This window comes from Cydia splendana, chromosome 1 (assembly GCF_910591565.1).
Source record: "Cydia splendana chromosome 1, ilCydSple1.2, whole genome shotgun sequence".
NCBI lineage: Eukaryota > Metazoa > Arthropoda > Insecta > Lepidoptera > Tortricidae > Cydia > Cydia splendana.
In genome coordinates, this window is record NC_085960.1 from 15387425 (window position 1) to 15494005 (window position 106581).

Below are 106581 nucleotides of genomic sequence, written 5' to 3' on the forward strand. Positions count from 1 at the left end.
ACTTGGAACAGATGGAATAGGCTCTGCATATAAATCCCATTTGTCCCCGTTTCCCATTTGTCTCCACACCAATAAGGTGAGGACAAATGGGAACACTTCATTTTCCGATGTTTTCTCATTTGTTCCCACCTGGAACAGATGGAATAGGCTCTGCATATAAATCCCATTTGTCCCCGTTTCCCATTTGTCTCCACACCAATAAGGTGGTGACAAATGGGAACACTTCATTTTCCGATGTTTTCTCATTTGTTCCCACCTGGAACAGATGGAATAGGCTCTGCATATAAATCCCATTTGTCCCCGTTTCCCATTTGTCTCCACACCAATAAGGTGGTGACAAATGGGAACACTTCATTTTCCGATGTTTTCTCATTTGTTCCCACCTGGAACAGATTGAATAGGCTCTGCATATAAATCCCATTTGTCCCCGTTTCCCATTTGTCTCCACACCAATAAGGTGGGGACAAATGGGAACACTTCATTTTCCGATGTTTTCTCATTTGTTCCCACCTGGAACAGATGGAATAGGCTCTGCATATAAATCCCATTTGTCCCCGTTTCCCATTTGTCTCCAACTCACATATGGCAGGGACAAATAGGAATACACCTATAATGAGTGTATAGAAACATATGGGAAAAGAAGCTGCACAGAAATATTTCCATTTTTCCCCATCTCATTGGAGCGGAGACAAATGGGAACACTAATATCGGGTGTATCCCTTTTGTTCCCCGCCGTTCATATTCATTCACATAAAACATTCCCATTTGTCCGAGCTTCATGCATGGCGTAGGTCACGCGAATCGGGGACAAATGGGAATACACCAATAAGCACCCATTATTAACAATAATTACCAATAATGGGCGAATTCCCATTTGTCTTCGCGGGGAACATATGGGAAAACCCTGCATAAAAATACAGAGACAAAAATTACGATGTTTATTCTTGTTAATTGTTAATTATCAATCACATTTTTAATTTTCATTCAAAATTGATTTAATTTTTAATGGTTTGTAAAGCAATAACCATTAATTCTTTTTAATTGTTAGTGGTTCGAAATAAATTAATATTAATGCAAATTGATGATCAATGCAATTGATAATTAATTTCCCTTCAATGGTTAATGGTTAATGGCAATTAACCTTTTCAATGGTTAATTTTTAATGGTCAATTGCATTAACGTTCGGCCAACACTGATTTACAACATGAACATACCAAAAATAAAGAGATTCATGACGGCGGCCATATTCTTGCATTCAGATCCTCCGTCATCAATGTTTGTCGTGATCAGAGTAATAAATTCAAATACCTATTACTTATTAAAAAAAACAAGATAGAGAACTTTGTCCATTGTTGACCCCCATTTTGAATTAAAAGTCCTTCTGATGCAGACCATTAATTCCCCATTTCTAACACACTCAGATCAAGTGATAGATATACCTATTCGTATATCTATACCTATTTATATTTTATATGCCCCCTAAAACACCCAGTTTCTCGCGTATATACCCACCACATACTTACCTACACTATGACTATAAAGTTATTCAATGCTATAGCCACGAATACTTTCTTGCAAACGAATTGACCAGTATATAGCAAGACCCCTCACAAATAGGTTTTGGGACTTTTAGCTCCTTAACCCCTTGATCCACCCTGCTCATGTTAAAACTTATAGTATGCCCTCTACTACGCTATTACCAGTACCGTCTTTACCATAAGGGCACACGGGGCCCGTGCCAAGGGCCCCCATCCTCAGGAGGCCCCGAAGGACAGACAGTAACAGTTATATTTTGATTACCCAGAATAAATAGAAGATCATAGTTGAAAAATGTTTTTTTAATTCGCTTTCTTTACTTTCCAAAAGAGCCCCAATTCTTATATGTCCAAGGGCCCCAGCATAGTTTAAGACGGCCCTGGCTATTTCAATTTCAATTCAAGTAGAACAAATGTACAAAAGTTATCGCGGAACAAACTAGGTATAGTCAGACCGTAAAAAGTCTGCAGCGATTTTGATAGCCCACGCAGTGCAATTGTCATTTTAAACGTCAAACTTCTATGAAATTATGACTTATACATAAACACTTACACTGCGTGGGCTATCAAATCCGCTGCAGACTTTGTTTGGTGCGACTATATATGAAAATCAAAAAATGATCGAAATGCCTTCACTTGCCCCTAGCCTTGCCAGCCGAAGTTGTATAGTTGAATAAATGTAAGAACTTCGCTTCGCTTTGCTTGGTCGTTCGATAATACTCCCTGTGATATTCCCTAACAGCAGATATATATAGTTATTTTAACTAATTACCACCCTCATTTATTATCGTTTCAAAAAAATACGTACTTAAGCCAAGTCATATCCCTACTATGCTATCTGTATCAGGTGAAAGCAAAGGTCCGACTATAATACGTCAGCGCGATTTAGAATAGCCACCCCCGCGTTATCGTAAACCTTTACCGCTTTATACTTACGGCTTCTTTAGACTAATATCGACCTTAACGGATTGTCAATAGGGTCGGTAGTGAGAGTAAAGATATGTTGGTAAGTGTGTATGATATTTTGCCGTTCGAAATCAATCCAATATCGCGTCGTGTTTGATCGCATCGTTCCGAATATTACTCATACAATGTCGCAAATGGATATGAATACGTGAGATACGTGGAGCGGAAAACATGTTTTGATTGCGTTATAGGAAATAATGAAGGGTTTTTTGGAAAGAGTCCATAATTAAGAACGCAATTTGATGAGTGCACCTCTAGTTCTGTTCTAGTTGTGTCAGATTATCATTGTATAGTCATAATTCTAAAACCGTTAACCTTTCAGGATTTTCGTAAGGTTATTCTATAGATGGGTTAGGTTAGGTTTGTTTTAATATGGCAATCCTGAAAAGTTCCGCGTTTCTGAGAAAAACCAAATTATGACTAACGAAAATGCAGACAATCAAAACATTATGACTTAAAACTTTATGGGAAACAATAGAGACCCACTCAAATCACGTTTTTCTCAAATCGTATCGTAACTTTCCACTTTTCAGCCTGGCAATATCGGGTTTCTATTAGAAGCCTAGGAGCACCACTGCGAGGGTCAGAAGCTCAGAAGTCAAACTGGTGTCTAAATGGTCTAATTATTATGCATACCTACGACACAGTTCTAAAGATCCTGCCGGCGTATTATGAATGGTTTTATCCACGTGATAAAATAACTGTCACATTTTAACACCGCGGGATAGAAAGTGACGGACACCGTTTTATCACGCTGTCACGTAGACAAGAACGACCATCATTAGGGCGAGCGAAGCGAGCCCTATCACTATTCGACAAACTATGCATTCTTGTGGTACACTTTACGGAAAAACTATCGCACTGATAGGTTTGAAATTTAACATAGTAATTTAAATTCATGTCTAGATGTGTTATCAAACATAAAAATATCATATTTTAAACTTAAAAAAATTAAATAAAGGAATAACACTTTGTATTACTACTAGCGCCATCTGTTAGAAAAATTATGAATTAAAATTCGTGCTGTATACTATGTGCTAACAACGATGAATACAAAAAAGGGTTAAAATTTTGGATTCTGACCCATCTCGCTTCGCTCGGTTTGATTTCCAATTTAGCAATTAAGTTTCTGTGAATACTGAACATTCAATCTTGCTGTATATTCACTGCGGAGGTCAATTTACTCGAATGTTCTGTTCGGTGACGCCGATGAACTGATTAGTGATCAGTCATGTTGTGTTAGAAAACTTAAATCGGGTATTTTAAGTTCGAGAAAGAGTTTTAGTGTTACTATTGCTTGGAACTGCCAAAATTATAAATAAAGATAAGCATATTAGGCCGCCTGTATCGGCCCTAAATCACTGAAGTTTGTATTAACTACTATTAACAAACTTCAGTGATTTAGGGCCGATACTGACGGACTACAACCCGACTGCAACTTCTATGGAAACTGCACGCCGACTGGACGCCAATTGCAACGTCGGCGTGTAGTTCAACAAAATGACCCAGAACCCTGGCATTACCTAGTGGAACTCAGGTTTGGTGCAACATAGGCACACGCTGTTTTAGTAATTCGACACGTCTTAATGAGCACTTGGGAGAGCAGTACGATAGAGCTGATGCTGAACCTTGGCTGTACCTAGCGGACCTCAGATTTGGTGCAACATAGACACACACTGGGTTGGACATCCGACTCGTCTTGATGAGCACTTAGGAGAGAGGTACCCAAGATAGAATTGATGCTGAACCCTGGCTGTACCTAGTGGAACTCAGGTTTGGTGCAACATAGGCACACGCTGTTTTAGTCATTCGACACGTCTTGATGGGCATTTGGGAGAGCAGTACCCAAGATAGACCTGATGAGCTGATGCTAAACCCTGGCTGTACCTAGTAGAACTCAGGTTTGGTGCAACATATATACAAGCTATTTTGGACATCCGACTCGTCAGAATGAGCACTTGGGAGAGCAGTACCCAAGATAGAGCTGTTGCTGAACCCTGGCAGTACCTATTGGAACTCAGGTTTGTTGCAATATAGGCACACAATGTTTTGGTCATCTCACTCGTCTTGATGAGCACTTAGGAGAGTAGTACCCAAGATAGAGCTGATGCTGAACCCTGGCAGTACCTAGTGGAGCTCGGGTTTGGTGCAACATAGACACACACTGTTTTGGACATCCGACTCGTCATGATGATCACTCGGTAGAGTAGTACCCAAGATAGCTGATGCTGAACTCTGGCAGTACCTAGTGGAGCTCAGGTTTGGTGCAACATAGGCACACGCTGTTTTAGTCATTCGACACGTCTTGATGGGCATTTGGGAGAGCAGTACCCAAGATAGACCTGATGAGCTGATGCTAAACCCTGGCTGTACCTAGTAGAACTCAGGTTTGGTGCAACATATATACAAGCTATTTTGGACATCCGACTCGTCAGAATGAGCACTTGGGAGAGCAGTACCCAAGATAGAGCTGTTGCTGAACCCTGGCAGTACCTATTGGAACTCAGGTTTGTTGCAATATAGGCACACAATGTTTTGGTCATCTCACTCGTCTTGATGAGCACTTAGGAGAGTAGTACCCAAGATAGAGCTGATGCTGAACCCTGGCAGTACCTAGTGGAGCTCGGGTTTGGTGCAACATAGACACACACTGTTTTGGACATCCGACTCGTCATGATGATCACTCGGTAGAGTAGTACCCAAGATAGCTGATGCTGAACTCTGGCAGTACCTAGTGGAGCTCAGGTTTGGTGCAACATAGGCACACGCTGTTTTAGTCATTCGACACGTCTTGATGGGCATTTGGGAGAGCAGTACCCAAGATAGACCTGATGAGCTGATGCTAAACCCTGGCTGTACCTAGTAGAACTCAGGTTTGGTGCAACATATATACAAGCTATTTTGGACATCCGACTCGTCAGAATGAGCACTTGGGAGAGCAGTACCCAAGATAGAGCTGTTGCTGAACCCTGGCAGTACCTATTGGAACTCAGTTTTGTTGCAATATAGGCACACAATGTTTTGGTCATCTCACTCGTCTTGATGAGCACTTAGGAGAGTAGTACCCAAGATAGAGCTGATGCTGAACCCTGGCAGTACCTAGTGGAGCTCGGGTTTGGTGCAACATAGACACACACTGTTTTGGACATCCGACTCGTCATGATGATCACTCGGTAGAGTAGTACCCAAGATAGCTGATGCTGAACTCTGGCAGTACCTAGTGGAGCTCGGGTTTTATACAATATAGGCATACGCTATTTTGGTCATCCGACCCATCTTTTAGAGCACTTAGGAGATACTCAAGATAGAGCTGTAGCTGAACCCTGGCAGTATTTAGTGGAACTCACGTTTGTTGCAACATTAGGCACACGCTGTTTTGGTCATCTCACTCGTCTTGATGAGCACTTAAGAGAGCAAATTATACGTAAGTTTATGTTCGGAGCAGCGATTGATTATCGCCAGTAGGTGTCCAGACGGGATAGTTTTACCCTCAATTGTGTGGTGTGGACGCATAAATAAATTCAAGGACATTGGCTCGCTGACCCAACATTATGTAGGAAAGCCAGTTGGCTTCCTTACAAAAAGTACTGGGCGACCGTGTAGGATGTAATAATCGCTTATGAAATTGTATATTACGTGTGGATGATGGTTTACTAACGAATGGGCCAAAAACGTTTCCCAAAGTATCACATCCCAAACTATGTTTCCCAAATTATCATTTCCCAAAAAAATGTTTGGCAAAACAACTTATCGCAATTTTTCAGTTAGCAATAGTCTTTTTTGGCAAGTTATTGCTTAGCAAATAATTACTTGGACAAGTTTCATTTTACCAAGTATTATTTAGTCAAATGTATCATTATTATCATTAAGCATAACATATTGCATGGCATACAATTTACATACCAATGGATATTTATTTTTGCTTTTATTTGAAATACTTAATCCCGACCTTGGTTTTTTTATCATTTTGGTTATGTTTTACGCATACGGATGTGATTAGTTGAACCATAAACATTATAATTTTTAAGAAAAAAACCGATTTCTATGGGGACCGGTGAAAGATTATTGTAGATGGTGCACTAGGTATGTAGAAAAAGAGGTAAAACCACCCACTTTTTTAGTAGCATTTCGTTTCTGTAAAGGTCGTAATTCTAGCCTAACCTAACCCACTTCTCTGATAGCAGTTCGGTTCTGAGAGGATCGCAGTTCTAACCTAATCAAACCCACTTTTCTAGTAGCAATTCGTTTCTGTAAGGCTCGCAGTTCTAACCTAACCTAACCCACTTTTGTTCGGTTCTGTGAGGATCGCAGTTCAAACTTAACCTAACCCACTTAACGGCTTTTTTGGAATAAAAATATTAGCCAATAAAAAACGTTTGCTAAATATTTTTTTGTCCTAACAACATTTGACAAAGTAAAATCATGCCAAGTGATAATTTGACCAAATAAATTATATGCGAAGTGTAACATTGCTAAAGGTTCCTTTGGGAAATGAAACTATTGCGATAAGTTTGTTGGGAAGTGAAATTTGGCGAAAGGTATTTGGCCCAAATGAAAGTACCGTGGATGATATTGGCAATTTGATTTTGTCGTCTGGACACGTTTTTAATGGACAAAGTAAAAGCTGCGGATTGAATCAAAGTCGCGGTCCGGTACGATTAGGTAGAAAAACTCCGCTAGCCCTTACAAAGCTTTGCTTTTTGCTAGTATACGTACAGGACTACAGTGCCCTGTTTATCAAAAGCTTGTAACTTGTAATACAAGTGGAAGTCCCTTTTTGACAGCTTTTATTAGAAAGGGACTTCCACTTGTATTACAAGTTACAAGCTTTTGATAAACAGGGCACAGGTCTATATAATGTGGTCGTAGTGGACATCGCCTATAGATCAACGGCAAGATGGCGGCAGGCAGTTTTTGCCGCCAAAACTTCGCTCATTTAGTTTTTATTACGTCGCATGCCGCCCACTATGGTCGTGGTTCTTGTCGCCATCAATCAATGTTTTATGCTAAAATCTAAGCAGATACTAACTTTCTACAAAATATAAATTATGTATTTTGCATTAAAACTCATCAAAACCAGTAAAAACCATTAGTTGCCCTTAAGTGGGCTACTCGTTGCGTGTATTTTAATATAGGTACCTTCAGAGCAATAAGAGCACTCCAAAATATAAGTGGGAAATATACCTACACTTAACTAATATCCAAGTAAGGGTTAAGATTTGTATGTTTAACCGTTAGAGATACAAAAACAATCGGCCCGTGCCCTTGTGCGTTGCCATCTACAACATTGACGACTCTCACGGCGTTTGTATGACTTGTATGTTGTATGAAGATGGTTGTAATTTTTAACTATTTATATTGCCTTTAAATTTGCATACTCTGCGTACCTACACGTACTGTATTATTATTGGCTACGTACGGAGTGCATGGTAGGGGTTAGTAAAGCGATTGGAACTCACGAAGGAGAGCGTTTTTAACAAGCTTTTATTAGGTCGACCTGTATGTAACTAACTATGTAATGGAATCTAAGGTAACTAATTTAACCATCTTCCAAGGATCGTAGCGTCATGAAAATTGGCAGCTGTATGTAGTTCTGACGACAATACAATAATATGGTACTATCGAACTGATCTGATGATGGAGACAGGAGGTGGCCATAGGAACTCTCGACCTGTATGTAACTAACTATGTAATGAAATCTAAGGTAACTAATTTAACCATCTTCCAAGGATCGTAGCGTCATGAAAATTGGCAGCTGTATGTAGTTCTGATGACAATACAATAATATGGTACTGATCTGATGATGGAGACAGGAGGTGGCCATAGGAACTCTGTGATGAAACAACGCAACCTAATTGTGTTAGGGGTTTTTAGAGTTGTCTCGATGAGTATTAGTTGTCTGTCGTAAGAAAAGTACAGTCAGCGATAAAAGCTTGTACCAAAAATGAATTTTTGCCAAAAACTTATTAACATTTCGTACAAGCAAAAGTAGGTACCTACAAGTTATATGGCTCGAATGGAACTTCAATTTACGATTACTCCTGAAATATTAATTTAAATTGTATGTTGTAAGGGACCAATGTATTTAATTTTATAATTATGAATACGGTACCTACGTATAATTTTAATGTAATGGGTTGATACCTTAATAAATTACATTTTTATTTATTATTTATTTATTTAAATCGCTTTGCAAATACCTACCTACTACATATTTATTAGAAAGAAGGGTTTTTAGAATTGTCTCGATGAGTATTAGTAGTCTGTCGCAAGAAAAGTACAGTCAGCGATAAAAGCTTGTACTTACCAAAAATGAAATTTTTGCCAAAAACTTATTTTATAAGATTAATCAAAGACATATGTAACTTCGTATATACTATACTATCTATTCTTTTTGAGATTAATTGAATTGACGTTATTACCCCCAGATAAGATTTGCGGATGCTAGGTTGCGTTAGTATCGTAACTTGCATCTGTATAAAGGCTGCCCTCTAGGCCCTCTAGCGTCGAGTAGTCAAACGAAAGAAAGAAAATGATAAGGCGTTATGATCACAGATGGCACCACTCGGGGACACAAAAATAATGAATAGCGTAGCTGTAAACTATTTAATATAAATATTTCAAAAGCCGAAATGTACAATTTTTTATTATTTTAATATTGTACATTATATTTCTAACTAAAAAACATTGTATTCACATGGCATTACCGACACTGCCTCACATCCGTAGAGTCCCAGAGTTATTAAAAACAAACCAAACGTCAGTTTTTGACACTTCTTGATTGAAGCGCGCGGCGGGTGGTCAAACTCCCGGTGTAACAACGTGGTGTCTTAATATATCCTGTGATAAACATTCCTAAATCCACAATGAAGGGTGACAAGAACGTAGACGTCCAGGCTCTTAAGGACATCGCCAACAAGCTCAGAATCGACAGCATAGTCGCCACAAATGCGTCAAAGTCCGGGTGAGTGTCTAACCTCATAGCGTCGATACATTGTTGACCCGCTATTTTGAAGGTCTAATGAAGGTTAAAAATGCGTGTATTACCAATTAGATTCGAATAGTTATGATACGGAGTCTACCTTGGTGGCTTTCGCAGCAATACTACTCAAATTTAACTGCTTGAGTACTCAAGTATTACATCGAAAATATTCATCAAATGGTGTCTGAAAGACTGGCCGGCGTTTTTAACGTGATGCAAATGAGTTGACAAGGTCAGAAGTACATTTGCCGGTGTTCCGGTGGACTTTCGACTGTCATATATGTTAGTAGTACTGTTTTATAAATGATGATTTTCTTTGGATTAGGTTTGCAATCGCGAGGTTAGGACCACGTGATTGATTTGTAGCCATGATCCAAGGCCGCCCGCTCTCTCATTTCATGTACTTACAGATAATACTTACTAAATACTTGCTGCACTCACTGTATCATTATAATAAGAGATATAAACACCTACATTTTTTTAGATAAACAGTGATTCTTTATAATCATTAAATAAGCTATTTGTGTGTCAATTTTATTCAGCTTGTACCTTAAAGCTTGAGGTTAAATTTAGATTTGAACTTATTTACTTGAAATTCATATTTGGTGAATTTGATTCATGTAGAAGTTGTAAAACTATTCCTTTATAAATTTCCACTCTAATATTTATTCTCATAGTCATATGCATATACACGGTGGCCAAAAAATAAGTGCATTCCCTTTTGGGATTATACCGAGCAACTTTTATTATGGGACCAACCCCGAAATCGCGATAAAAAAAATTACCCTCCAATAGAAAATGGACCAGCCAAAATGTATGAAACAGCCAAGTTTTTTTGGGATTTCGGGGTTGTTCCCATAGTAAAAGTTGCTCAGTATAATCCCAAAACCTCTACTAATCAATTTTATCAGCGGTCAGTACCTACATGACATTAGGTCTTTCGCAGAGATGTAGTTTGTATAGTTGTATGTTAAAATAGTTGAAGTTATGAATTCATAATGTAATAGAAAAATATTTTTTATATAATTCGACTAAGATAATATATACACGACCGACCACTCTAAAGGCATTTTAAGATAAATTAAATAAATGAGTATGAGTATGAATAAGAGTTTACATTTATGGCAAATGTCGACTCCATAGCTTGCTATTAGTCTTACCATGCGACAAAAACTCCGATGCCTGATGATATCTGATATTGTTAGTTTATGTAATTAAAGTTAGACCTAATTTAGGGTTCCGTACCCAAAGGGTAAAACGGGACCCTATTACTAAGACTTCGCTGTCCGTCCGTCCGTCCGTCCGTCCGTCCGTCCGTCCGTCTGTCACCAGGCTGTATCTCACGAACCGTGATAGCTAGACAGTTGAAATTTTCACAGATGATGTATTTCTGTTGCCGCTATAACAACAAATACTAAAAACAGAATAAAATAAAGATTTAAATGGGGCTCCCATACAACAAACGTGATTTTTGACCAAAGTTAAGCAACGTCGGGAGTGGTCAGTACTTGGATGGGTGACCGTTTTTTTTTTGCTTTTTTTTTTGTTTTTTTTTTTTTTTATATGGTACGGAACCCTTCGTGCGCGAGTCCGACTCGCACTTGCCCGATTTTTTGGGTGTTTTATGTCATGTGATAGATCTAGCGGCTAGAATCTGATTCTAGCCCATTGTATGTAGATCAGCTAAACACACCTAAAATAAGTTGCCAACTTGTCATAACCTTTACTTGTCATTGATGGAGGATTGTGATTGACCAGTGACCTGAGATATAAATAAACCAACACCTATTGATAATGGGAGATATCATCAAAGTCACATGTGATAGCAATTGGTTAATTAATTTTCACCACACCAGCGGGTAAAGGCTCTCTTGATTGTTCAAAAACCGGGCAAGTGGGAGTCGGACTCGCGCACGAAGGGTTCCGTACCATAATGCAAAAAAAAAAAACGAAAAAAAAAGCAAAAAAAACGGTCACCCATCCAAGTACTGACCACTCCCGACGTTGCTTAACTTTGGTCAAAAATCACGTTTGTTGTATGGGAGCCCCATTTAAATCTTTATTTTATTCTGTTTTTAGTATTTGTTGTTATAGCGGCAACAGAAATACATCATCTGTGAAAATTTCAACTGTCTAGCTATCACGGTTCGTGAGATACAGCCTGGTGACAGACGGACGGACGGACGGACGGACGGACGGACGGACGGACAGCGAAGTCTTAGTAATAGGGTCCCGTTTTACCCTTTGGGTACGGAACCCTAAAAACTGAGGAGAAAGTTGCATTTTATCCACATGTGGGGCACATTTTATCCACAAGTAATCTGATGCAATTTTTGAGTTGTTTCCTTATGTTGGCTGGTAGAATTGACTTTTAAATGATAATAATACCAAAATGTGGCAATCAAGCATGCTGCTCACCAGATAAAGTAAGTGGCCTCCAAAGTACCTACCTATATGGCCTTGAAAATGAAGGAATGTAAAATATGTATTTACAAAGGTTCTCTGTGCTGACAAGCCCACACAGCTGCACAGTGCATATTTGGAAACCTGAGCATTAGGGAATTAATTATCTTAACAAAAACTGCTGATATTAGAGCTACCAAGTAGTTCACATAACATAGTTATTTTAATTAATTACATAAGTTAACTGCATGAAGATAATGATTATACTGTAAACCGAGTCAGTAACACTATTACATTACCTACTCAATTGTGGTCCAATCTGTTTCTGTTTTAGGTCGTTCAATTTTTAACTTTATGGACAGAAAAATGTAGGTTCATTATCAAATTTCAAAGATTATCAGTCAACTGAATCATGCATATTCCTTTATCTTTTGAGTGACCAACTTTTGTTTTGATTATTTCTAGTATAAAGTTATATAATAATGATTTAGATAGTGAAAATCACTTATTTTAACTTTTATTCGTATTATCTTGTCATGAATTAATCTGTCGCACAACCATTTGTTATAGACCATAATTTCGATAAAATTAGCTTATACGGCAACCTCCTAAATGAACAGGGTATAGGGATAGTTTAGGAATTGCGTCCTTCAAAAGGCTGTTTAAAGAGTTATTGTTTGACAATACTGCAATGAAATCGCTAGTACCCACTAGGACAGCGTGCAGTGATAATCGCACTGCAACAATCAATTCAAAATAATTAGATACTAGAACCTTTAGCTTTCCATACTAAAATTACTTAGTCATCGCGTGTCTTGTCTACCGCGCCTGTCTCCTAACTTTGTTAGTTAATTATCTATTTAATGAATATTTATGGACGTAAGTACCTAATTATTATGGATAGCACCTTATATTACGTAAATGCGACATTCGCATCTAGGTAAGTTTACATACGTTTCTAATTAGTAATTACTAATTGGTGACATTGCTATATACCCATATAGCAATGTCACACGATTTAATAATAAAAAGTCTAATTTTAAGTTAGACATCGGGCTCTGACTACCTCTCCTTAAAAAATCGTCTCTGAGGGGCTACCGCGAAAACCGAAATTCGCAAATTGCGGGGATCTTTCTCTTTTACTTCAATGTAGGCGTAATTAGAGTGACAGAGAAAAATGCCCGCAATTTGCGAACTTCGATTTTCGCGGTTATAGCCCTGACCGCCAAAGATGTATGACGCGCGCGGCTACAGCCCAATATCAACCTTCATGCATTCCGACAAGGTTCACCATGACGCCGCACGCAATAGCCGTGGCGTTCGAAGGGTTAAGGGCAAACAATAGGTAATCTCCATCACCTACTGCCGTTCCGGTTTAATAATGAAAGTACACTTGGTCTTGTAATAAATAAATCGGAACAAAATAATTATACGATTTGTTTTAGTAGAGTAACCTAATTGTACTAGGTGTGCCTCGATATTATCGTCCATTGTAGTAAATTTAATTTACATACACTTGAAAGTGTTGAGTAAATTAACATAGGAACCTATTAACAGACATTAATCTTGGGGAGCTGGGATGTCGCCTGCAGCAGAGGGGTCTCGACCCCCGCTCCGGGTCGTTCCTAGCGCAGAGGTTGTTCGAGTAGGTAGTTAGTAGGCTTAGTATAGGTTAGTTTAGGTTTAGTTTTACTTATAGTTCTTTAGGCTTAGTATAGGTTAGTTTAGGTTTAGTTTTACTTATAGTTCTTTATAGTATAGGCTTGTAAGTATTATAAATTGTAACTTATCTGAAAGACATTGAATAAATTAATAAAACACGAATTAACAGACCACATCCAGAAGAACATTTTTGTGTTATTATTTGTGCTAATAAACATTTCTTATTCTTATTCTAACAATTCTAGATCTCATCTAAATTATTGTTTCATTGCAGACATCCGACATCATGCGCTTCAATGGCAGAAATCATGTCGGTCCTGTTCTTCCACACCATGCGCTACAAGATCTCCGCGCCCAGGGACCCCTCCGCCGACCGCTTCATTCTTTCCAAGGTATTTTGGAAAACATTTACTACACTTGGTGGCGACCTTACCGGGCTTACTCGGGAAGCGAGGCACAAAATTGAGACGCTAAAGGTGCATCCATACCGCAGTTAACTTGTGCAGAAACACTGTGCAACAGTAGGTAAGTTAACTAATGTTGACGTCTTGCTCCACAAAATTTAACTGCGGTGTGGGTGCACCTTAAAAAAGCTGGTCAATGCTTACTTAACTGAGGTAATGTCTCATCAATATTAATCGCTCGTGTGGGTACCTATTCATGCCAGACCATAGTTGTAAATTAATTTAACATAATTATACGGACAAGTCTGAAATCATGATTGTTGGTTGATTTTATTTGGATTTATTATCGTTTGCATTATAATAGGCGAGTGCAAATTACTAATTTAACCTTAACACGCCATTGTCTGGCATATTTGATAACACGAATACTCATATAAATTGTGTTTATATGAAAGCACACCTTCAAGCTAATACAGTAAAATATAAAATTGCTTTTCAGTTTGTACAATAGCGTTGCATTAGACCAATTACTTTATTTCTTTTGCGATTAGTTTTCTAAACCATTACTGAATTTCATGATAATTCACAATGCTTAGAAATGAAGAAAAAGTTGAAAAATGCACCCGCTCATTGTTATTTCGCTTGCAGACGTGTCTGTTTGATACTATATAATAGTTATATGTTTTACAAGGGGGCAAAGTTGTTGTGCTCGTGCCGCTCGTGCTAATATTGATACCCGAGCAAGCGAAAGATTCCAAAAAATGGAATCTTGAGCGTTGCGAGGGTTTCAAAGCACGAGGGTTAAACAAAATTTGCCCCCAAGTGAAACACTAAATTTTTCACCACACCAACCCGAAGCAAATATTAAATGTATAATATCAAACCAAATCAAATCCAAATGAATGTTATTAAATATTTATCATCCAAAATCATCATTTAAAAGTCAATTCTACCAGCAAACGTAAGAAAACAACTCAAAATTTGTATTTGATTACTTTGCCTCACATGTGAATTACTGATAGCAAAGTGCTTTGCTATCAGTTTTTGAAGTGCAAAGTAAGCCTTTCCGAGCTGGTGTGGTGAACAATTATTTTAATATGGGGTAGCACATCGTTATGGATCATCCATAAATTACGTCACACGAATTTCAAGATTTTTTTCATCGTTCGTTTCAATCGATAACAGACTGCATAATTTATTACTCAAATAAGTATCACAGCATTACAGTAAAACCAAGCCACTCTGAAACTACAAAATTATAATAGACAATTCATTACCCAGGGTCACGCCGCTCCCATCCTATATGCCGCGTGGGCTGAGGCCGGCCTCTTCCCCGTGGAGGACCTCAAGAACCTCCGCAAGATCGACAACGACCTCGAGGGCCACCCCACGCCGCGCCTGAACTTCGTGGATGTGGGCACCGGCTCGCTCGGCCAGGGGCTGGCCGTGGCCGCCGGCATGGCCTACGTGGGGAAGTACTTCGACCAGGCTCCCTACAGGTATGTGTCGATTAGTTAAAGAACCTTCGCAAGATCGACAACGACCTCGAGGGCCACCCCACGCCGCGCCTGATCTTCGTGGATGTGGGTACTGGCTCGCTAGGCCAGGGTCTGGTTGTGGCCGCCGGCATGGCCTACGTGGGGAAGTACTTCGACCAGGCTCCCTACAGGTATGTGTCGATTAGTTAAAGAACCTCCGCAAGATCGACAACGACCTCGAGGGCCACCCCACGCCGCGGCTGAACTTCGTGGATGTGGGCACCGGCTCGCTCGGCCAGGGGCTGGCCGTGGCCGCCGGCATGGCCTACGTGGGGAAGTACTTCGACCAGGCTCCCTACAGGTATGTGTCGATTAGTTAAAGAACCTTCGCAAGATCGACAACGACGTCGAAGGCCACCCCACGCCGCGCCTGATCTTCGTGGATGTGGGTACTGGCTCGCTAGGCCAGGGTCTGGCTGTGGCCGCCGGCATGGCCTACGTGGGGAAGTACTTCGACCAGGCTCCCTACAGGTATGTGTCCATTAGTTAAAGAACCTTCGCAAGATCGACAACGACCTCGAGGGCCACCCCACGCCGCGCCTGAACTTCGTGGATGTGGGTACCGGCTCGCTCGGCCAGGGGCTGGCCGTGGCCGCCGGCATGGCCTACGTGGGGAAGTACTTCGACCAGGCTCCCTACAGGTATGTTTCATAAAGTCTCTTCCCTTAAGAGATAAAAAAAAAAGAAATCGATTCTTCTTCTTATAAGTGTTTCACTCCTTAATTTATATTTATTAATCTGTTTGTCCTGTACCTTCGCGTTAGTCAACGTGTACCTACGTAGCTATTTGTACTTTTTGATTATGATGAATTCAATTTGTGATTAGTGTGTAGTAGAATGTAGGTAATCATGTGAATTTCTCATTATCTTCTGAACAAGGAAACCCAATGAGAACATTTGAAAGCTTGAGTCCCACGACTCCCAGGGCCGCGATAGCTGGTCAGCAATGACTGTCAAAATTCAATTCTATATTCGAAACACGTCACACGTCAATATTAGTTTCAGTAGTTAATTGGTAAGTTACCAAGAAGGCACTTTCTTTACTCTGTACAGTGGTGCGCATAGATTGCGTATTACAATCAGTGGGTGCCAGAGTATGTCGTGTGTCGTACTCATGCGCTCGCCGTCGGGCGTCGTGGCCAGTAGCACTCGAACAACCATTTCCTATCGCTACACATTTCTATTAAATATTCTGTTGCAAAGGCTTATCTAGCTTATCTATGAAGTGTGTGTGAATATATTTTATTCACCAACTCTTCTTAAAAGTATAATAAACAAATGGTAGGTCTAACCATTCCTATTACATTAAAAGTCTCTACTGAATTACCGACCTAACTTTACCTACGATAATATTCAGCGAATATTTTTGTATATTTATACTGTAATGGAAGTTTCATACATATAAAATATATACAAATTTGTCATTACTTCATTAGGGTGTACTGCCTGGTGGGAGATGGCGAAGCCGCCGAGGGCAGCATCTGGGAGTCACTGCACTTCGCCAGCCACTACAAGCTAGACAACCTGGTGGTCATCTTCGACGTCAACCGACTCGGCCAGTCGGAACCCACCTCGCTACAGCATCACGTGAGTTTGCAACACTATCGTAAGGAAATTCAGACAGGGGATTTACAACCTTATCGTAAGAAAATGTAGACATATAGCATATGGGAGTTGCTGCACTTCGCGACTTTCGCGAGCCACTACAAGCTACTATTTGATTGAAAAATGTAAGAGATTAATAGAAAAATCCTAATGTGACTACTGCTATTTTTAAGTCACAATGACCTGTTTGTTAGAGATAATAATTATATAATACTTGACATATATTAATATTTGTGACGCTTTGGCTTGTTAGCTGTAAGTAACAAATGTATTTAAATAAACAATAAACAATACTAGACAATCTGGGGCCCGTTTCACAAAAGTTTGTAACTTGTACAACAAGCACAAGTTAATAAAAGGTATTGAAGTGAATTTTTACTGCAATTTTTCAAGAATCATGCCCCTGATCGTCTAATCTTCAACCGACTTGATCAGTTGGAACCCATCAAAACACAGAGCCAATTTTCTGGTCCAATCAAAATGATAGTTTACATATATTTGACGCGATATGAGACTCCAATAGTTATTTGCACAGTAAGAAAGCGGCAACTAGTCACAATTTCACCAGTTATCGTAGACATGCTGTGCTATAGATATTTATTATGAATGTATGCACCACTACAATGCAGCGGTTCACATATGTTGTGTATTGCAATCAAGTGGTGCAAGAGCAAGCCGTGCGTCGTACTCACGCGCCCGCCGTCGGGCGACGTGGTCAGTAGCGTTCGGACAGTTCACAAACCAATATATTTTATGAGAAATCCAGATACCCTTTGAATGTAGAATTGCTGAACGTCTGTTCCGTTTCGTTTACGTAGTTTCTAATATATAGGGCTTATTGTCACACCTTTCCGATTTAGATATGAATGTTACAGGAAAAGTGAAGTAATATAGAGTTAGACCAAGAAAAGTCTGCAACGCTTTTGATAGCACAAGCAGTGTAAGTGTTATTATTCACGTCACACTTCTATGAAATTATGACGTATAAATAACACTTACACTGCGTATGCTATCAAAATCACTGCAGTATTTTCTTAGTCTAACTCTATTTGAATACGCGAATTCAGAAGGGTTTGAAGCTCTGAAGGTAATAGTAACTTTCTATTGTATTGGGGGTATCTGGAAAACTCATTATGTATCTATTGTCTTTCAAAGTGTTTAGATCAGTTCAACAATATTTTTATCTTCACTCAATCGTTCTGGCAGTAATCTCGAATCCCACTACGAATAAAGTACTTTCTCTGACTAGGTGGAAGTATACGACGCTCGCCTGAAATCCTTCGGCTTCCACTCGCTGGTGGTCGACGGGCATGACGTCACCGAGCTGGTGAAGGCCTTCGACGAGGCCGCGACCGTCTCCGGCAAGCCCACGGCACTCGTCGCCAAGACCTTCAAGGGCAAGGGCTTCCCTGGCATCGAGGATCTGGAGAACTGGCATGGAAAGGCTCTCGGCGCTGATGGCGAGAAGGTTATCAAGGTTAGCTTATTTAATACTCTTTTCATTATTAAATAATGTTTATTTATTAACAGATTTGTTCCGTGCCCGAAACTGTACAAAAAACTGAAGAAGGTACTCACATTAAGCAAGTTCCTCAAAATCATCAAGGTTTGCTATTTAAAAACTGACGATAGTTTATGTCAGCAGATTTTCCCCAAAATAGTACACAACATGGTTCTAAGGGTTCCATCTGTACAATATCTTTGTCCAATGTGTATTGCGTCTCACATTTTGCTTAATGAGAGAGTGAGACGCAATGACATTGGACAGATGGAATACCACCCTAAGGAATGAGGAGTGATGATTGTTGTGTATAAATTACATACCTACTGCACTACATTAATTATACCGCAGTGTACACAGATTGTCCATTGCAACTAAGTAGTGCTAGATTGAACCGTGCGTCGTACTCACGCGTCCGCCGTCGGGCGAAGTGGTCAGTAGCGTTCGGACACTAAAAACAATTGCAGCAACAATCGTTTTGTTCAGCCCGATGCCGAAACCAATGTTTAACAAGTTTCTTTTTACCCTACAGCACCTGCAGTCGCAGATCAAGAACAACACAATCTCGCTGAAGCCCAAGCCGCCGCTAGCGGAGGCGCCTCGCGTGCACATCGGCGACATCACGCTGTCGTCCCCGCCCGCGTACAAGCAGGGCGAGCAGGTCGCCACCCGCCTCGCTTATGGTACCGCGCTCAAGAAGATCGCCGACACCAACCTGAGGTTAGTCGCTCATACATGCACGCATGACTGCTGGGTGTAAGTCTCCCTTTTCTGATGAACTTTTGAATTTATCACTACACCTTATAAAACAAAATCCCCCGCCGCGTTTGTATGTTCGCGATAAACTCAAAAACTACTGAACTGATTTGCATGCGGTTTTCACCTTTCAATACCTAGAGTGATTTTTTAGGAAGGTTTAGGTGTATAATTTGTTAACCCGCGGGAAGCCGGGGACGGGTCGCTAGTTTGTTTAAAAATTAACCTTTTATGTATTTACTTTAGGTTTTGAGTCCTCACGGGAATGTAATATTTATTGGTTATTAATTGTTTCAGAGTAATCGCTCTAGATGGTGACACTAAGAACTCTACCTTCAGTGACAAACTGCGCAACGCCTACCCTGATAGGTAAGTTTTTTCCCTCGTCGTTACTTAGAAAATTGTATACATTAATATATGGATAAAAAAATTGACAGCGTGCATGAACTGTAGCCAATGAAGCCCCCTGTTCAATGGTGAAGTGTAAAAGTCTACTTAAAATTTCCCATCCAGGCCAAAAGGTGGCAAATGCTTCATCGTGTGATGTCCAAGTAAAGAATTATATTTTATAAAGTCTAATTAAAATGTTCGTAGCAATTAAGTACCTAGTGTGATGCTGCATGTTAACATTGTTAACTTCATTTCAGTGTAAAATTACAAACCCTTTTAAATGTTCAGATACATCGAGTGCTTCATCGCGGAACAGAACCTGGTGGGCGTGGCCACCGGCGCCGCCTGCCGCGACCGCACCGTCGCGTTCGTCTCCACCTTCGCTGCCTTCTTCTCCAGGACCTTCGACCAGGTCTGTTTACAAATTATAGTTCTGTGTGAACTAACGATATCCAGTACATAATCACATTGACCTAACACAAATGTACCTATCAGCATTAGTACCTATCCTCTATTAACCCTTTCCCAGGCCGCACCAATCTACAAGGTCTTCCCAAAAAATCCAAATATATTCTAATTAATCAGCTATGATGATTCGTTTGAAGACAAGTTACATTTCCCGAAAGTTAAATCTAATTTGCACTTTAAATCGGATCGCTAAGGTTCAAATTATATTGGCGCGTATGTGGTCGATAAATCATACTATGCCTGGAAAAGGGTTAAGTGAGCTTCAACCATCGCCAAATTCATCCAATTCGAAATCACAAAGAAACCACGGCCGGGATAGACTCTGGTAATAAGAAAACGAATTGAAACAGAAATGCCCGCCAGTCGCTGTAAAACGGGCGTCCTAGTTATATCATCATGGGCAGGCTACAGTACAATTCACGAAGGTATTCCTACTGTTCCCTGCCATTACAAGCCAAATTGTATTGTTTCCATAGCAAAGATAGTATTAGTAAGTTTAGTAAATGTTCCAGATCCGCATGGGCGCCATCAGCCAGAGCAACATCAACCTGGCGGGCTCGCACTGCGGCGTCAGCATCGGCGAGGACGGGCCCTCGCAGATGGGGCTCGAGGACCTGGCGCTGTTCCGCGCCGTGCCCACCGCCACCGTCTTCTACCCCTCGTGAGTACATGATAAACATGATTCACTACAATCATATTGGAGAGTCCAGTCCTTCAAATATGAGGTCAAAGATTTTGGGCTGTACAGCGCTATGCCGACGTCTGCCTGTTCAACCCTTTGTAAGTGGCAGGATATGTTGTGTTCATTGTGTAAGCTGACCTTGTCAACAGCTGTGCTATACGTAGCACTCAATTTTCGCCGTGTTCCACCTTTCCCATATCCAAAGATTCCCGTAAACATCATCATTTTATTCCTTTTGTAAAGCTTTCATATGTGCCCCTACATGTTGTTGAAGAAGTAAAAACTCGGCAGCAGATGAACTTAAAAATGTACTGACAAATCTATATCTATTGATGGTATTCCACCTGTGTAATGTGAATTTTGTCTCACATTTTGCTTAATGAGAGAGTGAGATGCAATGACATTTCAAATATCGCGTGCTTCAACTGCCATTTGACTGTGTAGAATACGATTCATTTAGCCCTTATACTTGAAATCTCCCATATAATTCTAAACTGCACTACATTATTTATATTGCAGTGTACACAAATTGTCCATTGCAACTAAGTGGTGCTAGAGTAAACCGTGCGTCGTACTCACGCGTCCGCCGTCGGGCGACGTGGTCAGTAGCGCTCGAACAACCTTTCCAAGATGTTGTAAAAGTTGCCAATAATCTGAACAACTTTCTTTATCTTTCAAGAAATTTCCCAGATATGCGAGTTCCAACTGTGGACATTTTCCGCAGCTAACTAAAACTTAGTCACTGATTCTTTCAGCAAATTAAAATTAACTTTATATTTACCTTTTAAACCCCAAGATTATCAGAACACGGCAATCTTTATTACAAGGGAATGAATATAATCTAAGTTGAAAATGTTTCTTCAGCAATAAGTTATGGTGTTTCCAGTGACGCCGTGTCGACGGAGCGCGCCGTGGAGCTGGCCGCCAACACCAAGGGCATCTGCTACATCCGAACCTCCCGTCCCAACACCTCCATGCTCTACCCCAACGACGAGGTCTTCAAGGTAGGTCCACTAACTTTCATTCTACTAACGTATACAGCGGTGGAAGTATCTAAGCGTTAGGGGCGTTCAAAATCATCTGAAAACATTTTTGTTTTTTAAGAGAATAAGAGTAGTCAAAGAGTAAGTAGTAGTAAGTGTCAAGCGGACCCCAGGCTTCCATGAGCCGTGGCAAAAATTCCGGGATAACGCGAGGAAGAAGAAGGGTACTTATGTGCAATTCTGGGTAGCTGGCCCGCTGACAGAGACGAAGTGTACTCGGAAAGCGAGTTTATTTAGATCCACCCAAAAACTTTTACTATGAAAAGTTTGCATACTTCGCATATTCTTCTCGAAAATATACCCCATGATTATATACTTAAGAATCTAAAGTTTAGATAGACACTAAATTATGGGACTCGACAGACTTTTTAGTCATTGAATGTATGTTTAAAATTGTATGTATATTTAAATAACTTTGTTCAAAGTTATGGAACGTTATTTCAGGTCGGACAAGCCAAGGTCGTCCGTCAGTCTCCCAAGGACCAGGTGCTGCTGATCGGTGCCGGCATCACGTTGCACGAGTCCGTCGCCGCCGCTGAGGCGCTCAAGGCTGAAGGTATTATTTACCACCTTAATATCTAATAAAAATCATAACTCAGCCTATACGAGTATACGTCCCACTGCTGGGCACAAGCCTCCTCTCATACGCAAGAGGGCTTTGGCTATAGTCCCCACGCTGGCCCAATGCGGGTTGGGGTATTCACATACACCTTTTGAATTTCTTCGCGGATGTATTCAGGTTTCCTCACGATGTTTCTTTTCACCGAAAAGCAAGTGGTAAATATCAAATAATATTTGGTACATAAGTTCCGAAAAACTCATGGAACGAGCCAGCCTTACATCCATTCGCCGTTTTTAAGCAGATTCGGCGAATTGTTCGACGAACGCTAGTAGTGAGCCATCAAAGATCGCTGAAGCACTGCGTCGTTACAGCGGCATACATCAATTGTGTGTAGCATTGACGCGGTGCTAGAGTAAACCGTGCGTCGTACTCATGCGCCCGCCGTCGGGCGACGTGGTCAGTAGCGTTCGGACATAGGTATTTATACAAAACAACTTTCAATGCATGTTGAGGTTAGCCTTGTTTATAACTATTTCAAATCGAGAACGTAAGTAGTCTATATTTAGCGATGTTAGTTTTTTGTGTATGGATAATTAGTTTTAAAGTATAACCTTAAACATTAAAAGAACTGTGTAAAAGTCAGTAGGTAAACGAAATCCTTCGTTATCGACCGGTCTCTTATTCGCATGTCCTCTAAAAGTATGATAGCCCTTAACATTTGAATACTGTTGTTAGGAATCAACGCCCGCGTGCTGGACCCGTTCACCATCAAGCCGCTGGACGAGGCGGCCGTGCTGGCCAACGCGCGCGCCTGCGGCGGCCGCGTCGTCGTCGTCGAAGACCACTACCAAGCCGGTCAGTTCCATTCACACATCTTTATCATCTCTGACCTTTTTCAGCTAAACATAACTTGCAGATTTTCAACATGTTGATTACATTTTTGGAAATTTCGGTCCACCGTCTTTTTGATTTCCTACACGCCAGGCCAAAAGTATGGAAACAAACTTATATGACTATAAAAAACTGTAATTTTCACATAAATAATGTATTTATTAAAAAGAAATATAATATAGTAAAATTATAATAGAACATTTTAAAAGTAAATTACTTATGATTTTCTTTAATAAAACTGTAAATTCAACCTTTCGTAGAAAGACAATTAAGAAGGTTGATTTGTATATTCTCTTAAATTTATATTTATATTCGCATATATTAGGATGTTTTAATACTTTGGGTGCTGTTTTAATCTTATAAAACTGCCTAAAGTAATTTTTGCGTTACCAATACACAATAATAATAATGGAAATATTAAAAATTAAGAAAAATAACTTTGTTTCCATACTTTTGGCCTGGGGTGTATGTCGTTCAACAATATATGATAGTTTTCTCAGTTAATAGTATGTCATGCTCTTTATAGTTGTTAATTTTGAATATTCTGATTATTTACAACAAAAAAATTAATTTAAATTTTATAACCGCTTTCGAGGGATCCAAAATCTAAACTATGTAGTTTAGATTTTTATTCATTTTTATTCGTAAGTCTAAATTACTTATTTCGCTCCGGATTCCATATGCCCCCGTTCACAAACGATCGGCGTAATATTAAATAATAAGAGCGAGTAACAATTCCAGGAGGCATCGGCGAAGCCGTGCTGTCGGCGGTGGCGCTGCAGCGCGACGTGGTGGTGAAGCACGTGTTCGTGACGGAGGTGCCGCGCTCGGGGCCGCCCGCCGCGCTGCTCGACAAGTACGGCCTCTCCGCGCCGCACATCGCCAGCGCCGCCCGCGCCGTGCTCAAGGCCTAGGCGCTAGCTCGCCTCCTTAACCGCGAGAATCGACAAATGTGCAAAACATCACACGGTAATATTTCCCGGGCCTTTGACGGCTGCGCCTTTTGGCGGTTAACGCATCCGTCGTTCGCTTTCTGATTCTCGTGGGACGTCTGACTTGCCAAGATTCCCAAAGTGTCAAATAGGGAGTCGCGAGTGTGTCAAATTTTATCGGGGTTGTACAGACTGTAAATACGGGCAAAAGTAGGGACCATTGTTTTTGGTCGCTTTCTATGTGACTGATGGTAAATCGCCGGCCGTCATCTGTTTATTTGAAAATCGACAAACGACCCGCCTCCTCGCGGCAAAAATTGCCCCGTCACAAGAACTTATTTGTTTGTTACGGTCATCATTGATAACATTCCTGTTATTAGGTACATTCCGAACGTGTTTTTCTATTTTGAATCTAGTTCCTAAGCGGCTATGGTGTACTATCCTACACTCCAATGAGCTTATTCACTTAATCGGGTTGTTTCATCACGTGTATACATCGATATAACGAAATGCTATTTTTATACATCATTGTTATTCAGTGCCTTAATTAATCTCGACTGAATACTAAATATCATTTATATTGCAACTTTTAGGTTCAGGCTCTAATTTTGCTATAAACATTCAGTCGGGATGTTAGCATAGATATAATCTATAAGAATGTGTGCAGGTACGCAGACTGTTGAACGTTTTGGATAGATTTTTACGATTTGCTTAGCATGTAAGGAAAATTTACTATTTGTTATATTGCAATCATGAGGGTGTGTTAAGGTATAAGGGGCACATGCCTTGTATAAGGCATACATTTGAGTAACTTCGGGTTACTATGGGCTTCCTTCCTTTGTTATGTTACAGAAATCATACAAAATATGATTAGATCAAATGTTTAATTGGTATATTACATTCCCGTTGCATTTTGTTTTTCTTTCATTTATCACAGAACAATGTTTTCTGTAATAAATAATATAGCAAGTACAAAACGTGGTTTTATTATAAAACATTTTATATTAATCTATTAAATGTTATATTAACAACCAAGTAAAAACCTTAACACTAATGACTAGAACAACTCTGTTTGATTCTGTATGTACATTTATTCGAGAACACAGTGAGAGTTTACTGAAGCTACAAACAATACTGTTTTTATTAAATAAATAAACAAATATGATTTTAACTACTTATGTGAGTGTAAATATTGACAATTAATAGATATAATTTTAAACACATTAAATACAAGGGAACAGTAGAAAAGTTCAGCCGTGAATGCAGTTTTAGTAAACTCTCATTAACGCTTATTTAAATAATCCTACGTTAGAGGTGTCAAATGACTAGTTTCATTAGTTTTCTATGTCTACATAAATATTGTTGATTGATAATTGTAATCTAGTTATTTGTACCCTCACAACAACATTAGATTTAAAAAGGCACATACAAGTTTCTCACTAATTCATATAAAATATGTTTACCATATTCTTTCAAGCGAAGTTTTAAAATGCACAACACATAGATAACGAAATTTAACAAAGCACAACTGTAAAAGGTAAACTATGGATTAATTAAACAATGTCAATAAAGTTTACCGCAATACACAATTAAATAATGGACGGACGCGATCAACAACCAGTAGCCCTCTCTGAATTCAGTAGCGAAAGTCCAAAGTTAATTTAAAATCTCACTACAGCAAGTTAAATGCACTTTAGCAGCCAGTATACAACATTCTTTGGCTATAATTAAACAATTCTCAATAAGTCGTTATACTCATCTTGTGACAGGCACTTGTTTAATTTTCAGTTTTTAACACGCAAGTCAACAACTGTTCTCACCAATTAGCAAGACAGGCACAGCACAAAACGCGGACACTCAACGAGGAACCTTCATAGTCTTTGAAAATCAGTTCAATAAGCATAGGTCTTTACCCCCACTCACTGGCAGGCCCTTCTGAAGGGGACGGCTGCGGATTCACAGCTTCACCCGTCCTCTCATCCAACTCGCCTGGCAAATAATCTTTCCAACTCCTAAACAGATATCTTGTAAATTTTCGGAGTTGCCTGAACTTGCAATAAGTGGCACCTTCCGCTGACTGCAGTTGCTGGGTTTGAATCAAAAAACCTTTTTCCTTAAAGGTTTGCTCCAGCTTCTCCCTCTGTAGACTTTTCCGGGATTTTCTCTTCTTCTTACTCAAGTCTTCTTTACTCAAAGCAGTTGCCGGTGCCTCGATTTTAGGCTGACTTGAAACTGAGGCTTCGGCTAACTGAGCTCGACCCTGATTGGAGTCTCTATGCAAGTATTCATAACCCTTATTCCCTTTGTTGCCTGTGCCACTGTAGTATCTGAAGTTTCCTCCAGAATCTACGGAAAGCATCTTCTTTTCTTGTAAGGAGGGCTTAGATCCCCCAGTAAATTTAAATTTGCAGATGCTGACTTCTGTAGTTGGCGTCGTGGAATTAGTCTTGGTTGGCACTGGAGGAATGAAGATCGCCGACCTTTTCCGCTTGACCGGCGCCTGCACTGGTACGGGATTTGGGGATGACCTCTTCATCTTAACCACATCAGGGTTTTTAGATTCCTCGGTTTTCTTTATTACGTTAGGGTCTAGTAACTCGGAAATTTGTTTTAGAACTAATTTATTCTTGTTATCTTCCACCGGCGTCGAAGGTTCTGTGGATATGCTTTCGCTCACACTACTTGGGGTAGATAACCTCTCTTGTTCTTCTGGTGAGAACGGCAGCTGGCCCGACGCCGCTAGCCTCTGATAGTAGAGTAGCTGCGTCTGTAAGGCTAACGGGTGCATATATATGCCAGCGTTAGGCCAGTACACGTAGCCGGGGAACTTTCCGTCCCCATCGGGACTCGCCGTTGATTGAGCAGGTTCCGATAGCGTCGGGGACACGTTCCGGTTCAGCCGTGACAGGTCGGGTGAACTGCTAGCTGTAGCAGGAAGATTAGTATTCCTTTGGATTACAGATATGGCGTTAGGCTGTTCTTTATCCTCAATTATTTCAGTTTCAGGTTCAGTCTTTACTTCAGGTAGCGACGTATAAATATTGCCGAATTTCTTTTGAATTTGAATCTTCAGCTCGTGCAGATCTCTTATACAAAGATTGAGAGGCTCCTCGTCGCTGTGCAAGGGGCCGGCGATAGTGACGGGCGCTTCGGGCATCGGCTCGTCCGGACTGGCGAACTGTGGCGGCGTCAGAGTTTCTAATCTTTTCTTATTTTCCTGTGACAGCTTCCTTTCCAACAAGTTTGAGATAATTCTGTTCTGTAAGTCGGTTTTGGATGTACTTAATCCGTCACTTCGTAACGGTGGACACATGCTAAGCTGATTTCTCTCCACCTGAGGCGGCGGTTGTCCGGGTACAACTGTCCCGTAGTTTTCGTAAATGAGATGGCAGATGTCTGCCTTCTTGGGTTTGCGGCCTCTTCTAGGCTTGGAATTATTTAGCGTCATTTCCCCCATGTACGGCAGATCTTCGTAAGTGACAATCTTACTCGGAGCGATGGCCGGATTTCTTTTTTTCTCGTCCTTTTTAGGTGCTTTAGCCATGTTTGGTACAGTTAGAGACCCGGTCTCATTCTGAATGCCCGCTAACCTTTGCGCCCATATTTTGAAGGTCTCGTTTGTGATGTTATTGAGATCGACGGGTTCCGCTTTAGGCTTCTCCGGTTTCTTGGATTTATTGACTTTTTGAAGGCTCTGCTCGTAGTGGTCAAGGTACTCTTGGGGCAGGGCCTGGTGGTGGAACTTGAGCTTCCATCGGTTCTTCTGGCGGCTGCGGTGCTTGGGCTTGGGCTGCTCACCCTTGTCCGCGCGCGCTTTACTCGCTGACAGCAGCTGTTGCCGTAGCAACTCCTTATTTTCTGATGTCCTGAAAAAAATATGATTTAATTACACTTAGGTATTAGACATAAAGAAATAAAAACACAACAGGTGTAGGAGGGGCCGCCATAAGCCTTCAGTAAAAAGTGCATATACTTGGAAAAATTCGACCTATGCCGCTGTGGCCCGGTGGCCGAATGGCACAGGCACCTGCCTAGATAGCAGAGGACGCTGGTTCGTTTCCAGCCTGGGCCACTGGAGGCCTTGGTCACTTTTTCTTAGTATATGACATTTATTTCAGTTTATAACCTGGTGTTATCTATAAGTTATGTGGGTATAGGGACCGTGCGCGTTGGAGGGTCTGTTATCTTGTGGCCTGAATCGGAAACATATGTGCACATATTGTACTTTGCCAAAGCAAGTGCTACCATCTACCGTTCTCGTCGGTACGCTTCCTTGTGCATAGTGGGTTCTGCCATCTTGTGGGCTACATCGGAAGCATAAACGACACATTTATGCCTCGCGCCAAAAATCTGACGGCTTCTATGCTGCCCCCTATAGTTTATGCACGGGGCCAGCGGGGCCTATCCCTTCAGGCAATGTAGAGGTTATTAGTGTTTACCTGTTGGCGGGATGAAGCGGCGCAGGTGACACGAGCGGCGCGGGACACACGTCAGCGCACGCCACGCGGCGCATCACTTCTGGAACAACAATTAGTTCGACATTATAAACAACATTCAAAGAAATTTACAAATCATTTTTGTGAAGCAAAATAAGGTAGACTAAAATAATCTACCAGTTAATGAAGTCAGGGATAAATATAAACTTCTTAAATTAGATACCTACGATTTGTCTACATTATGAATGAAATTCATACAACTTACAAAAATAAACCGTTGTTGGGTAGCTATATATTGTAAGTTTACATATAATCTGATACTACACAGTAGTAAAAAGAGTTAAATTACATTAAAAACTTCACGCACAAACAAGTTTATTTTTTGCAAAGTTGTTTTTTGGTAGTGATTAAAATTATTTAACAAACTTGAAATTCAGTTATTAAATAATACGTTTTTATACTATTTTTATAGACAAAGTTATAAACAAACCTATGTTCATAATACCTAACTAACGACACAGCTTGATTAAAAATGTTAGAATGATTGACAGCCGTGATCTCGCAGAGCAAAAGAGGTAAAAAGAAGTGAGTTCTCGCGAGGTAACCCGAGCGCGCCCGAAATACGCGCGCTGCGAAAGGCGCGTCCCGAAATAAAGGATGATACCAATTTCGCAACGCTTGCGCAAATAGACTCTCCTTTTACGGCAACTATACCTACTCCAGTTACTGGAATAGCCTTGGCTAGGGTCTCTAGCTTCTTTTCCAATACAACTAAGAGAGGACCTTGGGTCTGATCGCATATCCTTATGTTATCACTTAATCCCTCTGCCCTGAGGTACCCAGACGAGTGCTAAACGAAACTACTTATATCGGATTTTGGGTATAATATATATTTAGATAGCAACGCGTTCTCAATCTCATTTGCAAATACCTATTACCTACCTGCTGAGTAATTCAAACTTGTCAAAGCTGGGATATTTTGCAAGATACACATTCATTCATTTTAGTAAGTATCTATAATCTACGTAAGTAGGTAGAGCTACTTAGACGGTAGGTATATTTGGGTACCTCAGTAGGTACGTAATACACATCTTGCATATAAGGTTCATTTATGACTTTGTGACTGACCTAAGTTATGCGAATCTAAAAACCATTGCACTTTTACATTTCAAATAAGCTGAAGTGTGCTTGCATGCGTATATATATATATATATCTATCTATCTCATTGAATTCTTGATAAATATGTTGACGAGGAGTCTATTGTAATATCTTCTAAAATTAAAACACTAAGCTTACGTTATCAAAAAACAAACATACCTACTTAGATAATATGAAAGATCAGTAGGTAAATAATATTAATATTCTTAAATGGACTTTCCATTGAGAATTGACCGACAGCTGGGCTATCTTACCGTCGGCGTCGCTAATAAAGCCATAGTAAACACAATGAGTCACGCGCGCGCCGGTATTATTTACACATCGCTATATATAAATGAAGATGGGTTACCTACTTCTATGCTCATACGCATCTAATAAGTAGGTAATAAGTAAAAAAAATACATACAACATAGTCCCAATGTATAATTGTATACCTATGTACATGAAAACTATAAATCACTACACCTTATAAAACAAAGTCCCCCGCCGCCGCGTCCGTCTGTATGTATGTATGTATGTTCACGAAAAACTACTGAACGGATGATAATTCTACATCTTACACAGATCGACCTAGCCCCAAATTAAGCATAGTACTATGGGTACTAGGCGACATACTGATATAGATAAATACATACTTATATACATAGAAAACACCCATGACTCAGGAACAAATATCTGTGTTCATCACACAAATAAATGCCCTTACTGGGATTCGAAACCAGGACCATCGGCTTCGCAGACAGGGTCACTACCCACTAGATCAGACCGGTCTATTAAATGTATAATTTGTTAAGGTTTTGTATAACCCGTGCGAAGCCGGTGCGGGTCGCTAGTTTGTTATAAGATTAACGGGGTCCATTCGAATGATCAACTAGATAGTCCTTATTTCCTTAATCGGTTGTCTAAGATATACGTATAGGTAATACATCTTATAAATATAGTAATTAGTACTCTAAGAAAAAACCTTACCTAAGTCTGTAGTACAGAATGAAAAATATTCCGTTTTCTTATTAATAATACAAGTCCAGTCCAGAAAAATAAACAAGCTACCTACAGCAGGTACTGTTTTGAGCTTTGAATCATGAACTACAGCTAGGTAAAGTCTAGTAATGCACTAAAACCTAACCTGCCGCAAGGTGGGCGTACTAGAAACCCATGGAACTGTTTGGGATTTACACAATACATGCGCAGTGGAAGCGTGCTGGGCTGGGCTCATAACCTGCTGGGTTTAAGACGTTAAAGGAAAATTTCTTAACGAATACCTACATATGGGTAAAGTACTGACCATTCATAATTTTCAAACTTTTGATTCTATCCGCGTTTACACGGATACCTACTAGAATACCTTCTAAAGAAGATATTTGTGTTTACAATGCACATTTCTAACAGTTGTAAGAAACGAGCATCGCACATTAAACATCCGGCTGGATACCCAAAACTAGAATGAATTAGCTATTAATTATATAATTAATTAGTTTACTAATTGGACGGCATGGCCCAATGTGTTACGTCAACTATATTAACTTCAAACAGTGCTTCATTCTGTTTGTCGTAATCCAATTCTAGTTCAATTTAATTATCAGTGCGGGTGCGATATCAGAAACAGGCGTCAACCAATAGGTAAGCTGGCAATTTAATTCCAAAACCTTTCATCAAATCTTTTGAGTTTATTTATGGAACTATGTTTATGGCGATTATACAGACAAACAAAGCCTATATTGCCATTCCAGGCATGTTCAGATTTTTGAGCACTTCTGCAATAATTTAAAATTACAACCTTAATTTCAGTAGGTACCTATGTTTTTTTTTCATACCTAAGCCTCCTAACAAATGATTTAAAATTCATTTGGTAAATAAACGGGGTAAAGTTAATACAAACTAATTTGTAAATTAATCTCGGGTGCATATTCTTATCAAATCAGCTATCCAACGTATCTCATCACATCTTAGATGTGTGTTATACTAATGTTACTATAGCACATTACACATGCCGGCAACCCAGCCGTGACGTCACGAGACGCAGTCTGGCGAACAGCCAAGTGTACCACGTCACGGGTGCGCCTATCACGGGAGATTTAACCTTATACCCGTTACGTAAGACACGTTTTAATTGGGGCGTTCTACGGATGTAAACACGGCTATGTGGGTAAAAGGAGTGGATATTTCGGGTTTATTGTATCTTGGAAACTTGTGAAAGTATGCCGGGAAAACGCGTGCCAGTTTACTTTTGTGTGTTCATTTCAGATGATTGTTTCGTGGCTGAGGAAATATACTAGTCTGTCAACTTGGTCACCATTTGTTTTAGTCAATTTAAAAATAACTAACGTGTAGTGATCATTTTGACAGTTGTAATAAAGGTGTAGAATCGGCCGAAGCTAACTATTCAAGCATTGTTGGCATTTGCAATGACAAAGTGTAAAAAGTCATGAATTCCGTTTCTTAAAATGCAATAACAAATATTATATTTCTAGCAGGCAGGTACCACCTATTATTGTTTCAAGGTATATTGCTCATGCGCAAAGTTGTTGTTTACTGCATTATTGTAGGTGCAAATATGAGATGACACATACATATTTTGGCAACTGACACAAATCCAAAACAAAGCGTATACGGTTTTATTTTCTTATAAATTATACATGAATGTTAATATTGGCCGTATTAGGAGCATTGAAGAATGAATCATGAGCGCGTAGGAGCAATATTAATGGTGTCTTACAAAGCGAAACGCCCTGTAAGGATGTGTAACATTATGCTGGCATAATCCTATTAACATTATGCTTGTATTATCTGCTTTTCATATTATGCTCTAATATGATTTAACCACAATATTTTATGGTTTAGTTAGCTTAAGTAGGCAAATGCCTAAAATTTTGGTATAGGTTACTTACCGATTAGGTACCGATACCTACCAAATCATTGACCTATAATGTAACGTCTATTGGCAGACGACTCGTTGCATTATCAGCGTGAATAAATATACCACAAATAAGTAGTGATGTACCGACTATTGATTTGGCCGACTAGCCGACTAATCGGCGCTCGGATGGCCGACTAGTCGGCTAGTCGGCCAGATCATTAGTTTCGTCTAAGTTCGGTTCAGATTACTTAAAAAAACCGGGCAAGTGCGAGTCGGACTCGCGCACGAAGGGTTCCGTACCATAATGCAAAAAAAAAAACGAAAAAAAAGCAAAAAAAAAACGGTCACCCATCCAAGTACTGACCACTCCCGACGTTGCTTAACTTTGGTCAAAAATCACGTTTGTTGTATGGGAGCCCCATTTAAATCTTTATTTTATTCTGTTTTTAGTATTTGTTGTTATAGCGGCAACAGAAATACATCATCTGTGAAAATTTCAACTGTCTAGCTATCACGGTTCGTGAGATACAGCCTGGTGACAGACGGACGGACGGACGGACGGACGGACGGACGGACGGACAGCGAAGTCTTAGTAATAGGGTCCCGTTTTACCCTTTGGGTACGGAACCCTAAAAACAATCGTTTTGTCCCCCTGCGTCGCGCTATTCATCATTTATTAACGTTAAAAAATAAAATTAAATAAATAAAAAAAATCTAAGGCTATTCATATATCATACGAAAACCGGACAATCGGATATAAGAAAGCGACCACATAGTTAATAATACGAACAAAAGTTTTCGTAAGCACCCTAAATAGGAATTTGGTTAAAAAGGTGAAAAGTTTATGGTAAATATTTGCTGTTTATTTCTTTTTGTCCTTGATTGTCTATCACTTATAAAGTGCCGACTAATCGGTCATTTTTGCCGACTAGTCGCCGACTAATCGCCGTCTACAAATGAGGCCGATTAGTCGGCTTTCCCGACTAGTCGGCGACTAGTCGGTACATCCCTACAAATAAGTATTAGTATACTGTACCTAACTACTTAGGATTATTTTTATCAAAACATGTAAGAGTATTAAATTTTTACAGCAGCATAAGCAAACTAGCATTGTGAACATTGTGAAACTCGTAACAACGATGAGTACGATGACAAATGACAACGTACCTAGAAGAATGGAAATCATTCATAGTTTCCTGGGAATGTCAAGAAGCCTATCGGGATATAAGTAGACATTGTTTTTCTTTAAATGTTTGGATGAAGACCAACGCAGCGTTGAAGATAAAACTATTAATGGACGAATATATTTCATAGTTAGCTAAGTAGGTGTCGATGTAATAAATTAAAATCTTGCTACTTCCGTGGCCTGGCAAATTATTACTTATTATAATAAAATATCACCATTTCGGCTGATCAGATGTCGACGTCTTCAATGGGACAGTTAATTTTTGACTTGACGATTTCTGTTTTGGTGCCTTAGTAAAAGTTAAGAATGTGGTAGGTGAACTAAAGAATGTGTTCCAAGCTAAAATACCTAAATCACTGAAGACAAAAGTATAAGTATGTACTTACAAAATAAAATACGGTTTGCTCGCCATGCTCTATTACGCTTGCGAAACGTGAACGCTAATAACGAACTGCGGAATGAAGAGGCTTAAAGTCGCACAAAGAGCTATGGAACGCAGTATGCTCGGTATATCTCGCTGCGATAGTATCCAAAATGAGGAGATCCGGCGACGGACCAAAATAGTAGAATATCAGTCAACGGATTACTACTCTGAAATGGGCCTGGGCCGGACACGTGTGTCGCCGAGATGATGGGAGGTGTAGCAAGCGAATGTCCCAGCGTGGAGGCCTCGTTCTAAAAGACCGGATCACAGACCTCCAACCGGATGAGAGGATGACATCAAAAAGACTACTGGCCCACTCTGGCGGAGGCGGGCTGTTTGGAGGAAAATTGGAGAGGTGTATGCCCAACAGTAGGCGCATAGGTACTCGCTGACGAAGAAGTAGGTAAAAGTTATTTAGTGTGACCTAATACAACTTGCGTAATGCGTATACCTAATATTTACCTTGCAAACTATGGCTAAGGTATAAACTCATTATGGAAGGCACTCATTTCAGTCGAAGTAGTGTTTTTCACTCTACTTTTCACTTTGAATAGAGTTAAGAGACAAACTTTCGAAATCAGTAATTTGTTTATCATTGTCTCATTGTCAGTTGCATTTTCAAATCAGGGAAGAAAATCATTATCCGTAGTAATTAGTGATGTGCTTGTGCCGTTAAAATTTTCCCTTCCCGGAGTCAATGTCAAGTCCGATCAAAGTTTCCCACTCTGTCTGCTTGATCACTTCTTCCAATCTAGGCCTGACAGTTAGTACGTTACAAGAAACTATGCCAGCTCCAATTTGTTTATTTAGCGTCTCCCAACTAACGATACAGAGCCACCAATATGCGGCCAGATTTAGCATAATAAGCCGTATGTCAATGGGGTATAAGAACCACGAATCATTAATAACTTGGTGAATGTAGTTGGCAAATAAGCATAGCGGCTCTTTACCCTTATGTGAGAGGTGTCAAATGTTCACTGACCAAATAGCAAACCGCATTCTATTTGTTTTTCGCATTGGCAAATCCTTTATGGAAACATCAGTTTCTTCATAGTATTGTTATAAGCTTAAGTTAGTACCTAATGCGTGTGTTACGACGTCGATATGAGTAACAAATATAATTTAAACTAATTTCAACCGTTGTTTTGCTTTAAGTTTAATAAATTATTGTAGGTTTTACTAACGAGGGCCTCGGTCCTCTTGTCTACCGCCTATGTTATGTACCTGTATATAAATATATTATAGGTAACTAAAACCACGTAAATAGAAGTTTTAGTTTACAGTAAACAGTAGTAAACAGTAATCAAGGTACAATTTTAAGTGTGTAAAACTATAACTCTACCTAAGGATTAATATTTCTATCTAACTTTCGAAAAAAATAAATGTACCTACCTAGAAAAAAGACCCTCAACCATTAATGATGAGTCTATACTTAGTCTACTGGTCTTGTCTTAGTCCACCAACCAGTCTTAATTAAGATTCGTGTTATCAAGGTTCCACATTGAATGGGAATTGTATAGTAAATAAACTCCGATAGAGTCTGTTCGGAAAGAGAAGAGTCGTGGAATGTATTGGGCCTCATACATTCCACGACTCTTATCTTTCCGCACAGACAATTGTTTGCTTATGCTTGTATTGTATGAATTATCCCTAGAGTAGTGTTGCATTAGTAATTAAATACGAGATTGTTTTGACAGCTGACGTATTGTAGTATGCAGTTGAGTCAGTGGGCGTAATCAGCGATGCAGGACATGACTTCTGCCATCATAAACTATAACCAAGGTCATCTTACCTCATATACCTAACCAATACAAAGCTATTAAAACACATGCAGGTAGTGTTAATGGTTCATTGCAAAATACAAGTAGTTACTCGTATGTATACTTACGTAATCATTTTTAGGGTTCCGTACCCAAAGGGTAAAACGGGACCCTATTACTAAGACTTCGCTGTCCGTCCGTCCGTCCGTCTGTCACCAGGCTGTATCTCACGAACCGTGATAGCTAGACAGTTGAAATTTTCACAGATGATGTATTTCTGTTGCCGCTATAACAACAAATACTAAAAACAGAATAAAATAAAGATTTAAATGGGGCTCCCATACAACAAACGTGATTTTTGACCAAAGTTAAGCAACGTCGGGAGTGGTCAGTACTTGGATGGGTGACCGTTTTTTTTTGCTTTTTTTTGTTTTTTTTTTTTGCATTATGGTACGGAACCCTTCGTGCGCGAGTCCGACTCGCACTTGCCCGGTTTATTTAACTAACGCATATATAGAGAATCATCTTTAATGTCGTGAACCTATTTTTGTACAAGTTTAGATATTTATGTTAAAATGGTTTATTTAAATTATTTATTATATACAGTCAACGGTAAAAATATGGGTGTACAAATCATCTCAAAAATATGTCCCATAACTCTTATGTCAGTGAATTAAGAACTATGGGACATATTTTTGAGTAAGTTGTCTACACCCATATTTTTACCGTTGACTGTACAAGGAACTTTGATTGAAGAAACATGCGTTTTTTAGGGTTCCGTACCCAAAGGGTAAAAGTGGGACCCTATTACTAAGACTCCACAGTCCGTCTGTCTGTCACCAGGTCTCATGAACAGTGATTGTACAGTTGAAATTTTCACAAATGATGTATTTATGTTGCCGCTATAACAATAAATACTAAAAAGGTACAGAACCCTCGTTGGGCGAGTCCGACTCGCACTTGTCCGGTTTTTAGGGTTCCGTACCCAAAGGGTAAAACGGGACCCTATTACTAAGACTTCGCTGTCCGTCCGTCCGTCCGTCCGTCCGTCCGTCCGTCCGTCCGTCCGTCTGTCACCAGGCTGTATCTCACGAACCGTGATAGCTAGACGGTTGAAATTTTCACAGATGATGTATTTCTGTTGCCGCTATAACAACAAATACTAAAAACAGAATAAAATAAAGATTTAAATGGGGCTCCCATACAACAAACGTGATTTTTGACCAAAGTTAAGCAACGTCGGGAGTGGTCAGTATTTGGATGGGTGACCGTTTTTTTTTTTGCTTTTTTTTTTTTTTTTTTTGCATTATGGTACGGAACCCTTCATGCGCGAGTCCGACTCGCACTTGCCCGGTTTTTTAAGTATCCTTAACTGTAGGTAATTACACAATGACTATCGTCATATAACTTTCCCGGAGACCGATATTGTTTTTAATTTTTTGTTATGACAGTGATGGATTAGACATGTAAAATTGTCACCATTAATAGCTCACAGGTTTAGTTTCAGTTTCAGCATTTCTAATTGTGGTTAAACCAATTAGTCTACTATAATAATTTTATAGCATCTCTTATGTTAAATACCTATCTTACATAATGTTACAGTAATTAAATTGCCTTAACATTCCTTTATGTTATGAAAATAATACATAGTTTTACACATAAATAAGTCGCTAACACCAAAATAAATAAAAATCATATTTTTGGAAGGTTACAACTATTACGTAAGTGAATAAAAACCATTAGGTACTTAAATTTGTTAGTTAAGAAACGATAATTCCGATTAATAAGTAGGTGAGGATCAGGCCAAAGAGGCGCATCGGTGCCACCATCGCAGACCAAACAAGAGGTGCAATTGTACACGAACATGATCAAATTTCATTCAACCTCATGTACTAATAAGTACGAATATAGCCCCCTAACGCTCCTATGATAATATTGATAATGCCTCACACATAAACAATTAAATAATGCTGCGCTGCGTTGATAAAAATCAATATTTTTATTGCGATAAAATAACGGTAACTAGGTTAACCGGCCGGACTGGATTTTAGCCAATTCCTGTTATATCTAAAAGAGACATTAAAAAAATTGAATATTAAAACTTTGTTAATTACGAAGATAATTTAATAACATGAATTTATTTCAATGTTATTGTGTATGATTTTGTAAATTAATTGATTGTATGACGATGATTGATTAAGCAATGACATCTACGTCACACTAAAAAACAAGTGTTTAAAATATTCACCTCCGCCTTCGGGCAGCATTTGTGACATCCAAATCCAGTTAGAATGCACTATCACACAGCATCGCACCCGCGGCGCCCGCGCTCCGACTGCGCGCGGCGAGGTTATGCAAAAGCGCGTCGTTATCAACAGCCGGAGGTCGGCACTCTAATCTAAATACAGACATCTCGGCCCAAACCAAAATCGCTCGTATTACTTTCAGTTTTCATGCGAACATACGGCCTAAAATTAGAGACGGCTCGCTACGAAAATAAATGCGTTTTTACGTGTTTTTCGTGGATGCGGCCGCTTGCCAGCGCGGCGGGGGTAACTCGAGATTCGTGCCGTATTTGGCAGGCGCGCACGGTTTTGGGTATTTAGTTTCTTGCGCTGAATTTAGCGCTTCCGCTGCGCGTACGATGCGCGCGGTGCGCATGCGGGCGCGTACAGACTGCCGCCTTATATGGCACTAGCGAGTTCGCGGAAGCGGTTCCGCTATGCCCCTTGATTCAGCATCATCTGACAATGTATTACTTACAAGACTTCCCTAAATTGACCATGACTATATTTATTATTACAGAACACATAATTAAAATTATAATTTATGATTTACATACCTACAAGGAAATATAATAAGTCATAAAAGTAGGTAATGTTAAAAAAATCTACCAATATTTTAAAAGTAGGTATAGGTACAACAACAGAGAAGACCATTTAACATGGTGTTTATCAATTAAAATTAAACCTTATCGTATCTGCTGTCGTTTTCTTTCCAGTACCCATAAAGTTGCACAACTTAATTTATAAGAACAACGAGCGACGATTACGAAAATTAAACTATTCATTTTGTTTCCATTTATTTTAATATCTATTAATTTTCATGAAAATTGGCTCCAATGAGTAGGTACCTACTGCGCCGTTACCGCGAATTCTAAAGAGACGGGTAATTCTCACTTACTCATTCACTCTTGCATTAGCGAATATTTATGACTGAATTCCACAACATTTGCGAGGCGTGCGCGAGGCCGAAGCCAACACGTAGAGTCCGTATAAACAAGTTAATAAAATGTAAAGGACTAGGGGATACTGACTTATTTGCTCGTTTCATGGGATGCAAAGCTAGCGATGGTATAGTAGGGAATTACAGTTATTGGAATTTTAAGTAGAAGGCTCCCATCGAAGATGGCTCAAGGTATAGAAGACTGAGGTAGCTGGGGAAGAGGTGTCAATGTAGGTACTTTAAAAAATAATTACCTACATATGTTTCTACATTCACTATCCATTCTAGACATACTGCTAAGACAAGCCAGAGTCAGATTTGTACATTTAACATGCCATATCGATACAAACTACAAACATAAAAGAACTAGGTACCTCTAAAAGCACAATTAGCACAACCACCCATTTGCACCACAATCTGGCATTATCTCAGCATATCTCGAGCTATCTCGCCCGGCGAGATAAGGTAAATGCGCTTTAATTGCAACCGCCTTATGCAAATTAGCATTCATAGTGAATAGGCGTCTCTACATAGTGGATGAGATGTCCAGCAGGTTTGTAGTTGTTAGTTTTAATTTTCATTCTGATCAGGTAGGTATCTTCGTTATATTAACGGGCAACGCTTTGAGTAAGACTAATATAATTTAAGACTTTTACTTAATCGGATTGATGTGCCCTTTTTACGAAAGACAAAAGCCTCGGTATTTTATCAATGTAAAGAATTTACGAAATGCTGATTCAAACCCGCTGTAGGTACCTATCCACATAATTCATAATTAGGTTTCGCGATGCTACCTAACCACCAATTTTCAATCATTCATTACAAACACAGTTTCCTAATCATAAGTGCCATAAGTAGATACCTATACGGCTACCACCAGTTTTGACATTGACATAACGCTCACGTTTACGTAACTTACTTTCTATGCATCTCGCTCGTACTCGCATATGCGAGCAATAGTGCAAGCGAGATGTACAGAAAGTAAATTACGTAGACGTGAGCGTTATGTCAATGTTAAAACTGATGGTAGAGGCTCTATATTTCCTATAATTACTTAGGCATATTTCCTCTGTTATAACTTTATAATTTATTGTTAACCTATGTAAGTATTACGATTGTAGATATTCAGTTGTAAAGTCATGCAGACTGTCAAGTGTTGAATAAAGGCCTAGCATCGCCTACTGTCGGTACCTGAGCGCTCCCCAGCGACCCGGCTGCAGCCAGTTGCGGCAGCTATCGCCCACGCGGCCCACTTACGCAGAACCAATAATAATCAATACAATTCACGTAATAATAAACCTTCTGCTCAAGTAATAAGAGCGTCCACACATTACTGGTAAGTTGGGGAACCTGTGTCGCCCGTAGGAGGATGCGGGCTTTCAAACATGTCGCCAGAGCGACATGATTTGATACATAATCTAATGCTAATTAATGGAAATATTCATACCTAATCGGACTATGTAAATTTTGTTTCAGGACCATGAAGTGACCACAAGTGAAGTGTACGAATAAGTAATACTTGCCTTATAAGGAAAACACTTTTAATGACATAAGTGTCACATCCTTTGTTCCATGGAATCCGATTTCCATCGGCTTCTGAATATTTTTATTTCAACTGTCCTAACGTTGAATCAGCTAAATTTGCTTACCCATCTTGGCTGTTAGGCATTTTCAAGACAATGGCACTTCATGACTTGCCGTTAATTCCCTAACCTAATGCTGATGATAGGGAAGCCGGAGCTAGCTTATTTAACTTTCCCTTTTTCGTGATCTGAAGAAAAAGTTTTGTCCAAAACATGGTATGAAAATGGGAATCGAGCTCTTTGCATGTTGCCCTGTCTCTGCTAACCTGCTAACACAGTGCTAGAGTCTGTGCGGAAAGAGAAGAGACGTGAAATGTATGGGGCCCAATACATTCCACGACTCTTCTCTTTCCGAACAGACTTTAACCAATCTTATTCTAATTATCGTTTTAACGCAATATGGCATAGGTAAGTAGGTTATATAGGTACCTATTTCAATATTAAAAGGTAACAAACGTAAGCAACAACATGATCTAAACACGCTTGTAATTTGATAACGTTGTCGTTATAAAGTGCACTGCTATCACTGTTGCGCAAACGCACACGTAATCCACTCCCCCGCGCCACGCGGGCTGCGGCAGCCCTACTTATCGGCAATCGCTTCGTGTGACAATAAGCATGATGGATGATAACTGGAACTCGCCCCCGCTCGGAGTAGATTAACTATGGGATGGAAAAAGACGATCTACTAACTTTCACCGAATTTTAATCGAATGTGTACCTATATCGGAGAATTTTGCAATAATAGGTAGGTAAAGGTAATAATGTGTAAGGGTAAGAATGGTTATCCACCTGTCCAATATTTGATTAAATCAAAATACAAGTAGTTAGGTTAGTCTAGTGAGACGCAATGCACATTTGATGAGAGAGTACGTGCTCTCATTAAGCAAAATGTGAGATGAAAATTATACAAATTTGATAAAATAATGGACAGGTGGAATACCACATTTACTCGTACTGATATTCAAATGAACGTGCTTATATGATCAGTGAATTATTTATTAGGTACAACTTGTAAGTTATCGCTCGTGATAAAATGAAATGTAAGTATGTTTTAAAAAAAAAACATTCAGCCCTTGGTTAATAATCTACCTAGTACAAAGTCCTCTTCTACGATAACCAGCACAACTTATTCTCAGACGAAGATTCAAGTTACGCTCAATGTAATCGATCATAGTTAGTAATTTTTAGTTTTCAATACCACTTAAAATAGAGATAAGAACGCCGCTGAGCCTAACGTAACCATACCATAAAGCTTTAATAATGCAACGACACCGCGTAGCTACAAAATTTCAGCATACTTACCTACTCAATTCACCTTACATAGCATAACGTGTCAAAATTACAAAGTGCGACTTAACAATTACGAATAATGCCAGTAATGACAGCGAGCCGATTACAGCCCACGTGCGGGGTATCGAACCCACTCCCCCGCCGGCGTGCTGACACGAGTGACACGACACATTTACACCTTCGGTGGAAAACAATGAATGACGGACTGCGTAACCAGGTGAAGCAAATTGGAATGGATGGCTTAGTGACGCGACGGTAAATTAATTGTTTTTTCACCCCACCAGCTCGGAAAGGCTTACTTTGCACTTCAAAAACTGATAGCAAAGTTGCATTTTATTCACATGTGAGGCAAAGTAATCAAATGCAAATTTTGAGTTGTTTTCTTATGTTTGTTGGTAGAATTGACTTTTAAATGATGATTTTGGGAGATAAATATTTAATAACATTCATTTGGTTTTGATTTTATTGATATTTTACATTTAATAGGTATTTTCTTCGGGTTGGTGTGGTGAAAAATTTTGTGTTTCACTCGAGGGCAAATTTTGTTTAACCCTCGTGCCTTGAAACCCTCGCAACGCTCAAGATTCCATTTTTCGAACCCTACGCTCGTGGTTCAATTTTGGATTTCGATTTTGGAATCGCTTGCTCGGGTATCAATATTAGCACGTGCGGTTAAACAACAACTCTGCCCCCTTGTAAAACAAATAACTATTGTTGGCATTTACCAGATAGGTATTTCAAACACTTTAGTAGGCTACTTACCTGTTGTGTGAGTAACTTGATTCATATTAACATAACACATTAAACAACATAGAATTGCATTAGGATAATCCCAAATTTGATCGTTGTGTTGAGTCTTCTCTTCTTCATGTATAAATCAAATAGGTAATCTTAGGAGGTAGAAGTAGGTAGAAAGGTATATACGACAACTGGTATGTCTGCAGATGCACCTAATTAGGTGTGTACCTAGTACCTACCTATCTCCCACACGGAATCGACCAACTAGTCTGCTTTACCCTAATTGATTATACTTCCTAAAGATAGCATGATGAATTGACACTGACATCCACGGAGACCGACAATTTGCCAGTGAATTGTGATGTCAATACGCCATGACAATAGTTTTTGCGGTAGTCCGGCGCGTGGGTTATTTTTTTGGTCATGAGTGCTTCTTCACCGCTAATGGGTGGGCTTGGCAAGCTAAAAGACTTAAGTGCAATCAAAACTTTAATGGATATACGTCACTTTTTGGATAGATGCGGTGGTAATGGACTTCCTACGTGCGTTTCGTAGGTACACTGCGCTCTTATTTGTTATGGTTAATATTCGGGGCCATATTTTGTTCGTCCATTTGTCTTGTTACTCTTGTTCACAGATAGTCGAGAAGTCCGGTTAAGGTCATTGTGGTTTTAATGAGCTACTCTAATGTCCACATTTTCCCTTACAATTTGTTTATTAAGTGTGTAGGAAAACCCTTAGTCAGTATGGAATAAATATGTGACTAATTATTGATGTTAACATACTATCCTACTTATTACTACCTACCTGCTTACTACTCTTGCAAACTCCATTAGGTATAGACCATTAGACGGTAATAAATCAAGCGAATCTATGGTCCAACGCCAGTTTATAATACATTATAGTGGCAATAGGCAATGTCTAATTTTTGTCTAATACTTTTATTTATAAGGTAGATACAAACATTAAAAATAAAATAAACTAACTTATCTATAAAATAAAACTAAATTAAAACTAATACTAAATAAAATAAAATTAAATTAAAATACGTCTAAGAAATTGGGCCCCTTTGGCATGGTGCCGAGGACGCTGGCAGCATTTCCCCGCTGTATTGCGAAGCTAATACGTTGAGCGAGAAAGCTGCCAGCTCTTCGGTCACCAGTGAAATCGATAAGCCTTTTTGAAAGGTCTTTAAAAAGTTGTAGGGCATTAGGACCCCACGGGCCAAGGGTCTCAACCCCAAATGGCATAAAAATATACTCGGAGCCGAGACCCCTGTACATCTGGAATTTGAGCTTTTCGGCCGCTTTAGCCGCCGCACCTGCTTGGTGACTGGTTCCCGTGAGGTGGAAAGGGGCCAGAGTGTCAACGCAGGTAGCGTCCCACACTAGCACCCTTCCCAAACTCCAAGGAACCAGGGACATACCGTCCGGTCTCTTGCCGTCGTCTCTAGCCATGCCAGTTGGCTCCAGTAGAGCTGGCACGTTGACGGATGCAAGAGACCGGCGGATTATGTCATTCAGTGCGGCGTGTCTTGAAAAGCGGCCAGCACTTTTTTGACAGGATAGCCCGTGGTGTCCTAATTCATCGACTTCACTGCCGCAGGGGCACCTGTGTGGAGCACAGACGCGGACTCCAAGCCAAAGACAGGTCGCGACGCGGAGAGTGTCCGGCGTGAGGAAGGTTCCAGTGTTCGGTGAAGGATAAGCCCGGAGCCAATCACCGGACTCCCTCGACGCCGAAGCCAGTAGTCTGGCCCGTTCGCGGCCTGTACTACGGCTTAGGAGGGAATTCACTGAAATTTGGCACATGATGTCATCCCAGCTCCTTTGACAATTTGGATGAGTTGGGAAATCCTTGTTCGGGCAAGCACTTGACCAAGCTTTCTTAGCTTCGTCCAAGCCCATAGTTTGAGGGAAGTCCCCGTAGGATTTTACCTATGAGATTTGGGCATTTCTCAGGAGGGCCATTTTTACGTGTCCGGGGCAATAAATGATTGAATTTACTGTTCAATAAATCTGAATTAATTTAGGCATGATCTTCAGCCTATATTCTGTCTGGCACACTATCAAATTATTTATTTACTATTTATAGACTACAAGAAAAAAAAATCCAAATGTGAAAAATGATGTTCGGTGGGAGTGTCCCGCACCCAGATTTTATGAAACAAAAAATTATTACTCAAGATGGGGTATTAGATCGGAGTTATTAAGGGTATTCACGCAGAAGGTATTAGTTAACTTATCATATTCTTTATATCAAAATAATGTGTTTGCTGAACTCATCGAATAAAACACAGACTTGCTGAGGGACACATCCAGATCACGGCATCTAAGATCTATTGTTGAAGCGGCAGATTTTTCCTTAGTGCCCTTGCAGGCTACGCACCGCAATTCTGACTCCCCTGATACATGGCTGGACGTGATTCTGACATCGTCGTTAGATAACGTTATTAACTCTGGCCAGTTTCTGGCACCGGGCTTCTCACGCCACGATTTGATTTTCTTAACATATAAAGTCAAGCCACCCAAACCAAAACCGGTAGTCGTACATTTGCGGAGCTTTGCCCGACTTGATATAAATCTTTTGAAGCGGGACGCCGCTTCGGCTGATTGGGCTGCCGCGTTGGGTGCATCAACTGTAGATGAGAAAGTAGCCAATTTTAACTCCTCTCTCTTAAAGTTATTTGATGCACACGCGCCGGTTCGCGCAGTGAGACTGAGGCGACCGCCTGCTCCTTGGATCACAAGGGATGTTCGGATGGCGATGGCTAAACGGGATAAAGCGTTTCGTAAATACAAGAAGGATCGGAGTGAGGGTAACTGGGGTATTTTTAAAGCTGCTAGAAACCGCTGTAACCAAACGGTAAGGGCAGCAAAGCGTCGGCATATCCACGAAAATGTCTTGAACTCATCCCTTGCTGACACCTGGAAATTTTTGAGATCGCTTGGCATTGGTAAAGGTAAACCTGATATAGATTCTTCTTCTTTTACATTAAACCAGTTAAATTCGCATTTTTCTAAAACATCAACTCTCAATCCATTAATTAAATTCAAAACTTTATCTCTCATTGCCTCTTTTACTTCTCCAGATATCGTTCCTTTTACTTTTTCTCCTGTCGCCATTGAAGAAATCCGCAAAATTATAGTATCAATTAAATCTAAGGCCGTTGGCCATGATAATGTCAGTCGTCTTATGATTATTCACATTCTGGACAGCGTCTTGCCAGTTATTGCTCACATAGTCAATACTTCTCTACTCACTGGCGTTTTCCCATCATGCTGGCGTAAGGCGTTTGTCATCCCACTCCCCAAAATTAATAATCCGAGCTCACTTAGCCACTTTCGTCCCATATCTATTCTCCCGTTTCTGTCCAAAATACTGGAGGCCGCGGCCCACAAACAGATCTCACACTTTGTTCATAGCAACAGTCTCCTTTCACCGCTGCAGTCTGGTTTCCGGTCTGGACACAGCACCACCACTGCTCTACTTAAAGTTACAGAGGACATAAGACTCGGTATGGAATCTTCCAAAGTTACGGTGTTAGTGCTGATAGATTTCTCCAACGCCTTTAATGCGGTAGACCATGACCTACTTTTGGCTACTCTTACTCATTTGCAGGTTTCTTCAGATGCCACAAAGTGGTTCTTTTCATATCTTTCCGATAGAGCCCAGGCAGTCCGTGCCAGCCGCTCGTTATCTGATTGGTCTGAACTGAGTACTGGAGTACCTCAAGGCGGTATTCTCTCTCCTTTTCTCTTTTCAATTTTTATTAATCTTATTACCGCCAAGATTCGATGCTCTTACCATTTGTACGCAGACGATCTTCAGCTGTACGCGCAAGTTGACGTGGAAGATATAAACACGGCTATCCCATCAATAAATGCTGACTTGGATTACATCGCCGAGTGGTCTGCTAGCTTTGGCATTTGTGTAAATCCAGCTAAATGCCAAGCCATAATTTTAGGTAGCCAGTGGCAAATGTCTAGGTTGAGTACAGTACCTGTTGCTCCGATCCTTTTTGAGGATACTGTAATTCCGGTGAGCAGTCGGGTTAAGAATCTCGGATTAGTTTTAGATTCCAACCTTTCCTGGTCTGGTCAGCTCTCGGAGACAAGTCGGAAGGTCACAGGTACACTTAGAACTCTATATAAATTTAAAAACTTTCTGTCTGTAAGCACGAAAAAAATGTTAGTGCAGTCCTTAGTGTTACCAATAATTGATTACGGGGATGTGTGTACTACTAATGCCACTCAGGAATCACTCAATAAACTAGACCGTCTACTCAATAACTGTATTAGATTTATATTTGGACTTCGTAAATACGATCATGTCTCCTTTTACCGCCGGCAGCTCAACTGGCTCTCCATCCGTCGTCGTAGGTCCTTTCGGATCCTTTGTATCCTATTTTCGATCCTGTTTGAGCCTTCTGCTCCTGGATATCTCAAAAGTAAATTCGTCTTCGATACTCCTCGTCCAGGATGTGAGCTGCGTACCTCCCGCGTTCTCAAACTGACCATACCTTCTCACCGTACTGGTTTTATGACTAATTCTTTCGCCGTCCAGGCTAGTCGTCTTTGGAATTCACTCCCTCTAAATATTAGACAAGCTCCAAGTAAGTTTTCTTTTAAGCGGTTGTTGCGTAAGCATTTGCTAAAACAAGAGTTCGAATAATATCCATCATTATTATATTTATAGTATGTATTGTATAAATATGTAGTAGTTTATATATATTTTATTTATTTATGTAGTTTATATGTATAGTTTGCTTTTTTTATATTCACTGAATAGGTATATTTCTCTCTCTGCACCAATTGTAGATGTCTGTTTGGCCCTATGGTTGACTGGTAGAGAATGCTATTTGGCATTAAGTCCGCCATTTGTACATTTTTGTATATACTTTGTGCAATAAAGTTTAAATAAATAAATAAATAAAACCAAATTTACGATGTGTCCCGGGCTAGTGCCTGATTTCGGTGTAATTTGCAAAACATGTCGGTACTCCTTCAAAGTTGTAAACCAGGAACTCAGTGACTCAAACATAGTATACTTTAGTTGTGCCTTAACCGTTGGATAAAGTAGAGGTACAGTCATAGTATAATAAAGTGATTTTTTAAAGGTTTCTCCGTACTTCGGTGGGTTTGGTTCTATGTTTTTTTGAGATCGGTGGTGCAATTTACTCCGAAAGTTTTAGTGCATTTATCGTTATGCAAGTGATTAAGAAATCCTCGAGAGTACGTATATCCATCATTATTACATCTCTTCTGTATCACTCATGCTATTTCTGTAATTGCTAAAAAGCGATTAATTTTGACATCGCTGGTGTTGATTTCCTTGGATTCGGTGGATTTTCTGACCACCGATATCAAAAAAGTGATCACTGAATTCAAATCCCGCTTTGTAAACTAGTTTGTTGTACTAATTTATCACACCTAAAAAGTGCAAGATATGCTGTATAAACGTAAAATTATGTTTGTAAGTAAATTAAGTCATGATAGGTACAAAAAAATCACTAGTTTACTATGAGTAGTTTTTTTAAACCAGACGTGTGTTGAGACTTGTAGACCCAATGTTTCTTTCTCTGTCTTGATATTCTCTTCAAACCAATGAAGTAAATTATGTTAATTGTCCTCTGTATCACCTGAGGTGCTACACCTCGATACCTTTAAACGTGTCAGCCATGTTAAATGAATGCAGTCAATTAGATCCCACTTTTTTTAAAATAACTTGTGTATGTAAGTACTATGCAAGGTGCACCCAAGGGACAGGATGTTCAGAACAAGGGATTAATAATAAAGTGGCCTTCTAATGTCGACATTGCTTTAAATGCACAACGTACTAAGCGTACCTTACTGACCAATATTTCTAAATGATAGCCATAGACACAAATTGAACATAGCAAATGTTTTAACAATCCTCAATGTCTTATGTCTTTATGTCTTTATGTCTAAATATAGGAGTTACAATTTAGCTCAAGTGTTTGAGGGTGCTGGAGATCATAATTAATAGGTAATTAGATCTTCAAGCATTAGTCGACCACTTCAAATAGTTTTGAATTGATGGAGTTCACGCTTTAAAACTCTGTTATTCAAAAATACTTATTTTCTATATTGCATCACATTGCTTTATAAGTGCATTAAATATTTTTTGAGCATTGAACACCACTCAAAAGTTTCTTGTTTATCGGGTGTAGGTAACATAAGTGTCGTTTTGATACGTGTGCGGTCGGATTGTGTGAAACAAACATCTTCTCCTTCATGGCACTAATGTGCGAATTTGTGGTCGACATGTCTGAAACTCGTTCTAAGACCATACATCGCCCTAATATATGAGGACAGTCAAATAATGTGGGATATCTTCTAGAGATATTGTTTTACAACCCTTAGTTAGTTTATTTTAAAATCTTTTAGATATAGAATCTATTAAATTTATGTAAGCTTTCGAGATCATTAGCCTTGTTACATCGCTTATAATCAAATAAGAATGAAAAATATGATTGAAATGTAATATAATTGAGACATAAAATTGAAATGTGATTTTTGTGTAAGTTATGCATTATTGAATTCGGTGACGCCAATTGATTTCAGTGCCTGCACATGATTTTGGTGTTTTTTAAATCTCAAATATCTTGAAAACTATAAGGTTCTAATGGAGGCCTCCACTACCAATATTTTTTATATTAAGGCTAGATTTTAGGAAATAAAGTCGCATATCAAATAAGTTAAAAAAAAATTTTGCACCGAAGTCAGGCACCGAAGGTCATCTCTGAGAATCGCCCATTTGCGGAGCTGTGGACTGAAGACAAAAAAGCTGGCAAGGATACACTAGAATTTTTTCTGATCCCTAGCCCACCATGACGGATGGGTAGGGATGCTTGGGTCCAGGAATCGTCGCTGAGCTGAATGTTGAGAATGGATTCCAAACTTGACTTAATAAGGTCATCTAAAGGTAAAATAATATTTTCGAATTTCGCAGCGAATGGCGTATGTCAATTTAGGGACAAAAAGCAGAATTTAAGAATTGTAATTGCGTAGTGAGGACTTATTTCAAGAAGGCGGGTTGAAAAGATTTTGAATTTGGAAATTGAATTTTGTATATAGTTTGGAAAAGACTCTTCGAAAATAGGAGACCCTAGGAGTCAAAGTGACTCGTTGTTAACTGTTTTTATGTTTGGAGTTCGGAGTTAGTCATAATATAGTCTAATACATCATAATATTCATAATACCATATATAGATATGACCTAGGTAGATAAAAGTTCCTATTTAACTCAAATCTTCAACACACTTAGATAGTTCGCTGCGTAAGTAAGTATGTGTTATGTTATGGTTTTAACTCACTAATAAGGGCGCTGCTGTAGTGAAGTTTTTGATAGAGGTTTTTATATTTAGAGTTATAAATAACGAATCAAAGTACAGTCGCCATCAGATATATAGGAGCGGCCAAGGTGTTCACAATATCTGAACACGCGCTCTAACGCCCTGACAATAGAGGCGTGTTCCGATATTTGTGAGCACCTTGGCCGCTCCGATATATCTGATGGCGACTGTACAACAACTAAAAGTATCGCCTTGTATCATGCATGCATGCAAGGTATCCAAAATAACAAGGTAACATTTTTTAGGTAGTTGGTACAGTTAGCAGCAATTTCTGTTGGTAACTGTACCAAAAACCTAAAATAGATTTACGAAGTTTAGGAGTCCGCTTTAAATAACATAATTTAAACAAGTGTTCTATATTTCACACCTAAAAATACAAACACACACGCACACAGTATACAAGTCCTAGTCAATAGGTAACCTACCTACCTATATCTATCGCTAAAAAGCGATTTATTCCAGACTATTACTCTAATATACATGCCTACTCTTCTAGGAGCTATGGGTAGCAAAAACTCTTAAAATTACTCTTACTACTTACTATATTTGGTGCTTTTAAATAGGTACATGAGTACATATTGTGAATATAACATCATTATTCTGCAAGCTAAAGACCTACGCAGTCATGCCAAAACCACAATCAGAACTCCCCAATAAGTAAGTATTCAATAAAAGCCAATTTAGTTATAACAATCTGATCACACCAAAAATAGTGGTCGATAAATTGTCCGCGTTTTGGCCGTCCTCGAGTTATTTCCTTATGCCCTGTCAATGGCCATTTTGCCCATTTTGCATCTCGCCGATGCCAACATTGTCTTGCCTGTTATGGTTTATGGTCGCCATCTTAACCGCCATCTTCGGTAATCGGTTACTCATTGGTATTTTTGGCGCGAAATGGCATTACCGCGATTTGCACTTAGTCCTACGCAATTATTATAATGACGGGCTAAATATTATTATTATTATTATTTATTATTATTAACACACAGTACAGAACATATAATAGAACAGGTCCCTGCAAAACTGTATTTACAGTTTGCCTGCAGGTAAGAGTCTCTACATACACATGTATTTAATTGTGTACTAATTTTAAATTATTATTAAATCTTTTACATCTAAACACTTAGTGGCACTTGCACATGTGCAACTGTCACTTAAGTGTTTGCAATAGGTACAGTTTTAGGGCGCTTTTAAACTTATTTTTATTTGGCTCATGACGAATGTTCTCGGGTAGACTATTCAGGAAATACGGAACTCTTTTCCTAAGAGTTCTGTCACCAAAATAGTTACTAACCCGGGGGACTTCAAATTTTCGCGCAGCTAGCTCTAGTCGCTCTACGCTTTTAATTAAGGAATTAGATTACTGGGTTATATGTATACCTATCCATCATGCTAAGAGTGAGAGAAGTAAGGTAAGTACGGGATTGAAAAGCTTGATTACCTACTACTACTATTCTATACTAGTTATTCTATTGTATTCTTCTACTATTGTATACAATTCTGAGTCGACTAAAATAAGACTATTTCTACTATACATATAGTAATATCTATAACCAAAATGTATAAAAAAATTAAACGAAATAACACTGTAAGTACTGCACTGTGACATAGGCTCATCAGCTAAATAGCTGCTCGCCTATAATTATATGTATAATGATGATAATGATACAATTACTGTTCACTGAATGAAAAAGAGGCTCGTTGTATTTCGTTCTATCGTTTGGTTTTGTCCTCTTGACCGTGGCGACACATGATTGATCAAATTCATTATAGTAAAGTAGGTACCTACATTAAAGTGTTTCGTAATAAAGTCATTATAGTTTATTCGGGAGAATCGGGAGCCCATAGTGAAAGTATGGATTACACTGTTATTTATACCAAAGTACGGTCTTAATTCAACCATCAAAGTCGACGGGAAGTAAAAATCCTCTTTAAAGAGTTTACATAACTCTCATGTCCAATTAAGATTTATTGTACTTACAGTCAGCAGCAGAAGTTGCTAATCGGACGAGATGTTCAAAATTATCTTGATGCGACTTTATTATTAAGAGAATAAGAGCGTGTCAAGGTAATTTTGAACACCTCACCCGCTTAGCAACTTCTGCTGCTGACGGTACCTATTTACGAAATAAGAATTTTTAATCAAAATTAAAATTAAATCCAGAGTTATTTTATACAAATATATTTCAACAGTGAAGTAACACATGACAATGTGGGTATGTAGAGGTATTATAAAAGAGAAATACCTACTGTAAATTTTGAGTCAAGCAAAGTATGGTCATAGGTATGGTACAATGTTATTAGTTGACTACAGGCTGATTTCCAATCTCTTCGTCGTCAACAAAGATTCGGGGGTCCGTCTTGTGTTTTGGGAACCATTGGCTTGATAAGGATGCCTGGCGAGATAAAAAATACGCTTACAATTTAGCTACACAGCTGAAGATAATTTTGACTTTAGATTAAATCCTACTACCTACTTTAATTTCATACAAAATATTATAAACACGAAAGTAGCTCAGTGTGTTATTTTTTTGAAATTTAATTCAGTACTGAATCAATATTGAACAGAAATTTGGAATGCAGAAAGCACACTAGTGATTGTCAAAGGACATAGGTAGACAACTTTATTTTGGAAATCCACCGTTGACAAGGAGGGATGGAGCGGTAATTACGTAGACCGAATGCCACTCTCAACCGCAGCAGACACAGCTAGTTTATAATAAAAAATTAAGTTGTGAGTAGGTAGTATGTCATACCAAAACATCAGAACGAAATTCGATAAAAATGGTTCACTGATATTTTCTATAAGTCCTTTGTGAGGATAGACCTAAGTACCTTACAATTATAGACCTTTTTCGTCTGCTCTCTCGATATCTTTTTTTTATCCTGGGGATAAAGAGAAAAGCATCCATATTCCTTTTTCTTTTCATTATGTCTTGAATTCAGATCGGAGCATACCTATAAAATAAAACGTTAAACTTCAATCAAAATTTCTTAATGTAAGCGTAAGCACAAAAGTTTTTACTAAATTAGTACCTTAGTAGTAATTGCACGTTACCTCGTACATAATTTTAGCTAAAATGAGTTTTAAGAATTTAAAAAGGTACCAGTCTGGTACGCGAAAATAAGAAGATAGTAGACTCAGTCAACTATTGCATTTACTATAAGTTACTAACTATAGGTAGGTTTAAAGTCAACTAGGAACCCTTATAGTTTCGACATGTCCGTCTGTCTGTCCGAGGCTTTGCTCCGTGGTCATTAGTGCTAGAAAGCTGCAATTTGGCATGGATATATAAATCAATAATTTAGAAAAAGTCGTACAATAAGGTACAATATTTTTAAGGTAAAGTGGGGTGTAATTTTTTTTTCTCTATGATCGTACAGTAATTTTTCATGTGGAGTGTAGTAATTGTAAGAAAGTCTACAACTAACAATACCACTTATCGGCCTTAAAATACATTCGATATCTACTTCTATTAGTTACCAGCAGTCTAATCAAGTAGTCCCGGAATATTGTGAAAATCAGGATGGTCGCAATGACAGCAAACAATAGCGACATGGTAAATTATGGGTAGGTATCGTGTGGTAATGCACTGAGTTGTTCTGCGGAGATGTCGCCTGTCGAACTGGTGGCCTTTAAGCAGAAGATGAGAAGGAAATTATTGCTAGTTTTTGCATTTTTATAATTTTGACGTGACATATACTATGAAGGCTTCCATAGACAGAGTTTTATTTTTAAGAAGCTGTTAGAACCCACCTATTTCATCGGTACAAAGATCCGTTAGGTAGAGTCTGTGTGGAAAGTGAAGAATCGTAGAATGTATAGGATAATGATGAGATCCCATACATTTCACGACTCTTCTCTTTCCGCACAGACTCTATATAAATTATTTCTAGTATTTCTACCCTTATCTGTTATTTGATTCAACCAATATTATACATTATATTGTATGCTAAATACACGCATAAAATAAGCTAGAAAATAAGCATAATCGTTAAATATCAAATTTAGTCGTCTTTCGATAAACATTTATTACATAAGAGTAGGTAAGTACTAAATATCTAGCCGGACGTTAACAACGTTATTTCGATATTAGGTAAGATATTTAGGAACTTCTAAGAACGTACAACCTAGCTACATTTACGTTTAGCTTTATACATTACATGCCATATTAGTGACGAATTGACGATACCTTGTACCTAGGTGCGGTCATCGACTGTAACCAATTATGACACATTAGCGCGTTTTGTTGCTGACACTGCCGAATAGACGAGGCCTTACATAAGAGCTATATTTGAGTGGATTTTTATGAGCTGATAAAATTATCCCTCGCTCTATGGATTGTAATACCCAATAAGTGCTTAATGATTGGCCTACATTACATTGTATTAATTTAAGTCAAGTCTTACTTTCCTGATTTTTAATATTTTTGGCCCATACGTTTCAACAGTTACACGGTGGACACATTTGTTTTAATTTTGGAGTGAATGTCTCCAGAGATACCTATGCACTGAATATTTCAAAGCCCTTATTTTGAAAGACCCATCCAACAATACCCCACATCGTAAGGTAGAGTCAGACCAAGAATAGTCTGCAGCGGATTTGATAGCCCACGCAGTGAAAGTGTTATTTTTATAGTCAAACTTCTATGAAATTATGACGTATAAATGACACTTGCACTGCGTGGGCTATCAAATCCGCTGCAGACTTTTTTTGGTCCGACTTTATCCCATATTGAAAAATTTACTATATTGAAAAATTTCAACTTCTCTATTTAATGAGCATACAAAGAATTATAGGATCTTTGGAAATATTCAATTCATCCCCACTTTTATGTACCTACTTATTAATAAAAACAAAGTAGGTATATAACTTAATTAAAATTACATATTAACTCAATTATTCCAACAGAAATTGCACACAAGTCGTCAACTATTGAAATTAGTCTGTCAAGTATTTTCACCTTATAGTTACTCATAAAATAGTTAATAAAGTTAGACCAAGAAAAGTCTGCAGCGATTTTGATAGCCCTCGCAGTGCAAATGTTATTTTAAACGTCAAACTTCTATGAAATTATGACGTATATGTAAATAACACTTGCACTGTGTGCTATCAAAATCGCTGCAAACTTTTCTCGGTCTAACTCTACCAATAGTTGATTTATTATGTCAACTGGTGATTTGTCGACATATGAGTATATTTTTAATTTAATTATCTACACTTTATTCGTTCATGATTCATGGCTGTAGCTGTGGGTGGCGCCCACTGGCGTCGGTTCTAATAATTATGTCAATAAACAAATAATAATCATGCGCAAGATACTTAACTTACTGTAATATGATTTCAATAAGTAAGACAAATTGTTCTGGAAGACAATAAATATTTGACGTTACGGGTGTCATGGTCCGATTAAAACTTGTATTTACATTATTTTTTTTGCAAAAAATGCTATATTAATGGAATGGAATAAAATCAGGAGGACAAACTACAAAATCTAGTTAGGTAAGTTGGTACTAAGTAGTTTACCTAGTCTCGTAACTTAGGCTAATAAACTTCCTACCTTATTACCTACGTACGTACTTACATTTTAAAGTTTACATTACCAACTTGCAAGATATTCATAAAATAATATTAGTGCTCTAAATGGCGTGAAAGCGCCACAATTTGCATCCCAATAAAAAGCGAATGGATCAGTTTATAACCATATTACCATTTGCCAAGTTAATGCTCTGCTTTGTCCAAGTTATTTATGGAATCTGTTATGACTATAACCAACCTAAATCAGGTCTTGCGAAAGGTGCCGTATGGCCTTACGGGCGATACGCCATATCGGCGATATTTGGTTATGAGTGTAACGCCAAAAGACCAACCTCCAGCCACCCACGGCGCGCACGCAGGTATGATGGACAGAGTGGCTTGTATTTACAGCAAGGCTGTTAACTGACCACATGTGGATCTTATGCCTTTGTAGTAAGGTTCACGAATTGCCATTTGACAGTGTTGACGATGGCAGATAATACATCTATTAAGGTATAGTTGCTGGTAAATAAACCATTTTGCCATTAGTGTAGGTAGACCCTAATGTTCCCATTATTCCGAAATTATGTAGAGGACCGTTGTTATAGGACCGTTTGATGTGAATGGAGATAATACCTACATCGATGTTTCCTATGCTACCACATTTTTAATTTAGATAAGGCGGATGAAACATTTGTTTTCACCACATCAGCAGGTAAAGGCTCTCTTAATTGTTCAATAACATAGAGAGAACACATTTGGGGCAAAGTAATCAGATACAAATTTTAAGTTGTTTCCTTATGTTAGCTAGTAGAATTGACTTTCAAAGGATGATATTGAATAATAAATATTAAATGACGTTCATTTGGATTTGATTTTGTTTCTTACAGTTAATATTTTCTTCGGGTTGGTGTGTGGTGAAAAAATTTGTGTTCCACTCGGGGGCCAAATTTGTTTAAGCCACGTGCTTTGGAACCCTCACAACGCTCAAAATTCCATTTTTCGAACCACTCGCTACGCTCGCTCCTGGTTCAATTATGGATTCATTCCTTTGCTCGGGTTTCAATATTAACACGAGCGGTGTAACAACAACTTTGCCGCCTTGTAAAACAAATAACTATTTAAATTAATTAGTACCTATAATTAATTAATTAGGTACCTTTCCAGTCATGTGAATGCGAGAGAAAAATCCATAACATTCACTACACGCCAGACATTCAAATTTGCATCCCGCAGCCGTCCCGGATTCCTGCTTAATTTGCCTACAGCAAGATTTAGGCTTTCGAATGATGCCCAAATGGGTTGCGCATTCGATTCCCACGCTTGGCAAATATTCGTCAAAGTATGCAAGTTGAATGTATGAATGGTTTGCTTCATCTACTTACTCTTAACAGCAGGAATTTATAAAACGACCAGTATTTTTAACCGACTTCTAGATATCAAAAGGAGGAGATTCTCAATTCGGTTGTATGTTTTTTAAATGTTTGTTACATCATAACTCCGTCATTATTCGACCGATTTTAAAAACTATTTTTTTATAATAGTAGATACCTACCTACATACAGTAGGGTTCATTTTTTGTCAAAACCCAGCTCTGATGTTGGGTTCAATGAGGAATCGAGGGAAGTTTTCAACGAGACATAGTTATTTCGAAAAACTTGATTTTCTAAAAAATATTAAAGGCAATTTTTTTTTTTACTGCATACATTACCGCATACGCATGAGTTTTTGAGCAAATAATTTTTAAATAATTACTAAACTCACTTTTTTGGCAATTTTAATAGCTAAAATAAGTTAAGTAGGTACCTACTCCAGTGTTTCCTAACATTCGTCGATTTAGTACCTAGTGAAATAAAGTCCGTAAGGCGTTGGAATACGGATCACTTCCATATAAAGTGTAAGTATAATCATAGCGTTCCCTTCTAAAATACAGGGCTATTTAAACTTTTGTATAAAATGGGTGGGTATAATGTAATGTTACCTAGCCGTTTTTGCTCTTTTCCTTATAAGTCGCATACCTACAGCATTTTCTAAAGTGTTAGGGTTGTCACTTAAGAAAATCTGTTACAATAGTAGTGTCAGTAAATCTTTTCTATGTAGGTAGGTAAGTAGGCTTTCTTCTTGCCTACGTAGAAAAGTGTACGTAACACTCTGCTGGATGGAAAACTGCCCGAAAACTTTTCATTAGTCAGTCATCGGTATCCCTATACCTACCTAACTTTTTTATAATTTATATATCTTTTGCCTAATTAACAATCAACTTACGTTTCACAGCAGTATTCCAAAAACTCTCTCCAAATCCATACATTAGCATCCAAAGCTCATAATCAATCACAACACAAATCACAATAAAACTAGGCAATCAATCGGCTAAATAAGTCACTAGAAAAGCTTATTCAAATTCACCATTCAAGTTTGGCGCGTAAATGTCATTAAGAACTCAACAGATTAAAAATCCAAGATGGCGTTCAGGAGCGAGGCTCACACGATACTGGCATTCTGCTACTGCAGCGGGACCGTGGGCTGCCGCTGCCGCCCACTGCTGATCTCACGGGCCAGTTCACACTTGCTGTGCCTCCGGTGAATGTTGCTAATGACATGCTGATTTGGCACCGTTGCATAAAGGACTAGTTGAAGATGTAAATACAAACTGGTCCTTTAAGTATTACCTAGATGAATATTGTATGGGTATAGTCACTATAGTCAGCAGGTCAGCAGCGACATTTCTGCTAGGTTTATTAACAATAGGGACCTATAGATACACCGCATAATTCAGACGGTTGATGAGAAGTTGTTAATAGTTATTTGTTTTACGAGGGGGCAAAGTTGTTGTTTAACCGCTCGTGCTAATATTGATACCCGAGCAAGCGAAGGATTCCAAAATTGAACCACGAGCGTAGCGAGTGGTTAGAAAAATTTAATCTTGAGCGTTGCGAGGGTTTCAAAGCACGAGGGTTAAACAAAATTTGCCCCCGAGTGAAACACAAAATTTTTCACCACACCAACCCGAAGCAAATATGAATTGTAAAATATCAAACAAAATCAAACCAAATCAAATTCAAATGAATGTTATTAAATAAGGTAAAGGGCCCCTGTTTCGGCAGGTTAAGGCCCTTGAGAGTTTGTATATTTTTTTTTAATATTACTAAGCATATCAATACCTTGAAAGCTTTTGAGTAAGTTATATTAGTTCTTTGTTAATAATTTAATGTATAAACTATAGGTTTTTAGTTGAAACTTTTTTTTTTGAATTTTTTCGTGAACCTCTTATTTGGCTCCCATTTCGTGATACAAGTTTAGCTCGGCTCCTAAGTTCGTGAATTCGTGTCCCCTGTTTCGGAATACATTTGGTGATAATTTGCTGATAATCATTTTAAATATTTAACGGTCTTACCTACTTACGAGTAATTGTAAGGTCAAATTAAAAATAATATTTAAAAAAAATGTTAAATTGAGAGCTAGCTTAAAGTTTTTTGCACTCGTCGACTTTAATGGTTGAATTAAGACTTTGTAAACCATATGGGTACTTTAATACTTGATTAAAAGCCGAACTATACAAATAAAAAAAAAATAAATAAATAAATAAATTACAAAAAAAAATTAACTATCTTATACATTAAATATAAACATACTTACACAAAAATAAATCAAATAAATTGAATTATAAATAAAATTGTGCTAGTAGTTAATATGAGAATATACGTGGAATATACCTTAATTTTTTAAACTCGGGTCACATTCAAACTCGTTTTATGAGAATTCTAGTGAAAAAACATATACCGAATTTCGCTCATACGAAACTTCATGAAATACATTAAATGTTTTTTAATTTATTTTTTTAATTATCTTCGTTGTTATATTTAAAAACAAGCACTCACAATGTATCTAGAAAACCCTTGATTCGTTAGTGGCACGAAATAGGAGACACACGTAAAATAAAATGACCGCTATTTCCTGAGTCGATTTATTGCAATTTTAAGGTATTTCTATGCATATATTCAATCTTTTTTCTTATCTAATCAATTACTAAGGAACCCACAGAAACACTCCCAAAAACTTTTATTCGAATGGGTTTAGCTTTTCCTTCCTATAAGCTTAACAAGTGAGAGCGCGCACCTTACGCCTAAAAAAAGTGCACGCATAACTACAACACAGCTGTTCGCGGCCGTCTGACAGTTTCGACCGTCGTATTACTCTCAGTTTAATCACTAAAATATTGGTTATTGTTTTATTGACGAGATTATATAATAGGTAGGTACAGATTTTTTCATATGTATAATTTGAATAAAAAATATTTGAATTCCTTATTATTTGCGCCAGAAACAAAACTAACGAAATAACGTACTAACACGATCTTGGGGCCCGTTACCTTATTTATCATCCAAAATCATCATTTAAAAGTCAATTCTACCAGCAAACATAAGAAAACAACTCAAAATTTGCATTTGATTACTTTGCCTCACATGTGAATTACTGATAGCAAAGTGCAACTTTGCTATCCGTTTTAGAAGTGCAAAGTAAGCCTTTCCGAGCTGGTGTTGTGAAAAAATTATTACGAGTGTCTCCTGTGTGGTTTCCACCTTCGCTGAGACAATATAGTGTAACTCTTATTGACCACATTTTCATGGGGTATTTCGACTTCCTACCGCAGTAAACGTCTTAATTAATTATATCACACACAAAGTTTTTTCAACATTTCTGCCTTTAAATTATCGCTATGCTCGTGGTTCAATTTCGTTTGCTCGGATAACTATATTAGGATGAAGGGTTATACAACAACTTTGCCAACTTGTAAAACAAATAACCTATTTTGCCGAAACTGTCTATTGCGGCGTGTTACGGTTCCCATTAACATTAATCATGAATATCATGAGAATTCAGTGACGGTTTCGCATTGATTCAATAGCTGGCGGCGGCTGTTGACACTGTGACGAATCCATAACTGTACCTAGTTACTGTATTTACCTATCACTGTACCTGTTGATGTCACATCCGATATCAGCTTCAAAATAAATGGGAAATAGTGGCAGATTAGTTTAACCCAAGGAACAATAGTGCGTGTGAAACTGATTTGACTACCCTATTCTGCCTGCAAAAAATAGGTATACCTACGAATATGTAGGTAACATACGGGTTACCTAAGCGTAGAAACTGTTAACTATGGATTGCGTTACGTATAACAATAACTGTAATTTACTATTATTTGTTGAATAATTATTAGGTATACATACAATATTTTTCCTTCAAATGTTTCGGACTAGTACCTAAACAATTTCCGGAAATTGCGACACATCATCAGCAAAGGCCGATATGCTTCTCGAACCCGTTGAGATTCTTAGAAGGCAAAACCACGAATAAATTGCCGTTAAGCTTAGAATAAATTTAAAAGTGGAAAAATTACTGTCCTGTTACTGTGTTTAAGAAGTGTAACACTCTTACGGTAGATGTCACTAGGGTCCCCTTGACCCATAATATGGAGGAAAGATTTGCTGGCTATGGATGAGGTCTTGGTGGCTCAGATGGCAGAGCGCTGGAGTATCGATCCAGAGGCCGTGAGTTCAAGTCTCACCCAGGACAGTAATTTTTCCACTTTTAAATTTATTCTAAGCTTAATAGCATCGTTCGCAGACGTTTCTGCTTGTTAAAAATTAAATTGCCGTTGTTAAGTTAGTAGGTAGGTATTTATCAGTGAGTGACATGAGTGTGTAATCATGTAACGATCTATGTTTTGCCCCGAATATTATCTATTTAGGTACATAGGAACAATACATTCAGATTTGAGCAAAGATGTTTGAAATACCGTTTACCTAAAAGTGTAATTGTCTAAGGTCTATCTATTACTCTGGTGTGAACCATTAATAGTTCAAATTCAAATGTATTTATTGGAGAATATTATATCCATGTGTCTAGGGGTACCTGAGAAAATTCTGCTCTACCGTCGCTTCAGCAAATTAAAACGTGATAGAGATTTTGAATTATTATTTTATTAGGGGGAATCACAACTAATTTACATTGTTGCAAGTTCAGTAATAGAATTGGAAATGATAACAAGATACACAGTATAGCAATAGCGGCATTTATCGATGAGGCAACACTAGCGATAATGATGTCTTTTGTGTAGGTACTAGTCATTGGCGCTATACTTCCAGAGTGCTCATTGCGTTGGGCATGTAGTCGAAGAGAATAGCTTTCTTATTGTAGGCGCATCGGAACAAGTTCCAGGTACGGTCCTCGGGCGTGTCGCCGTACTGGTGCTCGGCGCAGTTCTCCAGGATCTAAAGACAGTAATAAAGCCACAGTTAACCGATGGTACTCAAGACGACAGGCCTAATATAGGGCCTTATCTTGTCGCCATGTTAGAAACCTAGCTAGCAGTTTACAATGAGAGCCAAAGCCGACTGTGGCAGTCAAAAGGTTAATAAAATAAATCACCTTAGCGACATCCTTTCCGTTCCCACGCACAGCGGGCTTGTCAAAGAGGGCCGTTTTCTGCAGCTTGCCGTCTTTGCCGACCACCTTGCACTTCATCAGCACGCAGTGCACGTGAGCCCTCAGCTGGGGAGTGTCCAAGAATTCGCCGCGGCTCAGGGCGTCCACTTGTCCGGGGTCCGCTTTGGACGTGGCCATGCAGGCGTCGGAATGGGAGCGGAACATGGCTTTCTCTTCTTTGCCTACCATCTGCTAATATAATGGTAGGGAGGTATATAAAGACTATATAGGTAATAATTAATTGTAAATAACAATAACAAAGGTACGGATTGTATTATTTGTAAATAACAATAACTAAGGTACTGATTAAGAAAATTCGAGAATAGTTGTTAACTCTGGCAAAGTTAATAGTAGGTATGCCTTTATCTTACACTAGCGATCCACCCCGGCTTCGCACGAGTTACACAAAACCTAAACAGATTGTATACCTAAACCTTCTTCAATAATCACTTTATTGATAGGTGAAAACCGTATGAAAATCCGTTCAGTAGTTTTTGACTTTATCGCGAACATACATCCTACACACAAACAGACAGACGCGGCGGGGGACTTTGTTTTATAAAGTGTAGTGATTCAGAAACCATCTCTTTTATTTTTCATTACTCAACAATAAAGTACTATTGTATTGTATATGGAAGGAGTTTGTTAATTGAGGATATTAGTCCAATAAGCGCCACTCGCACCATTCCACTAACCCAGGGTTAACCCGTTAAACATGGAGTTACCATGGTTACCACACCAGTACAATTTGACACTGGGTTAACGGTTTAACCGCTTAAATCCGGGTTAGTGGGATGGTGCAAGTGGCCCTAAAGAGGTGTAATTTAACACATTAAAGTTTGTATTAAAGCGTGAGAATGGTATAGGTAAAGTAAGGACGCAAAGCACAAAGAAATTCGTACATTGACCCGCCATTTCCTATCAATATATTCTATTCCACGCGCGTAATTATAGGTACTAATTTTATTATATTGCTGTCCCGTCCTTGCACCCATGCACATGCCACTATGCGAGGGGGATAGCAACCTTACAACCTTCCTTTAGTAACTTTTAAGTATAGGTAATTAGGTATGTGACGTTGTCAACCACATTGTCGTTTGTCGTTTGTCGATAAGGTTGATTTCAAATTGAAGCTATATGGAAATAGCGCCTTATTGACAACCGACAATGATCATGATGCACTACATCTGTACCTTAAGTAGGTACATGTACGTACCTTAGGTAGATACATGTACGTACCTTAGGTAGGTAGGTAGTGCATCATTATTTCCCATCGTGTTTTCACGGAAACGTACGAACGATGTACATTGTATCATAGTCTCGGTACAAAAAGTACTGAGGTTGACTGAAGAAGCATGACAAATACGAACGTTTCCGAGAAAATACGTTGGAAACATTCATGCACTACTTACCTACATCTATTCTGTACCGTGTCCACATACTTACCTATAAGTATTCGGTACCGTTGGGACTTAGTTAGTCAATTTGTGTAAGAATGTCCCTATAATATTTATTTAGGTATTTATTGCTTTTGGTTGCGAATATCACATGTTTCAAGTGTTGTTTAATACTTACTGAGCAATGTTTGCAACCCGCTGAAGCCTGAAAAACAGAACTTAATGTTATTTTTGCACCCAGGTTTAAAAACAGTCCTCGTTTAAGTTTTTAATTAAAAAAAAATCGATCACGTTTATTCATTACCTTATTTATATCTTATACTTCTCTGGAATAGCGGGTAGGTACCTACTTACACTTTATTTTTCGGCTTCACACTTTAAAATCACATCAACAAAGTGTGATTTAATTTTTAACCGAAACTGAAATTCATTTTTCACCACACCACAGCTCGGAAAGGCTTACTTTGCACTTCAAAAACTGATAGCAAAGTTGCATTTTATTCATATCTGAGGCAAAGTAATCAAATGCAAATTTTGAGTTGTTTTCTTATGCTTGCTGGTAGAATTGACTTTTAAATGATGATTTTGGATGATAAATATTTAATAACATTCATTTGGATTTGATTTGGTTTGATTTTATTTGATATTTTACATTTAATATTTGCTTCGGGTTGGTGTGGTGAAAAACTTTTTGTGTTTCACATCGGGGGCAAATTTTGTTTAACTCTCGTGCTTTGAAACCCTCGCAACGCTCAAGATTCCATTTTTCGACGCTTGCTCGGGTATCAATATTAGCACTAGGGCTTCCAATGCCGGGATCCCGTCTGTTTAAACGCATTTTTCAATACCGGTATTTTTTAACGCAATACCGGGATCCCGGTATTTTCAAAAACAAGGAAAATGTGCCGATTATACCGTTTAATATCCATTTAAATGATTAAATTCGGCTGTATCAAGAAGATTACTACACGTTAGACGCATTTAACTGGCATCTTGACCTCATTTAATTGAAACAAGATCTGTGCATATGCGTTAGATAAATATTTGGTGATGAATTCTGATGTTCAGGATATGATATTAATATAATTAGTTCTTAAACTTATATCGAAAAGTGGAAAGAAATGAGCAAGGAATTGTAGTATGGCAAACTCATTTTTTGCGGCAAATTTGAATATATCTAGTTGGCGGGTTTATTAGGTTGAACTAAAAATGGATGGAATGGAGGGTCAAATGTTAATTACTGCAGATGGCGATTATTGTTTAATATCCTGAGCTAAGGACAAACGTATCTGGTGTTACAGTGAGCTTTTTTTTAATAAAAATCTAAAAAATTAAGTGATTCATAGTCAATACCGGGATCCCGGGATCCCGGTATTGATGAAGACATTTTCGGTATTAATACCGGTATTGAAAGAAGGTCGGTATTTGGAAGCCCTAATTAGCACGAGCGGTTAAACAACAACTTTGCCCCCTTGTAAAACTAATAACTATTTCAGATGTCACTGACCTGGTGAACTCCGGCCAGCATGCAGAGCACCATCACCACCTTCGCCATGCCTCCCAAGCTCATGATCGTCCACATTTCTTCAGTACGTGATCGTGTTTTTATCGGGATTATCCGTAGTTCTTGAATACATAGCAAACATATTAATCATTAGAGAATTTAGAGATGGGCCGAATATTCGGTACCTAATTATTCGGCATATTTTTCAATATTCGTATTCGGCCGAATAGTTCGTCGGTTCGAACTGCCGAATATTTACCGAATAAACTATTTTTTTAAGGGACTTTTTTTATAAGACGTTTCTTTTCATAAACATTCCCGGTCAGTCGGGAGGAGAAGGGTCAAAAACACGTTATGAGTGCAAACCGCGAACCTGGATGAAATTGTTTTCAGCGTAGGCAGTTTTAGCCCAACTGAGGTTCAGTATCAGCCGAATCTCTAATCTCTAATAATTACCTATATTATACAGAAGCCAAGAGTATCTACACAAAGTTAGGCACATAGTCCCCGAATGTGCTGCATCCCGATGCAACTCTACATACGACACGATATCCAAAAACATAGCCTGCTGTAGACGATCGATAATTAAAATTTATGGACAAAATGAGGCTTGTTATTGAAGGTTTGGTACCTACCTAAACTAAACGTAAATGGAATATAAATTAACTACTTACACGAATGTACAAACCAATTAACTGATCCTTGATTTTTTTTTTTATGAATAAGTTTTTACATTGTGGTGATTTAACTAATAAGTTTACCCAATCTATTAATTTTATTGAAAGGTGTATAGCGCCATTTGCGCTTATGTAGCACAATGGCTATTTTGCGTAATACTAGGACGCGTCTGAACAATGTCGGAACATAATATCTAAAACATATTTAAGCAGTTCAATTCATCTGTTATGCTTTCTATGTACCTTTTAAACGCGCAGTGACAGCCGCAACACAACGTGACGAAGCCGAGATTGATGCACTTCTTGCACTTGCACTCGCGAGCATGCGCCTTCTTGCCATGATATATGCGAGCTTGCATCCTGCCCCGTACCACGATACTGAAATATTGCGACCTATTATTGCAGTCGACCTTTTCAGGCCACGTGCAGTCCCGAAACTGCTGGGTTGTATGGCGCAAATGGTTTTACAAGGAAATTCAGACTGTTTATTAATCTTCTCTAAATAGGTACAAAACTGACCTTACTGTTTTTTTACTCACACAGTGTAAGCGACACGTGTCGCTGTCAGGTACCTGCCTTCGGCTTGAGATACATAGGTAGGTTAGCATTCTGATACATATTGATAAGCGCTCTAACGGTCGATGCCAAAATTTCTATGAAATATAGATTTCTATAATATGCTCAGTAGAACTGTAAGAGGTTACTACTACATGGTACAGGGCGATGTTGTGACAGCGAACTGCACTCTGTTTATAAACTATCTGACGGGAAGTAACGTAAACGTCCTCATTGTTAAAAAATATATGAAGACAATGCGCAGAATGTGCGAGAAAAAATCTGACGCTAGCTCAACCAGTTTATTTCAAATGCTTTTACTGAAAGATCGCGTCACTGCGTGTGAGCAAACAAGAGCGTTCCTGGGATTATATATAGGTACTAATAACTTTTTTCGGCAGGTTAAATGGAACTGGGCAGGTCTTGGTAGCCGTATGCCTCATGACCCGTAGGCTAAGACAGCCACTCTTATTGGAGATAGCAGGATGTAGACTGGAAGACTCCCCCAAGATCGGAATACGTCGAAGAGAAAAAAGGATCTTGCACATACAACTATTGCCACAGAATAAATAATAGTACTAGGTACAGAAGACTCACTCTCTAGCAAAACGCGTCTGTTACGATCAGCACAGATATGGTAGCTAGATGGCGACAGCGCCACGCGCGGCTTATGGCTTTCCCTAAAATTGGTGTGGAACGGATGTACTTTTAGCTACCTGTAGCAAAGCGACGAAATCGCGGAGTGAGCCACGCCTGCTATTGCATGGATATTTACTCTTCCGCGCTATAAACTGAATTTAAGCACCTACAAAAATCATTATCATCGTTGGCCACAGCATCTTTGCAGGTGATAGTTGCAACGTCTAAGGAGGTATTTTAAGGAAGTAGTCTACAGTTTACATTGACTGAATTGCAACAAGTGCAGCATCATCAGCATATAGCAGTTCACGGGCTAACACATCATAGCGCTTCCTCTACTCGATTTTAGGTGGTTATTAACGTTGAATGGCTTTCCCCATCCTTTCTTGTATGGAGATGCACACCGACATCGCACCTCCTGCATGAGTCCCCAAAATTCGATTTGGATTAAATCCTTTATAAAGGCCTCAGGGACTCAGGAGGTTACGAGGCGAAAAGAAAATTTAAAAGAGTGTTGGCGCCAAAACGCAACCTTGCCTCACGCCTCAGGACAAAGGCCGCCGATGAATCACCATAAAAAATAGAGTACCTACAAATAAACCTCAAAGCGTCCTATCTTATTTTATTTTACTGTTAAGCTCGCTCCACACTCTTGTTCGCGGCTTCGCGCCCCGATTCATGCACGAGTGTGGAGCGGGCTTTACAAAGAACAAAACTGACCTTGTTCAGATGATTTCGTTTGGTATCTTTAAAACGTGCAAGTGGTTTACCAATATTTATGAATATTAAAATCAAATACTTAGTTTCAGGATAGCCAGGTTATTATTGTTATCTGAAAAACAATGAAAGTTATTACATAAGGGAAGGGCTTTATAGACGTTCAAATGTCACAATGTATCGAAAATCCTACCGAAATTGATCATTTGTTACAAGGTTTACAAAGCCATTTATTAGACAGATGGCACAGTAATTGGTAATATTTACTGTTCCATGTTGCGTACGAGAATATTATCCCAGTGCCTGTGCCTACCTTATTAAGTTAAGCGTAGTAATTTCTCCAGTTCTGTAAATCGTATAAATAAGGGTTCTGAATGGAAACGGAAGCATAGTTTCAGAATCTGAAAAAAATGTTTAAGGTTAGCTTGCGATAAAATAATAATACACGCAAACCACTGATACCTACTTTCATCGTTGGTAACGTACCTATTGATAATAGTTTAATTACGTTTTATAGAAAGAGACATACCTATTAATATTGAGCCATGAAGACGGCATATTGCAACAGTATCGATGGAAGATGACGATGACGACAGACCTGTGACAATACAATAGCTGCTAGCACCGTAAGGTTCATTATCGCCAAATTAATAATTATCAGTGAATCTAAATTATACAAAAGATGAATGTACTGTCAATATTTATTAGGGTTGTAGCGATGCATGCACACCGAAGCGCTGGGCCGCGTAGACCGCGAAGTACAGGTACGTTGGATGACATATGGCGACAGGATAATAGCCGCTAGTATCGTAAGAACCATTTTCGCCAAGCATATCATCGTTCCGCCTGGAAACAACATCGAACGATAAGCTCGTATAGGGGCCTAGCCAAGGTGACAATCGTTTGCTAATGTCTCTCTATCACTCTTCCATATTACTGCGATAGAGAGCTCTGAAGTCGTTTCGGTAGCTACGGCGCAAACGATTATTATCTTGGCTAGGCGCCCTGTTCCTCCTCATTGAGTCGTAGGTATTCCTCAGTCGTAGGCACTGTAGTGCTGTAATATGATAAATGTGGAGACTATTGCAACACGACATGATAGAGTAGGTAGAGGTAATTGGTATATTTATTTTGCAAGTGTAGATAAACAAATTCAGCATTCAACAGAGTGGTGCTACCTACTTTAAGACTCGACTGGGCGCATATCTACTGACAGCGTTGACTACCTATATCTGTTAGGTAAGTAGGTACGGTCTAAATAACATTCTGGGTATTGGAGGTTAAAGCTTTTGTCTTTACCGGAAATTTGTACCATTTGCGGGAGTATTTCCACCAGATGATCGCTAAGCCAACGGTGATCTTTTAGTATCCCTGAAAATGATGTACCTAAATCCAATTTTTGGCCCCTGGTGGTAACAAAATCTGAACAGACTAATTTTTTCTTTGCGATTCTATCTAAGAGCGCAGAAGTAGGTTCCTATAATAAATTTTCATATAGCTCTAAATGCTTCTTGGCTAACCCCGTGTACAGAACAGTGATATTAAAGCTAGCATACCTTTCTTCTATGTGGAGTGTTACAGTGAGATTTTACTTCTTGCAGGCCGCCTGAAATTCCCTGAATTCATAATAGCTGTTAATATTGGGTGGATTGTTCAGCCAATACAGCATAATTCAGGATACAAGTGCCCTGCGTAACCAATAAATCATGCCAAGATTTTGAAAATGTGACAGCAATTGGCTGTCATTAAAGCTTTTTTGACAGTAGGTATTCTTCTTTTATTTTAAAGGTAATGTTAAGAGTCATGCCAGAAAAGTAAATATAGTTTGTCATAGGACTGTCTCATTTCAATCATAGACAGAATCATACTATCTTTGTCTTACACTACAGTACTAGTACTAGCACCTAAAAAAAAAGGATGAAAAGTATAGTCTTACTGACTGACAAATTGGTTTGACCAACTATACCCAGTTAAATAACCTACCTAGATGGTAGTACCTGGCAATCTGGCATGACTCTTAACATTTTGCTAAGACTTTACTTTTCCCAAGTTCCAATAAAACATACGAACCACAATTTAGTGAAAATTTATTTCTTTGATTACCTTAACATTTTTTGTGCAAAAACACATTATAGGGCCAGTTAAAGTTAAGACTGCAGCGACTTGGCAACGACAAAGTGTGATAATGCCACCATTTATTAAAGGTTACGTTTCCATAGCAATCTTGCCAATGTGTCGCAGCAGACCTGACTTAACCGAAAATTTAATTTACATCATTTTAAACATTTCTATTAACACTTTCGTCAATCAAACATGACACTTAGAGTCAGACCGTGAAAAGTCTGCAGCGATTTTGATAGCCCACGCAGTGCAAGTGTCATTTTTAAACGTCAAACTTCTATGAAATTATGACGTATAAATAACACTTAGGTACACTGCGTGGGCTATCAAATCCGCTGCAGACTTTTCTTGGTGCGGCTCTATTATGTTTCCATGTAAATGGTGTACAATTATGACAGTCAATAAATATTTACACAAATATAATTAAGTATTGTCATTTCATAAAAACGAATGTCAAATATTTTGCTACTCTAAGTATAGTCTGACAAAAAAGAGTAGAAATTAAAAAGTGGCACTACACTATTGCCACTTTTTAATTTCTACTCTTTTTTGTCAGACTGTAACTATAAACTGATGTGATAACTAGGTACCACCCACGCACAATAGCACAAATCATATGACGTGCCAAATGCAACACGTAGGTACATAATAAGTATAATAACTATAACGAACATCACGTAATAGTACATTACTGAATAGACCGGGAAAGAAGGGCTTGTCGGCCGAATAGGTAAAGACGGCTGAGCGTAGTCGGATATGGATATGAGACTAGCAATAGCCCTTTTCACGCCGAAGCTTGTATAGTGAGCTTTTCCCAAACATGCAATTAAATGAAGAAATAACTTACAAACTCATATTACTTTTATAAAAATCCCAGCAAGTAGTGAAATCGAATTATACAATGTTTTTTTTTTTTTAATTTGCCCAGTCCTCACGAGCTACTGCGCCCGAAACGGGCTACTTCGAAGCCTATTATAAGGAACTTAATGACAATATTTCATTGCATGTTTGAGAAAACGTTATTTTTAATTAATATAATGTAGAGTTTCTTTGGGACAGTTTATGATATTTGTTGAAACAGTAATAATTATTATACGTTAGGGCAGCTTAGCTGTTGGGGAGTAACGACCCCACGGACCCGAGTGCTCCCGAAAGTCGGTCAGGGTCTCCGTCTCCGGCGTGTCTTCGTCGGTCGGAGTGGACCCCAAGGGGACCCGCAGGACTCTCAGCTCTGCCTGCTTCATTGGCCGTCCAGAGAGGAGTCGCTAGAGCTATAAGCTCCAGGCGTGGAAGTGAAAGATGCATAAGACGCGAGTTGGCACAGTGGCTGGTAACAGCCACTGGGTAGAAAGCGGCGCACACCTCTCGACACCCCTGAGCCACTCACACCCATGTTGCCCCTGGTCGTCTTCACGACGGCAGTTTCAGGGGCCCATCTAGTCAGCGGCAAGTCACCACCTCGATATCGTGTGTTAGCATTGTTATGGCAGGTGTCCGGACTTCTTTACAATAACCCAGTCTCATTGTCCAACCAAACTTCAATCCATAGACCGGTATACTATTCACTTTTTCTACAATAGTCCCAATGCCTGCTCTCCAAGGGGCCTCTACATATTGGATCTATATCCCCACGCAAGCCTATCAAAAGATCGGGATTTATAGGCCCGTGAAATCCAAAATTATAAGTTAAGTATGTAGTTCTGATCTAATATACAATATTGTATAAACCCATCACAAATAAATATATTTGGCTATAATAATAATGCACAACAGGGGCATTGCACTAAAACAAAAAATGTACAAATGAAATATTATCTAATTTATGATTTTACAGGACTAAAGCGCGCGGTTGTTTTATGCTATAAACGCAGCGTTAAGAGCAATGCGTTTGCCGCACTGACTTAATATTAGAAATAGACACACAGAGCGGAACACAAACGTCAACAAAATGTGGGTCAGAATGACATTAGCGGCAAATTTGCATTGATGATAAAAACGCTTACGTAAATTTTGAGTCAAGATAAATGTTTTGTACGGAAAAGAACTTACTGCCGTAAGCATTAAGTGTCAAATTTGTAAACATTACTACCAACACTGTTGAAACTTTAAGTCCGATGGCACTAAACGTAACTTCACCTTTGTATTTACGTCAAACAACGTCAAACGAGAATAATGAACGAATGGAGTCCCTTTGGTACATTTTAATAGGTATTACTGTACAGAAAAACCAAAGTAATAAATTAAACAAATTTAATTTGATCGGGAGTTCAAATAAAATTAATTCATGGTAACAACCCGTGTAAGTTATCATAAAACAAATTTATTTTTAATAACTAAGTATACGTCTTTAAATACTATTTTCCTTGAAATAAATTCAATTTATTAAATAACTGTGTATTTTAGATCTATATAATACTCTTCGCACTTTCGTTCTTTGCAATATAGTGCACGGGGACATTCAGGTCGCTACTGGTACTAGGGTTGCCAGATGGCCGGGATTTAGCGGGATTCTCCCGATTTTTACCATGTGTTCCCGATTCCCGACAAAGTGAAAATTGTCCCGAAAACCAGCTTCATGTTATGAAACAATAATTTCAAGTTCCGAACTGTCGTCGAGCGAGCGAGCGAGCGACTCAAGATCTCAAAGAATGTACACTATTCTAATTTAAAAACGTCTATGGGCAGAGCAGCTGACGTAGTGCCAATAATGTAAAATATCGTTGTTTTTAATACAATTACTTTAATTTGAATGTTTTTTTTCCCCGACTTAAGTCCCAAAATCCCGAAAAATTCATATTTTTTCCCGATAATAGCGCCTTTCGATCTGGCAACCCTAACTGGTACTGATTGGTTATGGTCTTTATCAAAAAAATCCTGTGGTCGTCACTGTGTTCAGACAGGTTTAGCATTTACAGTTAGTCGATGTAAGCCCTTATTGGTCGTGTATATGTCGAAAACAGGGAAATGGGCCGAACACACAAGTGCCGTTTTGCCTTGTTTAAAACTGCATCACCCCTATCTCTTGCTATAAATTATAGATTATATTTCCAAGAAAACCTATGCGACGTGCAGAGTGGACTGCTATTATAGCCTATAATAGCAGTCCACTCTGCACGTCGCATAGGTTTTCTTGGAAATCTTGAATTTAAACATAATATGTTTCGTCGTTATTTATATATATATATATAGTATATTTGTATACGTAATTAATATGTTATTCGTAATTTATTGATTGTTTTTGCTGTTGTAATTGTAGCACCGCTCACAATCTCTCTGCTTAGCCTTAAGGTTGACTGGTAGAGAATGCCTTATGGCATTAAGTCCGCCTTTTGTACTATAAGGTTTTCTTTTGTGCAATAAAGATTAAATAAATAAATAAATAAATAATATTATATCTTATGAATTCCATATAAAAATAAAAAAGTATTGACCTCACATCGACTCATTCGATTTTTGTTCCTTCACATCCCTTCTTTGGGACTAACAAAATAATTTATTCAAAACCATGAAATAACCACCAGATTACATAAATTATGTAATGCTATCCAAAGAACTAACCGAAAGAAATGCATTCCATGCTTTTTCCTTGTTTTATCTTTGTTGTTTTTGCATATTTTCACGACCATTTTACGACATTGTTGACAACTTCACATTTGAGCGGTCCATACAAGACTAAACGAAAAAGTAACGCGTGATCTGTTTTAACGTTACTTTTGCGGGGCCATTTTTTGCGGCTGATTGGGTATCCAGTTCTTATTCTATATCAATGGTTTGCCGCATACCCATTTTACATCACATAATCTAATGACACTACATAGTTTTACGCGGTAAACGCATCTTCCTATATTCCGTTGACGCATGCGTTCAACGTTGCGTTTATCGCATAAAATAACCGCGCGATTAGGAAAATCATTTACGCCTGACATAACAATACAATTGGAACTTACAGGGATTGAATTACTGATTATCTATCCCATATATTCATGGACAAATTTAGAGCAAACGCAAACAAAGGTTTAAGTACTTGCCAAAAAAGTAATTTCAAAATTAGTAATTAAACCTTTATTTTGCGTTCCTCTAAATTTGTCCATGACTGTACAAAATGCTGCAGAAAAGTATTATAGTCAATGTCCAGCATAACCCGCTTTACTTATCCCCTGAGTTTACACACACTGCGGTGCCGCAAGACTTTTTTTCTTGAATTTAGCCGGATACACTGCCGTGTGTTTAAGGGCTCATTTAGACAGCGCGCAAACTTGTATGCGATTTTAGTTACATTGCAGACTATTGTGGTTACATCCATTCAGCAGACCAACCAAACACCGCAATGTAATGAAACTCGCATACGAGTAGTCGCACGGCGGCGTTACGGCGCGCGAATTCGTATGCGATTTTAGTTACATTGCGGACCATTGAGGTTACAAAAACTCAGCCGACCGATCAAATAACGCAATGTAATGAAACTCGCATGCGAGTTCTCGGACCGTCTAAATGAGTCCTTAAGGGTGGTAGTCCATCTGTCCAATCGACTTCCAAACACTCTACAGGTAAAAACCATGTAGGTATAAACTCCTAACGGGAAAGATCCTATTTTCGATATACCTACATTGATTGAATCAAATGAAATTATTTGTGGCAGTAATAAAACTTTAACTAAACAACAGTTTCTAATGAAATTAAACTATGGACGCGTATAATGAACATCCAAACTTTAATGTAGGGGAATGGCTTTTCTCTACCACCATGTGTCCCGCCGAGTTTCTAGCCGGTCCCATATTGGGATACCCTCCTACAATTTAGGAGGGATTTAAATCTTCTCGAATCAGAGGTGTAGGGTTAGAAACGGCGTAGCTTTCTCTTCACTTGAAAATAGTTGTAATTTATAATATGTATAATCAATTAATCAGCCAATTTATAGCCTTTAATTCCTTATTTTGTGTGTGGATAGTTTTATACATTGTGATTTTCATAGAGATTTATTTTTCCTCAGTCACTCGTTGACCACGAACGCTGTAAAGGGTTCGAAACTTCGGGATGTATTATAAATTCATTATACGCGATATAATCAGTCCCCATAGTTTTATTTCACGAGTAACTATCGCGGTAACCGAAAACAATAACAGTTTCAAAATTTTGTAGAAAATATAATTCTCCAGGGAAAATTAATACCACGAAAACATACCCTTTATTGCGCTTAACGTGTACTATAATATACAATAATATAACATCCTACACCTCAACCTTTGCTTCCTCTCGTGTTGCCTGACAAGATCCTATTTGGCCTTCGCCATGTTGCGGATTTTCAGTGGTACAGTCACCTGCAATAATATGTTACACAACGAAGGCCGCACAAATATCTGACACGATCTTATTTGTAGAGCCATAAGGGCGTGTCACATATTTTTGCGGCCTTCGAAGGGTAACGTATTATTGCAAGTGACTGTACTAGCTTATTGTACTGGCAACAAACAATGTTTTGAAATTGGTCGTTGACTATACATACCTACATAAAACTTACCCACATTATTAACATATGTAAGCCGTTTGTTGCGACACTACTAGGTATAGCTTTTAATTACTCCTTAGGTAGCTATAGGTTAACTGGAAGAGATCCCTCTTAGGGATACGTTCGCCCTTGTACTACATTTATGTTCTATCTGATGTACCTTTATTCCTCTATTTCGTGCAATAAAGTGTTTACTTATATTTACTTACTTACTATCTCAGGGCCAAACATAATCTTGTCAGACTTTAGATACCATACTCACAGGTCTCACAACCACTACAGACTGTTGCGACGACGAATACTGCGTCGAAAGCCACACACATACACACACCACACACCGAACACGCCTGCATACCGTTGTAAGTAAAATCGAATAAACATTTTTTTCTTATTCCCATCGTACAGGCGGAGTCGGAGCGCATTTCACATTTGTACGGCTACAAGCCGGTCGGCTCCGGACGGACTGAATCGCTTCTGCCATTTATAATGTATAGTCACATTGAAAGTGCGCTCCGAAACGTACGTCAGACAACCGTTTTATCAGAGCGTATACTTAAAATATCAATGCAATCGGACCAGTATATCGAAAATTAATCATATAAATGTAATTCAGGCCCTCAACTTCCGTATTTAAGTCAACATCAACATACATTATATCGCTTATATAAATAAGAATTCGAGCATCTTTCAGATTAGAGAAGAACAGTTTTATGCAACGTACTCTACACTACATACTGCGTTCGTTCTTAACGCTGCCAATATATTTACGCTTACATATATCAATAAATCGATAAGTAGAGGGCAGATTTCCAATCCGGATCTAACTAGTAAAGAACACACCAGATCCGGATCCAGATAATATAGGCGCTTTGACGCCATAGACGACCACAGACGCATGATTACAGTTTAATGTTAACCTAATGTATTTCAATGATATTTATGATGGCCCGTTATATATAACAGTCGTGGCGCTCAAGGGTTAACCGTGTACCGTAAAACGGGGTCAACAGAAATCGCGGGGTGAATAGAGAAATTTTGAACTTTTTCTTTCAAGTTGTTATATTTAAAAACGTACATCTCTAAAATCAGATTTTTTGGATTGCGTATATAGTAGACTATTTATTCTCTACATTGATACCAAAAGAACTTAATCAAAGTGCCTAAAAGTCTGATTTTTTTGACTCTAAAGTAAGGTCTCGCCGAGGTAAGAGATGAAGCCTGTCTGAACTTTGTTCTAGCGGTAAATGTTTTGACATTAACTAAATAAAAGTTAGCTAACCTGGTAATATAGTATCTCTAGTACCTAAATCATAAATAATATCACAATTTTTCTCTATAAAGAAGCATTTATTTTGCAAAAAACTAATAACATGCAATTTTACGTGATAAAGGGGTCAATGGACACGCATATGGGGTGAATAGTTACGCCATAGGGGGTGGTTAGATACAACAAAGGGGTGTAAAGACACGCCTTGGGGGTTAAAAGACACGAAAAAATAATTTTGTGTGAAATAGCTGTTTAACAGATATATATACCATTTGCCAATAGAGTATCAACATAATAATGACCGAATTCAATGCCTATGACGGCTAAAACTTTATATTTCTATTCACCCCTTTCGTGTGTCTATCGACCCCGTTTTAAGGATATGGAGAAAACAGGTAGTTTTCTCTGATTTTCTCTGAATTGGGTAGGTAAAATTTTATTTTATAAATGAAAAATTGAAGAACTAACCAAGACTCAAAAAATGATATCAAAATGTTTACTTTTATCATTTGGATTATTGGCGAAAATCGTCCTTGAAGTTGAAAATCGTGTCTTTTCACCCCGTTTTACGGTACTAGGTAGTACAGGGGCATATTTACCCTATAGCCAAAAGAGCTTGGGGCGACGCAAGCAGAACTTCGCGGTCTGTTTCGGGCGGCTACGGAGCGACCAACAGATGAGGCCTGGGCGCCAAATCCTAAAATACGCTAGCTAGGAACAGATTGCCGAGTCAGGCAACAAAAGCCTATCCTTTAGGGCTCATTTAGACGATGCGAGTTTCATGCGGGTTTTGATCGGTCGGTTGAATTGGACGTAACCAACAGTCCGCAATGTAACTAAAATCGCATGCGAGTTCGCGCGCCGTCTAAATCAGCCATTATTCTACACTTGACTCTCTCGCCGCACGTTCCTCGCCCCGTCGGCGACGGCGCGGCGCTAGGTGCTGGCGCCGCGGCGGCGGCGCAGGCGCTGGCGGCAGTACACGCGCAGGAATATCGCCGTGAACACCACGCACACGCCCAGCACGCCCGCGAACGACAGCCGGTGCCCGTACACGAGGCACGACAGGAGGATGGACACCGCCTGCAAATTTAATATAAATACCTCCTTGCCTTAAACTGATTGTAGGTAATGTAGATATAGAATAAACTTTAACAGTTCTCTGTGACATTACAGCTGTCGATATTTCACTTGCATCAGTTTGTTGACTACATAGTGCAACCCTCCCTATTTGTACACAAATCAAAATGAAAAGAGTATATCTCTGACCTGCCGCAGTGTCATGATGATGGTGAAGACGACGGCGCCGAAGCGCGCGATGGTGCGATAGATGAGCAGCTGCCCCAGCGCCGAGCTCACCGACAGCAGGACCACGTCGGTCGCGAACTGCGGGTGCTGCCGGACAAAACAACAAGATTTTAAGCGGTCTTCACATCGGACACGCACACACCGGAGCGGCATGAGAATTCGCATCAAGGCGTGTACGATCCACATCAAATAGCGTCAAAATAAGGACGCGTCTTAGGAGCCAACGGAATTTAAACCTTCAATACAATACAATATTTGCACCAAGGCATATTGCATAATTACATTATTGCCTTACGCATTTCTAAGAGCTTCACAAAGCTATTCATTCTGTCATATGAAACTACTCGCGATTACCACACTTAAGATCCTACCGACTGCGCCATGAATTGACGGAGGAATAAATTTACCTAATAACACACGTAAGCTGGTGGTCGTAAGACTGAATCTTTATTCCTCTACCCACACATATGAAAACTGAAAGTATATATATGACAAACAGCATATTTATGTATGAGCTATAGATTAATTCAGATGCCACACTTTTTTACTTATATGTTGCTTACAAACATCAACGAAATTGAGTTATTTTATAAATAGAAAACGGTAAACAAGTATTGTAAGTAGACGCACGGTACCTGCAGCAGCGACCAGCGCGGGTTGGCGGCGGTGGCGGGCGTCTGCTGCAGCAGCGCGGCGGCGGTGAGCAGCGCGGAGAACAGGTTGACGCCGCCCACCATGTGCAGCGGCGCGGCGCGGGTGCGCGCGAACAGCCGCGCCTGCCACGACGACGTGAAGCTGTCGCAGCACATGTACAGCGCGAGGAGGGTTACCCCCGATGCGAGGGAGAATGTGCCCGCTGCAAGACAAATACACTGGTGTTACAGCAGGATTTGGTATTGAATAATTAAGGAATTTCTGTCATCTCTACTTATTGTAACGGCCCTCTTTTTTTATATTAACCTTTTGAATGCCACAATTGACGTCAACGCAAAATCGTGACAACGACGCCAAAGACGGAATTTGACGTCGATCGTTTTTTGATGAAAAACACCCCACTTTTAGGTTGGCATTATTTATTCACAACACTAAATTTTACCCCCGTGGCGTCAGTGGCACGGCAAATGGATGCGCCGTTTGGCCTTCAAAAGGTTAAACGACTTCCAAAAGAAGGGGTAATTCTATTTTAAATCTATTCACCGATTTATCAAAGATGGCTGATCCAGAAATCATTGTAAATATGTTTGTTTGAAAGATTTCACACATTTGGTTCCATGACTTCCATAGTCCGGATCCCAACCTGATAGTCGGAATTTGACGATGGGATCCTAGGGAAATCAAGGAAACTTAAAATATACCTAATAAGCTTCAAATATTCCTAATGATTTGAGTATTTTTAATAATAACTCGTCCATATACGATAGTAGGTACCATTTGACGAACTGAAACTCGCGATGAAAACCACAAAATGATGGCATTGAAATAGTTATTTACGATACAAGTGCGGAAAAGAGGAAATTCGAAACGAGTGGCGATAAATTTAAACACGGCCAAAGGGAGTGTTTTAAATCGACACGAGTTGCGAATTACCTATTCGCACGTGTATCGTACAACGTTTTACAGTACATATGGCCCTTTAAACTTTTGACATCGCACGAAAATTACATTGCTATTTTCCGCACTAGTGCGGGAAAATAGGATCATATGTACTGTAAACTCGTTTATAAAGTTGGTTCATTTTGTGTTAAAGATTTGTACTTTGTACCTGCATATTCATCCTTGCTGGCAAGCATGAACAACACCATGCCCAACGAGATCATGGCGGCCGTCACGTATTCGTACAGCTCGTACTTGTTGCCCGACACGGCCTTGCCCATTAGCATCACCGGGATCACTTTACACGATTTGGATAGCACCTGCAAATGCGATACCATTTACAGCTGACTTTAAAGATATTACGTTTAACGATTTTTTACAGATTGTTGTGGATTTTGTCTATTAATGCGGGAGCTTTCAAGTAATAATAATAAATAAATACTCAATACTAATCTGGTATTAAGTAGGCAAGTTATGTCCACCAATATTCGAAAGCGAAAAAGGAAGATATAATTACTTATACCTTATACCAGATATTTATCAATACAAACAGAAACAAAACCATAGTTGGCGTATAATAATTAAATTTACGAATTAGTGTTTCACTATTTACTATGTAGTCACTATTTATATTTATTAATTTCTAGGGTTCCGCATCTCAAAAGGAATAACGGAACCCTTACAAGATCACTTGTGTATCTGTAGGAACAGACAGCTGATTGTCGGTTTATAACAACCAATTACTTATTTTTAAGACTGAGGACCGTATCCAAATATTATGTCTTGAATAATTGAACGTAAGGCCGACTGCCCATGCACACAAACTTTAAATTAAAACGCAAAACCTACCTGCATAGGAAAGCTGACATATTTGAGCGCTTCATACTGACACCACGCGCTGACTATGTTGCTGAGCGAACAGTACGAGAACTGGTACAACGGCACTGGGAACAGGGGAGTCCTAGTCCAGAGTAGACGGCCCACTGCGATACAGAACGCGAGGAGCCGGTTGATAAACACTAGCAGCTGGGAGTCGTTAAATTTCACTGTCGAGCCGTCTGACATCGTGTAGGTCTGCAAGAAACACATCTTGTTTAAAATGAATTATTTTGTTAACTATACAATAGTTGTCTATCTATAGTGGTTAACACATTTACTGCCAAGAACCCGCTAGGTGAGTTCATTTTGTATTAGAAATGGGGCGCTTCGCACTGAAAATGTTAAGTAATTTATACCTATGAACACAGTTAAGAGTTAACAAATTTCCGGTAAGGTATAGCAATTATATAATATATGTCTTCATGAGTTCGCGATACTTCGGCATTGCCATCAAATGAAAATGCCGTCTTAACGAAGTAACTTACGTGCTGCAAATTATAACTGTGACAAACATACCAACATGGTAAATACTCCGTGTGTCTATAGTATATAGTTATCATGTAAATTATGTCAACTTGAAATCGTAGATTTCCGGTTGCCCTGCGGCACGGATCGCCTCCTATCTTAAACATAATCAGCGGTTGCCAGATGCTCGGCAGGGTAGCTGAACAATGTGTCAAGTAATAAAGCAGTGTATGATTAACCTGTGTCATTATTTTCTCCTGCAACAGCCCCCACACAAGGTAAGCCGTCATGAGCCCGCTGAAGCAGAGCGCCAGCTCGGCCGCCTCACGCCGCGGACTGTCTTCTATTTTTGGTGCATCTGTGGTGGGCAAGCGTTCGCCAGGGTCTCCAAATATGGCGAACAGGCTGCGTGACAAACAGCCTGGTGAGCCTGAAAGAAAGCGATCCTGCACTCAACAACAATTAAAATAAGTTTATTTGTATGGAAATTGTATGCGAAGTTACCCGATTTTACTGTTCTTGGGTGTATTGAAAATAATGTTTTATTCTTTTAAGACTTGTAAAAGTGGTGGAGTTTTTTAAAGAGGATAAATATCATATGAGACCAGATTAATTCGGTATTGGTACATTCGCTCCAATCATTCCTTGTAGACTACCTTAAATTAAATAAAACACTACCTATAAACAAAAATTAAGATCACACCGATGGCGTAAATTGATTTACTATCCTGACTTATTTGAGTAAAATAATGTAAAGAAATTTGACGGAATCGTTTCATAAATTATGTGTTAAAATAGTTTCAAATAATCTAAAGTGCAGTGTGTATTGTATAATAGTATTTTGTGCAACAAGTACATAATAAGGGTTCTTAAAATTCAAGTGCCGAAGTTACAAAACGAAACGAATTTGAGTTTTGTAAAGTCAGGCCCGATAATTTTAAGAGCTAATTATGTACCGTTGCACACAATATTTTTTCAAAGACAGCTGCAAAAACCTAAAATTATAAATAAAGTCAAAGTAAATAATTGTTTGCCTCGAAGTCAGAATTAAAAAAAAACAACAGTTGCATAATATTGTATGAAATAGTATGAATGTTACTAAGAACACTGCTGTTAGGATCCTAAGAACACTGCGCGGGCGCACTTCTTATGAAATTGATTTCAATCTCACTGGCAGTCATTTAATGTATAAATAAGAGTGCTGGAGTAGAAAAAAAGAATAAATGAAACTGTACGGCTTTGTTATCAGTTATTAACGCCGGTCAGCCGCCAACCTTGGGAAATTAACAACACCTCATTAAATTAATCTTCATGCTTTGGCTCTCAGCCTTTGTCAGTTAATTTCACTATTTTCTTTGATAACTACATTAAATTATACTTGTTGTAACTGTTTTTTATTTAGCTATACAATTCACCAATAAAACTTATGACAGGGGGTCCTAAAACTTCTCATTAATTAGTGATTTGGGTAGCTTATTTTTTATATAATCTACTTTTTATTGATTCCCCTTACAAACTTTTAACTCCAGTTTCACCCCCTAATGGGATGACTAATTGGTCAAAAATGCATAAACATCACAAATTGGTATTCTTGTGTAAAAAAAGTATAAGTACCTGAATAAAATACCTAACCAAATGTAAATCAACACACAAACCTATTATTTTTATGGTTTTATTCAAGTATAATCTTGCATCTTATCCTGTAGTTTAGAATAAAAAATGTAACAACAAATCAGTTTCGGGCGGGCCTAAGGGTCAGTTGCACCAAACTGTTTGTATCGTTAAAGAGTTCGCTATTTTTTTATGTATGGAAAGTTTCATAGTAAGGCGCCGGGGCGCGCCGGCTGACGTTGATCAGTCTGTCAAATGTGGTTGGTGCAACTGGCCCTTGGTAACCCACATTTGACACCCTGCCACTGATATGGAGTGACTTACTCAGTTTGTCGAAGTAGTTGGTTTTCTGTATGTACTTGTAGATGACGAAACCTGGCAGCAGTATTGTGGAGTACCCAGCCATGTTTAGTAACAAGTGAAAGAACCTACAAAAAAGAAATTATATGAATTTATATTTGATGCAACTTAATGACACTATGAGACAGTCAATTGATGCGAGAAGAGTAAACAAAAGGGTCTTATAAGTTATAAGATACAACAATTAAAGCTTTATTACATTCAATAAGAAAGAGTAAATGGAGCTGGGCAGGCCATATATGTCCAATTACAAATGACCAATGGACCAAAGGAAACTTGTAACAGAATGGATACCTACTAATAGGTACACCAAGAAACCAAAAATAAACAGGCCAAGTGCGAGTCGGACTTGCGCACGAAGGGTTCCATACCATTACGCAAAAAACGGCAAAAAAATCACGTTTGTTGTATGGGAGCCCCACTCAAATATTTATTATATTCTGTTTTTAGTATTTGTTGTTATAGCGGCAACAGAAATACTTCATCTGTGAAAATTTTAACTGCCTAGCTATCACGGTTCATGAGATACAGCCTGGTGACAAACAGACGGACAGTGGAGTCTTAGTAATAGGGTCCCGTTTTTACCCTATGGGTATGGAACCCTAAAAAGGCCAAATACCAGATGGAGAGATGAACTGGGAAATTTCTACAGATAATGGTAGAGAACAGCCCAGAATAGGAAAGAATGGGAAAAATTGACAGAGGCCTTTTCCACATATGTGACATACAAAGAAATATAATATTACTTACTATGAAATGTACTAAAACTTAGTAATAAAGGCTATTACTAGGTTATATCAGCTTTACTCTCTACTTTTAGTTACTTACCAAGAATATTCATGAGCAGGAGAGCTCTGCTCATAGCTTATAAGCAGGTCTCTGTACAGGCGAGTTGCTAGGAAAGTCACAACCACTGTTGACAGCCCCAAAAACCTGCAAATAAACATATTTTATTTGTTACATATAGGTTTTAATGCATATAGTAATTTAATGGCATTATACCACCACCAGATACTAGTTAGTGTGTAGTTATCAAAATGAATTGTAGTACAAGTCTGGTACCTTAGGATATTTGGTTGAATAAGAGTATTTCTCTCAATAACTTCCATGTATTTATTTTGAGGAAAATAAAACCGTTTTGTAGCTACCAGGCCTAGGTATCAAGTAGGTACAATAAAAACTGATTTGTTGGTAACAGTAAAACAATGCAAGTAATTAATCTATAAGCTTGATATAACGTTTTCACAATATAAAAATTTGCTTTAGATCAAATAACATTCACCCGATAATGTGTGATTTGTGTACTAATGTAAAGAATATAGAAAGCATCTTACCCAATCATGATTTTAGAACCCATTTTCACTTTAAAATATAATTAAGAAAGAATACTGTTTATAATAAAAATTGGTCATTTTCGAATCAATCGAAATTAAGACAATTTTGTAATTTATAGGCAATTTATTACTATAAAATAAATCGCCTACCTATCATCTAGGAGCCAGAGACCATAACTAGACTAGAGCTCTGCTCTGCGTGACACTGACACTTCATGTCAAAGTCAGGGGAGGGTAGCTGCAGATCACATTCGGATATCAAGATGTTCTACAATAATAATTTATTGTGTATGTATTTATAAATTTAACACACAAATCAAAATAGATTTAACTGATGCAATTTCAATTTAATCGTGTTACATGACTTATCTAATTAATTATAGAATAAGAGCAAAAATAATGTTGGATGAAAGTCCTCTTACTTGAATAATTATTTAATGAAATTTGAACGACTCCTCAATTGTCACTAATGTCCAGAAAATTATGACGTTTACTTTTTTTAAAAAAAGCTCCCTATAGACTACATTATTATTTGCGTGAATCGCGGCACGACTTCGCGGAGCGCGTTGACGGATGACTCCACACCACAGATTATTAATATGTAGCTAGCTCCACACTCGCACAACTTCACGGCGATTTCGCACATATTTCGCAGTGTGGTTCGCGCCAAGATGGCGGAAAAGCATAAGCTGATCGAGTTTAACTGTCAGTAGCTATTTTTCCATCTTGGTTTTGTTGTAAAAAAATAAAATATAGCCGTTTGATATAATATAATCACAATATATAGTTTGTCAAAGGACTGTCCATGAAGTTATAAGATGGAGTGAACTGTCACTTTTTTTGCCATACTAAATTTAACTTTATCACCGAGCCAGAAAGACGTTCTTACCAGACTAGAGAAAACGGTCCACTTGAGATAGCAAAGGTGGGTCGCGGTGTCTCACTCGCACATGTTGCCAATGTTAAAAATATACCATTGTGGTAGTATTTATATCAATATACTACTGAAATTAAATACCTTCTTATATTATTTAAGTGCTATATTTAGAGTAAGGTTCTGATATCTTTTAAGAAATTTATAAATAATTATGATGTCAATATTATTAACTGATTTAACCAAGCATGTGCACAACAAAAAAACACTAATTTGATATGGTAGACATTGTAGTAACTTTGAATATTAATTGGTATCCCTAACGTGTGATGACATGTTATCAAAACACGTGAATGAAAAATTTCTTAAAAATTGTGAATAAATGTTGCGTTAAAGGTTGTAGGAGTGAAAGAATTTCTAATTGTGTAATATTGTTTCACAAGGAAGCCACAATTATTACATTTTGCGATAAAAATACAAGTCAACATTGTCAAACTCATTAGGGTGACCATGATGTCGGCACGATGAGAATCAGTGTTACACAATTCTTATTAGCTACTTAAAAGTAAGTTTATATGAATAGGTATGTATTTATTTATTTAAATTGGTGAAATGAGAGCCAATACAGAATAAATAATTGCCAAAATTGAAATCCAAAGTCCTTAAACATTACATACACATTTATACATTGTTATAATAATAAAAAACACATTGATAATAAAAGAAAAATAGAACTTTATGGTAATTTACTGACTTTTGGTACGATACCAGAAACGTTACTGGGAATTTACCCTCTTTGGAAAATTTACTGGGACCGGCACTTCACTAGTTTCTTTACATTTCACGACTCTTCTCTTTTCGCACAGATGGCCTACCACCGTGAACACCGAGGTTCGCAAATTGCGGGCATCTTTCTCTTTTACTCCTATAAAGGAGTAATTACAGAGACAGAGAAAGATGCTCGTCAAACGATGCAAACTTCGGTGTCTATGCTCCAGTGACAAGCGTCCTAGTTAAAAATTATAGCAAACGGGCGTAGCGGTCCCACGCGACCCTGTGGCAGTGGCGGATTTGCCATAAGGCCGAGTAGGCCCGGGCCTAGGGCGGCCTGATATTTTAAGTGGCAGTCTTTATGATGGGTGCTGAGAAAGGGGCGGCTAGTGCTTGCTATGAAGGGCCTGGGACCTAACGCGGCAAAGACTGTAAAAAGCTCTCAGGACAGTGGGGGTGTCCTGAGAACCTACCCCGAGCCGCTTTCGATGAGTTGCCTCTTTGTAGCACTTTCGTACGTAAGTGTGACAGAGGGGCGACACGTCGAACGCGGTTCGCGGTAGACCCTCTGGTTCTGTCAGCATATCTGTCTCTCTATCTCTCTCTCACTCATACCCAGTGGCGAGCACTTCATAAAGGCAAAAAGGCACTGCCTACCCTACTATAATTCCGATGTCTATCCTCTTAAACTACTTAATTTAATTTATACTTGATCGTACTATCAGTAATCGATATAACTTAAAACATTCTAAAAATTAATAAGCGCTCCATCTACCGGTTAAGCTTTGTCATCAAGTCATCATCTATAATAATTCTACGCGACGAAGTTTACACCACGCGGCACTAGCGCCGCTACGTGCCTTGCACGGCAAAGACAGAAAACATTTCCGTCTAAATCTTTCTATGTGTGCCTTCGTCGTTACGCGGTTACAGTGTAGTGGGCCTTCCTATAAGTACGAGCACACAATTATACAAGTAACGCACACATTTAGACGCAATAGGCAGTGTCTTTCGTACCAAACCTAAACGAATGACGCCCGAAAGTTTCCGAATAGTTCCGATGTTTATGTGACTATTTTAAAAAGTAGCATTTGCTATGGTAATTTAGTGCAAATACGAGACTATTTTTTTATTCGTTTACAGTATTTGGTTAAGTTTATTTTCATTTTTTATTCGGTCGCCATTGTTTGTTTGTTTTGGTGAGTTTATGAGATAACAGTTAACAGTTGCCGGAAATTATAAAGTGCGATTAGTGAAAAAATGGATAATTTAACTGTGAAAGTTGTGGTGGGTGTGTGTGTGTGCAAACTATTAAAAATGATGCGTTTTCGAAGCTTTCGTTTAGCCAAAAAAAGAAGTAATTGAAAAGACTTGACAACAAAATGAAAACCATCACGCAATTTTTTTGGTGAGTTAGTAGCTCTCATTTTTTAAGGATCCGTATCCAAAGGGTAAAACGGGACTCTATTACTAAGACTCTGCTGTCCTTCCGTCCGTCCGTCTGTCATCAGGCTGTATCTCACGAACCGTGATAGACAGTTGAAATTTTCACAGATGTATTTCTGTTGCCGCTATAACAACAAACACTAAAAACAGAATAAAATAAAGATTTAAGTGGGGCTCCCATACAACAAACGTGATTTTTGACCGAAGTTAAGCAACGTAGGGCGGGGTCAGTACTTGGAAGGGTGACCGTTTTTTTTTTGCCTTTTTTTGCATTATGGTACGGAACCCTTCGTGCGCGAGTCCGACTCGCACTTGCCCGGTTTTCTGATATAATTTTGCCTACCCAGTCCCAAATCTCTGTGCACGCGACTGCTCATACCTGTATTCTTGAAAGACGTTACGGTGGACCACCTTTCTGAGGATCGACCTTGTTCGTGGTCCAGCATCTACGCCTATTAATAACAGTTTTTAGAACAATTAATTAAGTACCTAAGGTTGTGTGAAGCGTTGTACAGAAGAGAAAAAAAAAACTATATCCATCCCTTTTTAGGCCATAATACTAGCACAGCGAAAAGACAGTATGATTCTTTATAACTAATATAACTATGCACGAATAAGAAAAGATCCTGGCCAAACTATATATTCAATGTTATCCTAATATCCCACATACATATGACTTATGGTCCCCCTAATTAGAAAGAGATGCAACGGCCCACCTTGTCTTCTCATGTGGACACACTTTTTGGCTAATGTACACTATCCGGTTTACTCTCTAGGTCCGTGGGACTGTCTCATTTCAATCATAGACAGAGAGAATCATACTATCTTTGTCGTACACTAGTACTAGCACCCAAAAGAAAAGGATGAGTATAGTTTTCCTGGTTCTTACTGACTGACAAATTGGTTTGACCAACTATATTAATATTTATCTTGCCACAGATGAGCCAAAATAGTTTGGTGGGGTCTTGCAAGTTCGCGCTTCGCATCTCCTTCTCCAGCCCCCTCCAGACTATGCGCGTGAATCGCGGGCGAAGCCGCGAACGCGAATGTGGAGTCGATTTCGCTGTCTGCGAAAATCGACGCCACACTCGCGTTCGCGGCTTCGCGCCGCGATTCGCGCACGAGTGTGGAGGGGGCTTTTGACGCGAGCCAGAAAACCGACAAAAAACGGGGAACGTGTGAACAATCTGCGAAATCGACGCAATTACGTTCGCGGCTTCGCGCCGTGATCCGCGCATGAGTGTGGAGGGCCCTTTATGATGTTGTGTGAAGCGCTTAATAGACGGAGAGCTAGCCACGGAAATAGGTATGCAATTTATAGAGTAAAACGAAATCTACTAGAGGGATTTCATTGCTCTATAAATTGCATACCTATTGCCGTGGCTAGGTCTGGCTAGCCAAATTTTGTTGACAGATATTTCCTTGTTGTATCACCAATTGTCTATGATTTAAAAAAAGTTAAAAAAGTCTGCTGTCAATTTATGTCATTAATTCAAATTGTTTACGGTTTATAAGGCGTTTATTTTAAATAATATTAATAATGGCTACAAATATAATGACCAAAAAATACTTTGGTACCCTAAATAAAAAAATCATGCTTACCAAAACAAATTTCTGAACACCAAAAAAATAAGGCCTAAAAATACAAAAGTACCACCACTTTAATTACGACTGCACTTCAAATTGTATTCAAATACCAAATATATTGAATGATCACCAAAAATCATTAATGATCACCAAATCTTGAAGACCAAATTAATGCGATATTTTCACCTAAATAAACCACTATGATTACCAAAAAATGTATACATATTACCAAATAAAGTAAACTGATGCCAAAATTACTAGCCTCTCCCGCTTAACCCCCCGTAGCCCGCACCGCATACCTACCTAACCTAATCTACTTTTCTAGTAGCATTTCGTTATGCTACTAGAAAAGTAAGTTAAACTGCTATCAGTTAAGTGGGTTAGGTTAGGTTAGCACTGCGACCCTTACAGAAACGGAATGGTACTAGAAAAGTAGGTTAGGTTAAGTTTCAACTGCTACCCATACAGATACGAAACGCTACTAGAAAAGTGGGTTAGGTTAGGTTTGAACTGCGACCCTTACAGAAAAGAAATGCTACTATAAAAGTGGGTTAGGTTAGGTTTGAACTGCGACCCATACAGAAACGAAATGCTACTAGAAAAGTGGGTTAGGTTAGGTTTGAACTGCGACCCTTGCAGAAAAGAAATGCTACTAGAAAAGTGGGTTAGGTTAGGTTTGAACTGCGACCCTTACAGAAACAAAATGCTACTAGAAAAGTGGGTTAGGTTAGGTTAGAACTGCGACTGTTACAGAAATAAAATGCTACTAGAAAAAGGTGACGAAGTGGATTAATTAATTTAATAGGATAACGATATATTAAATGTTTGCACATTTTTAATTAAAATGTAGTTACAATGTTTGTGATCATTTACTATTTTTGCGTTTACAATGATTATTTTGGAGCCATTTGCTTTAATAGGATAGCAAGATTTAAAAATTTGGTTATCATTTTACATTAAAATGGAGTTCTAATTTTGGTGGTCATTTACTATTTTTGGGTTTACAATGATTATTTTGGTGTAATTTTCTTTAATAGGATAGCAAGATGTAAAAATTTGGTTATCATTTCACATTAAAATGGGGTTTGAAATTTGGTAATCATTGACTATTTTTGGGTTAATAATGATTAGTTTGGTGTCATTTCCTTTAAAAGGATAGTAAAATGTAATAAAATTGGTAATCATTTCACATTAAAATGGTGTTATAATTTTGGTGATCATTCATGATTTTAGGGTGGTAAAATAGATTTTTTTGGTATTAAATTTTACTAATTCTGGTGATCAGTTAAATAGCAGCCATTAATAATTACTATACCGAGTGAGATCCGCAAACTATTATTTTAAGCTCGTAAATAATTACGACAATGTGCGAAGTCGACGTGAAGCGTTGTATAACGAAAAACTGCAATGTTTACAAGTCATACCCAATTTAGTAGGTTGGTGCTCTATTAATATTTTGATACTTTAAGTACTTGTTCTAACATTTGCCTATTGCTTGGATAAAGTACGTGAATTTATTAATTCCTGAATCTCATAAACAGGACAAGTGTATAAAGAAACGGATAAACTAGAAGTTCTGGAAAATATCAATAAAATCTAAACATTTGAACGTAAACATATGTGTTTGTCGTTGACTGTATTTTAAATAGTGGTAGAAATTATGTGAGCTGACTTTGAGTGCACGTAAACGTATATTTAACTTATTTGCATAGGTACGTTACGTGTGCACAGAAAATCAAAAATATTTTCTAGTATCAAAACTATAATTCCTACTACACAAAGTGTGACCAGCCTAAGATTTTTTGAATTTCCCGCCAAGAATTTGTGTAATATTTCAGTAGCCAGACCTAGCTCTTAGACCATAAAGGCCTGTCCGGACGAGATAAGAGATTGCGTAAAAACAGGTGGGATATTTAATATTTTAAACAGCATTTTATAACGTAGTGATTGCATTGTCTTTAGTAGAACGTAGTGATTATATGCTCTTTGGTCTTTAGACTGAAGGAAAAAAACATGTCAATGTAATTTCTAATATTTAGTAACAATATTTTTTTGTAATCCCAGTCTCATTTCTATCGCTTTTGACTTTTGACCGCTACTTTTAATGGGAGTGAAAAGTGCTAACAGCCAAAATGTTGTGGGTTGAGGTAGCTATGCTCCTAGTGGAGTTTTTGGCGGCGGCGTGCGCTGTAGCGGTATGTGGACCTTGCTTCTTGGCGTGTGCCAGGAGGTTGGCACTTGGGGACGAACTGCTAGCTCGAGGGGGCCCGATGATGCGAGAGGCTGAGGTGCTTGGCTGCGATGAGCCCTTCTGTCCGTACTATAAAAAGAACGCCCGCCTCCTCATGGTGCCTGCCCATCGTCGAAGCTTACACGGGCGATAATTGTTTAAATTAATTGACTTTTCGAACTAAATATACACAATCACTTGTACAGTGTTACTATGTTATGTCATATGGTCGTCCGTGATTCCTAAAATTTAAATTACATGTACCAGTAACTACGTCCAGAAAAAGTATGTTCAATTTATTATTTTACTTGACACTAACTCGCCAAGTTCAAATAACTAAATTCGAATAGGACTGGATTGTAATATGAGACAAGACATGCAGATCCTGCTGAAATATCTAGGTACCTATTATCCATGGTGGCGGTAAATTCACGAAGCCTGAAATTTAAAGGTTACCTGTTAAAATTTGTTACCTACTTTAATAGAAAAGGACTTGAAGAAATAGGTACCTATGTATAGTAGGAACCTACAATACAAACATAGAATGTGAAATATAAGGGTCAGTTGCATCAAACCATCTGTCACCGTTATAGCGTTCGCTAAATTTTATTGTATGGGAAGTTCCATAGTTCACTGCTAAGTCACGTTGGTCAACTCAGTCCGCTAAGTGTGGGTGGTGCAACCGGCCCTATTTCATAAAAATATTGATCAACTGGGCAATTTGAACACGACATCAAAACGAAATATATTTAAATAATGTCCGTTAGTAGTAAATATGTAATTTGCGTGTTCATTTCGCTCGGACTTGTCCGTACATGCATAAGCGCGAGCGAGACGCGCTGGCGAATAAGAACAAAATTACATTATTTAGGTATCGTTTTGATGTCGGGTATAAGTCTGAATTGCCCCCCAAATCAAAGCTAATGTGACGATAAAACTGAAAGTGTATACGTAGGTACGTAATTATTGGAAATGATGGAAGCCACGTGTAATGCTACGCCGTAGCGCTGCTACGAGGCTTTGACTGAAAATTGTTTAATATCTACGGCCTGATTCGAACAATGCTCATAAGAAGTCATAGCGATACGATACCGATCTGTCAGTGTCAAAAGTGACTTTTTTTGGTTGAAGAAATGTTAGTCATGAATGTTATTCAAGATATGGTAAGTTATTCTATGGGCCCGATTCGGATTTTGAAATAGACATCTATTCGATATCTTTTAGAGATCACCAAGATACGATAACGATATGTTTAAGATCTAACCTGTCAAATTTGACATTTGCGCGATTCTGGAGATGCTCTTGAACGATTTCCACAGGATATGACTTAGAGATCCAATTCACATCTAATAGATATTTGTAACTGGTAATAATGTTTAATGCAAATAAATGATCTTTATCTTTATCTTTACACTATCTAACGTAAAGTGACATTGGTTGCCCGAATTGCGCTGCAAAAGAGAACTAGTTGAAATCTAAACTATAACGTATCTAGAATGGATCTAGTACGTGTCGTCTCTTGTGAATATCTTGAAGTTCGAATACGGCAGTTTATCTTTCTGATTTTAAGTATACTTAAACATCTTATTAATCTTATTATGTTTAAAACGTTGATGTTTCTTCTATAAACGTCTTTGAACCCGTTTAGGATATGAAATCTCTATAGGTACCTGTACGGCTACCACCAGTTTTGACATTGACATAACGCTCACGTTTACGTAACTTACTTTCTATGCATCTCGCTCGTACTGGCATATTAGTGCAAGCGAGATGCACAGAAAGTAAATTAGGTACGTAGACGTGAGCGTATATGTCAATGTCAAAACTAATAGTTGTCAACATAAGTATACAAGTTTATACATATGCTAAGTAAATATTTACTATTAACCGATATAGTCGATAACATAGTAAAACTACTAACCAGCAGTATACACACTCCAAAGGGATCAAAATAATCGCACTAATATAAATTACTTATGATATTTTGTTACCATCGTTCATAAGCCACCGGATCAAATGAGATCGATTACATAACATAACGTTTTACAGGACTATGAATATAACCTTTATTCTTTCTAAGGGTTAAAATCAACTTACAAAGCGCATAAGTAGGACAAAAAACAGCCCATATATAACGTCGTTAGTAAAGGTGTTATCGCAAACAAACTGTATCTATTGAGCAATTAAGTTGATAGCTTATTAGTTGTTGGAGAGCGACTAAAGGCAGAGGGCCTACCGCTAACCACATTCGACGTGTTGCCTCTCTGTCGCACTTGTACGTAAGTGTGACAGGGAGGCAACACGTCGAACGTGGTTCGCGATAGGCCCACAGATCATAGATATGGTATGAAAGCTAGAAAAGCTGTAACGAGGTGAACGCACGCGCTACTTGCGGTAGGCCGGCGTCCACTATAATAGAACTTTTGGCTGTGAACATGTTTAAAAAAACTCAACCGAATTTGAGAACCTCCCACTTTTCAAATTTTGAAGTCGATTAAAAATTGAATTACATACTTACGTTATGAGTAACGTAAACAGTAGAGTAGCGTAATGATTTAAAAAATATTTATTTTAGGCATCACTTGCGTACAGCCAGTTGCAGTCGCATCATGCGTCAGTCAGACGAACGTACTACATTCTTGCAAAGCTACAAAAGTGGAAAGCAACTACATGCCGTATCGGTATGGTAAGTTGGTAACACTTAACACACCTCGGAAAGAGAAGAGTCGTGAAATGTATGGGATCCAATACATTCTATGACTCTTCTCTTTCCGCACAGACTCTATCCGTTTTTTTCTATCTGCTAATTAAGACCCGTAATTAGGACCCTTTACTATGTAGGACTGACCTCACGAGTCGTTTATTAGTCAGTAATGGCACAGAATAAATAATAGTACTATCGTACAGAAAGGAAACTTCCTACAAAACCGAAATTTGACAGCGGTTCAGGGTCGAATCTTGCTATCCCTTTCTAATATATGGCACTATATACTGTAATTTATCACTAGCAAAAAGCAGAGCTTTGTAAGGGCTCGCGGAGTTTTTCTACCTAAGCGTACCGGACCGCGACTTTGATCCAGTCCGAGGCTTGTTCCATGTTCGATCGAATGGATACGTAATACGTCCGTTAAGGACGGAGCTTTAAGTGAGAGCAAGAAAGAAATATACCTACTAATTGAACCCCGGTCGCTGTCCGGTACGCCTGTCTGTTACAGCTTTTACTTTGTACATTAAAAACGTGTCCAGACGACAAAATCAAATTGCTAATATCATCCACACGTAATATACAATTTCATAAGCGCTTATTACATCCTACACGGTTGCCCAGTACTTTTTGTAAGGAAGCCAACTGGCTTTCCTACATAATGTTGGCTCAGCGAGTCAATGTCCTTGAATTTATTTATGCGTCCACACCACACAATTGAGCGTAAAACTATCCCGTCTGGACACCTACTGGCGGTAATCATGCTGTTCTGCACATCAACTTACGTATAATTTGCTCTCTTAAGTGCTCATCAAGACGAGTCGGATGATCAAAACAACGTGTGCCTATATTGTATAAAACCCGAGCTCCACTAGGTACTGCCAGAATTCAGCATCAGCTACCTTGGGTACTACTCTACCAAGTGATCATCATGAGTCGGATGTCCAAAACAGCGTGTGTCTATGTTGCACCAAACCCGAGCTCCACTAGGTACTGCCAGGGTTCAGCATCAGCTCTATCTTGGGTAGTACTCTCCTAAGTGCTCATCAAGACGAGTGAGATGACCAAAACATCGTGTGGCTATATTGCAACAAACCTGGGTTCCACTAAATACTGCCAGGGTTCAGCTACAGCTCTATTTTGGGTATCTCCCAAGTGCTCAAAAAACGAGTCGGATGACCAAAACAGCGTTTGCCTATGTTGCACCAAACCTGAGTTCCGCTAGGTACTACCAGGGTTCTGGGTCATTTTGTTGAACTGCACGCCGACGCACGGCGGCATCCCTTTCGGCTATTTAGGGTTGTCAAAATTCAAGTGATTATCTTATCTGTGGTCGTGCACGCAAAAGGAAGTCAGTGGTGCCAACCCTAATAATTGCTCGGAGCAATGCTGAGCCGAGCGGAGCCGAGTTTGGCCGATCTCAGGAGTTTCGCACCCCTGGTAATGGCCTAAACTCTTTTATTCGGAGCCGATTGCGAACATGTTAATTTAAAGTTCGCCTTTGCATTATTGAACCGACTAGCGACCCGGTAGACCAATTTACACAAAACTTTAACATATTATACACCTAAACTTTCCTCAAGAATCACTCTGTCGATACTATGTCGATTTATAGGTACCTACCTACTGTAGATAGCACAGAAATATGATTATAAGGAGAAGTGGTTTGACAGTTAGGCGCATAGACGCACCGGAGGACTTTGTTTTATAAGATACAGTAATAAAGGTGGAGAAGACGATCTTGGAAATTCCATGCGTAGCCAACATGCCAACCCATTACGCCATAGCGAAAGAAACGCAACTGTCATGTCACTGTCGCACTAATATGGAAGAGTGATAGAGAGACACAAAGCATTTCCTTCTTAGCGCAAGCGATTAATTGTCACCCCCGGCCCATTGGATTGGCGCCGTTGGCGGGGGTCAGACCGTCAACATCTCCTGAGGATGCCTCGTACTCGTAGAGAGGCGAAACACGTGTCGAGTATTGTTCTTTTGGCGGTGGTTTGTTATATTTATTTGCGTATTTATTTTTGCGGTGGGATGGTGGGGAGTTGGAATCATTAATTGCATGTAAAAATTACGCAAGTAATATAAATGGTTGACTGGTAGAGAATGCCTCAAGGCCGCCTTTTGTACTTTTTACTTGTTCTTGTGCAATAAAGTTTAACATAAATATAACGGGTTAACAACTTAGCACTGTTTGACTAGCACGTTTATCTTTTCGCGGATTGGCAAAGTAATAATTTTATTTTAATTAATACGGGTTTCCGCACAGTAACGCCTGATTCTATTCATTACATCTTCTTTTGTTAGGTTGTCAGCATTACAAAGACTCAAATCAATTAACAGTTACGAAAACTTGTCAACGAAAACAAAGATCCCATCACCAGGCTTTGGAAACTAATCAAACTTTTAATTGTAAACGTAAATTTGAGCACTTGTGAATGGTTAAATATATTAAATGACTTAGATTTCAAAATTTGTTTTTGTAAATGAGATTGACATTGTAACACTTTTAACTACTTACTAAGTTTTTATGGTTAAAAAGTTATTTATTAACTTCAAATTATTGATTTTGGAACACATAATATGAAAAAATATCCTTTATTTCTCGTATTACACAAAAGACTAGAAAAATATGTCATTTATTAACTTTAATATCCCTTTACTAAACTGGATCCGGTCCGGCCGGATCCGGCCGGTTTATGGCCAAAATCCGACGAATTGAAAATCAGTCCGGTTTGCAATCCGTAGACACTAGGGCTGACGGTGCGTTCTGGGCACTATACTAGGTTATAGTTTCAGCTCGGTCCATTTCAAGAGACTTTTGACTATTTAGTGTATCATTATCGGTTCGGTCGGTCGGTATTATTATCATCGAATTCTATTAAACGCGAACAGTGGACAGCGAACTTAAGGAGACATTGAGTAAGTACTACTTACATGTATTACCATTAAAGATATTGTTTCAATTTCGTGGAACAATCTAGAACTATAATGCTGTATCATTGTCAAGGAAAGGTCAATTGGTTGCCTAAGCAAGTTCACGTTCATTGTCAAATGCAATTTATTTTATTAATAGTAACTTAAGTGTTTTAGTTACTTTTCGTATTTAATAAATGGCATTGTTTCGTTATTTCAATGTTAACAAAATGAGTTATACCCGTAGGTATATATTATACCTACATCCATATATTATACATAAATAGGTACCTACATACAAAAAGTTACAATATAAAGAAGTAACATAATATTTCACACAAGAAGGCTTTTCTTAGCCAACATAGCAAAGCAACGACGGTTATAGACGGAGAGCGAGCTATAGCCCGTAAAATGGTCAACAATTTCAAGAGCAACGGAAACCTGCCCAACTAGCAAAATAGTCGTATAAGAATTGATTTACTCAGCCTGTAATCGTATAACAGCCGAGTTACGGTTGTTGAAACACCAATATATCGTATAATAGCGGTTAACTCGACTATTTAGCAATTTTCGCTAATTAGTGCTATAATCATGTCGTATAAACGTTTATAGCACTATCTTTTAGCACTTTTATTCCACCTTTTAATAAATGCTGAGTTAGCGCTACTAAATCACTTTTATTCAGCATAATTGTTCTATTAAAATCATATAACAGCTATAGAATAGCTAATTGTCTGAATAAGGCGCTTTAATACAACCGTTACTCAACTCTCTTCTCTGTTGTTATAAAAGCCTATTAAAAGCAATCCAATAACCATTTGGCAACAATGCTGCTGTAACAGCGCGCTTATATCATAATTCGGGTAATGGGGCTCAAACCGCTGTTATAGGAGCTGAAGTGTATTTACAGGTTTTATTCAAAATGTATTCAGCTTAGAGTACTTTTAAAGAGTTTTGAACTACATTAACAGCACAAGTTAGCCATGTTGTCGTTTCAATATAGTCCGGTGGCCAACTGCATGAAACCCTACCTGATAAAAAAATAGAAAATCCTACTCTGTAGGGGTAGCTGACTTTTAGTAGCATCAACTGCTCTTGGTCGGCCGCGGCTTAATTTGGCAAATTTTGCGTAAATGGCAAAATAGTGGCACAAAAATTCATCAAAAAAAAACCCCATCGTATAATAGAATGAAACTTGCATGGTAGGATAGCTGCCTTTGAAGACAGCAAAACAAAAGTGGTCAGCTACATCCTGTGTTGGCAGGTTCCTGTGTTCGACCGAATTTGTGGTACCACGTGACAGCTACAATTTACCTCATCGAAAAATAGAATGAAAAAACTGATTGTAATACCTACATTAAATTTGTTGACGTATGTCTTAGTCGGTTTCACCTTAGCCTGATAGCTTTTGCAGTCCGCCCGCATTAAAAAAAATGTCAATGGCAGCAATCCTACCATACAAGTGACATTCTATTTTTCGATGAGGTAAATTGTAGCTCACGTGGTACCACAAATTCGGTCGGACACAGGAACCTGCCAACACAGGATGTAGCTGACCAATTTTGTTTTTTTGATGAATATTTGTACCACTTTTTTGCCATTTGCGCAAAATTTGCCAAGTTAAGCCACGGCCGACCAAGAGCAGTTGAAGCTGCTAAAAGTCAGCTACCTCCACAGAGTAGGATTATTCTATTTTTTTATCAGGTAGGGTTTCATGCTGTCGGCCACCGGACTATAAATCCATAAACATGGCGACATCATGTGCTATAAGTGTAGCAGTAGACGCAGTTACTCGACTTATAGTCGAATTAATGAGATATAACAGAAACTAGATCGTGTAAGCAAATTTTTACTTATTTTAATTAATATTTTTTTATTGAAATTTAAGAAAATAGGCGGCCCATGAATATATATGAACCAGTGCCTTTGGTTTTATCAATAAAGTATTTTCGCGCTGGGTTTTACTGTATTACGTGTACTTACAGACAGTAAAAACTTATGTACACAATCACGGTAAAAATAAATGTCATGGATGACAGCAGTAAAAAAATACTTAAGTACCTTTTTGTTTTATTAGATACGTGAAGACGATTAGGCCTCAAACTTAATCAAATAATTGAAATATAATCGCCTACCTGAGATCGTTTTTAGCACATATTAGTTGAATAAAAGCATTTACTGCACTCTTACACATTCAAAATGCCGAGTAAAAGCAATTCGGCTACTTTTACGAAACATTTTTGCTGAGAAAAAGCAGTGCGGTTGCTTTTATAGAACACTTTCACTGAGTAATAGTAAATTGCTAATGTTTATAGAACGAATAGTCGAATAAAAGTACTATCGTTGCTATTAAAACACTAGAATCACTTTTATCCACTTTTACTCAACTCTTACAGCATCGATTTGCTTCTTATACAGCGCTTACTCGATTTTTATAACACTTTTAGTCTGTATAAGTGCGCCTTTTTCGCGTTGAGTAAACGCTTACAGGACTTTTATTCTGACTGTTTTTACACCGTTTATAGCACCAAAAAGCGAAAATAAATTAAAACGTGCTCTCAACTTTTATAGCACATAGATTTGCTAGTTGGGTGATGTCTTGTGAGTTTCCTATAAAGTATAAGCTATAAGTACCTATACTATCCTTAGTACTGGATTCAGTCCTCTGGCAGCTGTTCATCGTTTGTTATATTATCAGGTAAGTACCTAGTGTTTTCGGAAACAAGGCTTCTGAACAATATGACCTTGCTAGGTTTCTACCGTAGTTGCCTTTTGCGTGATTTAACATGTCTAACTTATATTTCAAGACTAAGCTAACTTGATATTTTCATTTTGTTATTTTTCTCTCCCATTCTAGCTAAATTGTTTACCTAGATAAAATGATGTTGTGTTCATGCGTAGCTTTTAGCTACATTTACTTTAGAAATACCTAACCGTCCAACATTGTTGTTTATTTATACTAAATTATGTGTGAACTAAATATTCAACCGCATAACGATGTGGTAAAAATGCAAGCATTATTAATTCATTAATACCAGACTTCTAATTGACTGCCTAATAGTACATTGTATTAGTCATGGGCGCCGGGTCGTGGCTCCATGCCCACCATACAAGCGACCATACAAACCATACACGGGTAGCCATACACGTTATCTGCCCATTGTTCCTCAAGCTGATTTATATTCAAATAGTGCTGCGAATGTTTTGCATGAGGCGTCATCAGTCACTTCCCACCGAATTATTTGCACTTCTGTCATGTAGGAAATGTATATGGTCCCGATTCGGATTTTGAAATAGACATCTATTAGATATCTTTGAGACATCACCAAGATACGATAACGATATGTTTAAGATCTAACCTGTCAAATTTGACATTTGCGCGATTCTGGAGATACACTTGAACGATTTCCACAGGATATGACTTAGAGATCGAATTCACATCTAATAGATATCTTACTCTATCTAACGTAAAAGTGACATTGGTTGCCCGAATTGCGCTGCAAAAGAGACTAGTTGATATCTAAACTATAACGTATCTAGAATGGATCTAGTACGTGTCGTCTCTTGTGAATATCTTAGACATAGACATAGACATAGAAAAACTTTATTTAACATCACAAACATCACATTAATGGACTTAATGGTACATTTGAACATAGATCTAATGTATTTAATTTAGTCTAAGCATTTAAACATAAAACCTTAAAAACTTTTAAAACAAATTAAATTTATGTTTACATATAAACAAAACAGCGTGATGTTAAAAAGTGGCTCGACTCAGCATGATGTTGCAGTAAAATTAACTGCAACGCTGGTTTTCAGTCGGACCCTAATAAAATAATAAAGAACCTAAAGTAAAAGAGGAAAATAAAATATGTGACGGAACGGAGCGCGGAGTGCAAGTTTAAAAAAATATATGTGTACCTACTGTGTATTTTATGTGTGTTCGTTAGTTTGTGTAATACAGTATCATATTAATATATATATATTAAAAAAGGAACGTTTTGTGTATATAGATTAGGATATAATTATATTCTTGAAGTTCGAATACGGCAGTATGTTACGGGTAATGTTAGAAGGGTGATTAAACTTAAGTTTACCCGGGTATAATTAGTTTTACCCAAGCCTTATGGGTAAAGTCCGAATTTTGAAACAACATTAATCTGTATTCGAGGTTTACCCGTACACACCTAGGTCTACACTGGCTGGGTAATGGTGTAGGTAAAGGTTGATTTAATTTTCGGGTTTTACCCAAAAGGCTTGGGTAATAATAGGTATACCCAGGTAAACTTAAGTTTACTTAAATTAAGTATACCTATGTTACGGGTAATACTAGAATATTCGAGTAAACTTAGGTTTACCCAGGGTTACTTAGTATTACCGAAGCTTTTTGGGTAAAGTCCGAATATGAAATAAAAAATAATATGTGTTCGGCGTTTACCCGTACACACCGAGGTCTACCCAACGCTGGCTGGGTAATGTTAAGTGTTGGTAAAAATACTCAATTATGTTTCTTGTGGAATGCTTAGGAAAGCTGTTCTGTTATTCTTTGTTATATTTTAATTAATTTACATCATTATTATTGTAAGAAGAAAGTTTTATGATTGACCTGCTTTTTGTGAACTATTGTTGTAAACAATTTTAATCTTTACTTACTTCATTACTTACATTACTACATACATATAAGAATCATCTCTGGTAAAAATACTCAATTATGTTTCTTATGGAATGCTTAGTAAAGATGTTCTGTTATTCTTTATTATTTTTAATTTAAATGAATTATTCTGACTTTACCCACCCAGCGTTGGGTAGACCTAGGTGTGTAAATGTAAACGCCGAACACATAATATTATTTTTTATTTCAAATTCGGACTTTACCCAAAAAGCTTGGGTAATACTATGTAACCCCGGGTAAACCTAAGTTTACTTAATATTCTGGCATTACCCGTGCATGGGTATACATAATTTAAGTAAACTTAAGTTTACCTAGTATTACCTAAGCCTTTTGGGTAGAGCTCGAAAATTCAATCAACTTTTACACAATTACCCAGCCAGTGTTGGGTAGACATAGGTGTGTACACACCTAGTACGGGTAAACCCCGGACACAGATTAATGTTGTTTAAGTTTTCGGACTTTACCCAAAAGGCTTGGGTAATACTAGTTATATCCGGGTAAACTTAAATTTAATCAACCTTCTAACATTACCCGTAACATATACATACTTCCCGTCTTTCAATATACTTAATAAGTTTTGGCCATAAATTTCGTTTTTGGCATAAATTTCATTTTTGGTACAAGCTTTAGGTTGCGTTGTTTGATCACAGAGTTCCAATGGCCACCTCCTGTCTCCATCATCAGATCAGCTTCAGCTTCATTGGAAGTCGGGAAGTGGATCAAATTTATCTTGCAAGATTTGACCCGTACAAACATAGGTACTATAGGTAGGTACAGTCAACTGTAAAATATGGGTGTAGCCAACTTATTCAAAAATATGTCCCATAGTTCTTAATTCGCTGATAAGAGCTATGGGACATATTTTTGAGATGATTTGTGCACCCATATTTTCACAGTTCATTGTACATTGCAAGTTAATAAAAAGCTTGTAAAAATTAAATACTGGCAGATTACTGTAGGCAACGGATTAAATATTGACAAGAATTCCTAGCAAGTCAGACTCCTGGATATAGTATGTCCCCGTAAGCTGTAATCGGTATATATTTTTTTTAATGCATTGCTAGTATATGTTGTTCCGCCTCCGTATGCGTATGAGAAAAAGTGGAGTGGCATAGTTATAGGTATGTCGTTGTACTTTTTAACCGACTTCGAAAAAAGGAGGTTTTCTATTCAATCCAATCTTTTGTAGTACCTTATTAAGCCCTCTTAGTTTTTTAATTGATTTCGATTTTTATTGTTTCAAATTGTTCTCGTTTTCGTCAAAATGAAGTTCTGATGATGGGATCCATCATCCATGAATATCTCAGCCATTTCAGGGAACTCCTCAAATATTATAGGCATACATATATAGCGATTTTTGTATTTTCAGTTAAAACACAAGCATTTGCATTCAAAAAAGTTCCATTTGATTGCACGGCATTTCGCTCGTTTCTTCTCAGAATGTGCAGAATGTGGAATGAAATGAGTTTACCTCCTGAGGTATTTCCTTTGCGCTACGACATTTCTTCAAAAAGCGGTTTTTAGGGTTCTCAAGGAGTCAAGGGCAACGCTTTAGTGGCTTTTCCGATGTTGCTTAAATATGTTACTGGCACCGACTTCAAACATATAGCGCCAAGGAAAAACATTAAGTACCTATCCCTTTTACAGATATTTTATCCTTTTAGAAATCGGTTGTTTCATAGGTATTTCTATGTGCAATTTTTGTATGACATTGGACTTTTGGTTACATTATTAACTTATCTGACTTGTTTGCTTGATTCCGTTGCGCCAATGGAATCTTTATAGCACGCGTCGTAGTCTAATTGCGGTTTTCCGTAAACCATTCATAACTGCGCTTGTCGTCATTCACTACTTTTACAAATATGGCCATGATTCGTCATCGCACGTGCGTAAAACCTGCTATGTCAATAACAGTGGTATAAAAAAAAACACTGGCATAATGGTAGTGGTAGTGGTTTTTTATACTTAGAACAAACTTTTTAAGACTGCGCGATCGAAAGAGCAAAACTTATCACGCATTCATGTTGATAACTTGATATACACCTACTTATAATTTGCAGTAAACATCAAATGGCATTCCGCACAGGAGTAATCTAAGGAACGCCCACTGCGGGTTCAAACCTACTTACAACGTCCTGTTAGAAAGTCGTACATACGCTACATGTGACATATCTTCAAAAATTATATGTGACGTTATCTATGAAAAGGGACCTTATTGTCGATGACGCTTACGCCATTATTAACGATGCTCGGATATAAATACAATGTCGCGCGACGCTGTGCGGCGTAAGCGCCATCGACAATAAGGTCCCTTTTCATAGATAATGCCCCATATTTTAAACTAATGCGAAATTAACATAAAACCAGAAGACAAATTAATAATAGAAATGAAACCCAAAAAAAATAAAAAGCTGTAATCTCTAGGTGCGTGCGACTAAGATTTGAACCCGCGGTCTCTGCTTTGAAAAGCAAACGCCTGTTACTGAGACCACAACTAGGGAATGCAATAACCGGCCAATCTTCATAACCGGTTTCGGTTACGGTTATGCACGAAAAATAACCGAATATCGGTTATAATCGGTTACGGTTATTTTCAACAAAAATTATAATTTTACAATGAAGTAATTAAAAAGTTACGAAAATAAAGTTACAGTATTAGGGAATGTGAGTATAAGTCCTCATTTTTTAATAAAGCACACAACACAAAATACAGTAAGAGTAAAATATGACCTTGGACGTGATACAATATTCAATAAAAATATTTCATAAATAAGGGAAGTAAATTTGGTATATTTTCATTATTAAAGTACAGGAATGACGAAAATTATAGTCACAGGCGTCACAGCCAAAAAAGACAGGATTTTGTAGTCATTAGATGATAGAAACATAGAATTTAAGTCATAAATAAATAACCGAAAATAACCGTAACCGGTTATTCCTTTTTCCAATATTCGGTTACGAAATTTTGTCAAAATATTCGGTTATAACCGATTATTTCGGTTACGGCTATAACCGATTTGCATTCCCTAACCACAACGTGCCTGGACAATTGGCTCTAAATTCGGCTTCAGTTAATTTTCGCTATGTGTCATTCGTTTTGACGATTCTGCTAAAAGAAATAGTTTGCAGTAAGTTGACCGAGAGGCTCCTGTCAAATGGTTGAAGAGCAAAACATGAGATAGATGTATGTGATGACAAGACTGTACTTACTGCTTTCGATGATTGTCAAAACGCTTTACCTGAAATTAGCATGGCTATTTTTCATTCAATATTCGATCATACTTGTATGCTTTAAACGTCTGTTTTTCCATATTGTTCAGATATATTTGACACGTTAACCGCTTAGATACCGGTGGTTTTTTGACAGCTAAGGTATCAATGACTTGTTGTAAGTGTAGAAATTAATGAATAGCGACTGTTAAGATATTTGTGACACGTTGAGCGCTCACAAGTAAATACTACCATGTCAGTCAACAACTTTTTGACAGATTAAACGTTTACCTATCTTTGAGCACCTGGAGTGTATAGCGACTTCTGCTGCTGACTGTACGATAAAATTATCATCATCAAGATAGTGAACTGATGGAGGAAGAAGGACAGATAATCCTATCGAGATTGGGCTTATTTATTAATGTATATGTTTAAAAAAAGACAGTTGGAAATAATATTTTTACCATAAATGAAATTGGTGACAACGATTTATTTTGTCGTAAATAAACGCAAACTTATTTTTGCTTGCTCAATCGGCTCAATAACAACAAATAGAGTCTATTCGGAAAGGGAAGAGTCGTGAAATGTTTCATACATCATGTATGCCCATACATTTACGACTCCTCTCTTTCCGCACAGACTCTACCTACTAGTTGTTGGGCAGAGTAATGTTATGAATAATAACACTACCAAAAAGATTGAAGGGAAATAATTAGATCTGTACGTGGTGTCGTTAGAAAATTATACCAACAGATATTACTTTTGAGCACAATAGCGAAATAATAATAACAATCATCAGAAGACAATTCGCAATATACATCAACACATTACGTATTGTGCTGTAGAAATAAGAACGGCAACGTTATGTTCTGCACAACAACTCTATTGTCAAGACAATAAGGATTAGTTTTGTTGCGTAGCTACTTGGGCTGTACGCTACTGAGCGATGTGAATAGTTGTATAGCGGAGTTCCATATTTGGGTGGTAAATGGCACGCGTCACAAATGGCGCTATTCGCTATTGTTTAAAACTCGTTATGCTCATTCCTTAATAGTATTTGTTGGACTGTAACGACATCAAAACTACGAATGAGTTTGGAATACAGTTAACTACTTAACTACTATTTTGATGACAAACGCTTTTATAATACATTTATGAATATGGATGACGTAAAACTATGAGCTCGTGCTACGAAACTATAGTGCTACGCCGTAGCAAAAATGAGTTGATAATAAAAACAAAATATGAGCTGGACAACGGAAGTTTCCGTGTCTTCATGCAATGAAAAAAAGATATATTGAAAAAACGGCCGGCATTTGTGCCCTTTTATTTAGAAAGGCAGGTATTTAGCGGTAATTACTGTATTTAGGTATGAAAGGGCGAAACTAATTATTTTCAAAATAAAATTTTTCAAGATCAACAATTTCTTGCTCAGATATTTTTTTAAAACTTACGATTTTAACATGTAACAAACATTTATAATATTAAGGTTGTTGAACTATACCTACGAGTACTTACCTATATAGGTAAATAGATCGGTTGAGGTTAAATCTACTGCTGACTGTACCTATTCGTCATGAGATGCACTATCACCGTAAATGATTTTTAATGGCATTTTAATCTCTGTAAAATCGTTTATTATTTAATATGCCAACATTAAGACGTTACGATAATGAGAACTTTGTTCGATTCTCTTTTTCACAATTTTTGAATACCAGTTATTATTGTCTGTGAATTGTGTGATTATTATATAGAGGCCGGGCTGGGTGTTCAGGACTCGCCAAGTACATACATCGCCCCATCTGACGTATTTTTTTTGACCTCCGGTTAATTCATAACATAATATATAACTTTAATTTCGTTT

General features: G+C 38.4%; 4 protein-coding genes and 1 long non-coding RNA gene across 9 annotated transcripts; 1 reads left to right on the top strand and 4 right to left on the bottom strand.

Annotated features, from left to right (window-relative positions):
- The first annotated feature begins 9259 nt into the window (after positions 1-9259).
- On the top strand, positions 9260-25297 carry LOC134795361 (transketolase-like protein 2). 4 transcript variants are annotated; one of them, XM_063767215.1, is made up of 13 exons: positions 9260-9465; positions 13823-13940; positions 15234-15451; positions 16927-17077; positions 18345-18572; positions 19129-19316; positions 19650-19721; positions 20031-20154; positions 20723-20871; positions 21779-21896; positions 22380-22491; positions 23233-23352; positions 24130-25297. In XM_063767215.1, the coding sequence occupies exons 1-13, from the start codon at positions 9368-9370 to the stop codon at positions 24300-24302; spliced, it is 1869 nt and encodes a 622-aa protein (XP_063623285.1). In that variant the 5' UTR covers positions 9260-9367; the 3' UTR covers positions 24303-25297. The 4 variants fall into 4 exon arrangements, with proteins under 4 accessions (XP_063623285.1, XP_063623277.1, XP_063623271.1 ...); XM_063767207.1 differs by lacking the exons at positions 9260-9465; positions 13823-13940; positions 15234-15451 and adding an exon at positions 15695-15791; XM_063767201.1 differs by lacking the exons at positions 9260-9465; positions 13823-13940; positions 15234-15451 and adding an exon at positions 15855-15961.
- Positions 25190-38934, bottom strand: LOC134795038 (uncharacterized). Its single transcript, XM_063766887.1, has 3 exons — positions 38391-38934; positions 28760-28838; positions 25190-28186 (listed from the first exon to the last, which is right to left on the bottom strand). Exons 1-3 carry the CDS (start codon positions 38416-38418, stop codon positions 26230-26232), a joined length of 2064 nt encoding a protein of 687 aa, XP_063622957.1. The 5' UTR covers positions 38419-38934; the 3' UTR covers positions 25190-26229.
- Positions 38935-52530: 13596 nt separating this feature from the next.
- LOC134797407 (uncharacterized) lies at positions 52531-54061 on the bottom strand. The gene is made up of 3 exons (XR_010145078.1): positions 53843-54061; positions 53194-53316; positions 52531-52754 (listed from the first exon to the last, which is right to left on the bottom strand). It is a non-coding gene; the product is annotated as an uncharacterized LOC134797407 (long non-coding RNA).
- Positions 54062-61840: 7779 nt separating this feature from the next.
- Positions 61841-66317, bottom strand: LOC134797468 (uncharacterized). 2 transcript variants are annotated; one of them, XM_063769825.1, is made up of 5 exons: positions 66187-66317; positions 65270-65388; positions 63941-63967; positions 62309-62554; positions 61841-62151 (listed from the first exon to the last, which is right to left on the bottom strand). In XM_063769825.1, exons 1-5 carry the CDS (start codon positions 66281-66283, stop codon positions 62014-62016), a joined length of 627 nt encoding a protein of 208 aa, XP_063625895.1. In that variant the 5' UTR covers positions 66284-66317; the 3' UTR covers positions 61841-62013. The 2 variants fall into 2 exon arrangements, with proteins under 2 accessions (XP_063625895.1, XP_063625810.1); XM_063769740.1 differs by having other exon boundaries at positions 62309-62557.
- Positions 66318-73750: 7433 nt separating this feature from the next.
- LOC134790966 (adenosine 3'-phospho 5'-phosphosulfate transporter 1) lies at positions 73751-84474 on the bottom strand. Its single transcript, XM_063761998.1, has 9 exons — positions 84299-84474; positions 83793-83897; positions 82929-83032; positions 81233-81423; positions 80499-80723; positions 79819-79969; positions 78692-78912; positions 78018-78143; positions 73751-77831 (listed from the first exon to the last, which is right to left on the bottom strand). Exons 1-9 carry the CDS (start codon positions 84319-84321, stop codon positions 77685-77687), a joined length of 1293 nt encoding a protein of 430 aa, XP_063618068.1. The 5' UTR covers positions 84322-84474; the 3' UTR covers positions 73751-77684.
- Between the last annotated feature and the right edge of the window lie 22107 nt (positions 84475-106581).

Bases quoted from the DNA above. Each gene is read 5' to 3' on its own strand.
- LOC134790966 (XM_063761998.1), bottom strand. From the start codon at position 84,321: ATGGGTTCTAAAATCATGATTGG. The intron at 83,898-84,298 runs GTAAGATGCTTT...GTTTATTTGCAG, and splicing joins GGTTCTAAAATCATGATTGG to GTTTTTGGGGCTGTCAACAG. The intron at 81,424-82,928 runs GTAAGTCACTCC...GCTTTCTTTCAG, and splicing joins CAACTACTTCGACAAACTGA to GCTCACCAGGCTGTTTGTCA.
- LOC134795038 (XM_063766887.1), bottom strand. From the start codon at position 38,418: ATGTCACAAATGCTGCCCGAAGGCGGAG. The intron at 28,839-38,390 runs GTGAATATTTTA...TTGTTGTTCCAG, and splicing joins AATGCTGCCCGAAGGCGGAG to AAGTGATGCGCCGCGTGGCG. The intron at 28,187-28,759 runs GTAAACACTAAT...TATTTTTTTCAG, and splicing joins CCGCTTCATCCCGCCAACAG to GACATCAGAAAATAAGGAGT.
- LOC134797468 (XM_063769740.1), bottom strand. From the start codon at position 66,283: ATGGCAAGAAGGCGCATGCTCGCGAGTGCAAGTGCAAGAAGTGCATCA. The intron at 65,389-66,186 runs GTACATAGAAAG...TATGTATTCAAG, and splicing joins TGTCACTGCGCGTTTAAAAG to AACTACGGATAATCCCGATA. The intron at 62,558-63,940 runs GTAAGTATTAAA...CCATTATATTAG, and splicing joins CGGGTTGCAAACATTGCTCA to CAGATGGTAGGCAAAGAAGA.
- LOC134795361 (XM_063767215.1), top strand. From the start codon at position 9,368: ATGAAGGGTGACAAGAACGTAGACGTCCAGGCTCTTAAGGACATCGCC. The intron at 18,573-19,128 runs GTTAGCTTATTT...TTTACCCTACAG, and splicing joins ATGGCGAGAAGGTTATCAAG to CACCTGCAGTCGCAGATCAA. The intron at 19,722-20,030 runs GTAAGTTTTTTC...TTAAATGTTCAG, and splicing joins CGCAACGCCTACCCTGATAG to ATACATCGAGTGCTTCATCG.